Source organism: Halichoeres trimaculatus, unplaced genomic scaffold (assembly GCF_033239565.1).
Source record: "Halichoeres trimaculatus isolate MK-OKI-2021-1 unplaced genomic scaffold, fHalTri1.1 fHalTri1_scaffold_15, whole genome shotgun sequence".
Taxonomy (NCBI): Eukaryota; Metazoa; Chordata; class Actinopteri; order Labriformes; family Labridae; genus Halichoeres; species Halichoeres trimaculatus.
In genome coordinates this window covers 26,594,452-26,738,630 of record NW_027437193.1, presented here as the reverse complement: position 1 = coordinate 26,738,630, position 144,179 = coordinate 26,594,452, and the positions used below count along the sequence as shown (strand labels likewise).

At 41.2% G+C, this 144,179-nt stretch overlaps 4 protein-coding genes across 12 annotated transcripts; all 4 read left to right on the top strand.

The window, feature by feature from the left end:
- The first annotated feature begins 18,946 nt into the window (after window positions 1-18,946).
- Window positions 18,947-21,771, top strand: LOC141804490 (C2 calcium-dependent domain-containing protein 4C-like). The gene is made up of 3 exons (XM_074688943.1): window positions 18,947-19,292; window positions 19,831-20,608; window positions 20,703-21,771. Exons 2-3 carry the CDS (start codon window positions 19,877-19,879, stop codon window positions 21,252-21,254), a joined length of 1,284 nt encoding a protein of 427 aa, XP_074545044.1. The 5' UTR covers window positions 18,947-19,292; window positions 19,831-19,876; the 3' UTR covers window positions 21,255-21,771.
- Window positions 21,772-26,222: 4,451 nt separating this feature from the next.
- On the top strand, window positions 26,223-29,842 carry fem1a (fem-1 homolog a). Its single transcript, XM_074689362.1, has one exon. The coding sequence runs from the start codon at window positions 26,422-26,424 to the stop codon at window positions 28,273-28,275; it is 1,854 nt and encodes a 617-aa protein (XP_074545463.1). The 5' UTR covers window positions 26,223-26,421; the 3' UTR covers window positions 28,276-29,842.
- A 2,536-nt stretch (window positions 29,843-32,378) lies between these two features.
- On the top strand, window positions 32,379-138,920 carry ptprsb (protein tyrosine phosphatase receptor type Sb). Of its 9 annotated transcripts, none has more exons than XM_074688555.1 (31): window positions 32,379-32,694; window positions 51,642-51,852; window positions 57,323-57,468; window positions 59,682-59,823; window positions 77,002-77,190; window positions 92,100-92,210; window positions 96,652-96,666; window positions 97,953-98,222; window positions 100,267-100,646; window positions 103,278-103,479; window positions 106,424-106,560; window positions 106,783-106,927; window positions 113,756-113,850; window positions 116,028-116,281; window positions 116,715-116,802; window positions 117,046-117,264; window positions 118,189-118,346; window positions 121,633-121,644; window positions 121,878-121,990; window positions 126,668-126,765; window positions 127,029-127,152; window positions 127,607-127,785; window positions 127,926-128,045; window positions 128,748-128,902; window positions 129,530-129,815; window positions 131,539-131,717; window positions 132,085-132,211; window positions 133,451-133,576; window positions 134,390-134,544; window positions 135,817-135,952; window positions 136,172-138,920. In XM_074688555.1, exons 2-31 carry the CDS (start codon window positions 51,711-51,713, stop codon window positions 136,238-136,240), a joined length of 4,572 nt encoding a protein of 1,523 aa, XP_074544656.1. In that variant the 5' UTR covers window positions 32,379-32,694; window positions 51,642-51,710; the 3' UTR covers window positions 136,241-138,920. The 9 variants fall into 9 exon arrangements, with proteins under 9 accessions (XP_074544656.1, XP_074544655.1, XP_074544654.1 ...); XM_074688554.1 differs by having other exon boundaries at window positions 57,323-57,471; window positions 127,610-127,785; XM_074688553.1 differs by having other exon boundaries at window positions 57,323-57,471.
- On the top strand, window positions 107,632-113,745 carry LOC141804186 (receptor-type tyrosine-protein phosphatase S-like). The gene is made up of 6 exons (XM_074688510.1): window positions 107,632-107,653; window positions 108,966-109,310; window positions 109,426-109,619; window positions 109,763-109,789; window positions 112,009-112,126; window positions 112,322-113,745. Exons 1-6 carry the CDS (start codon window positions 107,632-107,634, stop codon window positions 113,092-113,094), a joined length of 1,479 nt encoding a protein of 492 aa, XP_074544611.1. The 3' UTR covers window positions 113,095-113,745.
- Window positions 138,921-144,179: the final 5,259 nt, after the last annotated feature.

The window sequence follows — 144,179 nt, the reverse complement described above, 5'->3', positions numbered from 1 at the left end:
TAAATCAGAAGATCATGATGACAAGGTGAGGTGACTAGATTTCTAACTGGGACAGCAAAAGATATTGCGAAGTATCCTGTCATTTTCCTTAGCTGCTGTCACTTGGTCATAGTAAAATTACAAATACCCTACAGCTTAAGCTTTCGTTTATATCGAGCAAGGGCACTGGGCTCGAGCTAAGTTATGTAGTCCGATGACATGGAAGCCCACATGACCTTACCAAATGAACAAACAAACGTACAAACTGGCATAAAAGTCTTAAAAAGTAGTCGGACCGCAGATTTGTACTGTTGTTCTGAGTGTGCTGCTATGGGCGTTGCTGTGGATTGTTTGCACCTCAGGAAAAAATGGCATCGCATTGCACATTTAGCGTGACGTTTGCTTTTGTGAACCTATAGTGACTTCCTTAAAGCATTTGAAGAGTTCATTTTCAAAAGCAGATAACTCTGTTTTAAAAAAGAAAAGTTTTTAAAAGAAACAGCTGTAGCGTATAGTGGTTTCTGCAACAAAACATGAGCTTTGATCCGGTTTCCAACAGGAGGTATCGGCATTGCACCAAAATGGATTTCAGCTTTGTAAACAATGCAATACAAAGAGTACATCACAAGCATCAGCTCATTTTTTTTTCCAAAATGGCGTTTATCTGTTTTTGCAAATGAACTCTTCATCTTTATTTGCTATAAATGATGCCTTAAAGACCCATAATTCAGCTGAGGTGCAAACAATTTGGTCAACAACCAAAATGACAGACAGCTGATAGAGCCTGAGGAGGCTTACACAAGGGGGAGATTTTCTGCAACTTGATGCTCTAACAGTTTACACCTCCCAATTATTGTGGCTTTATTTCAGGCTCTTGCAGTCATTTCATACCAGGAGTGTGTGGATGAGCGCACATTGGTGTACGTTGGAGAGGTTTATATGACAGCATCAGTCTTCTCTCTGCTTCTCTCCCACTGTTAGTGTCTGTGTAATGGAACCAGCGATGTGTGATTGATGGCACTTGTGGTAATGTCTGAAGATTATGATAAATTTAGTTTTGCGAGCTTGTGGGCAATTGTGGAAAAACCTGGATCCATCACTGCAAAATGTATTAACATCTCCATATCCCATAAGAGTAGTCTCCACCAACTTTTAAGAGTTTCTGCATTGAGATGATTAACAATGATCATTTAAAAACAGTAATAGCTACCAGTTATTCATTTGTTGTCTTTTTTGCTCAACTGGGCCTATTACATAATTTGTCTTCTGCATGTGTCATCTGTCACATCACCTGACCCTGAAACAACCTCTGCAGATGGTGGTTCAGTATGGGTCTGCCTCTCCCAGAAAGCCTGTGTAAAATGCTCAAACTAACACTGTTAATTATTTTGCAGAACTAATTCAACACAAAGATGATTATTTTGGTGGTGAGATTGCTTAATTTCCAATCAACTGCTCAGGTCCAACTTCCCACCGTGCATGCTCTAACACAGGTTCAACTGCACACAAGCTGATGGAGCACAGGTCAGGAGCTGAGGAGCTTTGCACATTTCTGATAATCTGTGAGTTATTGGAGTGACTTTTCTCAAACTTTTGAAACTGACTTCATTTGATAATCAATGATCAAACCTTTTACTTCCTTTTTCTTTCTTCTCCATTTTGTTTTGACTTCACAGCAGGGATGTAGCACTGTTGAGGTACACATCCTCCACTGAGGTGGGGAGTAGCTGAGTGTTATTCATGATTAACTTGCTTTGTTAGCCTAAATGATACTACAGTGAGCTGCAAATGATGTGGATCACACAAAAGAGTCAGAATTCTCATTGCTAGGAACAGCTTCACAGACGGCAAAAGGGGGCGGTTCCAAATCCTCACTTAACATGATGAGATAGATCACAGATGACGTGCAACTGCAAACGGCCTTTTCAGATGTAAAGTGCGTGCAGCAGGACTCACCACAGGTTTAATGTCATGTTAAGTTTTTTTTACCCAGAAACAGCATTAAAGGAATTCACTGTAATCAAAGTAAAAATTAGCCCAATAAACATCCTTACTGCCTTTGCCCACTTCATAAAAAATAATTTACAGTATTATTTTAAATAATATTGAACTTAGAAAGGAAACATTGTGGAGCGCCGATTGTAAAGTTGCACACATAGCAAAGACAACATTTCTCCACATTTAGCTCTGAAACATAACTTTTTTCTGCACATCTAGAGAAATATCTTAAATTTCTTTTTCAAATATTATATATAAATGTTGAATAGTTTATCTAAATGTTTTAACTAAATGTTAAATGTTGAATATAAATATTATAAATTAATGTCCTGATTTGAAATATTTAGCTACGTTTCAAAACATTTAGTTTTATTCTAAATATTTAGCTAAAACTACATATTTATCTAAGATTTATAAATTATTTGCAAAAATTGCTAAATATTTACCAAGATTTTTAAATATTTGGTGAAGATTTCTAAATCTTGAGGTACGTTTTCTAAATATTTAGCCAACATGCAAATCCACACTCCTGTCTGCTGGAAGTACCAAAATAAAAGCTTGAGGAAGTGATCCAGCCCAGCAAGTTTTGAGGAAGTCAAACACAGTTGGCTAAATCAGCCATTAGAAAAAAAACGTATCAAGTGCTGTGATGGCGCTGTTGAAGATCCTGTGGCCGACATCAAAGAAGTAGAGCTTGAGATTCAAAATATCGCTTCCTCAAACTTTTATTCTGGTACTACCGTGGGCGGGAGTGTGAATTTGCATATTAGCTAAATATTTACAAATCTTTGCTTAAGATTAAGAAAGCTTGACTTCATATTTACATTTCTCTAAATCTGCAGAAAAAGTGATGTTTTAGAGCTAAATGTGGGGCAATATTGCTGTTATTAGTAGTGTGTGCACCTTTACAATCGGCGCTCCATAAAACAAATGCACAAGTGTGTAAAGAATTAAGGCGATATTTCAGTTTTTTAAGTGGAAGTTGTATGAGTAACATGGCACTAGTAATCGTACCAACCACAATGGATGACAGTCATCTCAGCCCCTTTAATGAGAAACTGCCAGGAGGAACTTCAACCCACAAACTCATATCAAGTCTGCAACTATTCGCAGACGCAACACAGGTATGCAGCGCCCTGATTGGCTGGTCAGATCTGCAGGCTTCAGAAAAAAATAAAAATACAACCAAGCTGAATGATGAGTGATTATAACAGCATCGGTGACATGAAGCAGACACATGTTAACACTAGGAATGCACGATATCATCGGCACAATATCGGTATTGGCTGATAAAAGCTTAAAAACACGTTTATCGGTATTGGCAGATATGAAAATTTCTGCCGATATGCACAGCCGATAAGGTGCTATTCAGTTAGGATTATTATTATTTTCCATCTGAAAAATAAGCTCCTTAAATAAAATGTAGCACTTCATTTATTTGCACTGCAGAGCTCTGTGTCTGTCACCAGGTTGTTACAGTAGCTCTGAAATAATCAAATGCAACTTGGTTATGTTTAAAAATGCATTGTACATTTAAAGTTCATGTGATCTAAAGAAATTATTTTTCTGTATTTCAATACTGAATGTCTTGAGTTTGAAAAAATAACACATTTCTTATTTATGGTAAAATCAAATGTTTTTTGTCTTGTTTTATGTGTGTTTCTTAAACAAATAAGACCGTCACAATAAGAGTAACATATAAATTCCAGTACAGGATAGACTTAGCTTACTTTACAGTGAAAAAAACAAACAAACTTGTGATTATCGATATCGGTATCAGCCAGAAGGGGTTTCGATATATCAGATATCAGCTAAAATCCAATATCGTGCATCCCTAGTTAACACCTACAGTGTGTTTTCAGAAATAGATGCAACTTGGGGCTCAGGTATGGTGTACTAGTTTAAATTTGACGCCCCATGAGGTTAGCCCCCCGAACAAGTGGCCTGGGCTCAAATCCAACCTGTGGACTCTTTCCTGTATATCACTCCATTCCCTGCTTCCTGGCTTGTCCTCTCTTAATAAAATACCCCAGAAAAAATAACTTAAAAAAAAATCCAGGCAAATAGATGCCACAAAGGAAAACCCAACAAAAGTTTGATGGTAACTAGAGAGCTGGAGAGATGTAAAATTGCCTGGAGGTGCAGGTGCATAAACTCAGGCAGACGTCTGCAAATGGATAAAAAAAAAAAAAAAAAAAAAGAAGAAAAAAACAGGCTTTTAGGGCATACACTTCAGTCTTAGGTTAGAGTCCTTCAAAGTTAAATTTCATGGCAGACTTTGCCCTGTCTGCAGAGAACTGTAGCCCAGCCGTTTCTCCTCACAGTTTCTCATTAAAGGCGCTAAGATGAGATATCTGTTACAGCTAATACACTTACTAGTGATTCATAAAACCCTACTTCCAAAAAAAACTAAATATCCCTTCAACTTTGTTTAACATTAGGAGGTTATTATCCTACAGACAATTATTTTCCATAAAAGAGAAATATATCCAGTTTGCAAAAGTAGCAATAAAGTAGACATAATAATCCCCGCGGCGTTTCATCTTACTTTACGTAAAAGTTTCAGTTCTGTTGCTGGGAGTAAAATTCTCCCACTGCCACTGCCCATGCAGGATAATGAGAACAGAAATCAATCAGTCGATCCGCTCCGATTGCAGTTAGGGCAAATACGGTAGAACAAAAAGAGCTAGAAGTGCTATTTTCTCTGTGATGTGGGATCAATTTTTGTCTATAAGGCCCTCGATAATGATATCCAAAGAACAGCCAGAGCAGAATACAGCCTAATGAGGGCTGCCAAAATGTGTAGGCATAGTCAAACTCTGCCGCCTGTTTTACCCTTGAAAATAACAAAGAATAAAATGACTTCAGTTTGACAGCAAGGTCATGACTGCTTTGATTTTTCATCCTGATTTTCTTTCTCACTGATAACATGAAAGGTCACCATGGTAGAGACATGTTTAACACTAAAGAATCCGCAGAAGCCTTGTCACATGAGCATAATGCACTGTACTGTGTGCTTCCTTAAAGCGACACCAGCTTCAGACATTGAGGCAATGAGTATTTTTAGATGTAGAACATATCAGAGATCTTAGCAACACAGCTCAACCATTCACAATGAGCCTGAAAGTCACATGAAGATGCCTGGATACACTATTAGAGAAGGTAATTATTTGAATCTCACACGTGTTGGAAACATTAGGAGACATGACAAACGGTGAGTGCGCGTTAACTAGCAAACACATTTTCACGTCTTTCTGTCAGTTTACTCTATTCAGCTTCCCTGAAAGTCTGTGGTAGCAGCATGTGTAGAAGAGAGACCATTAGAGGAACCATTAGAGAAACCGCTTAACCACGTGGAAATCTCTGATGGGATGTTCAAGATGGCATTTCTGTACAACTGCACATAGGCTCAACAGTGCTGGAGCTCGATGCTGACATCAGTATGCCAGTGATTTTAATGAGAGAAATGTTTGGCATCTGTTGACTATTGAATGTTTAAATGACAGTTTTTCTTATAAGCATTAAAGTATGAGGGCTTGTTAGAGCTCGAAATGTAACACAAACTGTGATAAAGAATGAAAGTCATGGGGCCTGAAACGTAATAACTCGTTAATAATGTAACAAAAGTGTTGAGTCCTAAGTGTGATTAAAAAACATGGAATAATTGACCCAAAATGTAACAGTTTGTTATTTGGGGGCAAAAAGTTGCTACATTTTGGGTAGAGAAAGACCGATATGGATTTTTTAGGGCTGATACCGATACCGATCATTGGTAGGCAAGGAGGTCGATAACTGGTATTTAAAGCTGATATTGATTTGCAGTCAAAGTGAAAATATTAGTGTCAAATTTTGAACTTTACAAACTTCAACACTTTTTTTTCCTTATAGAAGAATATGTGCTTTTTATTAAAAAATTAAGGCAGCGTATTTTATGAAGTTTAATAAAAACAAAAAATAAATAGTTCAAGTTTTGTACAGTAAATATAGTTTTCCAAAATTTCATTGTAACTGCAATAAAAACTGGACAAAACTGAGTTTTAGCTGCCTGTATTGGCATGTATTGCAGTCCCATTGATTTACTGTTAAGTTTTCACATGACTGATTTTAAATGTTTTTACCATCTAGGGCACCCTATGGAAGCGCTTCCAAGGATAAACTCTGTGCAGCCAAGCACCAACAAGCAGCTCCTGAATGCCTGCTGTTTAAAACATTTCTTAGCATTTTTTAAGATGCAGGAAAAAAACATATTCCTGTAGGTTTTGATTAAACCTACAGGTTTGAATAAGGTCATGATGAAGTTAAAATAAGGTCATAGACAGTAAGAAAGTCACAATGCTAATTGCGTCAGCCCATCAGGGGGATTTTCCGTTGACATTAGCACTAAGCTAGCGGACTTGTGCTAACCGAAGCTAGCTGGTTAAGAATCACTTTCCTTTGCTAAGTTAAGCCGCGTTTCCACCAAGCAGTCCGGGTTGGTTCAGTACGGTTTGGTACAGTTAAGCCTGATCCCACAGCAAACTGCTCTCTTGCGGTGGGTGGTGTGTAAGCTGGACGCTGCAAGCCCCAGCTGTTAAACAATAGTGTGACGCCGTAGCAGCACGACACAGTTTACCTGGCTAATAAATCCATCAAAGAAGAAAAACGCGACACAGTAAACAAAGAGCAAAGATGGAAGACATGCAGCATTTTGTCCTCTCTGTGATTGACATGTAGCTCTTTGATAAAAAGTGCAATCAAGCTTTGTTTCAGAGAAGTCTGTGTGCCGCCAGGAGAAATACAGCCGCTGTGGCACAGTGATGATTCTTTTGACCAATCAACAGTCTGCAGTGTGTTGCTCCACCTTCTGAGAGCGGATCAGTTCAGTCTGGCACCCATACGGAAGGGTCCCAAAAAAGTAGGCCGGCTCGTCTCAGTTTCAGGGATCTGTCCCGGGATGAGTCAGTGGAAACCCCGCTAAAAGCGCACCGTACCGAGACAAACCGACCCGGACTGCTTGGTGGAAACGTGGCTTAAGAGCCGCCCAGTGATCTGCCCTGCTGAGCACATATGTCCAGGGAGGGGAGAATAGAGGTTATTAGTTTTCTACTCTCACACACACACACAAACACACTTCTATGACTATTTACATATCAGTATTATCAGCAACCTTAATTCATGTGATCAACGAACACGTCTGGAGGAGCTGCCGCTTATGTTTACATAACATTATTGGGCTCACAGTAACGTTGCAGTTGTAGATGACTGGAAGTTTGTTACAATTTCGGGAGAGTCTGCTGACTTAACATCTATCTGCTATCCAGAGTTTCTCCTCTTGGCAAAACCTTTTTTTTTTTAGGTACGATGTGTGTGTGAGAAAGAGACAGCGCTGCATGCGCACAGCTTTCACTGCTGATTGGCTTTTACCTGAGCCATGGCTCTGCTTGTAACCAATCAGATGGTACAGTGGTTGGGACGGTTTTTGGACTGAGAAGTGACTGCAGACAGCGGCGCGGCTGCATTTGAGCTGAAACAGCACAGTTTTGGATTGGTTTCTCATCAGCTGTCGGATTAAAAAAAAGGCTAATGCCTATAATCGTTCTATCCCTAATTTTGGGTCAATTATTATATTGAGGGTTTTATTACTTTTTTTATTATTATTTACATTGTTATGTTTTGGGCAGGCTCCAACAAGGCTGACAGGAATGCCACAGCCTCTTTGATTTTCTGTTCTTTAACCTAAGGTTGAGTCATTTTGGTGGCATGTCTAAATGAAAAGTAGAAGCGCTAAAATGATAACACAACAAAAAAAGAGGACAAAGATTTTAAGAAAAGAAAATGTCAACTTCTTTGTGCTGATCAAGCTCAATTCAAGGTCTAGGATTTATTCAGTGTGTGCCTCTGATGTCAGTATCATATCTCACTACAGTCTGTACAAAATGACACCAAGGTCCATGGAAACCACGGAGAAACATTCAGCAACACATCACAAACCGTAACAATGTGCTGGTATAAATGGGGGAAAGTTCTCTGTGTAGTGAACATTTTATTCCAGATATTCAACATAATTGGTGATTATTCCTTTAGTCTGATGTCAGATGAAGGGATGTGAGGCTGCATGTGTCAATAGTTACTGTTTCTTCAGTGGACAGCCAACAGCTAAGACCTAATTGGTCAAGAAAGGGAAAGGTTGGCGCTTCTGCTTCTGGCCAGGTTTGAGAGGTTGTGGGAAGAATCAGCGAGATGTGGAAGGTCTCATTATAAACAGAAGCACAGCAGCTTTTGCCCAATTAAAAATGACAAAGCTACATTAGTGTGAGTGTGTATTTATGTACAGTCATTTTCACATTTTTCTTGTTTGTGTGAAAATGTGAAAGAAATGCTTAGATGTGTTATTAACAAGTTTTATTTTGCTTTGATCAGCATGGCATTATGTGATGCTGTAATTATTTAATTATGACTTGCTTTAAATGTTAGCGATAAAGTTTAGTCAGCAGGTTGCTTGTAAAATAGTTTTATTCTACCATTGATTTCTGAGTCGTTATATTTCTTCCAGTGAAAAAGTCAGACTGTGAGATGTGGAGAGATGTGAGAGCTGAGTGAGGACCTATTGGCAATGTGTCACACCGGGGCCTCATGGCAGGTCATTCCACCTCTGTATGAGTGTGATTTGCAGCTCTGCTGTATGTTTAAAATGGACTGTATAACAGATAGATGGACAGTCGGTGACATCACCCACTTGTTTCGGATACAGAGTTTCAAAGTCGTGTGACGTATTAGAAATGCTGAACTCAGCAGAGCTACAACCGCATCTACACTTCCCAGTTTAGCTTTCTTCTGCTCTCTGTCCCTTTTCTTTTTCCAGTCCAGCTCCAGTGTCAGCCATTAACTCCAAGAAATTATTTTCTTCTGGAAAATGACAGATCTTGCTTCTTACTCAATCAGTTCACTTCTCACTGCTGAACTTTGGCAGCGTTGTGTAAATAGTGTAACAGGGATGGTCTATGTGCCATAATTCAATATATGTTCCCTCAGGAAAGTCTGACCCCACCTCACATACTGAGAGATAAAATTCAGTTTTGTGCTGATTTTCTCATTAAAGGGGCTGTGAGGAGTTCAAATGTGATCTTGAAAAAGTCTCCCTTCTAGATATATGCCTGATCGTAATCCACACTCTAAAATGAGATTATCAGCGCCAAAATTACACATTACGGGTTATTTTAGATTGCTACTGCTTAGCTTCCAGTTAGAGCTAAAGGATAATTAGCATTTAGCTCAGGCAGTATCACTCTATAACACAGGGGCTGAAATGTTTGTGCTAATGTTGATTCCAACCCACAGTCAGCAGTTATTCTGCAGTGATCTGTTCAAACTTGAGAGTCTATCAATAAAATGAAGAGTGAGGTTACGTTAGCTCTGATTGGTAGATGACTGACAGGACATAACCAGGATTCACTAACGTTACACATTACAGACATGTCTTAGAGCACCGGACTGCCAGCTGTGCTAAATATTAACGGCTACTAAACTACTTACAAACTGACAGTGTTTACTTGTTGTTACGTTAACCTACAGATACGTCAGAGTACTTGGCTAACATACAGCTGCCTGCTACAACATTTGCTTGATGTCATGTTTCAAACCATATCACTACGTAACTGTACTGATAAGTCCCTTACCTCAGCGTGTCTATCCAGTAGAAAATTGTCTGTAACAAAGAAATTTGTTACGATCAGATCTCCATTTGATACCAAAACAAACGCTGCCTCCCCTAAAGTATTTTAAAACAGTGTGCAGAGACTCCAGGCCACAAGGTGGTGAGCGAGTGCAATTAAAACAGATCCTCCCCAGAGCATCTTTAAATAATATATAAATAAGATATATTAAAGTGAATATATATTGAGGTATATTAGAGTGTTTAACACTCTACTCTTACCTTTGAAATGATAAATATTGAAATACTAAATGTGATGACAACTGCAAATAAACACTTTATTTTTAAATTCTACGATTCAACTTAAAAAATTATCATTTCAGCTTTAATTGTCCTTTTATCATGTAGTCTAGCCTCAGCACAAATGACCCAGTGCATGCCACAAGATGGCTTGGGAAGGAAGTTTTAAAATTGAACTGAAAGCCACACTGATGTTACATAAAGAAATGTAAACCTGACTAAACGCTTTCTGTAAATTTATGAACAGCTTCACAGGATGTGTCGTGAAAAACTTTTTTTTGTCTTTTCCCTTTTCTCTGTCAAGACCGTTGTATTTTTCCAGCGGATCTCACTTTTTGAGCCTCCCTGACAGAACACCCTGTCTGAATGATGGAAGGTACATTTCTGCAGAGTTTTCTGAAAAGCAGAGAGTGACGAGAAAAAGTGAAAGTTTGAAAATAAATTCTTTCTTCAAATTTAGCCCCATTAATTGGTAGAATGAAGCTTAGAATATTAAACTATCCCCATTTCCCTCGATTCACTAATGATGTTTATTTATCATCCAAGCTCCAGGGCCCCCAGCAATAGACTTTGAGCATTACTGGATTCAGTTGTACACAGGGGCCAAAGAGACAATGGCACCTTTTCAGTAGAGCCAGCAAATAGTTGACTAGTACAATGTCTGAATGGACAGTTAGACAGATGGATGAATCATCCCCTGATGTACTCATCTAATGGTTCATCACTAATCTGTAATTGACTGCAATCTATTTTTGGAGGAAAGACAAATGGGTCCAATTTGCATAAGCATTAAGGATCTTTCTTTAGGTTTTTAAAGGAGGCGGAAGCCCCTGCAGAGCCGAGTATTTGTCTTCAAATGTGTAACAAACCTATGTAGCCTCTTTTAGAGCAAAACATTTGTTCAGGTTTCTCCAGAAATAACACCACAGCCACCATTTAGCTGCAGTATTTGCAAATCAATTTTAAAAAATGATGTAAGGGGCTTCAAAAACGAACTAAGCTTAAAAAAACTTTTGCCATCTGTTTTGCATTGTGAGACCCACATTTTCATTTTTGGTTGTACTGATAATAACAGATCACAGCCACTTCTGTAGAAAAAGTTCAAGCAATTGAAGAATATTAATAAAAGATACAATACAATACAATACAAGTAATTAAGAATATTAATACTCTCACAGCCACTTCTGAGGTAATAAGCTTCCCCAGCAATTACCAAAACTATTAAAGCACTTGAATTGACTTGCTGAGAAGTGCTATATAAATACAGCTGCCTTCCTGAAACACACTATTTGACAGGCTACACATAGAGATGAATATCACCATGTTTGAAAAGCAAAAGAAAATAAAGGAGCTTAAATTATTCTACAATAAATCAATTTACAAAAAAAAAAACTATTCTTATTTGAAGGGTAAAATACATCATTTTTAAGTTTGTCTGTAGTGCGTCCAGAGAGTATTCATTGCACTTCACTTTTTCCACACTTTATGTCACAGCCTAATTCCAAAAATAAATAAGTCATTTTTCCTCAAAACTCTACACAGAACTACCCAAAATGACAACATGAAAAATGCTTCTTCTTTTTTTTAATTTTGCAAATTCTTAAAGAATAAATCTTACTGTATAACAGGCGACCAGCTTGAGGATTAGTCCTGATGGCTCTGAACTTCATCTGTTTACTGATGATGGAGGCCAATGTGCTCATTGGGACCTTCAAAGCAGGAGACATTTTTCTGTTCCCCTCCCTAGATTTGTGCCTCGAGACAACCCTGTCTGGGAGGTCGACAGAAAACTCCTTTGACTTCATGCTTGGTTTGTGCTCTGACACGCTCTGTCACCTGTGGGACCTTATGTAGACAGGTGTGTGCCTTTCCAAATCACGTCCAATCAACTGCATTTACCACAGGTGGGCTCCATTTAAGCTGTAGGAATATCTCACAGACGATAAGGAAACAGGCTGCACTTCAGCTCAAGTTTGAGTCACTTGGCAAACTTTTCTATGTTGTCAATCAGGGGTTGTTATGTGCAAAATTTTGGGGTAAAAATGTTTTTTTTTCCATTTTGGAATGAGGCTGTAACACAATAGTTCCACTAAAGTGCATCTGGAATACTTTGCAGTTGGCAGCAGAGTGGGGTAATTTGCCCAGAAAGTCTTTCTTGCCCTCCATAAATGTGTGGCATCACACAAATCATGCTAAAGGCTAACAAAACTTATATGACATGTCAGTAAATTTGCTGAATTTTGTATATTTAAAAAATTATTAAACATCATTTTAAAAGTCCATTGCAAAAAATGTCCCCCTGTTGCAGGAAATGTGCTCCATTTAAAAGAAAATCTAGTTGAAGCAACCGCTAATGATTTATTTTCATGCTGTTTATCTGCATACATTGTTGTTTCACTAAGCTGTGTTACATTTTGGCTGTTTTCCAAACCGCCTACTGCTCTAGCAGTTCCTACTATTTTGGCTGAAATTCAGTATGTAGTGGGTAGTATATGAAATCTGCAGTATACAAAAATTCCTGGATTTCCTACTGATCCAGGAAAATTTTACAGTATGCAATAGACCAGTCTACCTGGCATACAGGCTTTTTTTTTTCCAAACCACCTACTACATACTACATGTGAATGTAGTATATAGTAGGCACTACATACTACCTACTGCTTTTGCTTGTAGTATGTAGTATGACTGTTCTGTTGGGTCTGTTTAGTAGAATACTACCCTGGTTTCGGGTTTCAAAAGCAGAGCTACAGATTATGTTTTTTGACTTTTATTTTAAATGTTCAAAACAATCTATGGGCAGATCTCGGTCTTCAGGTCATTTGTCAATCATATCATAGCAGAATCATAATTCTTGATTTCTAATCTTACACTCAAAGTTATATCATTTACTGAAAATCAGTCTGAAAGGGATTTTTATTTTAACATGGAAAAAACATTTCTTTATATAATCCACGTATGGCTTAAAAAGTGAATTAGTGGTTTATATGAGCTAATGAATTTGTGGAAGTAAACACCTCTTTTACAACTGGAAGTGACAAGATTTACTAGTGTTTTGGCACATTTCACTTCTATCTCACGGACCATCTAACGTTAGTGTTGTTGTATCGTAGTTATAATGCCGACTCATCCCAGTAGATGGCGGTAATTCACCAAAACCTGCACCCGCATAGACAAACACGTTAGCACCGTGCATTGTGGGAAACAGTATGCCAGGTAGACTGGTCCACTGCATACTGAGAAACCAGTTGGACATCCGGGGATTTTTAGTATACTGCAGATTTTGCAAGTTTTCACATACTACCTACCACATATTGAATTTCAGCCAAAATAAAGGGCACAACTAGTGTGGTAGACGGTTTGGAAAACAGCCACAGTTTCCCACATTGCACGGCACTAACACTGTTTGTCTATGCGGGTGGCATAGACAAACAGTCTATTTTGGTGAATTACCGCCATCTATGAGTCGGCACTATAATTACAACACAACACTAACGTTAGATTGTCCGTGAGAAAGAAGTGAAGTGATGCGAAGAAACATCAGTAAATCTGGTCACTTCCTGTCGTAAAAGAGGTGTTTACTTCTACAAATTCATTAAAGCCTACATAAATCACTGATTCACTTTTTAAATCATTCATCAGTTAAATAGAAGTGGTTTTTCCATCAGCTGTAAAAATAAAAATCCTTTCCAGATTTAATTTCAGTAAATGATTTTAGTGTAAGATTAGAAATCAAGTATGATGATTCTGCTGTGATATGATTAACAAAATAACTAAAAGGCAGAGATCTGCCCTGGTTTTGTTTTGTACAATTATAATAAAGGCAAAAAAAACCCATCATCTGTAGCTCTGCTTATGAAACTGACAACTGGGGGTAGTTTACTACAAAACAGACCCAACAGAACAGTCATACTTCATACTACAAGCAAAAGCAGTAGGTAGTATGTAGTGCCCGCGGTCTGGAAAACAGCCTTTGTCTCTTGCTCGGGTATCTGCAACCTTAAACTGAAAATAGGAGAAAAACATCTAAAAAAAAAAAAGGGAAAGGAAATAATGTATTGATATATGTTCCGTGCGTATTTTGTTCACAGCAAAATCCTGCATGAAGTAAAACCACTGCTAAGAAACAGAACCAACAGTAGTAAACATTCAGTTAAAAGTTTGCACCCAGCCAAGCAGATCAGGCGCTAACCACAAGAGACATAAGCAATGAAATATCCGAGTTTAGAGCCAAACAAAAAGTAGCCAAGGGGTTGTGAAAACCAACAGCCTTTTGAACATCTTGTCAAATGAAACCACACTTATAAAGCAGGCCTGCTTTTTCTCTCCTGCTCTTTTTACAATATGTGCAAGAATGTTGGATGAAATAATTAGAACAACACAATAAAAACAAGTAGTAGGAGTACAGGGGAAGGGGTCATAACATGATGTGATAGTGCAGCAGTACAAGTTTTATTAAAGAACCTCACTGGACGTGTTTTAAAACCTTGCAGAACACTGACTGCTCCAAAGACTCCTACGACATGGCTGCTCATACCATGACAGATCCACCTCCATCTTTGACACCTGGCAAGAGACGATGTGGGTTGACCGTGATTTTGGCTATCTCCGGACACACTCTGGGCCAGAATAAAAACAAAGACAATTCATTATTTTAAATTAATTTTACATTGCTCAGGTTTGGTGTCCTCACATAACACTGACCAATATTTTGAGCTGACACCACCTGATAAAAGAATGTTCCCTCAGAAAATGTTCGAAGTGCACGAGCCAGCTTTGTTCTTTTTTTCCTTTTTCTTTTTTTCAGCCTAATTTGTGATGCATAATTTTGTAAACTCACCTCCACATGCCTCAAGGAGCAAAATAAAAAAAAAGGAATAATATCAATAATAAATATGTGAAGCTTGAAAACTGGAGACCTCTCAACAAGCAGTAAACAAACCTTGCAAACACTGTTACCGCTGCCAAGGAGGTTATGTTTTTTGAAATGTTTCTCTGTCTGTGAATGACATAACTTAAAAAGTAACCAACAGAACGGAACAGAATTTTCAAGAAACGTTCAAAATGGGATAAGGAAGAAGTGATTAAATTTTGGAGGTGACCCAGATCACTGCTGGATCCAGGACTTTTCTGAAAGATTCTTTATCATTGTGAGATAGGGCTGTTTTCACCATATGTGTATATAACTCTATGATAAATTGTCAGATTGCTTTGCAAAACAATACAAGACAAGGTCACCATAATTTCCAACAGATGTACGATCCAGATCCTGGAAATATTCTGGATACTAAGATTCAGAATATGAAATATGTGCTGGGTCATCATAACTTTCAACACTGTCAGGAAACAAATTATCTAACAAACCTGCAACTAACACCAAATTGTAGCAGACAGTCTGCTGAAAGGGAGTATAACATTAAAGTAGGACTTAAGTGTTGGTGACAATCATAATATGCTTGGTAGAGGTCTGTGCTCTCTGACTCTTTTTCTACTTTTAAAATGCTATCCTGATGTATTAAGTACCTGATTTGAATTGGTCAAAGCGCTAAAGCACAGCAAACAAAAAAAATCATCTTAATTTGGTCCCTAGGGTTGGGGGTAAATGTTCCTGGACATAGATAGGAGCACAGCCTTTGAAGCATCTGGGCTCAGACCAAAGTGTTGTGAGATCCTCTTCCTGCAATCCAGGCAACAGCAGCAGAGCTGATAAGACCTATTCAGATGATCAAAATGTCAACATAAATACAGTGGATAGAGCAGGAAACAGCATGAGAGTTAGAAGTGATGGAAAGGTGCCACAGGTTGGATTCCAGTGTTTTGGTTGCAGGGTAGTCAACAAGATTATGTATTGTAACGGGGACAAGACCCCTCTGCTTTGCATCAGGGTCCTGCTCACCTTGTTTACATTCATTCACACCTACTCACCATACAACCTCCTTGTTTTATTAGTGAGGGCTTTGTTCTCAGGTTTATTTGCTTTTTATATGCTCTGTGATTTAAATATTGCGGCTTGTTTCCATCCATTCATTCAGTTTCTGAACCACTTATCCTATTCAGAGTCACAGGTGGCTGGAGCCTATCCCAGCTGGGCGAGAGGCAGGGTACACCCTGGACTGGTCGCCAGCCAATCACAGGGCTGACTCAGACAGACAACCATTCACTCACACACTCACACCTATAGGCAATTTAGAGTGTTCAATAACCTGATGAGCATGATTTTGGACTGTGGGAGGAAGCTGGAGTACCCGGAGAGAACCCACGCATGCAGGGGGAGAACATGCAAACTCCACACAGAAAGGCAAAGCCGGGGAATCGAACCAGTGACCTTCTTGCTGTGAGGCTGCAGCGCTGTTGCGCGATAGTGCAGCCCCTGGCATGTTTCCATCTTAAATTAGTTTTATTTCATTCTTTCTAGTTGGAAGTTTTAAAGACATTTTGTATTCTTGCACTTTTTCATTTCACTGAACTTCAATAAAATGTGCTCCATATGTAAAACAACTATTGCCATCAATCTACTAATTCAGTAGTGTGTATCAATTGTCAACCACAGGGGCTGTTAAAACATTTATTTGATTTCTGGCATTTTTTATTTATTTATGTATTTATTGCAGTTATAAACCATCTATCTGTCCATCCACCTGTCCATCCATCTTTCATTGCTTATCTGAGTCCAGGTTACAGGGGCAGCAATGTAATCAGCGAGACCAGTGGTCCCTGTCCCTAGTCACTTCCTCCAGCTCCTCTGGGCAGAAAGCGAGTTGTTCCAAGGCCAGCCAAGAGATATGATCTCTCCACCATGTCTTAGGTCTACCCCGGGATCTTCTCCCAGATCAACATGCCCAAAACACGTCACCAGGGAGGCATCCAGGAGGCAGCCTCACAAGGTGCTCTACTCCATGTCTCTTGGGTGTCTGAGCTCAGAACCCTGTCTCGAAGGCCGAGCCCTAACACCCTGTGAAGAGAGCTCATGTCAACCACTTGTATACATGATCTTGTTCTTTTGGTCACAACCCACAGCTCGTGGCCATAGGTGAGGGTTGGAACATAGATTGATCGGTAAATTGAGAGCCCTGCCTTCAACTCCCTCTTCACCCCTATGGACTAGTGTTGTCTCTGCTTCACTGCTGATGCCTCCTCTATCAGTCAGTCTCTCATTGTAAGTATCTCAGACCCCGAGATACTTGAACTCCTCCACATGTGGCAAAGACGACCTGGAGAGGGTAGTCCACCCTTTTCAGGCTAAGAACCATGGCCTCAGACTAAGAGGTGCTGATCTACTGCTTTACACTAAGCTGCAAACTGCCCCAGTGCGAGCTGGACTACATCATCTACAAAAAGCAGGGATTGGATCCTAAGACCCCCAAATCTGACTCCCTCAACTGCATGGCTGTGCCTACAAATACTGCCCCTATAAGTAATCGTACCTGTCAGGCTGAAGGAGTCCTAAAAGCCAAGCATGCCATGTAGGACTCCTTTAGCCTGATGGCACCCCTCACCTCTGGTGACCACCAGCAGGTTCAGGGATTACTGCTGCAACAAGTACCAGCCTGCCAACAATTGCCTAAGCAATGGCACCACTGAACATGATAAATTAAGGGGCCGTTTACAGGACAACGGTTTTGGTGTGAAACGGAAAAGTTTTGCTGCGTTTCAGCCTCTCGTTTACACGGATATGGCGTTTCAGACGACCTAAAATGCAAACTTGAAAATGGCCTACAGAGTGGGATTTTTCTGAACCCCTGCCGACACTGATGCCGTGTTAACAGTAAGCTAGCGTTTTCAGTGGAAACGCTGATGTCACACCCTGCTTTGCGCAAGCGCACACAACAGGACAACAGTACCGTTGTTACGATCGTTGCGAACTACCGTGTTGTGCTTGTGCTGCTCAATCTGCTGAATCTGCTGACTGTCTTCATACAAAATGTGCATCTTTTACTCCACTTTTGCACTTAGTATTCCCCAATACACCAGATGATCGGCTCAACTCTACTTCATCGGAGATCTACCAAAAGCTGCTTCTGGACAAGACAGTTATAGCGCCACCTACAGGCCTGGCATGCTTACTTCAGCGTTTTCAGTCCCTCGACGTTTCCGTGTAAAAGCAGGTTTTTTTCACTGCATTTCAGCATTTTCAGATAAAAAGTTGTCGTGTGAACGGGGCCTGAGCGTCTAGAATACACGGCTGCAGATCAGTAAGACAGTAGAGTCCGGCAATATAAACCAGACTGCTCATGAAATATAAACTCTAACTTGAGACATTGAAGATCCTGTATGTGAAACTTTTGATTTGCTCTGATTCTGCATCGATTCGGCATTTTGGTAAAATCATGTTCATATTACACCAAAAATGCCAAGAAGAAACAGTGAATATCGAGAATTATACTGAAAAAAATGACTTGTGCAACTTTCATACGAACCAACTGCTAAATAATGATTTATCTGTTGAGCCTTAGCTTCTGAGGAGTTTTTAGTTCTTAAAGTTTTTCCTTCTTAAAGGAGTTTAAACAGCTTATATGGTGGTGCTCATCCTCTCCCTGTGGATCAACAGTCAGACTGTTCCGGAGACTGAGTCCAAAACTACAGAGGGGAGCTTAACCGCAGTTCCTCATCAGAGTTTTGGGTTCAGCGAGCAGCAGGGGGGTCTGTAAATCTGAGAGGCTCTGGACACAACCCAGCAAAAAAATCCAAACTCCGTGCCATGTCCATGGAGGATTTATGAGCATAAACAAGGTTTAAGAAGCTGCCCTAACTAAAGTTTGTAAACATGAGCCCAAGGTCTCTGGTGTTTGTTAAATTGTGCGTTTGTGCCAGTGAATATAGAGGAAAGAGATTTCTCTGGTGTTATTATCAGAAAGGAGTTAGACTGCATGTGAACACAGCATATTGTTCCCCACGTCACACGCCACCAGGAAGCCAATTAAGGTTTGCACCACTCATTACAGGAAGAAAGACTCCATCTGATAATAATACATGAGGGAGCAGAGCACACGTGAGCGCTAAATGACATACTTGTGGCGTCCTCCTTTAAAATCAATGAGGTGTGGGATGTGAAAGCCACATAATTCGAAACACTTTGAGAGTGAAGAAACAACAGCAGCTAAATGAGATATTTTCATCCCTCCCTTTTTTTCCTGCGCAGGGTGTAATTTTTCTGGTAATGTCACGGGAAGGGTTCCACCACCTCCTCATTGGCTCACAAGTCGGAGACCCCCAACATATAAAGAGTGAGAGTCTGATCTAGCAGCCTCTAACCGCTGGCGAGCGTTTGGATCGCGCTGAAGCGGGAAAGCAGGCTGTACGTTTTTACGCACGGAGCGCGCGGAGAGGTTGAAGACGAGCGCGCGAGGATTATCGGTTCATCGAGGGAAAATAGTTTCACAGCCAACAGGTTGGTCCAGATTTGATGCTAAATGGTCAAATAACATGAAGCTGTTTATGAAGAAGCTGTTTAGACTCGACTTTGCGCGCTCACTTTGCGTATTTCGTCGAGTTATTACAACTCAACGACTTAAAGTTTGTTTAATCGGAAGAAACTGTATATGAGAACAAAGTCCTTTAAAGTTATACATGGATGATAACTAAAAATGTCAATAGCGCTCACATAAATCCTTTACATGTATTTTTTATCATATCATTATGCATTTGAATGAATTAAAATTCAGTTTTGGGGTGTTTTGCAGATTTTTGTTCTTTAAAATGTAAAATAAACGTGTGATATACGGCTATGATTGTAAGGTTTTCTCTTTCTTAAAGGTCTTTAAAAACAGTGAGTTGTATGTTGTACAAATTTTTCCTCCTAACTGTTTAACCAGATTCAGATTGTGGTTCATTTCTTCTGAGGATAAGGTTTTCAAAGCTGAAATGAAAGATGTACCACTTTTGATTCTGTCTGTTTGAAATGATTGGATGTGTTTTTTTTTCTCCAGGCACCACTTTTGTGCTAACAGCGAGCTGCGTGGAGTCTGAGTGGGCATGTGGCTTCTGGAGAAGCTCCGCAGCTCTGTGGAGAGCAGTGGGACACAGTCCCAGCCCCCGCAGACAGTGGAGGCCATTCCTGTTTCTGTTTACGCCAACGTCCTCACTCCGGACAAGATCCCTGATTTCTTCATCCCACCCAAGCTCATCTGTTGCCCACCAGAGGACTCTCTATCCCCAGAGCCACAACCCTGCTCCACCCTGCGACCCTCCTCTTCTGACCATGCAATCTGCAGCCAGAGCCCCAGAGCCCGCAGCAGTAAGAACCCCAGCAGCCCTGGCCTCTTCTCCCGCAGCCTCCAGAAGGCAGCAAACCGTCACATCATCCAAATAGAGAGCGCTGATGAGCCGAGTGCTGGGTCTGCAAACACGTTCAGAGCTGAAGTGAACACCAACGCTGACCCGCAGTCTCAGACCGCCATGTCTCTGCCCTACGTCCCCAAGGCTCAGACCTCATATGGCTTCTCCACCCTGGTGGAGTCTCCTCACACTCGACGCAAAGAGAGCCTGTTCCACAGCGACCCCAGTAGCCCTCTCACCTCACCAAACTCACAGAGGCGCTCACAAGGGGGGACCCTCCTGGCCCCCGCAGACCCAAATCCCTACCGATACTTCAGTGGTGGAGAGAGTGACACCTGCTCCTCAGCAGAGTCGTCCCCCTTTAACTCCCCTCTGTTGTCCCGCTCTGCCTCTCTGCTTCGCTCCATCACACAGGAGACACAAGCAAAGGTGAGGAGAGGTCTCTAAAAGCTGTGTTTACATGAACTGAAGTAGCTACAAAAGTGCTTTTTGCAGTTAACCAGCTGTTTGTCCTTTTTCTCAGGTTTTTCGTGCCAAGCGCTCCCTCGCACGCCACAGTTCCCTCTCCACTGATGACTGTAGCTCAGCAGACAACAGCCCTAACATGCAGCGGCGTCGAATGCGCTGCCCACCCTCTCCAGCATTTCGTGGATCTAAAAGCAGTGGCCTAAGGGGGGCTGCGTCAGACCTCCTGCAGCGAGAGCACACTGTCAACCTCCACAAGGGGGGGACAGTGAGGCTGAGCACTCATTATGATGCAGAGGCAGGACGGCTCAGGGTGCGCGTCCTCGCCGCTGAGGCCCTTTATGACAAGCAGACGGACCCTAAAAGCATTAACTGCTGCGTGGCGCTCTACCTAAACCCTGGGAAGCAGCAGAAACAGAGGAGCACCATCATCAAGAACAGCAGGAACCCAGTATTCAACGAGGACTTCTTCTTTGACTCGCTGCCTCGGGCACAAGTAAAAAATCTGGCCATGAAGATAAAGGTGGTGAACAAAGGAACCAGTCTGAGGAGAGACGTGCTGCTAGGAGAAAGGGAGGTGCTGCTCAGCGAGCTGCTCGCAGACCTCTAGGGAGAGGCTGTCAAGTTGGAAACAAGCAGCATGACGTCCCCTTTCTTCTCTGGCTACCTTTTTATCCCAACCCACAGATCTGCTAAATGCTAGGCAGGTGCTGACAAAAAGGGGGTTATATCTCACACACTGTGTTCTTAACGGACAGGAAGTCTTTGAGGAACTTTACTAAGCTGCGTCAGTAGCTTTTTACAGCCAGGTGAAACAAAACAAGAGCACCGATCCCAACGTGAACGACGAATCTGTTGTCTTTGTTTGTGTGTTTCTCTCTTTAAATATTGAGTCACAAAAGGTGTTGCATTTGCTGATGAGCATTGTGCTGTGGTTCAGTGACATATCAGCCGTCATAATTATGACCTTGTTCAAGTTTCTGTAATGAAGCAGTAATGTCAGATTTGCACGTTCTTGTTGACGGTAATGATACCGCTGTAGACTTAGAAGAGTTTATATTTGAAAATAAGGTTTTAATGCTGGTGGATGTAATGTTCAAATGTCTGTATGATAAAATATATTTGACTAACTTATGAATAAAAATGTTAAAATCACAAAAATGAAATGCCATGCTGCAGCTCTGTCTCATTGCTTTTATCCTCTAATTATTCTGAAGGATCAAGAACAAGCTTGAGGAAATGATTATAAACACTCTCTGCTCCCCCAAGCTTTCCGTTTTAGCAGCCAAGGCGGAGGCTTCAGCTCCTCTGGGACCAACGCAAGCTGGGTGTCATTTTGTAAGGCTTTTAATCCAGGATCACCACACGCGGTATTGTCTCTGTGAGCATTCGAACTCCCTGTTTAATTTTAAAAACCTGTTTGTTGCTCCGGCTGGCCTCCAGTGACTTTCAAATAATCATTCAGGATGAGGAGGTTTAATCAGGGCTCAGCCACTCTGTGCACACAAGCCTCTGCCCACACTCCCATGGTGTCAGCACAGAGCTTAAATTATGACTGATATGTTCAATAATTTGGTTAAACAGTTATCTACAAGTGCTAGGAGAGCACTAAAGTAGCAAGGCCTGCTCTGGGAGTCCAAACACAGGGATGATCCCAGGACTAAGACGAACCATCATCAGACTTTTTGCTCCATCTACTGGTGCGATATATGAATGACATCTCCTGATGCCTAAAACCAATTCAATTTTATTTTAACATGAAAACTACAGAAAATCTAATTGACTTATGACCTGCCATCTTTCCCCTCCTAATCCTGGATTTCCACTTAGTTTACCAAAAGCTCAATCACTCTCTGTCTTTTTTATGGCCAAACTGTTTCACTAGAGCTCACTCAAGTTGCCTAGAAAACCCTCAAATAAGTCATAACGGTCATAACAAGCACCCAAATGAGAGCCATTCATGTGAGAATTGAAAGAAAATCAACTTTCTAAAAGCAAAGAGATAACAGTGGTGGCTAAATATGAAGTCCATATTTCTCCCTCTGTAGACTCAGGCAGATTACTGAGAAGGGATCGTCTAATAATCTCTGGATTGGACTGTTGAGCAAAATGCCACCAGTCAGTTATCTAAATTTGTTGTTTATTTGTGTTTCTGTCTTCATGAAAGTCCATAAAAGCTCTTTACTTTCTCTTTTACTTTAAAACAAAGTAAGAAAAACTTTTTGGGAAAAAATCCCACGGATCCTCCTATCATGTGTTATGAGTAGTTTGGTAACGCTTTATTTTGATAGTCCGTCTGTTGACACTCAACGAGCTATCTGTAGATATTCAATGGAATTTTTCCAACAAACAAATAACATACATTCAACTAACTACTGGTGGACTATAAGGCTCATTTCAAGCTTTGACAACAGTTTAAAACATTTGGTGACACTTTACTCTAGAGGTCCGCAAAATTCATCACACTTAGGTAATAATTAGACAAAGTTTTTTCCTATTTCTTTGAAATTTCATGAGAATTTGGTGAAAATTAGCACATAACTTCAGTCCAGATTCTGTTTTGCAGTGTGCCTGTACTCACAGTGTCTATCACAATCAGGTAAGGCCAATTTCCAACCCCACTCATGGTGAATATCACATCTGAAGCCTTCAGTTGTATCATGTAAAACATTACAGGCCTAATCATAAATTTTTATCATTTTACATGTGATCTCAATTATGCATATCAACAAACTGGGTACTAAAGAACTTGGTGAAATTAAATAACAAATAGCTAACTATCAACTGCTTATTGGGAAATTAAATTATTCAATTAGCATTTCAAAGGTAATTATCAGAGGAAACAATGAACCTAACTTCTGTTTTCAAGAACTAAGCAGCTATTTATCACCTGCTTCTCTGGAAATAACAGAAACGTTGGGATACTTCTAAAAACATTTTGTGGTGGGTTGGGATTTAATTTCAAATGAAGTATTTGATAATTGTCACCTTCTTTAAATTTCTTTTTTTTTTTTTCTTTTTCTTTGTCTTTTCCCCTTGTCTGCATTTTCTTTGCAGCTGAGCACTGTGTCTGGTGGCAGCGTTGGAAAGATCAATACATTTTTTTTTCTAGCAGTGAGAGATATGTGAATATGATTCACTGCTATAGTGACCATCACCAGCCCTACCCTGTAAGATACTCCCTCAAATCAAACTTTATTTAACCCCTGACGAGAGCTGGAGGGGAGGGCCGTGCCACACCACAGTGTGAAAGAAGGTGGCAACAGTGACAGACGGGACAAGACAAGACAAGACAAGACAAGACAACTGGGAAAAGGACAAACAGGAATTGTAGTAAGTTTAAGATAGTAGTCCAAGTGCTGTGCTGATCTAAGTCCATACAGGAAGTAAAGGCTGTAAATTTCAAAGAAACTGGAAAAAAACAGTGACCCACCAATTGTGACTTGTGACAATAAAATTGGACATTATTTTAAAGAAGTTATGTGCTAATTTCAAAGAAATAAGAAAAAAATCGTTGTCTAGTTATTACCTAAGTGTGATGATATTTGTGGACCTCTAAAGTAAAGTGTTACCAAACATTTTTAAGTTGACACTCTACTAGTCTGAATTATTTATTTAAATTACGTAACATACTCAGTAGTCACACAAAATTATGGTAACATTTCGGTATACTTATACTAATTTTCCCCACAAAACAACGGTACTATTCCTTTTTGAAAAAGATTGCATGTGGGAAACCAGAGGCAGCTTGACTTCATCTTATCTGTGGTAAGAATTTCAACGGACAGATTGATGAGTCTTGTTAAATATAAACTGATAAACACTTACCTGCTGATAGCTTGTCGAGTGTCAACAGGCGGACTCTCAAATTTAAGTGTTACCCACTGTTCAAATGCTAACAAGGTTATAATTCTGACATGGTAGTTTGTTGTATCTTGAATTTTACGTAGACTGGAGTTCAACATAAATTTTAAATCTTGCATAAACCCACTGTGAAAAATTTACATGTATTACATTTTTTTTTCTCAGAGCTGATTTTTGTGTCTAAACCGCTGTCATGTCAGATGTGTTCATGATGCTGTCGACAGGCAGAGGTGTCATGCCATTACGTCAGTTTTCAAAATTCCCAGAGGGCTACTTATTCAATGAATTTATAAAATATTCTAATCTTTTTTTTCCGCTCAACTCTCATCAACAGCCGTACAGGCCACTCTGCATTCATGCATACTTGAGTAGGATGATATTTTTCATATAATGGAGGGATGAGGAAGAGAAAGCCTGGATCCTCATTCAAATGAATGGAAGATCCTGGTGTACAGTAGACTGCATGTCAATATAAACATCAATATTCTGGCAGCTGTCTTTGTGTAGGAGGATGGGGAAATGTGATCTCCTCCTCATTCTCTAAGATTAAGATGCTCACATCAGTTGTGTGTATTTCTGGCTTCATTCCACATAACTTACTAGTTTCATGGTTTGGGGGACATTTTTATTAGTTCATCTCAAATTCAGATGTGACCAGATTGCTGAATAGTAGCACAGGGACTGTTTGAAAAAATAATATATTACAGTTTTTAACAAGGTTTTGTTTCCCTCAATTTTTAAACAATAAATCCATCAGACAACTAGATAAACAGAGCTGTTTAATGGTGGTGTGTAGTTCAGCACCACTCTTATTCAGTATCCTATTAATGTGAGATGACTCCAGATGCCCGATGATGCTGGCAGCAGTCAGCTCGCAATGTAGGAAGCTGTGAGATTCAAGTTACTGTCATCTGACTGAGTTGATTATTTTAGCTTTCCCCAGCTTACCCAAGATCTAAGACTGGAACTTATGATCAAAATTAAGGAGGGTTAAGTGTTGCATTTCCTACTTAGTGATGATTTGTGAATGAAAATCATGCTGGAAATATATTTGTTTGTTTCATCTTGTTTATTTATATGCCAGAGGTAACCAGAAGGCTAGTTTCCATCTACTAAAATAGATTTTAAAGTCAACTAAATGATAACGAAAATTAAAGATAAATAAAACAAGTGTTTTTGCTGTTGTTAGTTGTTGTTGTTTAAAATATTATTTATTTATTTATTAATTTTTATCAAAGTTTCAATATATTTTTTTCTATTAATGCATTCTTTACATCCCTAATTTACTCATTATCAGCCCCGTTGGCCAGGTCACCCTTGCAAAAGAGATCCAGATCTCAATGGGTTTTTATCTGGGTAAATAGGGATTATAAAAAATAAAATTATTCAACGACTTCGCCGAAAAGTGATGTTTATTCTGTCACCACGACCATATCTACTCTTCTGTGAGTGGCATGTGTTCACCTGTGGATGCCTGAATTAGACTCAAGGTGTAATTGGTTTGTGAATCGGGCATTAAGTGGCACCCTCTGCTTCCCTGAAGTGCTGCTCCTCATTTGTCAGAACAACCATAACAAACGAACCCATCAGCTGGTAACGTTAAGTCATTTAACTGACATGCAACATGGGAAATGTAGTTCTATTACGGGAAATCAGCCTCGAGCTTCTACGAACAGAAAATTTCATCAAAACTACACGCCCCACAATGCCCTGCTGCTATCGTAAACATAGACCTGTCAAACAACAGAAACGCCATCTTGACAGCTCCCTCAAAATGGCAGAAAGATGTGAGCTCGAAACCGAGCCCGAAGTACTATACCCGCTCACTGATTTTTGAAAACGGACCCGACAGTTTTTACATAAACAAGTGGACATGGGGCTAGTGTCCAGAGTGGCAGCAAAGAGACTGTAAAATGGATATAACGACGGCGGTCTTCAACGCGGCCAGGGATGGTAAGCTGAAACTTATCCAGAAGTTGCTGAGCAACAAAACTCCCGAGGAGCTGGAGGCGTTAGCCGAGGAGAAAACCCAAGGAGGAACCCCGCTCCTGATAGCCTCTCGATACGGACACTTAGAGGTTGTAGATTACCTTCTTGAACATTGTAAAGCCAACGTGGAACTCGGGGGGGCGGTCAACTTTGACGGCGAGACTATCGAGGGAGCTCCGCCGCTGTGGGCAGCGTCGGCAGCCGGTCACCTCCCTGTGGTGAAGACGCTTCTGAAACACGGTGCCTCAGTAAACAATGCAACACTAACTAACTCAACTCCGCTCAGAGCTGCCTGCTTTGACGGACACCTGGAGATAGTCCGCTACCTGGTGGAGCACAGAGCTGACATGGAGGTAGCTAATCGCCACGGCCACACCTGCCTCATGATCTCCTGCTACAAGGGCCACAAGGAGATCGCAAAGTTCCTGCTAGATCGCGGGGCTGATGTCAACCGCAAGAGTGTGAAAGGGAACACCGCCCTGCATGACTGTGCTGAGTCAGGCAGCCTGGACATTATGAAGATGTTACTAAAGTGCAATGCTCGCATGGAGAGAGATGGATACGGGATGACCCCCCTCCTGGCTGCAAGTGTCACAGGTCACACCAACATTGTGGAGTACCTGGCACACCAGCCTCGCACCTCCAGAGAGGAGCGCATTGATGCACTTGAACTCCTTGGGGCAACTTTTGTGGACAAAAAGCGAGATCTTTTGGGGGCGATGAGGTACTGGAGGAGGGCTATGGAGCTGAGGCAGCCAGGGGACAAAGCTGGGTCCCTGTCCAAGCCTCCACCCGGTCCTCCTATCCCTGCTTATGGCTGTGCACAGGAGGTGAACACTGCAGAGGAGCTGGAAGCTCTCATCACAGACCCTGATGAAATGAGGATGCAGGCCTTGTTAGTGCGAGAGCGCATCCTGGGGCCTTCCCACCCAGACACCTCTTACTACATCCGATACAGGGGAGCTGTGTACGCAGACTCAGGCAACTTTGAACGCTGCATTAGCTTGTGGAAGTACGCTTTAGACATGCAGCAGAGCAACCTGGACCCTCTCAGCCCCATGACAGCTTCAAGTTTCCTCTCCTTTGCAGAGCTCTTCTCTTTTGTCCTCCAAGACAGGGCCAAAGGCACCCTGTCCACTCGCATCACCTTCCACGACCTGATGACTGTGCTGGGGAAAAGTGTGCGGGAGGTGGAGAGGGCCGTGGCCCAGAGGGACAACCCTCCTGAAGCTCCTCAGTTCACCAAAGCGCTCTCCATCATCCTGCATCTCATCTTCCTGCTGGAGAAGCTGGAGTGCAGCCCGGAGCAGGAGCACCAGAAGAAGCACACGGTCTACCGCCTCCTGAAGCTGAACCCTCGTGGCCGGAGCGGCTTCACCCCTCTGCACATGGCCGTCGACAAGGAGACCACTTCAGTGGGGCGATACCCTGTAGGACGCTTCCCCTCCCAGGCGGTGGCGGCATTGCTCTTGGAGTGTGGTGCGGACGTTGATTCGCGTGACTGTGAGAACAACACACCTCTGCACGTCGCTGCCAACAATGGCTGTCCGGAGATTATGGCGCTGCTCATGAAGGCTGGGTCTCACTTTGATGCCACAAATGCGCAGAGGAAGACGGCGTATGAGCTGCTGGATGAGCAGAGCAGTGGACATCCCGCTCTTTACCCACTGAACTATGTCACCCTTCAGTGCCTGGCGGCACGTGCGATTGAAAAGCACAGACTGCCCTACAGGGGACTCATCTCTGAGGAGATGGAGGCTTTTATTGAGCTGCACTGACATCCACTGCGCTCCCCTGATAAGTCATCTCTGCACTGCTCTTTTTTCTCCCCTTATATCTTCCTCTAAACTGCCACAAACTCCCACCTTAAATCTCCTTTTCATGCCCTCTTTGTTACCGGCCTTTCTAACCTTTTCTCAGACCAAACCACAGCAATACACATCCAGTGTCTCAGCTCAAATCTCAGCCTGAGATTTCCTCAGTTATCGCTCGACTCCTGGTTTACTCTGCTGTTCCAATCTAGGAGAAACTTTGACCTGACGTAGACTTATTTCCCCTCTTTTTGTCCCAGTAAAAAGGATGCTTGTGACATGATGGTGCTTTTGTGTTTGTGTGTCGTTGTGGTGGTGACTGGGCTGAATCAAAGATGGGTTTTAGTTTTCTCTGGTATAAAGCATCTGATCAAACTATCCAGATAACATGCATGAAAAAGAAGAGTGGAAGTGGATTTGTTTGAGTGCAAGTTGAGGAAGAAAAGATGTGTGAAGAAACTGGCTAAAGGTTATTTCTGCTCGTTCACGTTCACCATCTGCTCTGCTTCTTTGATTGGAGATATGAGTTTATTGTGCCAAATATCAGACATGAGCTGCTACAGACCGTCAACTGGAGGCAAAATGAACCGTAATTAACTAATCTCTCCTAATTATGAGCGGAAGTGTTAGCCTCAAGGTGAGATTTAAGCAAAATCTTACACTTCTTGAAGATCAGCAGCATGAGCAGTTTGATACTTCAGATTGGCCCTTGATTCATCAGCACCACACAGCTATTGTTCAGAAGGCTGTTATGAGATTAGATGTGAGTGATATCTATTTGAGTCATTAAAAAAACGAGCAAACTGTTTGGCTAACACTTCCCTCAGTCTCCACACACACATTTATACCTATGCAGTTTGTTGTATTACCACCTGAGGCAACAAAAAATAAGCAAAAATTAGCTTCATTAGCAGATTTTACACAGGGTCATGCTTTCATTATTACATGCTTACCTTAACAGGATAATGACTCGCACTTAAGGCTGCTTCAGTGACAGAGAAGCCTATCTTTTAACCAGAAATATTCCTTTAAAATGCTTATTTATCTACAGATTGAATTCTGTCAAATCTGAGCCCACAGTGTGCCTAATTCCCCCTTACTATTGGTGAAGCCAACATCAACAAAAGATCAAAATTTGCTGTCACAGAAGCAGCATCAAGGGTGGTAATTGCAGAGATCGTGCACTTGTTTGTAAGTGTAAAGTGTCATTTCTGTTTTTTGAGAGAAATCTCCCTTTAACCCCGATGCAGTCCACAGAAACGGAACAGATGGCTGAGCTGAAGCCAGCGCTGCATCTTCGTCTTATTTTTCAACACTCTGTCTTTTGTTTATCCTGTGTCATCATGAATGTTTTATTTGTCCGACTGTGCTTAGCACAGCCGAGTTGAATGCACACTGAGAGGCTCTAAATCCTAAACAGACAAACATCCAGGCCACGAACTGTCGCTGCCTTTTTCTCTTTTCTCAACTGATTCGTTTAACAGATGATAACTCAAGAACAAAAAAGGGTGTTGGGATACTTGAATAAAATTCAGTGTCACGACATTGTATCTGTGGTTTTGTTGTGTTTTTCTGCTCATTAATAATTTTAGTTTTGATCTGGAAAAGCTCTGAAGAAGTGAAAATCTCTTGAAATGTCTTAACTTCTTAAGCTTTCACTAAATAACTGACACATTTTAACAGTTACATCTTGCAGAGCATAGAACAGCAAAAGTCCTGAATATTTACAGAAAGAAAGACAGTCTTCTTTGGTGTGCATGCAGAGTGGTGAATTAGCAGAATATTAAAAAGCAATCAGAGTCCAGTTAATTCAGCTCTTTACATCAAACACTGCCGTTTCATTCCTCTGCTGCCTAAACTCGAGGACACTGGAATAAAGTATAACAGAAACTTGATCTTTCTGAGTCGTGCACTCTTAAAGTATAAATAGAGTGCAATTAACGTCACCGCTCCGGGGCAGCGGTGGAGACAGGGCACTTACCCTGCTAATTTTAGGGATCTTTTGCCCTAGCTTCAACTCTGAAAATGGGAATACTGTAATGCTATACAGTCAGGCAGGCAGGTCACACGCAGGGTGACTGGCAGAGACAGCACACAGACAACAGAGAGCGCATTATTCCGACAGGAAACCAAATGAGCCTGTTTATTTGACACATGAGGACTGTTTGGAATGCTTCCCCAAATATTCAGCTCTTGCTACAGTTTATGGTTGTGCTGTAACATGTAAGGGGTGTCATGTTGGTGTCGCTAGAGAAATGCCAGCTGGTTAAGAGGCGTTCAAGTCCCTGTGACAACAAAATTAACCTTCACCTGACCCCTGACCTTTCTGCCTAGAGGGCCGGATGATTGTGCTAATCACCATGTTGAGACATTAATGAAGTTATTGACATGGGCAGTGTGACCTATGATGTCAAAGCCAAAGGCAAGGAAACCCTTCCCAAGCTGCCTTTGGACTAATAGCAACATCCTCGTTGCGAAGTTGAAATTTTCATTTGCAGTCTATTGCTCAGTTATCAAAAGAGACATACTATTACAGCCATGAATCCTGGAATCATAATTTTTTTGTGCTAATGCTTCTGTTCTGAGGTAAACGCAGCATGACATAAAAGCAACTCGCCACTAGGTGGCAGTAGCAACAAAGAAAACTCACCACAGGGAAAGTCTTTGTCCCTTCAACATAATGTGAGAGACTAAAACTGTAGCATCCAGTTATCATCAGAAGTGGTGGCAGTTGGTTCATTTCCCCCCATCTCTGTCTCCCACCCTGTCTGCAACTCTTTGCGTCAGAAAATGAGAATGAGTTGTTGAGAGGGGCTTTTACCCGGCTATTACACAGGGCTGAATATTCATCAGCAGTGTACGGGGATGAATAAGAAAAAGGAATCAGGGCAGGCAGAGTTGCTGATTCTGAGTGTGAGGTCAGCAAAGAGGTTAGAATAAAGGCTTCTTCACACGCTCCCGAGGCGCCGTGCTAACACACAGCAACGCTAACACCTCACTGTTTGCCCTTGTGGCGGTTGGTTTTGTCATGTTGGGTGACCTAAATAAGAACAAATCTTATAAAACAAAGGCCTGAGTGTGCTTATGTACATCTTCTGGAGTTACAGGAACCAGGCTTCGTTTCATTTCAACTGTTTTATTGTTTTGTTTTGTTACAGTTTTAATAATTTCAACACAAAAACAGCAAGACATAAATCAATAAACAAATAAAATAGATTCTCTTGTAATAAAATATGGCGGAAATGCATCAGCTCATGTGAGGTTCAAACTGTCTAGCTGTCAGTGGTTTGAGAGTTTGCTGGCAGCCATTTTTCTACACAGTTCTCTTTCTCACAGTCATGCTCTTATCAATTAATTTTTTTTTAATGTATAATGTGACAAAAAGAAACTGTTTATTTCAATTGAACATGTGTCTCATGGATATATTGCTACAGAAGGAACTTTAGATTTGGGGGAAATGTCACTAAGAAGTGATCTGTGTATCCTTGGACAGCAGAGTTATCTTACTAAAGTAAAAAGAATGATCAGACATTTGTAACATATTTATGGTGTTGAAATATTAACTGATGTGTGATTGTATTCTCTAGTTCCTTCACTGTTTCTGAAATAGTGTCATATCCAGCCTTTAGTTAGGTAAACCTAGGGTATTTTAGGACTGTCCTGTAATCCAGAAAGGGAGTTCTACTCTCCTGGAGCTGTTCTTGAGCTCTGAATATCTTCCAAACAGCTATAATTAGACACTATATTATGGGTGTCTTCAGTGATTCAAGGTGCTTATCTTCATTTGGGCCCCAGGGGGGCATGGTGGGGAAAAAAGTCAGCCACCAATACACAAGACCAAAAGCCTACCTCAGCATGCAGCCAGTCAGCGATCCAGAGGGGAGCTGCATGCTGGAGTGGGCGGGGGAGGAGGAGGTGTGGGGTGCTGGTAATGGGGGTAAATAGGGGTGATGGGGGATACGGTTGCTATTGGAGATCTTGCCTGCATCACGTCATGCGGGGGGAGGGGGAGAGCGCTCCGGTGTGTGGTTGAGAGAGAGGGAGAGGGAGGGGAGAAGAGGAGAGGAGAGGGAGGAAAGGAGGAGGGCATTAAGGAAGGAGAAGAAGGCAGGGAGTATCAATGACATCAACCAGCAGTATCTGAGGCCGCCCCGACCTGCTAGCAATGCTCTACCGACGAACGGGCTGAGGAGCCGCCGTGACCCGAGCAGCACGGAGGTGAGGGGGAGAAACGCCGGTGATGTGTGCATGCACCCCCTGCGAAGGCAGACCTTTCTCTGGATTACATTTATCACCGTTGTTTCCCGAGGAGAGGACGCGTCCAGCTGCAAAATCATCCACATGAATCTAGCAGACAGTAAGGAAGACGGAGCACTTCCTAGCAAGGTAACTAGCATCCTTCATCCTCACTCACTTCATGTTTAGCAGCGGCGCGTGCACCCCACCCCTGACGCCTTATTTTCATTTGTCAATTGCCTTTTATGGAAATTAATGACATTTCAGTTACTGCCGGGGCGAAATTTCAACGTTTGGTGACTCTCTGTGTCCGAGGGGTATCTTCTCCCTCCGTGTGAGCACCACTTGAGACTTTGTTTCAAACGTTTGGCTGAAAATCAGTCCGCGAGGGCTTGTGCAGACCTAGCAGGTTGGCAACAGCGCTGTGAGTGCGCGTGCCCCTCCGTGCACCCCCCTCCTTATTGTTGGCTGGGCAGCATGAGGGACCGGGGCAGACTGGCAGAGCAGAGGAGCCTTTGTTCCTCATCCACTACCGATGAAAGTGGCTCTTCTCTGATGGGCATTCAAGACACTATCTAGGTATAACGGGTGCTATGCCAAAATTTTTCTGAAGTCTCTGGAAACAAAAAATAAAAGATTAATAAGCAGCTATATCCATACACCTGTCAAGAATAAATAAATAAGAAAACAAAATCACAGGAAGTGTTTTTATGGTGAAATTCAAGTGGTGCAGCGAAGTAAAAATCTCATTATGCTAATGTCAAACACTTAAGAAGAGCTATCACAGTCGTATTATAAATCCATATGTGCTCTTAAATTGATATAATGAATTTCTTAGAAAAGGCACCAGTTGGCAAGGCGGCTGGACTCATTTAGTAACTCTGTTTTCTAGACAATGGAGTGGCTGCTGCATCTGCTCCGCTCAAGCTTTACTTAAAACAATCCCATCTGCACATATAGGCAGTGTTTTGTAGTCCACAGACCTCTCATATCTCTATAATTATACACAGCTAGATTTGCTCTTAACGCAGCCACTCACGCGTGCAAAGGCTCAGTGTAATTTAACGATACATCAATTCATCCTGACACATTTTCCGAGGGCTATTGCCTGCCCGGGATTTACATCACTCCAAATGCCTGTTCAAGTTTTCTGAATTTCCGCTGCGTGGCCTTCATAAAACTGGAAAAATCAAACTGTCGTGGTGAATCTGAGGGAGGTCTTCCTCCTCACACAGATGGGGAATTTTCCCTCGGGCACCCTGCGTTTGCTGGTTATTGTTCCACACCATTTCCACATCCCTAATTATTTTTAATCAGTCATTTTTACACATGAGTTCCTCTCTTTAGTCGATTTTCTGGCCTCAAGTTTCAGCTCCACCTCCAGCCTGGCAGACTTAAACAAGCCACATGCTTTTACATGAAAGAATCTTGATATTTGTAATCTTTTGACAGGGAAAAGTCATTACGTGGGAGCAGAACAACTCAACTGTAAAAATTCTCTGTGTCTGTCTCAGATCAAATATGCCTCTCCATGAGCTGGGAGATGCTCGGCCCCACAGGTATTCATCTTGGCCCTGTTAGGAGCAGACGCTTATGAAAGCAGTGATGGCATGTGCTCCTTTAAATAGCATCTCACAGGGTTCAGCCATCGGCCTCAATGGTTTCCTGCTTCTTTTTAACAGATACCACTGAAGGATCCATCTAGCCTTGAATATGCCAGATGACGTGTGCTCCCACTGGAGCAGCTTTGGTTTCACGTCAAAGGCCTCATTGAAGTCTTATTCCCAGAACCTGCAGCAGCTTTACCCCATAACTGCTCTGCTCCCTTCTGTTACATGTTGTGCCCATTCGTGGGTTTTGTCAGAATCTCGGTGCGCACTTTTCATTTGCTTTGTCGCAGCAGAAAGGCGGAAGGAAGGAGAGCTTCCAATAAGGTGTGTAACTTTGATGCTGGGAGCGTAGCCACCTGTATTACAAGCAGACGGAAACTTTGTTGTTCTCTCGACATTGATATTAATTGACCTTTTCAAAGCCTTCCAAACATTGAGCTTTTGTCTGCTCTGCTCCTTTTCTTGTTTATTCAGGCAGTGCTGAGAGCAAAGCGTACAGCATTCAGAATGAAGCCATTAGGGCTGGGCAATGTGCAGAGACATTAGTATAACAGCATTAGGAATAATCAAGAGGATCCAGGGTGTGCAATGAAATGATAAATGTCTGCAGCACTTACTGTACACATTTAACCTTTTTTTAATGGGGGGATGTCCTCAGACACATTATTCCCATTTGAGAAATAAATCTGCGCTATTGTTCACTGGCCTTCTATGGAAGAAGAGCTGATGATAACATTGTGGTGATTTTTTTTTTAACACACTGGGAGGCAAATTAATTTAATGGTTAAAATATTAAAATTAGGTGTTTCAGCTCTTATTAACTCATATATGAGGAGCTTTAATGGACACAATTAGAGGCAGTCAGTGCAGTCAACATTACTGTGATCATTCCTGCATATGAAACAATAAACACGAGTGTGTTAAAAATGCCAATGACACACTGATATTTGGTAGCTAAATAAGCTTGATCAGTAGATTAGTTCAACACATATCTCTCTTAAAGTTTTTTTTTTTTAATTTCATGAATCCATCAATCTGTGTATTTTCTCATTCAAAAAACAAACAAACTAAATTTCAGTTCTGGTTTCATTTGCCATAATTCTGATTGCTTGACAGATTATTTTGGGAGATGATTACATTTTTTTCTTAATATTGACTAAGTGTGCATTAATTGAGGAGTAATACTGTATTTACTGCAGCGCTGCAGGTGAACTATGTAATTATCCTGACGTTTCAGTAAAACACTCGACCTGGGAGCAGTAATGTGTAAAGACACCCTGTCTGATGCTGAGGGTCTCGACAGCAATCCACAATATTCCATAAATACCCTTTTCTCACTGAGGTGATAATTTGCATTTGCATATACGTGTGTGTGTCAATCATGTGTCTAAGTGTCCATGTGTGCAGATGAGTGGAAGTTAAGAGATTGTGACTTGACTGATGCCCTTCACCAGATGAATCAGAGATTCTGATGTGTCAGCAGGGATGAATAATGCACACTCCTCCACTACCTCTCTGCTCTTCTTCTCCCTCCCTTCTCCACCTCTTGTCTTCAGTTGTTCTCTTCTCTTTTCATCACAACTGCCACATCTGAAGATATCTTCACCTCCCTCCTCACCCCTCCCTGCCTCTCACTCTCCTCCCTTATGCAAAAAGAGGGCAGCATTTCTGCTGCTGCTGCTGCCGCCGCCTCGCTGTCCTCTGGTCAACCCTCCTCCTTACTTTTACAGACGACTAATTCTTCTCCGCCCGCGTGAGATCTCTCGCTGTTGTCTTTTCCAGCCGAAGTTTTTCTTTGCAGAACTTTCTGTGACAAGGAACGTGTTTCCCTTTTTATTCAGCTGGCATTTGCACTGAAAAAGGCTAAACGTGTTGATGTACACAGCTCATCATCTAATCATAGAAGGTGGGAGTGCAGCCATTGACTCGGTTTGACAGTTACATCCCTGACTGACAGCAGTCATTAAGAGGGTAGGGCTGACTGACAAGATGGCTGACAAAGCAGGAGACAAACTGCCTCATCAGAACTTGGAGGAAGAGTGGGCACCGCACGCTTTGAAGTGAACAGTTAGCCGTAGATAAATGTTCAAACGGCAGAATATTCGAACCACTTTGCTTCAAGCGCTTGACAAGTCCTCGGGAGTATTTTCAACTGTGGATTGAAAAGGAAACTGGAGGGGGTGAATTCATTTGGGTTGGATTTCAGCCAGAAATGATCTTGATCTTCTAAAAGACAAAAACATAAAATACATAGGTTAGTGATGAAGCCCTGTGATAGGATTTTGTTTTAATATTCTCCTCTATGAATGTGATACCAAAAAGCAGGCATATGGAGCTTGATTTCTTTTTTAAAAAGAGAAACCTTACATAGATTACAAAAAGTATTAAAGGAAAAAACACATCCAGATGTTTCTTTCATGCTTTTAGAAACAAATGTAGAAAACTTGTCAGCACTGAATTAAATAACAATTCAAATTTGTAGTCATCGGTGACCCAGAGCGTTTCAGGATTATGCACGTTGTTTAGTATACGTGTGGTGTTCTAACAGCACAAAGGACCAGCTGTTCTCCTCACTGTTTGTAAGTCTAAAGAGGAAGATTTTCTTTCCTGAATCATGCCTCTAAAGACATCTGACTACTTGTTAAGTTTGCAGAAACATTAGATTAAGTGCTGTAATTGTGATTTGATTTAAAAAAAAAAAAGCTTATGCAACTGCAGAATTTTATCTCAGAAAAAAAAAATGCTTTAAGCACAGCCTTTGATCAGACCAAGGCCATTATCTCACTGTAGGACAAAAGACACATATGAAAAGTGAGCTTTACTCTCACAGCCTTGTGTGGGAATATGACATATTTTTATAAAGTGCATCTAAAGAGACGGCTGTTAGTGATTTGAGTCGACTGCTGCTATTTAGGGGGCAGTGTCTCTATTCTTTTGGGTTCCCACTGACTTTCATCCTGGTCCCTGTAAAGATGTACCCCAATACTGAAGTGATCTTCATACTCTGACTTTTCTGCTTGTCTTTTGCTGTGTGATGGAACTTGATTTTTCATTTTAATTTGAAGTGCCTCAGTAATGTCTCAACTCTGATTGAACCTTAATGCCTTCACCATTTCCAGTTGTAGATGGCTTCAGATTTCAAGGAAAAAGAGAAAAGTGGGGTCTCAGCTGTACTTTATCTGGTATTTTGAGCCTGCTTGACAATAACAAAAAAAACTAGAAAAGCACTCAGAGAGCGCAGACCTCCACCAAGCAAACTGTGGTTGTCTCCAACCCTTTAGTCCTACTTTAATGTTATACTCCCTTTCAGCAGACTGTCTGCTGCAATTTGGTGTTAGTTGCAGGTTTGTACGATAATTTGTTACCTGACCATGTTGAAAATTATCATGACCCAGTACTAGAGGTGTCACAATTTTCTTGCCGATCATCGATCTTTGAAAAGCCTGACCTGCTGATAAGAATTTGGGCCAATACCGATTTCTATTTTTTATACTTGACAGCATCTACCTTCAATGTAAGAATCTTATTTTATTCATGATCAGTTTCATATGTAAGGATAGGCCGATCACTGATCCCCCAAAATTAAGGAAATCTGCACCAATAAATCGGCCAACCGACGCGTGTCTACCCAGTACATATTTCATATTCTGGATCTTAGTATCCAGAATATTACCAGATCTGGATTATACTTTTACATCTGTCAGAAATTATGGAGACCTTGTCTTGTGTTGTTTTGCAAAGCAATCCGACCATTTATGGTGGAGTTATATACACATATGGTGAAAACGGCCCTATCTCACAATGATAAAGAATCCTTTAAAAAGTCCAAGATCCAGACGGTGATCCAGATCACCTCCAAAATTAAATCACTTTTTCCTTATCCCATTTTTAACATTTCCTGAAATTTTCATCAAGATCCGTTTGTAACTTTTTGAGTTATGTTGTTCATAAACAAACAATCAGACAAACTCTTCCTAGAACATAACCCAGCTACGAGCATATCTATAGTTTTTCAGCCTTGTTTAAATGTCTTAGTTTGAAAACTTGCTGCTGTGCTGCAGTTTTTATTGAAACACTGCTGACAAGCAGACCATGGCTTCTATCAGACATCTAAAACAAGCGCTCTCTGTTTTATACAGCCCCCCAAATCAAAGAAAATCAAATGTTTTGGCGTGCCCTCGTATGCCAGTAAATGAAAGAACATCTTTATTGCATCAGCACAATGGCTGTGCTCTATGAAAGCTGACTCTGTCCGACAAAGTCCAGGAAACTTGTGGCTCTCTTCCATCACAATAACTCACAGACAGAAAACTTAAAAGCCATAAGATTAAACTCTCTCCGGGGTCAGCAGGAACTCTCTGCGGTCTGTTTTAGCGTGTGTGTGTGTGCAGGTGGAGGTAGTGAGGACTGGTCGACATGGCACTTGAAAACAGCCACACATTTGTGTGTGGCATTTCATGATTACTCTGTCTCCACGGCGCTGAAGGATGTCAGGTTGGATGAAGTATTTGTTTGACGGGGGTGAGAGTAATGGCCAGTCATTGGTGGAAAGCATCCGCGCGCAAGTCTGTTACCCTTGACAAGCATTTTATCTCTTCACTTACAGAGACGCACTCTCTGTCTGATTCCAGCAATGAGACGGAGGACAAACGCAGCTTTTCTACCCCATTACTCTGGTTTTCAATTCTATTCACAACTTTATCACCCCTCAAGGAGAAATTCATTTGGCGTCACAAATCTCATCTCCATCAGGAAGTCATGCAATGGCTGGTTAGTGACAGAACAGCTAAGGCCTGTGCTGCACGTAAATAGGATTTGTTCAGAAGCAGGCAAAGAAATTGGGTCTATTCAAGAGTGAATTTTTTAAGCTAATGTTCATGGTGGCTGTGAATAATCAGCTTCTGTGGGGATGTTTTGGTGCCATACATCCACCCTCTACTAAACAGCTTAAACCAAACAGTGAAAAGTATGAAACGCATGCTAATGCTCCATGGAGGATCTTGGTGTTGTTGCAGAATTATGTTGCAGTTGTGAGATAATGAGCTCTCGGTGGACGATGTATCATGTGACCAAGACAGGCAGGTGATACCATGGCAGCACATGTACACAGGAGAGAGGTGGATCATAGGAAAACACAACAGACAGTCTCAGGTAAATTAACGGGCACGTCCCTGAGGGATCCACGATTTTTTTGAATAAGCAAAGGAAGACTTAAAAGACGTGAGCATGTAGCACTTGTTCTTGTGCGGCAGAGTTGAACTGCTTGTCTGTTCGTTGTATGATGGCGAAGACTGATATCCATTCGATAAATCATTTGAAGTCTGCACAAAGATCTTACATTAAAGACATCCCTGCTGGAAAATTTGTCTGAATGATCAATCAATACAAGGTTATTAAAACAGAGCTCCGTGTTTCTCAAGGCAGCTGTTATCAGTCTCAGGACAAGCTTATCAACAATCTGCCTCACACAGCCCGACTTTGTCTCCTGACTGATGTGTAGGTTTTGCTAAAAAGCTGCAACAGGGAGGGAAAAATATCTGGCATGTCTCATTAATGAAGCACAGTTGAAATATGATGATGGCCGGGATGATGACAGTGACGTCCAGGGAGATGAAGGTGTTCTGTGTTGTCAGGGAGCCTCAGTCCTGCTGCAGGAGAAGCTCACTAATTGGCTGTGGTTTGTCTTGCCTGGCTGTTATTTTACTGCGAGTGTGTTACTGTGTGAGAGAAGGAGAGTTGCTCTTTGGACTTTTACCTTTTAATAAATCATTTTAGTGAAGAGTGATGGTCCAGCTTTGGGGTACGGAAGTCATGAACGTGTTAGACGGATGTAAAGACAGACGGACCCATCGATCGATTGATGGGTTCCCCACCTGTCTTATTCCTTTAACTCCACATTAAGTGCCAAAAGCAGCATCTTCATTATTTAGGTGTTAATTACTAAGCTAAATTATGCATGAAACTACTAATGACAAGCTAAATCATTAACTAACCTCTAAAATAACAAAACTTATCCAATGATAATTTATTAAAAATACTTTTTATTAGGAGAGCTTTGGATTTATGCAAAGAGGCCAACAGTAGTTTACATTTTTATTAAGGATTGGACCTGTAATTGGATAATTCATACTTCTCCTCTTCCATGTCAGAGCTGTTTAACAATTAGGAATGTACATGCAAGTGCATAACTATGTGGACATCAGTATGGATATACAGTTGTCTCTTGTGAGGATGAGAGTCTGTGCCAGCCTCAGATATGCTAATTGGACAGTGAGTTGACAAGGACTCAACCATCAGCCTGCGTAATGAGCCGCTGCACAGAAGACGTGCCGCCTCTGAAGAGCCAGCAGCAGAGAGAGGGGAGGTCGCCGAGAGTGAAATTACAAAACGTGTTTGGGTGTTTGCAGGCTCGGCTGCGTTGTTTCAGTCCAGTGAGCGTTGTGTAGGGGGCCCGCAGGTGGACACGTCACGGGTCTTGTTCTCCTGCTGTTGTCGGGGGGTGCTTTCACCTGTATCTGCAAAGTGCTCATTTCTTTAGCATGAAAGAGAAAAGGCTGCCGTGTTTCAGCTGGATGACATTGCGTTTTTGGCATTTCCCTGAGGGCTTTGAAAGAGGTTTATGAGCCTAAGGGGTTGAAAAATTGACTCAGCTCACGGAGAAGCAAGTAATCCCTCAACTTATTTGAAAGCATGAAATTTGTGGAAATTGAAGCTGTGAGGTTTGCAGCCATCAGTGTGACGCATGGCTTCCTTTTAAAAGCAGATTTAGGACATGTTAAAGCATAAGGTTTGCAGGCTCAATCAACCTGCTGCTTTTATAACTTGACTTTCTCACCCGTGGTGGAAAATGTGAGAACACAACATTTAGCTGAATCAGGTCAGTCATGGGACTGTGTCTGCAGAGCCGTACACTGAAGATATGGAAGCATTTATATTTTACTCTGCTTCTCTTCTCTCTCTTTCTTTTTTTAAATATTTAAGACCAAAAAGAAAATGTATATTTTTTCCCCAAGTGATAAGCGGTTGGTTGGTGAAAAAAGCCCCTATAGGAAATAGCTGAGACTACTTTGGTGTCAGCTCAAAGGACCGTTAAATGTTTGAATGCTTTGTAGTTAAATGTATTTTAAATTCATATTGTAGCACATTTAGTCTAACCATATATGGAAGATATATCATATGGTGACTTCTGCATTGCACTTTCTCAGTAGATGTTAGTTTTACTGAAGCTGAGTCTTCCTGCCAGCAGGGCCAACTGTAATTTCTTCTTAACCTACTGCCTCCCTCTCATCTGATCCCCTGCATTAATCTGCCCTATATGTACTTTTATACCATTTGGTAATACATTTCCCGCTCAGCAGGAGCTGCTCCATCTGTTGCTGGGCTCATCCAAGGCCGATGCCTCCATTACTGGATGCCTCTCTCTGGCTGTGTTGGTTTTGTCTGACCTTGGAGCCCTGTAAAGATGCGTGGGTGAACATTTGCTGCACTATTGTCAGTGCTGCAGCGGCTTTGATATGTCCTAGACATGCAGAGATTGAGGTTAAAGGGAAACTGAGTTTGGTTATTTGTGCATTTAAATGGACACCGAGAGAGGAAGGGAGATTTCAGTCACGCACTCACTCTTCTGTTTTTGTTCCTCAATCACGAATCAGTTTGTGGTCCAGGGTGTGACGTGAATCAGAGATGAGGAAAACATGAAGCACATCTGGAACTTTTGGAAAGTGGAAGGATGATCTGTCTGCTGAAATGTTCAGAAATGTGCTGTGTGTTTCTCTTGATGCTGTTCAGATCAAGGTTGATAATCCTCCTCACTCCTTGCTGAGATCAGTCGGTTCAGCCCGACGTTGAAGACTTGGCACTTGATTTGATGTAACTAGGAAACAAAAGTGTTGATATTCCACACTCAAAGATCAGCAGAAGTTTGTCAATTTTTTAAATACTCTGTGCACAAGTCGTCCACAGCCTTAGCTGCAGGTGATCGGTTAATTAAATTGTGGCCTGAAGCAAAACTCGTGCTCCCTGCCAGAGAGAGCCACAGAGAGGATGTGGGTGGATGCAGTGTTTCGGTTCTATTTTCTCATGATCCAAAGAGAAATATTTTTATGATTCATGTCTATTATTTCATGATAATAAGAAAATCATGCTGCTTTTCTGAAGATCACATAATGTAGTATGAAAGGAAACTTTCCTGTGGAGCCACAGACGTATGTAAGAGACGTGAAAGCTCAGAGAAAAAGCACTCTATAGGTGAATCATTTCATCAAGGAGGAAGACAAGGAACAAATTAACATTTTAAAAACTTGCAGATGTTATAAATATATCTTTACATAAATCACATTTTGATTACAGACCACATGTTCGCACCTGCCTCACACAGCTTGATAGAAATCGATAAACTAATGTGAAACTAGAACTCCATTATTATTTTCATTTCCCTTTAAAAAAGAGATTTTATTTAAATGATTAAAGATATAAAGTACAAAGCAAATGGAAAACAGCATGAGTGTTGAACAGATAAGAGGGAGGAGCTGTCTGAGGAGGCAAGGAGACTAGAAGAGTCGTAGGAAGGATGAGCACCAGTTGGAAGCCATTTTCAATATTCCTTCAGATGAACCCTGAGGAACATTTGTGTCAGTCTATGTTAGATTTGAGCATCTCTGTTTAAAAACTATTTTTTAAAAGCTCCTTATGATCTTTTTTTTATTCAGAATGATTATACTCTGTTCATTTCTGTGATGATTTGGATATTTAAGTTTACAAACAGCATGACTGAGGGTTGTCCTCTGCAGACCTCTGTCAACAAGTAAAAAAAAAGTAAAGAGGACGATTTGTCTCCAGCTGTGTCAGTGTCTGACCACAGAGTCATAATGTTAACCACGGTTCCTGTGCATCAGCTCACAGATGAAGAAAAATAAAACAATCCAGGAAATTTAACAAAGCTCTGCAAGCAAATCAAGAGTTAGATAAGGCGTTACACAAACACCAAAGAGTACTAATGTAAAGTATTACTCAAGAAGTTCAAGAAGGTATTTCTCAGATTTAAGGTATTATTAGTGATTCCATATATGATGAAGTTAAACAGTTTATCTAATTCACTAATAAACAAATAAATGAAATTGTTTTTTAACAACAGAAGGATTAAGGACACTTTAAAGAAAAATAAGGTCTTGAAAATAAAGTCTGATTGTCACAAGACTAAAGTTGTAGTTTGAGATTAAAATTGTATTATGCAGAATTGTATTATATAAAAAAAATAAAATAAAATAAAAGTGTATTATTTTGAGTAGGGGTGTTTGATACCACTTTTCAAAGACTGATAACAGAACAAGTACTCGCTCTTGACTACTCACCAATACAAAGTACTGATACCACTAGTACTTTTGAGACATAAAATATACCAGTGACAGATGGTTTTGAATAAAGACATCACGGTCCCTCTGCCATTAAGTCAAAAATAAAACACAAACACTCTCTTAGTTTATTTGTTTTTAACAAATTAACAAAAAGTGCTGAAAACAACAACTGTCAGAGTTTCAATGTGTTTTTTTTTTAATAAACTGAAGTTCAAAATAAAACAGTTTAACAGATAACTCTCCCTGGTTCATTCATGTTGTCTGAACAGGACCTGATGCACATTTGCCGTGGTGTCAGACCGCAGCAATGTACCGCCAACTACTGGCGTGGAGTAATTACTTGACATACAAAAATGTTTTGCCTTGAGTTTTGGCTGCCATCACAGGTACCTATACCTTGAAAAAAGGCCAGTACTGACCCAATACTAAACCTGATACCAGTATTCACCTATCCCTTATTACAGGGGTCTGCAACCTGTGGCTCTGGAGCCTCATGCGGCTCTTTGACTCCTTTACAGTGGCTCCTTGTAGATTTGAAATATTAATAAAATGCAGTTTTTTTTCTAACAATTGGTATAAATTAAAATTACACAGAAACTAAATAAAATTATGATTTAACACTTTGTACCAAAAATGCATCACCCCTTGAAATAAAGCTTTTAATTTTTTGTGATTCTTTGCAATTTTTGGATATATTTTTTTTTTAATTTCCATTTTTGATATTTTTGCAGATAAAGAAAAAAATTCCCCATTTTTTTGGAGATTCAACAAATTGTTGATTTTTTTTTCATGTTAATACCCCCCTTTTTGCAATTTTAGAAAGTTCTGTCATTTTTTATTAATTAAGCAAAATTTGAAAGTGCATTATTCAGGGTTTTTTTTCTTGCAAATTTCTTTCAGCAGTTTTTTTTTTTTGAAATAGCAAAATTTTGAACATTTTTAATTTCATTTTTTGTCAGTTAATTGAATTTCATAAATTTTGCATATTTATGAAATCTATCACATTACAAATTTCTTTTTTTTAAGTTAAATTTGCAAATTTTTTTTGAAAATAAAAAACTTAAAATTTACATGTACAATTCTATCAAAAGTAAAGCTTATATAATTATTAAATAGATTATAAACTTTTGTTGTCTTAATGTGAAGATGAAGTAGATTTTGTGGCACCCGAATGACTTTTACTCACGTGAGCTAAGGCAAAACGGCTCTTGCCAAAGTAAAGGTTGCAGACCCCTGCCTTATTATGAGGATAAAGTTTTAATATTAGGAGAACATTTTTTTATTTAATTGCGAAGAAATAAAGTCATAAAGTACATTAGAAAGATGCCATAATTCCTAGCTATGGTTAGCCTCTGTGCTTTTTTGAAGGGACAGACATGAAGAGCAGCCTCCAGCAAATCAGGAACAAGCATCTTGGAAACAGGGGTGCACCAACTGACAGCATATACCTTCAATGTTCCAATCTTATTTTATTGAAAATCATTGAACAATACCTGGGAAACAATAAAATCTTTATGTTTTAACGTAAACAACCAATAAAGTGTCCTGAGCTTTAGGTCTCAGAGCAAAAAGCAACAATGGCTGTCAGACCTTCCTGGAGGCAAATAAGATCAGTTTCATATGTAAGGATGGGCCAGTCACCGATCACCCAAAATTAAGGAAATCAGCACCGTGCATATCTACTTGAGAATTGTTCTTTAATATAATTTTTATTTAAAAAAAATCACTGGGGTGTTGTATCAGGTTTCTGAGTCTGTTATGGAGACAGGCTGCCTATGCTCACTTCTGTAAACGCTGTTCATCCTCATCTGTTAAATTTACCGTTACAAGACAATCCACATCTTTCTTTTCACAGCAGAAGACTTGTTGGAGTCTACATACTCCTCTGAATAATCTTCCAGAATTTTGTATACCACAAGATCGACTCTCTTAGCTTATTTCCTTTTTGTTTACATGGTCTGTCACCAAGAATAATTCACTTTAAAATAACAATAAACAAACAAACAAAAAAAAACAGGGTTGAAAATGTTTCATGTTAAAGAGGAGAAAGAAGCAGAATAAGCACCAGAGATATAGATGATTTTATCACCAGCCGTGAAAAAGATAAGTCTTCTCCTCTGGTCTGACCAGTCAAAAGTGAGTTGTTCTCATGAAGTTCCTAATGAATAATGACAAACTCAGGCTTCCCTTCAGTCTCTGCAGGTCCGTGTGGGATTTCAGATCTATGAGTCATATTTCCCCCAAGCAGGGTGATTTGAAACTCAGGCAGCTACTTCACTTGTACCCTCAGGCCTCAGGGAACACTGTTGCTGTTTGTCAATACTTCTCGTGAACTCTCTTTGGACGTGTGTGCAGAACTGCGACACACATATTCCTAATTTCAGCATCCTGCAGCATTAAATAACACTGATAGAGTTTTTAGGTGAGGGACCCAAGTCTCCGGCTTCATTGATATTCAGGGCAGAGAATCGCTGCGTTTGAGTGACAGGTGTGTTTTCTTGTTAGAGAGGATCCTCAGATAGTTTATTTCCACTGCTAAAAATGTAACCAGGGCGGTGCAGCTCATGCCTGCAGTAAGCCGTGCTTCATCCTGTGCTTCTGATCCTCAACGTCTGTGAGTGTGTGTGTGTGTCCGCATACTTGTGTGTCTCTGGGCTGTGTGTTTAAGAGAGAAAAGGGAAGTGTGAGAGAGTGCCAATCTCCCCCATGATGCTTTGCCATCTGCCATGTTTATGTGTGTGTTTCTGTGTTTTTTTTTGCAATTGTGTGTGTGTTTGCATTTGTGTGTGTAACTTTTGAGCGCCATGCGACCGTAGAGGCCGAGGTCAGAGGAGACTTGAGGTAATATCAGTCCCAGCCTGTCCTTATAGATGGTTCCTACTCTAAACTTCTTCCTCTGCAAGCTAGCGCACAAAGCCATGCATAATTCAACACGGGGCTATTTTTACTCTGAAAATATAAGAGTGAGCTATAAGTTCAGAATCAGTGGTAAGAGTTTAAAAGAGGACGCCTGACAAAGGAAGCACTCTCACTAAAGCTGTGCAATGTTTTGCAAAGCCGTAGTTTTTTGTGCGCTCATTGTGTTCCCCGAAAGACTATTAAAAAAAGTCTCCTCAGACTCTTTTTTTTTTTTTTCAAACTAGTGTCACACCAAGCACCCACAAGTTTGCTTCAGTCCAAATTAAAGCCCGAACAAACAAAGCGCTCAGTTTCATCTCAGGTGTGGTGACTATCACACAGCCTGTACGGTGCCGCAGGAAACAGATCTGATCCTTCTATGAGTGCTCCTAGCTTGTTGTCATGGAGACAGGCCTTGGGAGACCATCTCAACCCACTTGTGGTGAAAGGCATCATGGGTAAAGGGGGTGGGGGTGCAGTGGGTGCGAGGTGAGAAAAACAAAACGTGTGATCTTGCGAAGGTCCCCAGCGGTGCCGGGCCAGGCTGGATGCCACCTAAACGACGTTATTTCATCAGCCTGATGGAGCACAATAACCGGTGTACATTTCACCACCTGAGCTGTGGTGTCATTATCTGCCTCCCCGCAATAAATACCGCATGTATCCCCATCAATCTATCTGTCTGGCTGACCATCTGTGTTGTCACGCCGAAAATGTAATAAGACCAACCCCTGCTGTCTTCCTCTCTGGATGCGGCGCCAGATGAGCAGGCAGAGCAGGTTGTCGTAACTGTGAGGGGGCTGTAGAGACTGGAGATGGGACTGACTCATGAGAATATTCATGCTCATAATGCTTTAATTCTGCATCTATGGCAAGCACAAGTGGACAGACGTTCTCTATCTAAAGCAACAGCGTGTTTGGAAAGCGTTAAAAAAAACATTAACACATGCCCAGACATGCCCAAACCAGCCCTGGTTGGTGGACTGCTGCGTCTGTGTATCTGTTTTGGCTCACTCCCTCAACATTTGCAGCTGTAGGAAGCTCTAAACCCTCTTTTGTTTGAACTATGTCAATGGACCAACAACAGCTGGAGCAGCCGGTGCGGGGCAGCTGGGGAAAGAGGAAGAGGATTTGGATACAAGCAGGGGTTAGAGTGTGCATAGAAAGAGTAAGGAGATGAATGCTAGGAGGCAAGAAAGAGATGACATCAAAGAAGGAAGAGAGGGGAGGAGAGGAAGGGGAATGAAAGGAGACAGGAGAGGGGAGTAGGAGGATGTGAGATGGATTCATGAGGAGAAAATGACTTTTCACTGAGACTGAGAGAGTGAGAAATGACCGAGTAGAAACCTCCGGTTCTGAAGAATGAAGCCAATGCAGAAAACTGCAGTTCCTTGAGTGGCCACTTGAGGCTGGCTTCAACTGCTGAGGATTTCCCCTGAGGTCTAGTGACATATTACGGATGGGTACCTTTCATGTTTGAAACGATACAGTACCAATATCCTGTACCTGGCAATCGGTATCGGTACTCGGCGGTACCAATTTTCAGTACTTTTGTGTGTTTATGTGGCAAACAAATATATCAACTTTTTTAATAATAAAATTTAAATTCTTTTTAATTTGACATATGTATTCTTCAACATATAACCTTGTAATACTGTGTTCGTGTCCAGTATGAAAAATCACCTACTCTTCCACTTCTTCACAGTCACAAGGATACATTTAGGTACCTAAACATGGTACCTTTTGAATTTATAAATCGGTACCCAGTACTTTTGACAGAATTCGGTCGGTACCTGTAAAAGTACCGAATTCGGTACCCATCCCTAGACATATTTTCATAGACTGTATGGCTAATGGGCATCGACGTCACCCGTCTGTAAATGAAACTTACTTTTGAAGCAAATCGGCTACTGCTGCCATATTGGAAGTAACAAGGGCTTGTCAGCCACGTGACCTGAGCTGTGCCTCTGATTGGGCGAGCTTGTGATCTTAATATCCCCTTAACTGCCAAGTTAGAAAAAAATTAACTGCCTTACAGCTAGTGGCGATAGCGAAATTAGCGACTCAGACAGGAGATGTTTTTTGAACCAGGCTGTATTAAGGTTAATTTCTGTTGTGAAAACGTCTTTTTTTTTCTTGGTGTGTATGTGACTTCCCGTGCTTCTGGAGCCAGCCTCAAGTGGACACCGGAGAAACAGCAGATTTTAGCACTTGAGCATTGTCTCATTTTCTTACACCGGAGATTTCAGCTTGCATATTACCCAGCTTTACATCAGAAATAAATGTATTTACATTTTTTTTAAAATATTTCTTGACATGCATTTGTTTAAATCATGGAAGTAAAACATTAAGCAGCATAATTACAGGCGCTGCTGATTTGACAGACAGGTGGATGTAAATATTTGCCTACAGGCTGGAGGCCTAACTCAGTGGTTGGCATTTCTAATATAGGAACTGATATCATTGGGCTTCAGAGGCCTCTTATGAAACCAGGGCCTGATGTCTGAGACTCTACATTCACTGTGCTAATACTGTACATAGTCTTGGGAAATGACTTGTACACTGAGTGATGAGCAAAAAGAGTGTATATCGTGTTGAAACTCTATGCTGCAAAACTTAAAGATTTCCATTACATAGTTGCAAAGTTCTTGCTCATGATGGACTTTTGTACTGGACTTCAACTAGATCCATGTCTGATACAATGATGAGCCTCTCATTAGTCATGTGTTCAATTTTTGCCAAACCTGTCTACACTCACTCGTCTCATCATGACAGTATGTTGTTGTAGTAAACTGGAATAAAATGTGTTTTATTTGGAAGATATTTTAATGTTTGATTTTAATGTTTCAGTGCCTGACTCCCTGTCACGTCTGAGCTGCTCTGTCCTTTCATCTCAGGGGCTTTTAGGGAGCAGGGACAAACCAGTCACAGATTTGGTGAAATTTGGCAGTAATATTTCCTCTTAGCTTTAAAATGAAGAGTAGACCTGTTTTCTTTTTGTCCTGAGAGAACTTCAGCTACAAATTGCTGCTTTACTAATCGAAGATTGATTGAAGTAATGACGCATCGTCAAAAGAAGATTAACAGTTGGGGTGGCTTGACTGTATCCCCCAAGTTTACATTGTCAGTTTCCTTTCTTGCATTAGCCTCTGTCGATTATAAAGACTTGCCCACAAAGAAAATACTGAAGCACATAAATTCTACTGTCTTTATTTCCCCCCGACCCACCCCAGAAATAAAAGGTTGTTTGTTATTTGAAAACCAAGGATGTCAAAATGTCTTACAATGTTATTGCTGCATCCATTTTCTGTTATTTTTTGCTTACGTTCAGTCAAGGAGATCAAATAAAATCTCAAGAATTAAAGAGAATAGGAGATTGGAGATGAGAGGGAATGAGAAAGAAGGGATGATAGCAGAGAGATGGAGAAGGTGGAGGTTTCAGCTAATAGACTGCTGAGATCAGGCTAAGATTAGGGATTAGGTTGAGGGTGACTGACTATCGTCCATCGCGAACAGAGTGGCCCTTGTGAGCAGGTGAAAAAAAACATGGAGGGCTGAATAAACAGAGATTGATAAATAGGGTTAGACTGGGGTCACAGCGCAATACAAAGGCCCTTTCAAATCCAACACACAGGGCGAAGGAAGCAGACGCTGCAAAATTGGAGGAGTACCTAATGTTTCAGTGGCCATGTGGCTCCACGCAGAGCAGTATTCCTAGTTAGATTAACCACGGCAAATTGAGTTTCTGTAAGAGGAGAATTTACTTAACATGCTGCCAATGGTGCTTGAATGAGCTCTGATCTGATTTCTCTTATCACGTTGTTCAATTGAAATGGGCGACGCTGAAAGCTTTTCTATTCAACGTCTATTACCCGGCGTCAGATAAGGACGAGGGCAAAGCGGCGCAAAAAAAAAAAAAAAGGGTGGTGGTGGTGGGGGGCTGTATCAGATAGTCGGCCATGTTTTTTCAGATGAGCTATTTTTAGTATCGGAACTGGCAGACGGTAATGTGTTGGAGCAGGTCATTAGCTCAATAAGTGGTTGGAGGAGTCTTTGAATATGTAACTCACCAGAAATGCCGTTTTCATTTAGTGAAAAGGAAGAGGGGTCAGTCTTGATTTACGCTTCCTCATTTTCTGAACGCGCATTGGGCTGTCAGGGTGAAAGCCTGTTTATGGGTGTTTGCACATATTTATGTTTCGATCACATCGTGGCCTGTCACCTGAGAATACTGATTGTGTCTCCTCCAGAGCGTATATGTTACCCTGTGCTTGTATCTGACATGTAAGTGTGTGATATATGACAGGTTAACAAAGGCTCCTTTCTCATTTGGCCTCCCCACCTGCGCTCTGACACATCAGGCAGAGGGGTGGGGGCCGGGAGAGCTCGATAGGACTGTGGAGTTATTGACTCCCAGGCGGGAGCTTCAGCACAGCTTGTCTAAATCTCCGTAAGCAGACAGAGCTGAATTATGTTCCGACTTCCAGATGTGTGCCACTGCGTGTGTTAGCACGAGGAAAAAGAGCAAAATACAGAGAGATCCCCCCAGGGCTGGGGATTAACAAGAAGGGGGACATCTATTAAAGCAGCAGTTTCTGCTTTACATTTGCTGTTATTGAATTTTTCTGCATTCCTACTGACCCCTCAATCCTCTTTGTTTAAGTGTTTTCCATTACCGTGGCACACTCTGAATGTATTATTGCATTAACACTTTTATGTGCCACCAGAAGAGTAAAATACTGAATGCTAAGAAGGAATTAGGCCACAGCTAAAGTGAAATGAAATTATTGGGACATCTGAAGAAAAAAAGACACCCTTAAAAATGTATCATCGCAGCTCATTTCACGGCTCACTAGAAAAGAAGTCTTATTAATACAGAAGCAGTATGCCCAAATTTATTTCTGTCTGTTTCTTGTCTTGTGTTGTGAAGCAAAGGCCCCATTGTTCTGGTATTAGTTCAGTCAGAGCTGGCCTGCTTGAGCTGTTAATCCCAAGTCAGAAGTGCTCTGGCTAAATCAAAAGGCCTAATCCTGCATTAGCATGAATTTGTCTTTAATTTTCTTCATGAGGATGTTCTCCCTGCATCTGTATGAATTATTGTATGTTTCTCCTCTCTCCTGATGGTGCACTGACATTTCCGCTGCCTTTCTGAAAGCAGAGCGATGAATCAGAGATGGAGGGAATCTGCCTTTCATTCGTCTCAGCTGACCTTTCTACTTTTATTTTTTGTCTGCAGAGTGCTTACCCCTGTTGAGTGACACCCTACTCGAATACCCGCCATCTCCATCCAATCCACGGTGGTGCCATGCCTCTGCCCAGGACAGGTGGAGTCCTGCACAGGAGGCCTAACCAGTGGCTCTGCCTCAGCCCCCCTCCTCTCTGTCTGCTGCTGCTGCCCTTAGTTATCCTGCTAACCAGCCCCCTGAGCAGTGTACATGGAGGACTAGGTATGATCTATTATCTGTATTTCTATGTGTCTAATTGATTACATATTCATTCATAGATTCATCTGTGCAACATTAATACTGTACTTATGTAGTCGTGTACCCTCTTAACTTCCTTCACTAACAACCTTCATCCCACTTTTCTATCGACAAAGGAACCTAGCTATTTAGCTACCTGCTAGCAAAAATATTTTGCTAGTTCAAAAATACATTTTGACCAAGTTTTGTTAAGTCCTTTCACACTATGACTCAGTAAGTGATATGTTACTGCAAAGTTTCTTAATATGAAGCCTTAGCCTTAGGAAACAAAACTAGAAAATCAAAAAACATAAACTAGAAAAGCAGTCAGAGAGCGCAGACCTCCACCAAGCATATTGTGATTGTCACCAACACTTTAGTCCTACTTTAATGTTATACTCCCTTTCAGCAGACTGTCTGCTACAAGTTGGTGTTAGTTGATGGTTTGTACAATAATTTGTTTCCTGACAGTGTTCAAAATTATGATGACCCAGTACATATTTCATTTTCCAGATCTTAGTATCCAGAATGTTTGCAGGATCTGGATCGTACTTTTACATCTGTCAGAAATTATGGTGACCTTGTCTTGTATTGTTTTGCAAAGCAATCCGACCATTCATCGTGGAGTTATATACACACATAGTGAAAAAAGCCATGTCTTACAATGATAAAGAATCCTTAAAAAAAAAGTCCTGGATCCAGACGATGATCCAGATCACCTCCAAAATTAAATAACTTCTTCCTTATCCCATTTTTAACGTTTCCTGAAAATTTCATCAAGATCTGTTCGATAGTTTTTGAGTGAAGTTGTTCACAGACAGACAAACTCTCCCAAAAACATAACCTCCTTGGCAGAGGTAAAAAGCCTAGCCATTTAGCCACTAGCCAGCTGTATGCATTGAGAGGTCTATACCCTTAAGGAGAGCAGTATAAGTACTGAAGTGCTTTCACTATGGGCTGCATGCAATTTAACACATAATTTATCATTATATCTCTCTGTTATTTGATTATCACATCTATTGGTGGCTAGCTTGATTATTTTCTCTTTTTTATGCCTCTTCCTCATGTGAATAACAGCTGGTTTATTATCAGCAGTAAATGCTGCGTACAAGGTGTGAAAATGTGTGTGTGTGTGTGTGTGTGTGTGTGTGTGTGTGTGTGTGTGTGTGTGTGTGTGTGTGTGTGTGTGTGTGTGTGTGTGTGTGCGTGTGTGTGTGTGTGTGTGTGTGTGTGTGTGTGTGTGTGTGTGTGTGTGTATGTGTGTGTTAGTGTGTGTGTGTGTGTGTGTGTGCGCGCACATCCTGTACTGTGTGTCAGCTCATCAGTACATCAGCTCTGGACTGTGGCCTCCTTGATGTGTTTTGATAAGCCGGGAGGTCCCATCAGCATGTTTCTCATCATCTCCTTGATTACAACATTTCCACAGATTTCCTGCCTCAGTGGTCCACACACTTTAACACACACACACACATGCTCACACACACACATGCTCACACACATTCAGCTTTCACTGCTGAGAAAACAAACCAAAGCAGATATTTTGAAAGGCAAACAGGCCAGAGATCAAGTTAAAGCACTAATGAATTCTTAAGGATTTACTTTTCCCTTCTTAATTTATGTACCTGATCTAAGGCCAAAAGTCTCTGAGAAGACTAGCGTCATTTCAAAATTATTTTTACATTCAGTGAAGAGGCAGAGTTACACAACACCCAACGTTCAATGGAAGTGTTGTGGGATTGAAGAATGCTGCCTTTGGACCTCCTACAGTTTAACTTTGCAGAACTGAAAGAGGTGTTAAAAGCTCCATCTTCAGCTGCTCTCACTTCCTCGACGAACTCAGGCAAAGAATTCAAGACAAACTGAACGGTGTAATTCATGGTCAAAACCACCTTTGATTGAAACACTTGACACACACATTTTTAAGATAAATCTTTGTTAAATTTCTTGCCTATCAGGAGTTGTGCATTTTGAGTTTCTTAAACATTCACTGTTTTTCAATACTTCTCATGAAAGTTGGTAGAATATTTATGATTTTAGCACACATGGAAGAGCGCGTTCTGAATTTCAAGTGTTAGGACTACACTGTCTGGCTGTTGAAGTGAAATAAAGTTTACTGCAAAGTCACGCAGACACAGAATCTTTTATTACCCCAAGGTAACCCACCAGAACTTGTGAATAAGATTGTCTGCACACTGGGGCCCCTTGACAAGAAAAAACAGCTATTCTTAACAAGTGCTGAACAGTGTACTTGCTTATGACTAGATTCACAATTATGGACCCTTAAACAAATCTTAAATACCATAAATTCAGAAAGAGCAAATACATTTTAAATCAAAATGTGACAACAAAACAGACATGCAGCCACTAAAAAAGGCTTTGTTTTAAAGCATCCTGTGTCTTTGTGTTTTCTGCAGTTTGACTCAAATTTCTGCCACATTCTTGAGAAATCAGTGAAGTCACTAAAGTCATGAAACTTTTCCATTAGTGTTTTAATTTTTTTTTAAAACATGTTGAAAATTTCCCAGACAAATTATCCCACTTAACATCAAAGCACAAACATGTCAAAACCATAGACTGTAAAAAAAAATGGACGTCATCGTGCTCGGCTCGAAGTGAGGTCGCTACAAAAACTGCTCCCCCTGGTGGCTAGCTGCAGTACAGGTCAAAAAAATCCAGCTTTCCAGTCATTCCAGATGGGCTGTGGTCAAACTTTAAAAAATAAATACACCTCATAAAAATGTTTCCCACGTCCGATTGTTGTGGTGATTTGAAAAAATTATTTGGCTGCCTTGTATTCAAGTCCTCTTTTTATTCTGAAGAGTTTCGTTTTCATTAGTTATACGAGGTTAAAAACAAGGCTTTACATCACGTTTGACGATGATTGACAGCTGCCGTTCTTGTGAATGTTTTTTAGGGGGTTGTAAAATATGTCAGGGGCAGAGCCGAGACGAGATGAGACTCCCGAAAGAAAAAAAAATATATATTTTTGTCACCTGGCTCCACTCAGATTCTCCAAGAATCCCTCATCGTCTCTACTGCGCAGGCTCTACTGTGCCTGTGAGGGGTTATTTTGGCTTCAAAACCATACAATGGTAAATGGCGGAGCCACGCTGTCCACTCTATATTCAGTCTATGGTAAAAACCAAAATCAGCCTTGATTTGATTATTTATCAAATCTTGACGTTCTTGTTTGAGAAAGGTGCACATTTCAACCTAAAAATACCATTCTCCATCTGTGTAGCTCCACGGCGTATTTCTCAGGGCTTCATTATATTTGTACCACAGAATTATTTCTGTTGCACAACATTTGGCTGCGAGATGCAAACAGATTTGACAGCGAAGACGTACAAACAGGAAGGGATGCATTATTAAATGTGGCTTACAGGCTCTTCAGACCACAGCTGGTTGCGCTTGATGCTTTGGTCATAAGAAGTTTTTCTTAGGTGTGTCTTATCAGCAGAAACACTAGTTCACCTATAAGAAACCCAAAAGTGACAAATTAAATATGCATTTTAGTTCTTTCTCTGACAAAAGTGTGACCTGAGGAAGGAGTTTTAACAGTTTTTCTGCCCAATTACACGCTCACACCTTTCTCCTGTACCTGTGGGCTCCAGCCATACCAGAGCACAGCTGTAGTGAGTCAGGCAGATGATAACAGGTTACGGAGGTGTTTCATTAAAAAACATGCTGGTGGTAGATCATTGATAGATCTACAGTGAGTGAAACCAGTGTTTAAAGGGAAAGAGCTGCTCATTAGTCGCTCATTCTTTCAGGCAGGTTTTAAGAACTGTCCATTCAAAACAAGTCTCTGTTCAGAGCAAATCCATCCAGAGCCGATGCCTTGCAGGGCTTTTCCCTGGCTCTCAGAAGAGGCTTAAGTAGTAACATTGCCAGGGGGGTCTTTTTTTTGCACAGGGATTGATGTTGGAGCGCTTTTGAGAGAACACAGTTTTTGGACTCAACATGAAGCCAATGAAACCGTGTAGAAGCGCAAAGAATTCATTCATAATCTCACAGCCAGCTGAGACGACGTCTCGCAGCCGTGACATTTTTTGGACTTTCGATAGTTTGAATTTTTAAAATTGTTGGCACAGTGAACGGGCAATTTGCTCGATACTCTGCGTGCCTTTTTTGAGGTTGTAACAGGCAGGAAATCTTCTGCTCTGGAGTCCCAAAATGGTGGCATAAATTTGCTCTGATTGACTACACTGAGCCAGCTTTTTGCTTCTTCCTGTTGAGGATTATGGCAAGCATAAAATGAAACCACTCTAATGCTGACATTCAGAGTGGGTCTTTTGGAGTGCAGCAGGCTCAGGAGCAGTCTTTTGACATGGCGTTTTTGCAGTTACTGTTGAGGCAGTGTAGCAAAACTGGAAAGTAGTCTGCATGACTGTGAGCAGGAGCAGGGAAACGTGTTTCAGAATGTACCGGTGGTTTTTCGTTCTATAGGTGCTTCTTTTTTTTTTCTTTTTGCGTTCCTGTTCTGTCTTCAGAGCAGAAGTGAATCAACACAGCAGGACCTCACCCACCCAGACACATGGGGGGGAGTGGGAGGAGGGATCCAGGTTGCCATGGTAAGGGTCATCCTGACTTCACCCTGATGGATAGCAGCAACTCTGTAGCTGAGGAGGAGTTAAGCTGGGCACCATGGCAACAGGCCACAGACTGATAGCGAAGGGTGGGTGCGTGAAGTTGTGTGATTGATCTGACTCAGCCACTGTGAAAAATATAGGTTCAGTTCTGTTGGCTCAATATCGGACTTGGAAATTGCTGTTTTCTTCCAGGGGGCAACTGCTGCACTTACATCTCACATCAGACGCAACATAACAGCTGATACTGTGCAAATGCTCCCCCTGCAGCCAACAGATTAACACAGCTGATGATGGTGTATCCAGAGCATTTGATAAGATCGTCACAATCTGCAGTGAGTGCAAACCCCCTATAAGAGTGTGGAGAACAAAATGACACCTTTGGTATTAATACATTTAAACCAGCTATATGCTGTGAATTTCCAGGCAACACTTCTCCTACCTGTGAAACACTCATGTGCCGTGACAGCCAGCGCTGCTGCACGTGGGCTTGTACGAGGGTAGCCTGGCCGATAGGAAGCAGAGACGGGGACAGAGACACGGAGAGAGACAGGGATGTTCCTCTGAAGCCCAACCCCATCTTTTATTTATGACCCACAGGAAGTCCTTCAGCGTGTCCTCTAGATGATACCCAGGAAGTAAGCACAACACGCAGCCATCAGAGCACAAGTCAGCCTGACCAGTCACTGACAGTGAAATGGGGCGTGGTCAGCAGGGGGGTTGTTGTTGTTGCTGTTGCTGCTGCTGCTGGCGGCTGTGGAGTCAGTGTGATATCCTCTGGGTTTAAGGGTATCAATTTTCATGCTTGTCAGTTTATTTATTCCCTGTTTTTCTCTTATTTTTTTCTCCCTGTCTCTGTCTCACAGCCCCCCCAAAGTTCACCAAGATTCCCACAGACCAGATCGGAGTGTCAGGGGGTGTGGCATCGTTTGTGTGCCAGGCCTCTGGAAGCCCCAAGCCGGTCGTCTACTGGAACAAGAAGGGCAAGAAGGTCAATTCCCAGCGTATCGAGGTGGTTGTCACTGTTCACAATGGTTAATTTAAATGTAAAAAACTGTTGCTGAAATTATCTTTAGAGTTTAGACTTTTTGTGTATGCTGTGTACATTTCTAGGTGTGTAGTTGGATGATTTTTTTGTCTCTTTAAAAAGACAATGGGCCTCATTTACTGATCTTATCTTTTTATAACTACAATTCACCACTGTGCAGAATAGACCAGACTGTGCAGAACTGAAACCAGAGTAACTACAATTCAGGTGGTTGTTCTTTGAATGCAGGTGTGAAATTAAAAGGGCCGTGAGGAGTCTCTTCTAGATATATGCTTGATCATAATCCACTTTTTAAAATAAGATTATCAGACCAAATATTGCTGGTTACACATAATTATAAATCACTACTTCTTAGCTTCCAGTTCGGGTCGACCAGGACTGGATTGATTTACAGCACACCTAGGTCTCGATGACAACACGACGCTGGTTGATGTAGTTTAGTACAGAGAAGAGATTAAACACAGAAATCTGTGTTTTATCTCTGCTGAAAATGATTTCTGTGATTAATTTTGTAGTGATGGTGGACACTGGAGCCTAACTGTCAGACAGAAAAAGGACAGAAGAGCAGAAGAAAGATAAACAGGAGAGAGATAGAGCACGGGCTAAAGGCTAATTAACCTTTAGTTTGAGCTGAATCACTCTATAACATAGGGGCTAAACTGTTTGTGATAATGTAATGGCAGGACATAGCTAACCAGGATTCACTAACCTTAAACATTACGGACATGTCTTTAGCTGTGCTAAACATACACAGCTACTGAAATACTTACAAACTGGCAGTGATTACGTGTTATCACTTTAGCCTAGAAATACGTCGGGCTGCCGATAGCACTACGTATAGCTGGCTGCTACGTTTCAAACTGTAGCGCTACGTAACTTTGCTGATGAGTCCCTTATCTCAGCGCGTTGTATCCAGTAAAGAGTTGTCTTGAACAAAGAAAATTTGTTTCGATCTAATCTCTATTAAATTCCAAAACAAACTCACGCCTCACTAAAAGTAATTCACGACAGTGTGCAGAGACTCCGGGCCACAAGGTGGCGGGGGAGTGCAATTAAAACAGATCCTCCTCATAGCATCTTGGAGAAAAATATTTTACCAATAGTTATACCGAGGTAAAATCTCTCCCAATTATATGTTCCTATGTTCCTGAGTTGTTCTTTTATACCAACAAATCTTAGTTAGGAAAAGGTTGATGACTATTAGAGAAGATATTTTTATTTTACGACAGTTGGTAGATGAGGCCCATTGCTGTAAGCCTTCATTCTGGTAGTAACATGTTAATGATATGTTTTTTCCTGACAATTAAATGGTAAGGACACAGAACATAAAAAAAAATCTATTAGATTTTTAGCTTCGCTTAGCATAAAAACTTGTGGTAGGACAAAGAACAGCTACCTTTCCTTTGTTCAAAACAAGATACTTTTTTTTGGGCGAAATAGTGCTAACACTGATGCCTAAACAAAACAGGAAGTTGGGTTAGGGAACCACAATGATTTCATGTAGTTTTCATTACTGTTAAGTACATGAGATTTGATTTCATGGTGAACTTGTAGATTGATTTTACTGTGGATCTTATCACCACTTTAGGTTTAGCTGATTAGCTTTAACGTAAAGGTTGGAGCTTTTATAGAAGGGTGCCATCAGTTTCACTGTTAATTTTCATCTTAAAAGTTTTATGATTTTCTGAGCAGTTTTAAAAGCTAGCGTCCAACAAAGGAACAGATTGCATGATATTTCATATGACACAAAATGAACATATTGCTGCCCTGAGCTCTGTGCTCTAAGAGAGCTATTCCCCAGCGAGGCTACTCCACAGAGCTGTTAAATCCTGCAGCTCAATCACATTAAGAGATCTGAATGTGTATTGATGCAGTAAGTTGACCTAATGGTTAGAGATGAACCAACGTTCAACCCCAAATATTAGTTTGTTTCTACCCTGCTGAAGTGTCTTTGTGCAAGAAACCTTTTCATCTCCAGGAGCAGTAGCTGAGCCGCCTCAAGGAAGAGGGGGCAAGTAAAAAAAGGAGTCACTGAATTATTAAAGTGTTATAACAGTCACATTATTACTGCGAAAGAGACTGTGCTAAGTTTATGATCTCCAATGTTCTGGTCTTGAAGCACCTGTTAACTCTGCCGTGTCTAAAGTGTGTTGTTGTGTGGTTGTGTGGCCATCCAGACCGTAGAGTTTGATGATGGTGCAGGTGCAGTGTTGAGGATCCAGCCGCTCAGAGCCCCCCGAGATGAGAACACCTACGAGTGTGTGGCACGAAACAGTGAAGGAGAAGTGTCCGTCACTGCAAAGCTGGCCATCATACGAGGTGAGACACACAAATGCCTGCCTCACACACACACTCACTTACACACTCTGCCTTCATCCCTTTTCCGCTCTAGTGGTGCTTTCTTTCCACGTGCACACACCTGATTTCAGCTGTCGTCCCCGCTTCCCTGGTTTGTCAGTTGTAGATGTGACAATAGAGACGGGCCACACCCTGCCTCCACAGCAGGCTGCAGCCGACTGTTCTTTTTATAGTCCCGCCTGAGTGCAACAGAGCGTGATCTGGCCACAGAGAGGGCCAGCTAGCGTTGAGCAAAAGGGTACTTTAGCATTTCAGCTAAGTGTCATCACTGCGCTTCCCTGCGAGAGTGAGGGTGTTAATCTAATGTACACTGACTCCTCCGAGGGAAACTCATCTAATGTGCTGCTCCAACATGCTACAGACTAAGGGTTGCAGCATGCGGCTGTAAGCCTGGGATCTGAGCTCTGGCCATCCGCCCAGCAGCACAGCAGGACAGGACGGAGAAAGAGAGGCATGGCAGCTTGGGCTGTTACTACAAGAGGAAAAAATCAGGGGATTAGGCCTCCGTTTGGCAGACAACCTTTTTGTGCCAGGGGAAATTGAGGAAGAGAAAGGAAGAGTGAAGAAGAGGTCGAGGAGAGGTGAGAAGGAGTTTGATGGGGGGTTAGGAGGTGTGGGTGAGTTAAGTAACACAGCAGGATTGCGTGAAAGAATTGGGATGAAATGGGGTGTTGCAGGAGCAGAGGAGGGGCTGGAGGAGAGCAGGAGATGGATGAGGATTGTGGACTTGGCAGGGTTGTGTGGTAAGCAGAAGGCTGGTAGCCCAGGGAATAGACTCCTGTCCATCTGTTACCCAGCCCATCATCTCTGCACACACAGCCCCAATCTAAAGCACATTACCACATAAAACACACCTCGAGGGCGAGCCTCGCAGTGTGTGGGGCCGTATGTGCCTGTTCCTGTTTGTGCAAACTTTTCTCTTACTGAGTTCTGTTCCATGACGTTTGTGTCCCTCGTGTGAGAATTGAATCAGCTGTCTTTGATTCTTCCTAATCCTCAGGATAAGGACACAGAAGGGTTTCAGATGTACAAATTAAGCCGGGTGATATGACACGTACTAATAGGATAATAGAAATAAGTCAACCAATAGTTTTGCAGTATGGTGTTTAAACTTTTCTTTTTGCAAAGTGGAAAATAGTTCATGGTTTTTAAGGTGATGCAATAAAAACTTTTTACATTATGTTTTCTAAATTTATTTGAAATTTCCTACTCCTTTCTTGTCCTCAAAATATTTTACTCATTTAAATGAATAGTTATTCATCATTCTTTGGTTAGCTTTTAAATTTCTTAACCATCTAGAAAAGACATGATCATATTGGTGTACATTATATATTCCATAGATTATTCTATTTTATGTCTTTTTTTCATATCTTAAACATTTTGCCACAAAGACAAAAGTGTACTTGATTATATAATGAATTATGAGCTTATGCAAAAAAAAAAAAGTATTCAGTGTAGCATTAAAGGTTTTTAACCCTTTAACCTTAAGGTTTCACAGTTGGGGACTTTGGGGTCGCTCTGCAAGAAAAGGAACAAGATACATCTTATCATCATGTATAAATTTAGTCTTATGGCACACTAGATCTAAAAGGAAAAACTCGGCTACAGGCGCCGTCAAGTCATGTTTAAACCAAACTTTATGTTAGTTTGAGTAATACAGGAGTTATTACTCTAAACCAGTGACTTAAACAAGCAATACTGACACCTCTGAACAAATTTCACAAATGTTCCCTTTATATGACACCCAAATGATTCAGATATACAGATATACTCTTTTCAATATGGGTATGTCGTTTTTCTAGCAGAGACCCAAAAAAAGAGGCTAGGGCTTAAAGGGTTAAGTCACATTTTGTTTGAAAGTTGATGCATTATTTAATATTTTGCTGACTGTTGAATAAATGTAGGCACTTGAATGTGAACCATACATTTGAGGAAGAAAACGTTTTTTTTTTATTTTCTGTCATGTAAGGTAGTGAAAATGTTCAATATTAGAATAAAACATGCCTCAACCTCTTAAGCTCAGCATCCTCATATGTGGGCATTACATTTCTGCCTCAAACCCATGATACTTCTTTTTTTTTTAACTTTGACATATTAGCCACATTTAGGGTCACTGCCCACATGATTTTTTTGGTGAAATGAATACATTACACCCATTTTCGTGAAAAAAACAAACATATTTTAGTACATTAACACTACTAGCAAACAACTAATAGAAAATTCATAACACAAATAATCAAACTTCCCCGACACAAAGACCGAGTTTTGTTATACTTATTAGGTCTTATTTATCACAAATAGCAAGGTGAATTAAAAACTAGACACCAGACAAAAGCTCACAAAGCATCTCACTCGTTTCAGTGTTAGAAATTTAAAAGTGCCAAAGCCTGTGAAAAAAAAGATTAACAACTGTGTTGTTAAAAAGACACCAAGAGAAAAATAAGGAGATAAAGACAGGGATGGAGCACATTGATGATAAACAGACACATAGAGACAGTGAAGAGAGAGTGAGCTGCTAATGAATATGAAGAACACGTTGTTTTCTAATAGTTTTATAGCTGTTACACCCTGAAGAAACTATGAATAAATCCACACCTTCACACAAACCTGCAAAAAAGTACCAGATTTTTGTTTGTTTCCTGCTGAAATTCTGCTACATACACATAGCGCTCTTAGATTATCAATGACAATTCAGACAGCTTTTTACTCTTTTATGTTTTGAGGAATTGATATTTTCATTAATTACTTTTAACTGTTTGCTAAATGTTAGACTTTGTTCAGTGTCTGTTTCAAATTATATGTTATTATTTAAACCTCTGTAATGATAACTGGAATGTCAACCTGAAAAAAACACGTTTTAAGATTGATGTTAGGTGCGTTGAAAAAATAATGTACCTTTAACTTTAATGGCTGAACTTTGGGAAAAAAAATAATGAATCATCACCGTCGCAAAATTACAAAGAAGAAGGAGAAGAAGAAGAAAGAGTGCTGCTCTAAACTGCTTTGTCTGGTTTCCATACAGCGTGAACTCCACTTCCCGTCTTCTCGCCCTCCAGCGGCTCACGCAACAAAGTCTGAAGCACCGTGATTATATGTCTATTCCTAAGAGGATCTCCTGAAGACATACTTTACTTCTTTAATTATTCTGGGTTTTTTTGCCTCCGAATTTTATCAGCAAAGTTAAACGTTCTGAATATAGCCGTGAATCCTTTTTATGGGTGATTTCCTTGCCGGTTGCATTACTTGGAGTGGCTCCAAATGCAACTCATCTCACACTTAAGCAGAAAAAAACCATAAGCGTTTACCTTAAGATACCTCCGCCCACGTAACCAAAGTGCTCCACTAAAAATGAGACTCAACGCTGGTGAATGTTTGACTTTCTGTTCCTGAACGCTCAGGCAGTCGCCTATAGACTGAATGTGGTGTGTGAGGGCTCATGTTCTGTGAGTTGCTGTAAAGTCGGTGAAAACTGTGTTTGGGTCGTCGTCTTTACAAAACACGGTTCACTGGAGGAAAAAGGTCCACAAAGCACTGAAGGAGAAAGGATGCTTTCCATTACAGGCGAAACCCTCCCCCTGAAAACTCTGCTCATCCTCTGGTGTGTTTCATTGCATCATTTTGTATAATGGTTGACCGACACTAACAGCAGCGTGGTGCACTGTGAGGGCCCTGTGGTTGGCCACAGGAAATGGACTGCTGCTGCTGGTGTAGGCTGCCTAATGGATGGAGATGTGGTAGGTTATGGTCAGAGAGATCAGACTTTTTGTGCCCTGTAAAGAATTACCCTCCTCATCTCATTACCTCCTCCTGCTCTTGCTCCTTTTCCCTCCCTGAGTATGTCTGTCTTTGGCTCACAGCGATGTCCGTTTCTAATTCCTCTTCTCTTGTTTTATTCATTCTTTCATTTTCTCTTCCATCTATTCTGCCTGACCCTCACCGTCCATCCTGCGTCTCTCTGTCTCTGCTTCCTCTCTTCCTCTTGTGTTTTTACTGGCTCTGGACTGGTGCTCCACCCCCACCACCCTCACCCCTCAGAACCAACCCCATCCCCTTTCCACCCGAGCTGCTCTTTTCTACGGACACTGCAGTTGTGTTCTGCCCGAAGGAGATGTGAATATCTGCAGTTCTGCATGTTTGAAAGCCTGTGGTGGGATAAAGACTGCAGCTGTATATGTCTTTATATGTGTGTGTGTGTGTGTGTGTGTGTGTGTGTGTGTGTGTGTCAGCATGCATGCTCTGCCTTAATGATTATCTTTGTCTTTGAGTACATGCACATGGATTTCTTTGTTTACATGCGTGCGTGCGTGTGCATATCTGTGCTGCTGGTTTGTGCAGAGTAATCCTGATTATACCCACCTCCCAGTGTCCCATTTTAGGAGAAAAGGGAGGCGAGGGATGGAGGAGGGAAAATGGTGAGGGAAGTGAAGGGGGAGGAGAGATGTTCTGCCACCACGGCAAACACCCTTCAAATGAACAACAGAGTCAGATCAGTGATTCCCCCCGGGCGTCTGCTGCACTAGCAGGCCGGCGGCTCAAGCAGCGTTTCAGTCTGGAAACAACTGAGAGTATCAACTCAGCCTGCAAGAGGATTACACTCCTGGAGTGGAGAACAGGCTCTTTCATCACACATACCCCCTCATCTTCACTGTTTTTTACTCCCTCCTTTTCTTTATTCCTCTTTCCTGCAGTCTATTTTTCATGCGTGTTTGTGTTTAATAGAGTTTTGTGTGTGGGATCTTTGCGCTTTCTGGGTCTGGTCTCAGGCTGCTGGAGAGCCAAAGGAAGGGCTCAGGACGATGGGAACACATGTGGGATTTTGGCGCAATTGATCTATGATGCAAAGCCTGATTGTGCGTTTGTATTGTGATGTATTATCATAAAGGGCCATTAGCATTTAAAGTGCTCCCCTTCGCGCCCTCCTGCAGTCTATAGGAGTCAAAGCATTACAGCCTCCGAAGAGTGCTGAGCGCCAGCAGATTAATCCTGAACCTGGCTCCCCGAGATCGCGCTTTTATTCCTGCCTCTTTCATGCACATGGCCGTTCCCCACTGAAATGAACTGAAAGATGAATAGACAACCTGTTTTTTAACCAGGACAAATGATAATTTTCTCTGTGTTTGGGCGTGTGTGTGTGTGTCTGTTTGGGTGACGGAGAGAAAAACACAAAGACGGCCAGGAAAAAGGAAAAACCTGGATTCGTGTTTGTTTGTTTGCATCAAATGCGTTTTATGTTTTACTTTGAGTGTGTGCATGTGTGTGTGTATGTCCTTGTATCTGTGTGGGTGTGTGTTTGTGTGCGCACGGACGCATGAATTGCATATTTGCCCAGATTCGGTTGGCTCCACCGCCTGGTTTTGGGCATGGGGCCTGATTGCCCTTCTGCAAACATAACCAGGCCAAATTTACGCTCTCACCCTCTCCATGCACACAAACACACACACACACAGACACACACACACACACACATACACACACACAAAGCCCCAGGGAACAATGCTGGTCGTTCCTTGCCAATGTTCCCCCTAACGCTGTTGACACACAGTGTTTATACACACGCGCCTCATTTTTCCATAGGCTGTCTTATCAATTTATACAGGAGATGAAAATAAGCGGCACTTTTTGCGCAGCAGTGTTTGTGTTTGATAAATGATTCATTTGGTGAAAAGTGTGATCAAGGCCATGCCCGCAGTATCTATTTCAAGCAGCGGCTGACTCATCCAGGATCCTGGCTGAATACCTGTAGCTCCTGTTCTCCTCTCCAGTGAACTGTACTTCAGTGTCAAGCACCAATGTCTGCTGCTTTAACTGCAAACAACATGCTGCAGTGTCTTTGTATGCACTTTCTACTGTTCATCCACACTTCAAAAACTATTACAAATTTTAGTCATCACTTTAAGGTGGTAAAGGTCTTTGAAGCTTTTTTTTCCCCCGAGTCTCTTTGTGAAAAAGTTTGAACATCCCAGATTTTATTTACAGACTTTACGTGACAAAACGAAACTTTGAACACTCAAGAGATGAGCATGATGCAACCCTTAATCATGATGACAACCAGTCAACTAAACATGCTAATCAAGCCTGGTTAATCCTTCTGTGTTGATAGATAGTGGCCTATGTGGTCATCAGAACCATACACTTGTTCAATGGAGTGTCCACCTTGCGCTGCAGTTGTTGGCTCTTGGATAGTTTGACATAGACATGCACCAATCTGTGATCGGCCCATCCTTACATATGAAACTGATCTTATAAACCTCCAGGAAGGTCTGACAGCCATTGTTGCTTTTTGCTCTAAGACCTAAAACTCAGGACACTTTATTGGTTGTTTAAGTTAAAACATCAAGATTTTATTGTTTCACAGGTATTGTTCAATGATTTTCAAGAAAATAAGATTGTACCTTTGAAGGCATGCGCTGTCAGTTATAAAAATTAAAAAACAGAAATTGGTATAGGGTCAGGCTTTTTAAAGATCAGTGATCGGCCTGAAAATTATGATCGGTGCACCCCTAGTTTGACATTATAGCTGGTCCCACTGTGTTTTTAGCTTTCTTGTCTCCAGGGAACTGAGGCTGTTACCCTGGGGCGTTGTAGTTAGGGATTCACTGATACCAATCGGTGCCCCTTAAAACTGGATCGGTATCAGTGGGAAGCAATCTATGATGCCTTTTTTGTACCATCCCTCTTTGCTACTTGATTTAAAATGTTGTCTCTGATGCACTTGCTTTGTTTTTTTCTGCATCACCAGTCAACAGGGTACAAAAGTTTACATCTGAAAGTACCTGTAAACATTCTGAAGAATTGTTTCGATGGTAAACACTTAAATATTCAATAGTTTTGATAAATATTAACATCAGTAATTTCATCTACAGGAGGTCCTCAACTTACGTGGTTCTCGACTTAAGTGGTTTCAACTTTAAATAAATGTATGTAAGAAAATAGAGAAGGTTTTGAAGTGATGCTGCTCTGTTCATAAGCTCCTACGACATGTACTAGTTTTTGGGGCGTATGAATACACAGCTACGCAGTGCTATGCGATGTTCAGCATCGTCCACTTTGTCTCGATTTGCGTTGTAGTGCAGTTTGTCTGTTTGTGCGCTGTAATTTTCTCGGTATCCTCACCTTTTTGCATTATGGACACAAAATTGAATATGAATATGAAGTATGATACATTTATTTGGATAGTTATTAAGAGATTTATTTAGGGTAGAAATCGGACTTGCGCTTAATTTCGTGTTACAACACATCATGAGAACGGAACTCGTTCATAACTCGAGCATCGCCTGTTCTCATTTTTTGCCTTTTACCCAAAATATTACCAGTCTTATTCCTCAGAAAGGCATTCAAGTTATTATGTAACACTGGTATCGGATCGAGATCCGTATTGGTATCCGTTGATACCACAGCCCAGGTAGCCTATCGGTATCCATTTAATTCCTAAACAAACACGCTTAGCTGAAAGAAATTTACGACAGTGTCTGTAAAACTCTGAGGCATTCCAGTTAAAACAGATCCTCCTAATAGCATCTTTAAGACAAAGGTGATAAATGTTGCATCTGATGAAACAGTTAAAATTACTCTGGAAAACAGGGTTTGCATCGTTTCACTCTTTACATTTGGAGGTGGTGCACATCAAGCAATGTGACTAGGCTGTATGGGTTTGAACCATAAAGTGAGGACATCGCTTCTGTGATGTCACCCATTTGTTTTTAAAATAAAGTTTGAAGTAATGACACAGTGGGTTAAAGCTAAGACAACAGAGTTAATGCAGCTGTAGAAACAGCACTAGGTGCCTCGTGATTCCTGTTTTATAATCGAGAGAACCTGCTGCACCAAACTTTCCCAATTTCATCTTTCTATCCCTTAAACAAGCAATTAGAAAATGGCGCCTTGGGTACACTGAGAATTTGATGGGTATATTTCATATCTTATGTCAATTTATAAAGTAAACCCAATAAATTTTTCAAGCAAATCTTTACCACAGCCTGCCTCATTTCTGAGTAACAGAGAACTGCTAAACCTGCAGATGATTCCCTCACAAAAAAACAAACTTTAAAGCAGATATTTTATTTTTGTTTAAATCTGTGTTATTTTTTGTTTAGCCTATTCAGCAGTATCTAAAAATATATATCTGTGCAACCACTGCTGCCTCCTTCTCATCCCTCTCTTTGATGGTTCAGTACAAGGTCCACCTACACTTTATATTTGCAGCATTGATAAAGACCTGACTGGAATACAGATATAGTCCCCCCCATCCACACACACACACACACACACACATACACACACATGCACCATACACACATATACGTGCGCACGCCCCCAGCCCGCTGCAGTGGCGTGCTCTAATTAACAGCCAGGGAGTCCATGTAGTGGTAGCCGGCGGGTGATAAAAAGACCATCTGAACCCTCTCAGGAGAGGGGTGGGGTTGGGGGAGGGCAGGGGGAGCAGATGTAGGCCCAGCATATTCCTCTCCTCCAGGGAGCTCACCTCCTGACCTCCTTATCGACCCTTTCCCCTTCTTTCTTTCTCTCCCTCCGTGTTTCATCAATGGCCATACCACTGGCCTCCATTCAGGTGTATCATTAGCATTGATCAGTTGGGACAGTCTGGAAATGGAGGAGTGGGTCGAACTGGAGGGGGACGGGTTGTTGTTGTCCCTCTGCTTGGTTCATTGGCTGAGAGAAGAAATTGGAGCCTGATATCCACCTGGGCTCTAACTGGAGCTGTTCCAGGACTGATCCAGCATCGTGGATGGCTCCAACAGAGGAGCAAGCATCAGAGAGTAGTTATTTCACCAATTAATTACCCATAAGCCTTAAATGAAATTGTACTCTGGAGATTATTTCTCCTGCTTTGATGTGAAACAGTAGACCACACCACAACCTGCTCTGTATTGGCATTAGAAATGTAATAAGTTGCAAAGAGCTAATGTGGAAGTGGTGAAAATCGCAGTTCCCCAACTGTCCACTTGAGGCTGGCTCCAGAAGTACTAGAAATGACACACACAGAAACACAAACATTCAAAAAGCAGATCTGTTCAGCAAAATTTAAAGTTTTTGCTGCTAGCACAAATAAAACATCCGTCTTACCCCCGCCTCCACACCTCAAGTTAGGTTGAGTCAGCGTTTCCAACATGACACCCCCCAACAGAAGGCCTCAAAACTACACTTCAGAAACGTCAAGGAAACTAAGACCATGTATTACAGGAGACTATGGTTTTCCTCTTCTTTCCTGTCTCTCTTCTGTCCTATCAAATAAACCTCTGAAGATCCAGCGTCCACATATGTGGACATTACATTTCTGCCTCTCAGACCCATGTTCCTTCATTTTTTAACTTTGACCTATTAGCCACATTTATGGAGACTGTCTACATCATCTTTTGGTGAAATCAAAACATTACACCCATTTTAGTGAACACTACTATCAAACAACTAATAGAGAACTCATAACACAAATAATCAAAGTTCCTGTACAAATACCAAATTTAGTTATTTTACTTACTAGGTCTTCCCTATCCCAAACAACAAGTTGAATTAAAAAATGCATACCAGACAAAAGCTTGGGTCTGAAGAGGTCAATAACCCAAAACATTAGGGATGCACCATACTGTATATTTTGCCAATATCTGATGTGCTAATATTTAACAACGCATCCAGCTGATTACTGACACCAATATTTTTCTACATACCTAATGCAAAGATCTTCAAATTTCTCCTGTATTGAAATTACTGTACAGTAATTTGGTGCATACTCTTATCACATTCTTTTTGTATTATTCATTTCTTGCACAAAATAAGAAAAATAATTGACTCTTAAAACTGCATATTTGTTCTTGACGATATCTTTCAAACAAAATAATACAAAAAAGTGAAATCATAACAAAACCCACAACTAGAGCAAATGTGGCCAATTTTACAGTTCACAGAGTTCACAGGAACATGTGAGAAGTGCGACTGTACAGCAATTAAACCCAAATTAAATCAAATGGTTTGCTCATAGACGGCATATGTGCCTGAATGAGTCAGCGACATGTATCATACAAATTGCTGCTTAAACTCAAACTTAACTCAAAACAGGAGTCAAATCAAGGGGCAACAACCGGTTAGTAAAAATCAAGCCTATGCAGAAGTGCTAAAATTTGCTGTTCATCTAGAAAACACTTGAGGCTGGCTGCAGATAGACAGGAAGTCACGTACACACACAGCCTTAAAAACAGACTTTTACGCCAAAACATGGCTTGGGTCTAAAACACTGGTGGTTTAGGAGTTATTAGGATAGTCTGATTTTCATGTCATGTGACTGCCGGGTGCCCTGTAGCTGTTAAAAAGGAAACTCACAGCTGGCGTCATAAGGTCATAACCTGTGTGGCTGGGTCTGGGGATTGGCTTCATTTCACAGTATCAGGAACAGACAGGTGACGTCGTGGAGGCAATGTCCATGTTTTATACGGTCAATGGGCCAAATATGTGACCACTCAATCTGCACTGGGTAGAGATGGGTACCTTTTACATTTGAAACGATACAGTACCAATTTTCAGTACCTGGCAATCAGTATTGGTGCTTAACAGTTCAAACAAATTGATACTTTTTGTGTTCATATGGTAAAAAATATCAATTATCCTTCAGTATATAACCTTGCAATGCTGTGTTTATGCCCAGCATGGAAAGTAGCCTACTCTTCCACTCCCTCACAGTCACAAGGATGCGTTTGGGTACCCAGAGATGGTACCTTTTCATTTTTTGTTAATCAGTACCCAGTACTTTTATCATTTTATTTATAGTTTTTTTGTTTAACGATACAAGAAAAACAAGAGACTGAAAGGGGGAAAAAAAAGGAACAAACAGGAATGCACACTACCATAGACAGTACAACAATAATAGAAAGGTCAAAATCCATGGCAGTCCAGAATTGATATTTATAAGGGATGACAGTACAGTCCTTAAGTCTAAGATTAAATTGAACATCTAAGTGCACAGTTTGAGTATTGATTCCAAAAGGGAAGACCTTGCGAGGACCCATAACTGATAACATCACTTATACACATTATCAAAACCTCACAGTACAACAAAAAATATACATACTTTGTCTGTTAATGGACTGTTCCTTCCCCTTTTTCATATATTCAATAAAGGGTCCAGTACCTGTTACTTTTGACAGAAATCAGAACTTAAAAAGGTGGACTTCTTCTACACCGTACAGCTCTATGAGCTACAAACAATGTGTAACAGAAAAAGCACAAAACATATAAGCAGCAGCTTTAGTTCATGGTGCAAAGGTCTGGCATTTAATCAAGTGTGCTGCCGCACATTATTTTATCTGTTTGTTTATCCGTGGATATCAGCATATTGACCAGTATCCAATGTTTCATTTTTAAGCCAATATCCGCTGATACAGATGACGTACCAATATTATTGTGCATTCCTACAAAACATAACTTAGAATTCAAAAATGACAGAACTAATAGAGAAAGTAATGTTAGTCAAAGCTAAACAACAAGAAGTTTTTTTAATGTTTCTCAGAGATCGATCACCTAACTGCAGCCATTGGCCCAGCGATAGAGAAATGCATTTCTCTGTCATTTATTCATTAATGAACTTTATAACAGGAAACCAGTCACTGGTAGAAGTCTCCTTCCCATCAAAACAAATCAACGTAGTGATTAAAAGCAGTGAAAATACTGAATAAAGCTGTTTCACCATACAAATCTGTGTGTCTAAAAACCCCAAAGCAAACACAAGTGAGAGAAATGTGTTAAACAAATTATTCACTCTCTGTGCCTGGAGACGAATAGAATCAGAATCACCTTTATTGGCCAAGTATTTTCAAGAATACAAGGAACTTGACTCCGGTTTAAACTGGTGTGTGTTTAAACTCCGGTGTGTGTGAATAGTGATCACATCAGAACCAAGCACAGTTACTACAGCTCCCCCAGATCTTAAATCTGTGCCCTGCGTAAGTTCAGGCAATGCAGGTGGATTTTATGACACTTCTAGCACCATCCATCCTACAGTCAGACTCATCACCAGCTCCTTCTTGATGCTTTGATTCACTCTCTTGCCTTCTGCCACATTTGTCCTGTCCTCACTCTTCTCTGCTGTGCCATCATCAGCAGCTTGACATTCCTATCTGACGGTGTGTCTCTCCAAAGCTGATGACTGTGGAAAAAGAGAGACGGAGAAAGAGGGCGATAGATCCTATCTCCACTCAGCCACTCATCCCCACAGCGGAGTGTGTGGAAACAGATGGCACGGGTCTGTCATGTGGTTAGGTAGCAGGGGGCCCGGAGGAGGAGAGGAGCAGAGGAGGGAAAACACACGGACATGTTGACGTGGCTGTGGTCTGCATCTCGGACCGTGTTTGGCTCCAGATTTGTCAGAGCTGTTGTGCTTATGCTTGAGCCATGGCAAACTTTTGGGTGTTTTGTTGTGTTTGACAATCAAGAGGCTGCAGCGAGTTTGATTTATTAGCTGAGCAAATTAGCGTCTTGGTAATTGCTTTGCTGCTGTAGTGAAGGTGGAATATATAATTATAGTCTCAGGTATGGGGGAGGTGTGTGTGTTTGTGTGTGTGTGTGTGTGTGATAGAAAGAGAGTGGTTAAAGGGTAAGGCGAGGAGGAAGCAGGAAAGCTGACGGATGCTTGATTACGTGTCTAGCCATCTGGACTGTTGTCACCAAGATGCTTAATCCCATTCAGCAGAGAAAGTGAGTGTTAATGTGCTTTTGTGTGTATGTGTGTGTGCGTGCGTGTGTGTGTGTGTGAACAGAAAGCAACTGCTTCTCTGTGTGCACACACCTTCACTCTCCAACTCTCCAGGATATGTGTGGATGTGTTTCCATGCATTATTCCACACTTTGCATAAATCTGTGAAGATGCTAATCGGAACATGGCTATAGAAACAAATGCACTCACACACACACACACACACACACACACACCTCTGTTCTGCCCCCCTCAGCCACCCACCACCTCCACCACCACTGTAATCAGACACATCCAGACGCATGCAGACACATCCCAGATCGGCCTCTCTAATCGTTGGTACATTTTAACAATTACTGCTAACAAGTCCTTATTACCCCCAGTGCCCTGCCCCTCCTCTTGATCCCAGCTTCTAATTGCTGCTGCTGTTTCTGAGCAGCTCTCTGCATAGTTATTAGACAAGAATCATTACCAGCACATAACACAAGGCCACACTACGCCAAACCTCACAGTTCACCGCCACTGCCACCAAACACCTGTGTTTCTGGGTGAGGAGAGAACCGTAAGTGTGTGTGTGTGTATGTGGCCGTGTGTTCCTGTGTGTCGCCACTTAAGTCCTTCCTGCTGACTGGGCGGTGTGTTTATCCTCCTGTAGAAATAGCCTGTCACACACACATTAAAACCTAGCTGTGTTGCTGCCAGCCTACCAGATCACCTAATGACTCGGTAGCTGTAGGAAGGAAAACGCCGCTTTGATGGAGGAAGAATATTGTGGCTCGGCTGTCCTCGCCAGCAGCTCTACTTTCAAAGGCCTGCAGATGTTTAAGGAGGGGGAGGGAGGTTGACAGTGGCTCTCACATTACTGTGTCAGTGAGCAAGGATTGGATGCGAGGCAGGGTTGACTCTGTCTCTGTTCAGGCAGATAAACTGGACGTTTGTGTTCAGAACGGCTGAAAATCAGCTGTCAGAAAAATGAGGAGTTCACAGATTTGTTGAATAATGTCCCAGTCATTTTGCTCCAAAATTAAGGATGAGCAATCCTCACATACAGCACACCTCTCTGACCCCAGCCACAGCACTCCATCTTCCTTTATCACTGTATTATTATCTCTTTAAGCCGTGCCAGCAGTATATTCTGGGGATGATGGAGCTGGACTGTCAGTGTTCAGCTGGAGGATGAATCCTCCTGAATCTGACTCATTCTGTCAAGCAGTGATGAGGTTCAAATTGAGTATCGTGAAGTTCTCTTTTTAACATTTCATCTGGAGCCATTTTCAGGTTGGGAATAAATGTACCCTAAATACACTTTGGATTGAGGAACCTAGATTAGCTTTAATTAGCAGAAGTGGTCCAAGATTCTGTCCCATGTACAAAGGCAATGATGGCAATCCTGTAGTGAGATCAGGATGACCTGGGCCTGTATGCATTACCATTACCATTAGTCCTAACGTTCTGTTATGGAATAGCCCGTGTGGCTGCAGCGTTACCCGCATGCACAGCTGCAAATAATCATCCAGTTAACTAATTGCACCATGAAAGAGACACAGGTGCAGATTATGTCATAATTAAGGAGAATTTCCCGGAAAACCCCATCAAACAAACTCAAACTGCACATGTCTACCACTCATAAACAGCAGTAAACCTGGCCAAACAGTGTGACTGAGAGAAGATTAGGAAAAGGTTTTTTAGCCAAAGAAATAGAGATTTTATTACAAGAATACACAAACAGCTGTTATGGATAGAATAGAATAGAATAAAATAAAATAGAATAGAATTCTTCCAATGCGGCGTTGATGTCTGGTGTTAACTCCGTTAGCCATGTCTGTGAATAGCATGATGCTACTCTGCTCTCTGGTATTCCCTCTGTTGCAGGGTTAGCACAGCTAGCTCGTTCATCTTATTGGAGATAGATCTTACGTTCCCAATAACGATGGATGGAAGGACAGGTCTATGTCATCACTTCTTAGCTCACACCTGAGAACCAGCACGTCGTCCTCACCCCCTTCTCCTCACCTTGTGGGAAGACATCAGGCCTTACACCAGTTAGCATTGATGTGCTACTGGCTGCTAACAGCTGATTGCACATGTAAACAATGCAGCCATGGTTATATGAAGGATCTTCAGACAAACACAGGAGAAAAAATAGTAAAAATATCACTGCAGCCACAAAAAGTTTGGTGTCTATGAGCAACAAATGAACCATACAAAGTAATGATCCACTCCAAATACAAAGATTACGAAAAAGAGGCGAAAAGAATTACAAGAAACGGACAAAGAAGAGAGAGCTACTGCAAAAGGCAGCCATATCCAACAGGGCGGCGCCTAGCAACTGGAGTCAGTCAGGTAAACAAAGAGAAAGAGAAAGTTTGCCGATCTTGAACAGAGTAAATGTGTGTGGTCTTTCTGAGCACACAGTAGAAAACCTCAAAAATAAAATCAGTAATATGAAAGCTGTTTTGCGCCGCAGCAATGCCCCCAGTACCTCGATGAACAACTTTTGAAGCAGTTTATGAACGCCAACATATCACCACACACATTTTGGAAGGACCCAGACGTATTGAATCAAAAAGCGAATCAAACTTATAAAACGCACCGGTTTGTCCTCCTTGTCTCATCTGTTCACTGAAAGAATGTGTCCCCTAAATCTAAATTTGCTGTATGGCTACACATCACCACTTTTCCAAAGGATTGTCCACTATCTTTCTATGTTTCGTCTCAAACTGTAACGTATTGCGCCATGTCTGCCTTTAAACAGCCGAACAGGCGCTGTAATCCTGCTGTTTGCGCCTGTAATGGTGGGGTCTACCTCCATTAAAGCAAACGCTCTTTTGGGCCGTTATTTTGGCTCATGCATACCACTAATCAACTTTTTTTTCACCGTTAGTACAAACGGTCTGTTTTCCTCACTAATGGCTTGTCATGCATACGGGCCCTGGTGGTTTGAGCACTGAAGTGCAGAGGCTTTAGTCTTCATAGCAGCAGTAGCTGGATTTAATGCTGGCTGTGTGCATTTGCTGGATGTCTTCCACCACTCCCACTCCCCACATTTCCCCTCTCTCTGCATCTCTCCCATCAATGAATACTCAAAAACAATACTGAAAAATAACTAAAGGAGATAAAAAAATGGGGATATTCTGTCCCAGTCCCTTCCCACATCCACAGCTATTCAATATTTAATCTTTCTGGGTCTTTCAAACTCAGCCAACCCCCTCTCCATTTCCTCAATGAGTGTTAAAATATGGTGGTGGCTGGTGGTGGCTGGTGGTGCAGCAGGACTGACTCTGTACCCCCTTTTGCTAACCAAAACACACAGATTAAACACTGTATGAAGCGACAAAAGATGCCTCAAATCACTGTAGTCAACAGCAGAACAGGCTGTTTTGTTGATTTAAAAGTGACAATTAGTTATGGAAAGCCAACAAACTCAAAATGTAAAATCAAGCTGACAAAGTTTACAACTAAACATCTTTTTAACGTCAAACCAATGGTTGAAATTTCTCTGACAAATGAGCTTTTTGACAATAATCAGCCTGAAAACAGCAAAGTGTAACGACATAAACGATGTTTGAGAAAAGTGCACTTTTTAAAAATTTGCTTCAGTCTTATAGTTGTTAATGGTAGAGCAGGTTTTAAGACTTGCACTGTAGCCACTCACCAGGGGGAGCTCTTAAAGCTTTGGTTTCATTTGACTCAGCTTTTGTTCTGTCCATACACTTTGTGTTTATGGCTAATGTTAGCAAACTGGAATGGGTTATTACAATAAAGGATGATTTTGCTTTTTTGTAAGCGTATAAGTATGCTGATGTTAGCATTTAGCTTAAAATTTGGGATGCACGATATATCGGTATTGACCAATGTTGGTCGTTTTTTTTTTTTTTTTGATATATCAGTATCGGCCGATATTTACTCATTGGCTGTGGGCCATTTTCAGAGCATCTTGAACGATTTTTTTTTGAGACTCAAATGATATTGTTTTCTATGACTATGTGAACACCAAAGCTACCCAAGAAGAGTGGACTCTCTTCCTGTTTTTGATCCAAAAAACAGACAAAACGTCTTTTTTGATTGCGTTGATCTGGGTTTCATCCTTTGATCCTTTCCATGATCTCTGTCGTCTTTTCTCACGATCCCACCGCTCTTTCTCTGTGAACCTTTGTCAAAATTGTTTTTTTTATATATATTTTTTTTCTGACCAATATTGATATCGGTAAATATTGTTTATCGGCCATAACAGCAATATTAAGATCAGATATCGGTATCGGCAAAAATTAAAATACTTTTTGGTATTTCTAAGCTAACAGTATTTTTTTTCCTTGTACAAAAAAACAAAACAAAACAACAATAAAAAAGAACATAAAGTCAGTTTTTGTACTTCCTGGTGAGACAGATTTTAGATTGTTTTATAACCCTGAATGTTTCCTTCTTTGTCTGCTTCCCCTCAGAGGACCTGTTGCCGTTTGGCTTCCCCAGCATAGACATGGGTCCCCAGCTGAAGGTGGTGGAGCGGACAAGGACGGCCACCATGCTCTGTGCGGCCAGCGGCATCCCGGACCCAGAGATCTCCTGGTTCAAAGACTTCCTGCCTGTGGAGCCCAGCTCGAGCCAGGGTCGCATCAAACAGCTCCGATCAGGTGGGAAAGACGAGCCGTACCTGTCAGATGATGTCATGTAAAAATAAGTAAACAAACAGAGCATCTAGAGCTTAGCATTGCTATCAGGTTAAAATCCCTGTTGCTCTAAATTTGGCGATTATCGTGTTTTAATTAGGATTGAGGGATTACATGCTCCTCTCTGAGTTTATCTGCATCCTTTGGGGGTGTAAAACCTTTTTACAGCCAATTTTTATAAAAGGATAATTGTGCCGTCTTTAAGCCATTAAAAATGCTGTTTTTTATTAACATTGGGGAGAGAAGATTAGAATAAGATGACACTTAAAAGGCACAAATCTCTTCCCTTTGTGGATCATAAATGTCTAATAACAGCAGCATGAAGAGGCAAAGTCTCAAATACACAAGTGGGTTGAAAAAAGTTGACAAACAACTCCAAAGTAAAAGAAGTTTGGAATAAATGCTTAATGACATAATCAATCCACCTCAAAATAGCTGCAGTTCTCTTTTCCCAGATTTTAAAATCAATGCATAGTGATGGGAGTTTCTCCACATTAGGATTTTAACTGATGTTCCTCTTATCTTCTGACCCGCCCAGCCCGAGGAGTGTGAAATGAACTCTGAATGTAAAATCACTTTTGCCAGGGACAGTAATAGGAAAGAGAAAGAGGGAAATTGTTTTTTTTTTTGCAAAGTGAAAAACTGTGTTTGTGCGGACAGAGGGGGTGATGAAAAACAGAGGAAAAACATCTTGCGTTTAAGACAGTCTGCTCAGCTTTGTTTATGCTCTCCTGTATGGATGACACAGTGTCTCTTGGAGTAGGCAGATGCGTATTTTCTCAGCCATTCCCTCTCAGCTCTCCTCAGGGAGGATGAAAGTGATGGTGAGGCGAAACCATTTTGCTGTCGCTTCATCCATATTGTCTGTGCTCCAGCGTCCTGCCAGCTCCCATATCTCCCTGCTGTCAGCCAATAGCCTTCACCGATCACCAGAGCCCCCTGTTAGCCTAGTGCAAGCGTCTACTCACAGTTCACGCTGTTTAAAAAATATTAGAAGTCTTCAACTTTCTAATTTTTACTGTTTTGATGTATGCTCAACTTAATGTCCTATACAGCACCGGCAGTTTTTAAAAACTACAGATTCAGCCGCCCACATGATGGTGTGAGAAATTCTAAAAAGAGTGGGTCATTTTTGCTTATTCTGCTTTCTCAGGGTAAAAGCCCTGTAACTATATGACTCAGATATTAGACACATGAAACGGTCACAACAAAGCAAAAAGTGAAAACATAGCACCACATATAACCCAGAGCTTCATGTCCTCAGAGAAAATACACTAACTGTAAGAGAAAGGTGGAGCAGCTACTGTTTTTTTTATTCTTTGCAAGGTAATGCTATTAGCCTGTGTGTTACCATTCTTTCTTTGTTTCTTTCTTTATGTCAAACATTTGTAGATTGTAATTAAACAAATGACAATAAAAATACATGAGTATGTAAACATACGACAATGTTTGAGAAGGGACAGGGGGAAGCTAAAACTTACATGAACCTGCCCCTACTTACCGAAGCATATCAATGTATTTAAACAGAATAACTCTTATACAGAGTAAATACAACTTCCAAACAAAAGAAGGAAAACTGTGAAGCACATTAACATGCTATAACAGAGAATAACCCTAATAAACACATAAATTTAAATCAACAAAGAATAACTTACACAGAGTAACTACCAATTACAAACAAATCAACCCTTGCAAGTTACCAAGAACTGGTTTATACCTCTTGATGTGGATAACACATACTATTAGGAAAGTACACACCCTCCAACAAATGAAGGAAAAGATGCAAATAAACAAAGTTACAACTTTACTATTTGACCCACAATTCCGGTGTTTGAATTTAGGACTTCAGTAACTATAATGCAAACATGGTCAACAAGACTGGCTTGGGTTCTTGGACTTTCATTAAATCCAATCCAATGCTCAACAGTAGCTCAGATACAGTAACATCCAGAAAGATCTACAGTAAGTCAGCACTGCACAGGTACATACAGTCAGAGTGTTTCCAAATTGGGGATGGGAAGCGAAAACCGGTTCCTGTTGAGAATCGATAAGAAATGTTTCAGTCCATTGATGTCGTTAGCCTTTGTGCTTAACGATTCCCTTATCAATTCTCTACATTGTGCTGGAGCCTCCAGGCCTTTCGTCGACTAGTCTGCTTTAGCTATCTTAGCTTATCAGATAGATAACGTTTCCCAAGAAAACTCTGATTCAGGATTTTCAGCTTGAAGTTTTACTGAAGAACTGACTTCATAAAGAAATGTACATTACTCTCTCTCAGGAGATTCATATTCAGTACATTCAAAATGGTATAAATCACCTTATTTACCAAAATAACAAAAAAGCGCAAACTTGATGCTAACGTATATAGGAAACTGCATTGATATGCTAGCAGTTAGCATACATCAGTATAACTTCAGCTTAAGAATAGAATTTCAACTTTCAGCACAGAAACATATCACATCAACTCTTTGTAAAACATACTGAGAATTTCAAATGTCAAAAGCTAACAGGCTAATGAAAGGCTCATGGCTGACTTCATAACTACGGAAAGATTCCAAACAACTTAAACTATTGCTATAACCACTTTGAGACACTAGATGGCCTACTTGAATTGAAATATTACAACACAGTACATCAACGTTACATTGTGCAATTTTTACCTGTTTCTGTGTAATTATGCCCAGAAACATCCAGACTCAGGGACTTATTACATTTTATTCACTTACGTTATAAACTTAATTAAATGTTGACACAGAAAACCTGTAAAGCTGCTTTTTGTATCAAGAAAATTCACAACAGGAATTGATAAGGGAATCAATAAAAAATCAGATCGATAAGCAGAATCAATAAGGGCATCGGTATTGACAAAATCTTATCAATTCCCATCCCTATTCCAAATGTAATCTGTAACTTGAAGAAAACTGAATGATTAGTGTGGTCACTTAGGAGATAACACTGTATCAGTGCTGCTTTCTGTGTCAATATCCAGAGACACATTCAATGGGGTGGCCAAGGGTGGCATGACCTCTCTTTGAAATCTGATGGGCTACCTTTGCCGTGCTAAAACTCTTTTTTTTTTATTGCCAGTTAAAGGCTGGATATTTACACCTCTGGAGCCTCTCGCCCTCAGTATGAACCTAACAGAAGCGGTCCCACAGCTCCACCACTATTGGCGGCACCAGAGGTGTTTACATTAGCGAGTGAGGATGTCTGTGAGCTGGCAGAGCAGGAGGGTCTGAACATGGCCGTGTGTGCATGTTTGAACACCTATGTTATACAGTTTCAGGATTGATATGAGAGTGCAAAAGAGGTATGATGGCGCTGATGAGAACCCATGATACATATAGGATTTATGATCTGATATTTTCTTTTGCAGAGGCAGGACTTATGTTCACATTTTGGCTGTGTTGCGTCAGGCTGTCAGTATTTCATTCATCTATTTTTCATCCAGATCAAGACGTTGAATATTCCTCTAGGACACTCTTATCTTATCTTATCCATTGGTTCAATGAACATGTGAATGGGAAATGAAGATGGAGGTTTTTTATTGTCTTTATGGTATTTTACCCAGAAAATAAATGCTGACTAAAGCTTCATCCCTGAAACCTGAGACTTGTTACTGGAAAAGACCTGATGTGGTTGGAAGTTTGTTCCATTCACTCTGTGTTAGAAGCAGCTGCTTCACTTCACAAAACTTACTGAAACACAAATCCCGCATTTAAATAAAATGCTGGTATCCTACTTAAATAAACTTTTTAGAGTGCTGGTTTGTTTAAAAACTCCAGTATTTAGGACAAAAAGTGACCAGCAGAGGTGGGTGGTATGACTCCAGGCCAGTTAGTCACAGGCAGTGCCTCACAAATATCAACACTATCGTAGGCTGAGCAAAACTACTTTTCTGGTAGATTGCCAAATTGAAAACTTAATGTGGCTAACAGATGATACCGGAAAAAAAGCTTTAGAGCTGAAATGAAACTGAATGCTGTGGACTTGATAAGTGCAATGGATGTTGTCAAGCAGTACAGTGAACAGAGACTCACCTAAAAAAGACTATGTCTTCTTAACCACAACTTTTACTCTGGGTGTTGAAGGAGAATCTACTTGATGAATCCTTTAAGAGTAAACTGAGGAAAATATCAAATGTTTTGAATATTTAATTAAACAGGAATGTAACAAATCTTTAATTTGATCAGTTTGAGTAGATAAGATCAGCAGAGGCGGGTGTGTGCACAACGGGGTGAGCAGGTGTTTGTGTGGGACAATGTGGGACACGCTTTTACAATGATAAAACATATTCTACATTTTTGAATAATGTCTATCCAACCATAAAACAAAAACATTTCTATTGAGACCGAGCTTATAAATATGAATAAAAAACATTTGATTTGGTTGCATATATTTACACATTTTGCATTCTTTTATTCCACATTTTTTTTCTTAGATGGAATTTTTCCAACTCACAAGGCCAGTTCATGCATTTTTCACCGGAAAATGATAGTCGTAAAAATGTTTTTGAAAAAATCTACTGGTAAAAATTCAAGGAAGAAACCAGAAGTTTCTCAGAGCTTGTGAAGTATTGTGTTTGTATAGAGAGATTATTTGTTTATCAACAATGCAAGATGTGCGCAGCTCAAGTGCAGAAGCACTGAGGAGTCTGAGGAGTATAATGGTCTGTCAACTGACGTGGAGGAGTTAACCACCAAAAAACAGATTTTAAACTAAATATCATCACTTTTACGGATGGGAAACGGCTCTCAAGTTTGTGAAATAGCAGTGAGTGGACAGATATTAGATGGACAGACGATTTTAGCGGAGAAATCAATGCTCAATGCTCATGACTGTATTATCTGTGGACACTTACCAGACTGTGACAGACCAGGACATAAACATGTGTCAATAAATCAGAAACCCTCCCAGACCAAAAGAAGCACAGACTGCTGAGTCTGAGACCTGGTTCATAATAAAAGAACCAGAAAACTACGACCAGTTAATTATTTACCCGCAGATGTCGCTGATGTTTCAGTGTAAAGTGTGACCCTGTTAACTGGTGACTCTCGGCCGTTAATCACTGATATTGTCGGCTGAGAGTCTCCAGTTAGCATGGTCACTATTAACTCCATAACACCGGTTGCTCTGCTACGGTCGAAACTTTAAAGTCATTGCCTCTGTTGTATAGTTTAGTTTCTAAAAACTGACCACAGAACAACCATCCATATTTATGCTGATAACAGGCAGAATTTAGTGTTTAAAAAACGCTAACTTGTCTGAATGAATGGAGCAAAATGCTGCTTCTGAGTTCAAGATGTGTGCGCACCTTTATGATGACGTAGACTGATAATCCCTCTATACATTTGGAGTATTAGCTATTTGTTTACGTTTAGTGCACGCTCTCAACTCTCAAAGGTCGGTTAATTCATAATAATGAAACAAAAAGGCACAACTGACAACATTTTAACTTTCTGCTGGGGACGTGTCCTGTAGGTTTGAGGCTTCACATCATACTCACCCCCATGCGTGATGCAAAAATATTTGATCAAGTTCCCAAAACACTCACTGGTTTAACCCAAAAATAAACATGTTCCCATCACTTTTTTTCTAAGGGATTTCATGTTTACCATAAAAATCTGCGTTTTGGTTGCTGAGGCTTTTGTCTTTGTTTTTTCGTGTCAGTGGGCGGTGGTAAAGAGGACAGGTTGATGAATTCCTGACCCCTCGTGAATGTTGATATTGACTGACAGACAATGGTGATGGCCCTCTTTAACCTATTGAAAGTCATGTTTTCAGAAAAGAAAAACTGGAGAGCAAGAGCCAATCAAATGCGGGACATCGTCTCAGTTTGCAGGACGTGGGAAAAGTGATTAAAATGCTGTGTAGTCCCACACAAACTGGGACACCTGGTCACCCTACTGCACCCTAATGTAATCCAGTTATTTTCCTGCATAAGTTGGTGGCCACCCTACATGGCCACCCTAATCAGAAAACCCTGGACACACCCCTGCTTGTATATATTTTGTGGCTAGAGACTCATTCACACAACAACACAATACACACCACAACCACAAGTGAAGGAGTCCACAGCTTGTCAGTCCTGAGATGCCTCGCTTTGGTGGTTACAGTGTGCTGTTGTGATTGGATAACAGCTCCTTAAGGGAGTGGTTAATAACAGAGTCTGTAGCTTTTCAGGTAGCTACTGCCCACTCTGTCCCAGTTTTAGCTCCTTCATCTAGTCTTTTCATGAATCCACTAACCCACTAGTGTGTGGAAATTTATACCAGCACTGTGTGGTGCTGAGTGTGTGTGAGTGTGTGATTGCCTCTGTGTAAAATACGCTGCAGCTGGTGTGGGTTGAAGTTTGTGTAGGAAAAGTCGTGCTGCAAATGGAGGCAGGTGAGACAGTGTGTTGGTAAAAAAGAGAAAAAAATGAGAGACCATTAAAGCGCTGGTACCAGGGACATAAGGTACATGCCAGAGGGAGCAGTAGTGACTGTTTTATAGACTCCTAATTGCGATAAATACTAGGCAAACATTTTTTATTCTCTGCTCATAATTTATGAGATAGCGTTGGTGGCCTTGGAGCTACAAAACAAAGAAACTTTCTCAAACACTTCCGTGCTGCCTTTATTTTCCCTTCTACCACTTTGTAAAGTATATTTTCATTCCTATGCAGAACTGTGAATACTTATTCCTGCAGCCAAAAAACGGTAAATAATTCAACAATCCATCATGATAAGTTTCACTCGGTGTACTCTGAGGCTCATTTTGCCCTCTATAGGATGTCACACAGAGACATGACACTGATTCACCGGTACAGAACGTTAGGCCACATTTCACATCAATGAAACAGTAGCAAGACAAATGGCTCAGTGCGATTCACCGTGGGGCTTTAATAGGATTTCAAATCACCGAAAGCATCACGAAGCTGAACAACAAAACACACTGTATAATGAACCAAACACTGCAGTGAGATGACTTGGAGGAAATCAATTACACCGAAGCAAAGGCGCAAAAAAGCAGCGAGATATGTTGTGGATGAAACACTCCTTTAGAATCTGTTTAACGAAGGCACCTTCCAAGCAGCGCCTCGGATTTTGTGGACGGCTGCCAGTTCTCGTTGGGGCGCAGCCAGGGATCTGTTTTGGGCCGCAAACATTGTTTTCTCTCAGTCTTTCCTTTTCTCTCTCTGCTGGAAATATTTTTATGGCCCAGATGGGTCAAAATGAAAAATGATATTGAGACGGCTGCACTGGAATCCCACTAAAGGTGACTGTTAGCCACTTTACAGCCCATAAGAATCCATCATCACTGGTGTCCTCCGGCTGCAGGTAACTGTCCAAAAGGTGACAGTTGTGAACGCCAGCTTCCTGTGGGTACCAACATATGGCACTCTATAGAGTTGAACTTCCAAACATCTTTATACCTCAACTGAGGGATCCATCTATTTTTCCATGCCATCTGCTGCAGCAGTTTAGATGTGCATGAGGAGAGCTGTGACAAGTGATCCGTCTATCTCCACATTTGGGACGAGATCTGGAGAGTTTACCTAAGCACTTAGCAGCCCTCACAGACACACACACTCTAACAGATGGCGAGCAATATGGACCCTGAGGTTGACTGCTGGGTAAAGGATGGACCTGTCCCGACTGGGATCTGATCAAAGGTGATCATGTCACCAAAAGCAAAACAGAGAAATGATTGAGATGTAAGATCTCGGTTTCTTTCACTCAGCTGTGCAGTAAACCACTTAAAAAACATGAAAACAATCGTACAGGTCTAGTCTTTATGAATTCTGACTGACTGAAAATTTTGCTTGTGCACCACTGAATCCCTCTATCTTGATTTTATTTACGGTCCCGTCTGCTTATCTGCCTGTTAGTCAGCGAGATCTCTTCTTAAAAGCAGATTTCAGTGAAATTTGGATGGGAAATTAGGACACCGGCCAAAAAAAAACAAGTCATTTGTTTTTGGTGGGAATCCAGGATTATTTTTTTTCCAAGGAAATCCTTTTACAGATGATATTACAGATCATAGCTGACAGAAAAAGCCCAATACTGTTTATTCTGTTATTTCTCATAAGCTTAAAAAAACGACCCATCTACAACATAGCTCTCAAGTCCATCTTTATTTTTTGCATGTAAAATCGAAGATAATCAATTCAAAGATTCAAAGAATAATAATAATTTTACTGTGCATTTGCATGCCAACATATTTTTACAATTAAAGGTCCCATGTTATGCAAAAATCACATTATTAAGCCTTTTAGTGAAATTTGTGGGTCTTTGTCTTTCCTCCCAGCCCAAAAAATGTGAAATTGAATGACAAAACCTGTACTTAGTAGTGCTTGTGAATATAAAATCCTGACCTAAAACGAGCTGTTTGGATTTTGGGGATTTGCCGACATCAGCTATTCCTTTTTTGACCAATCAGGAGCAAGTCTGACCTGATTGGTCTACCGCAGCAGATACCCCCGAACCCCCTCCCCACTGCTGGAGAGAAATCTCTCCAACAGTGGGGAGGGGAATGCCAAAGTTGAAGAGCCATCACTGCTCTTTTTTTGGCTGTAAACAGCCACATAGTTCCATGCACAAGCTTCTCATCCCAGAAGAAGACAAGACCAAGTGGCCAGGGTTCATTTATCAAGGAAATGTTCCAGCTACACTCAGTAAAACTGTGCATGTGTGTGCTAGTAACTTCACGGCCGACTGCTTTTCCAACTTTGGACAGTACAACAGAGGGCTAGCAAATAGACTCTTCCTGAATCCAGGCACATTACCAACCATCCACCAACAAATCTCAAACCCTGGAAATGTGGGTATTTTAAATGCTGTGTGCTGTGGAGCAGATGTAAGAGCTTTTCCTCAGTGTCCCCCCTGTCCCTGTGTTAGCTTCGGGATGCTAACTTTAGCTGCGGTTAGCCTGTTGTTTTAGCCTGCTTCGCTGTTTTCTAAACATTGTGCACTCGAAGTATGTGGCGCCGTTCTCAGTGACGCTGAAGAGCGGGGCAGTATCAGCGGTGGCTCATTTACATATGAAGGCCACGCCCACTAAATCCGAGCATTCTGAACAGAGGGGCTATGAGAGCCTGGAAACAATGCTGCTGTGCTTGATTTATTGGCTTTTTGGACCAAAATATGTTACTACCATTTCATGAAGACGTCAATGATCCATATTAAACTGCAGAAAAAGAGCGTAATATGGGACCTTTAATAAATTGTTGGTTATGACTTTAAGCTGTGAAAAATGTCAACACCACAATCCAGAACAAGAAGCTACAAGAGTGAACTGATTGACAAACTGTAGCAGAATCTCAGTTTTCTGGTGGAGAAGTTGTGGTTAACTTTTTTTTACCTTGCTTCATGAGTGTTAAGATGTTGTGTCAGTGTTTATGTTCACATTTATCAGTGTTATGTAAATGTACTGCAGTATAAATAGCTCCCTTCTGTCTCCATTGTCGGTAACGTCCGGTCCCAGTTAAAGTTAATGTCCCTCCTGTGGGAGATACGGGGTCCAGCTGATCTGTTTGACCTACATGTTCTGGCGCACCTATCAGGTTGGCAGTATCTGTTGTCATCCGAGCAGCAGAGTCTCTGCCCAGCAGACATAATACACCCTCTGCGATTTCACAGCAGCTCGATTTACTGAAGTCACATCTCATTCTAGGTCTGTCAGCAGCTTCCACACTCGCTAACAAACTGCCCCCCTCCTCCTTTCCTCTCCCTCTGTTATCTTTCACTCTCCCTTTTTACAGCTCTGTGCTGCTTCTCCAAACCGACTGTCGTAACGTTTGTGTGTGAAAGACACACGTCTGCTGTTTATGCATATGTGATGACCTTTGTGCGCACATATATACTGAAAACTGTTTAGTTACTGCCTGTTTTGCATAAAAGACAATTTCAATCGCCGATTCTGAATTTGTGCTGATGGTTAGCCATACGAGCTGCTTCCAGCTGTCAGATGAGTTCTTGTTTGCCGAGCTCCACCTGTCCAGCTTCATCTCTCCTCCACTCCGTCTTTCTCTCCTATCTCCTTCCTCCTTCATGAGAGGAAGGCTGGGCTTGTAGAGCAGATAATTTATTCCTGTTTATCTCCGAACTTGGCCCTGTACCATGGGGAAATGAGAGATGGAGAAACAGAGAGAAAGAGGAGGGCACGAGCTGTGTTTCTCTCATGTGCTGCAGAAGACAGAGGCGAACGGTTGACAGCTCCAGCTCGCAGGGCCTCAGCTCAATAAACACACTCAAGCACAGGAAACGCACGCCTGTGTCCTCACCGGGCGTAACAAGTCAAACTTTTGCCTCCTCTGAGCCTCCAAAAAACAAGTTGTTTAAACTTCAGCATGTAGCGATCACCAACTGATGAGGCTCACACACACTGAAAACACACACGCGTGAGGTCTCTGTGGAGCCTTTTAGTGCTTAACTGGCCGGCTTTTTAAGATTTAATCAGTGAAAGCTTTTCTCTCCATTAGGATAACACACCATGTGTACCGTCTGTGTCTGCAGCAGTGGAAAATAGCTGTCTGTACGTCATCTCAAGTATTGGACTCAATTTTGAATGCAGGGTTGTTTTTATTTCAATAAATTATCTTGTTTATGAATGGATATGAGGGTTTAATCTGTAAACTGTCAGAAAGGACAGGTGGGATGGTTTCATTTACCTTTTAATATTCACTTTACAATAACATGAACTCAATAAGAAGACGGAAAAGAAAGAATCTTTTATATAAAGTGCAGTAAATGTTTGAGGCCAGTCATTATATACACTCACCGGCCACTTTATTAGGTACACCTTGCTAGTTCTGGGTTGGACCCCCTTTTGCCTTCAGATCTGCCTTAATCCTCCGTGGCAGTTGCTGCAGATTTGTCGGCTGAACATCCATGATGAGAATCTCCCGTTCCACCACATCCCAAAGGTGCTCTATTGGATTGAGATCTGGGGACTGTGGAGGACATATAAGTACAGTGAACTCATTGTCATTTTGAAGAAACCAGTCTGAGATGATTCCAGCTTTATGACATGGAGCGTTATCCTGCTGGAAGTAGCCATCAGAAGATGGGTACACTGTGCTCATAAAGGGATGGACATGGTCAGCAACAATACTCAGGTAGGCTGTGGACTTTAAACCATGCTCAGTTGGTACTAAGGGGCCCAAAGTGAGCCAAGAAAGTACCCCCCACACCATTACACCAGCAGCAGCAGCCTGAACCGTTGATACAAGGCAGGATGGATCCATGCTTTCATGTTGTTGACGCCAAATTCTGACCCTACCATCTGAATGTGGAGCAGAAATCCAGACTCATCAGACCAGGCAACGTTTTTCCAATCTTCTATTGTCCAGTTTTGGTGTTGCTGTGTGAATTGTAGCCTCAGTTTCCTGTTCTTAGCTGACAGGAGGGTCACCCAGTGTGGTCTTCTGCTGCTGTAGTTCATCTCCCTCAAGGTTGGACGTGTTGTGTGTTCAGAGATGCTCTTCTGCAGACCTCGGTTGTAACCAGTGGTTATTTGAGTTACTGTTGCCTTTCTTTCAGCTCCAACCAGTCTGTCCATTCTCCTCTGACCTCTGGCATCAACAAGGCATTTTGTCCCACAGAACTGCTGCTCACTGGATATTTTCTCTTTTTTGGACCATTCTCTGTAAACCCTAGAGATGGTTGTTGGTTAAAATCCCAGTAGATCAGCAGTTTCTGAAATACTCAGACCAGCCCGTCTGGCACCAACAACCATGCCACGTTCAAAGTCCCTTAAATCACCTTTCTTCCTCATTCTGATGCTCGTTTGAACTGCAGCAGATCATCTTGACCATGTCTACATGCCTAAATGCAATGAGCTGCTGTCTTTTGATTGGCTGATTAGAAATTTGCGTTACGGAGCAGTTGGACAGGTGTAACTAATAAAGCGGCTGGTGAGTGTATAACAGTGCACGTCAGATCTTTTCAGTATGGTACAAACAGATTATATAACTATGCAATGAAAAATACACATTGTAGAGTTATAACTTATTGAGGCTCCCTTTAAGTTAGTGGATGACATCTGTAAAAGTCAGATCAAGGGAAAAACTAATTAAGTCTCTTTCTGAGGTTGTTTGCTTTCTGTTTTTCTTTGTTCACATAGAGCACAAGATTGTTTTAAAGATTTAATTTATATGGCAGGGTCACAACAGTCATGTTTTCACCATGCACAGCCATGCACATAGAGTTTATTGCTTTAGCTTTAGCTTTGGTTAAATTTTGGTTTACATGTAACTGAATATCCATCATGCAGTCTTCATCAGCCACGCGGAGCTGATTAAGCCCTCACCACCAGCTCTGATGAATCTCTGTTTCCATTGTTGTTAAATCTGGTGTGTGTGCTGACAGTGGTGGAGGTGCACAGGTAATGAGCCAGCGTTAATTGGTTCGCCATTGCTGGGCAACCATGGGCAGAAAGTAGGCCTTAATGTAGCACCAATGAAAGGATTATGATGCTGAAAGAAGAAGAAAAAAGTCAGCTCAGAAGGATGAATCATGATTAAAGGTAGAGGGTAATGTAAGGTGAGGGGAAGCAGCGAAAAGCTACACTGTTAAATGTAACATGTTGTTTCAACGTAAAAAAGTGATGTAAAGGGCTGCCTCAAAATTTTATGTTAGATCAAAACATACACTTTGTCATTATAAGAGCAGTTATCTTGAGTAAATCAGATGTCTTGTATCAACCCTTGTCTTAGTTTTGTTGATTTGGATTTAACTTAACTTTTTCAGGTACTTGTTTGAAATAATTAATCTATTTTTTTTATAATAAATAAATAAATAAACAAATATATATGAAAAATAATTAAAAATAGAAATATTTTTTTAAATATTTTTTTCACCTCAACTTAAGTTTTCAGTTCTGCTGACATTTCATTTTTGTTTATATAAATTATATTTTTTAGTTACCTCATCTTTTTAAGGTGCTCTCCTTACTTATGGTGACAAAAAAATTGAAATTCCCAAAGGCATTCTGGGTAGGCTGCAGCTTCACAAAACAGTTTGAGGCTCTCATATCCATTGTGCTCCCATCTCACCCATGGTGAAAAATAAGTTTTAGATCACAATTCACAAAAGCATTGTGGGTAATAACTTTTTAATCCCATGCTCACCTGAATTCCCTCATTGTCAAGTCTGATTTATTTGGACATAGATTTTAAAGTTAAAATATATTTTGTAGTGGAGATGATGCCAACTTATTATCAAGAGTTATCACAACAATTTCAGTAATCTTTTGTCATATTGACATAGAACAATAAGCTAGAAGAACAAATATACAAAATCACGTTTTACAGTGTAGTTGTTGCTCTTGTTCATTTGGATTGGCATCATCAGTCTTTGTGTGATTATTCTCTCTGCCAGAAGGGGGAGACAAAAGTTTCAGACAGCAGGTTTACCTTTGAGGTAATTACTGTGATCCTCAACCTTTCAGTTTACATCTTAGCGCATTGGATCCTAAAGGAATGAGTTTTTAAATGCTTGAAAACACTACACTCAAAAAGAGATTGATGCGGTTTTAATGTGCGTTTGTTGGAGACATGTATCTGAATTTCATCTAATGGTGCTTTTGATTTGTCTCTAGTTTTCAAAAGGAACAATAAAAGTGTGGCTTTATTGGTGCCTGTGCTGCTATTTCTGCAGCGAGGAATCTAAACACACGTGTTCATGACAAATCAGTGTGATAAGAGACACACCAAACCATCTGTTTCTCTGTGTATCTCTGTACATCTCTTATAAGCCAGATCCCTTTATCAGCCGTTCAGAAGGCCTGGTACAAAGCGCTGTGCTCGATAAGTGTGTGTGTGTGTGTGTGTGTGTGTGTGTGTGTGTGTGTGTGTGTGTGTGTGTGTGTGTGTGTGTGTGTGTGTGTGTGTGTGTGTGTGTGTGTGTATGTGTATGTGTATGTGTGTGTGTGTGTGTGTGTGTGTGTGTGTGTGTATGTGTCAGATCCACACGCTTCATGTGATTGTTGTGTGCGGTTTTAGTTGTGTCTTTTTCCCCCCTCTCCTCCTGCAGCAGAGTGTAATCCATGGTTTTGTGCTTCCTCCTCAGGCTTCATGTCAAAGTCAGTTTCAGATGAGATGAATGTGACAGAGCCGACTGAAAGAGCAAAAAAAAATCACGGCTGGTAATTCAAAAGGCTGCTGGCAAAAAAAAAAAAAAAAGTTTTAAGAAGCCGTGAGAATAGCACGGTGTGAAGCCAAGGAAACAAAAGAATACCTGACAAGTACTGTGTGTAATTATAGCACATTTAGGGAGACACTGTTTACCACGCTGGGATCAGCCGAAGAGGATAAAAATTGAAGAAGTAAAAGGAACAAGTTGAGGAGTTAAAGAGCATCGTCGGGTTGTAGCCGCAGGGGGAAGCCATGTAGCTGCTGCCAGTTATCTGCCAAGATAGAAGAGGCTTTCTTCACGGCTGCAGTGCTGAAGGAGAGGAATCACTAGCTTGCAAAAACTATATAACAGAAGATCCTTTAAATGTCATGGAGTTTACAAAAAGTCATTGCGGGACTGAGCATCCAAACTTTTGGTACAGATTTGGATTTCTGTGTGTAACCATTTCTGTTTGTTTTTAAAAAGAGGACAGGGCCTGATACCATCTTTTTTGCTGGTTAGTAAAGCACAGCCTGTTCTGATGATGTCTCACAGACATGACAGCCAAACTGACTTTATTAGATGTTGAAGCTATAGAAGGGAGGATATGCCTGGGGTCAAAATTTAACAGAAACAGACCAGTAGACAAACGTTGCAGGATGAAAAGCAGAGCATGCAAAGAAAGTAAGACAGCAGCAGGGACTATTTTCTGCATACTCAACTCAGTGTCTCTATTCCTTTCTCCTCCTCTGTCTGTCACTTTGTGTCTCGCAGGAGCGCTGCAGATTGAGAACAGCGAGGAGACCGACCAAGGGAAGTACGAGTGTGTGGCCACCAACTCCCAAGGCGTGCGCTACTCCTCCCCTGCCAACCTCTATGTGCGAGGTAGGACCTGATCACATTACACGTGCACATCACGCACACACATTCAAAGACCAGAAACACACAGAAGCCCCCACATTTAAGGTGCTGCTATAAAATAAACATTTCTCTTTTCCATAGCTGTGCTCTTACTGTAAACAACTATTACTAACCCATTCATTGTCTACGGTACTTGTTGACTCTGTTGTTTCTCACAACCACCTTAACAAGTCCACCTTAAACCTTGGTGCGAGCCCCCGCGATACAATCAGATTAAAGATGAAGCTGGGGACACACCTCGGTTTAACTGCATGGAAACATCACTGATCTGTCTACTAAAATGGTTTCTGTACAAGAGGCAGATTAAACAAAAAAGGAAATTTGATTGAAATTGGAAATCATAAGAAAAATACTTTAATGGCACCCATTGGACCCCTATTTAACTTATCTTAGTTTGGGCTGTGGGTGCTGATTGGCTAAATACCAGAACAATGTGAGAAAATACAAGTTCTACTTTCTATGTGAAGTGAGTTATCAGAGGAGTGTGTGAGCGTGTGTGTGTGTGTGTGTGTGTGTGAGCGTGTGTGTGAGCGTGTGGGTGTGTGATGCAGAGGTGTGAGTGGCTTTGCGCTGGCTGTTTTTATTCTCTCTGTGTTTCCCCGTTCTTTCTCTCCCCCCTCACGTCATTGTGTTCTGCATCAACCCCCTCTCATCCCTCAGAGCTTCGAGAAGGTTGGTGTGCTCTTTCTTTTCTTTTGTTACTCCTTTGTTTCAGAAAGCTTTACTTATTGAAACAGAGAGAAACAAAAAAAAAAAATCCAAGACATTTGAAGGACGTCGGAGTAGATTTTAAAGTGAAATGTCTCCAAAATTTAAGAGAGATGATTTCTCTAAAGCTGCTACCGTGATGATGATGATGATGGTGATGATGATGAAGTGGTCTGCCTACGCAGCAGAGTGCATTGTCTGCATTGTGAGGCCTTGTGTGCAGAACCCTTGGTATTGCCTTCACTCCCCGATCAATGTTTTCTGCATGGTATGATCTTGTTGTCATGGAGACCCAAGAATTGGAAGATTAAAAAAGAGGCGATGTTTGCATGAAAGGAGCGCGAGAGAAAGAGAAAGAAGCACCGCTTGCATGTGTGTGGACTGACGGACTGACACAGGAGCATGGCACAGTGTGTGTTCACGCCTATTGATATGCTCAGATTGTAACAGTATTACTGGACTTGCTGTCTTGTCATGTCGTTTGCTTCTGTGTCTTTTTTTTTCTGCCTTTGTGTAATCGTGTGTGTCACAGCTTTCATGACATCACATCTTGTCTCGCTCTGCGCTCGTTGCTGGAAATCTTGCACTTACTGTCATGCTTGCACTTGCCCTGATATGTTGAGGTGTGATTATTTGTACAGGTTTTTGAAGCATCTTCTATTTTTGTCAAATTCATGATGGCCACTCGAGACAATGGGAAGTAAAAGAAGAAAAAGAAAGAAAAAAAAAGATTTTCTACACTACTTTACCTTTATGCTTATGTCCCCTATTAAACCAAAGGGAAATGTTTTCACCACTATGCTAACATCCTACTAAAAGAAAGAAAGGTACCAAATGTTAGTTGATTTATGCTTTCAAGACACTCAAGATATTCATCATTATAAAAAAACTCTATAAAAAGTCCCACCATTTTGCACAGAAATACCTATACTTGTGTATTTTTCAATCATTCTGTAAATAATTCTAGCAAGTGCAGGCTCTCCACGTAGACATCCCAGCAGTACTTCAAAAATATTTTCAACAACATTGTTTTCTCCCGCTAAAGCAAATTTAATTGAAAGAAATCACTGAATACACTTCCACAGGTTTCATTTTTCTGGGATTTTACAATGAAAGACTTACTGGACCTAGAATGACCAGTAGCTAGCTCGTTGTGGCTAATATTAGCCCACTTCAGCTCATGTTAGCTAGATAATGCTGAGTCGTAATGGAACTCGTTCATTCATAAAGCCTATGTGCACATGACTCAGTGTTTGAGTAGTAACTGAATAGAACAACAAAATTACGTGGTATAAGCTGCGCTAATGTTAGCTAGTTTAGCTCCTCTAATTACAGACCCTGTCAGCAACATAATAACGAAATAGTCTAATCTACTTACCTGTACTGTTAGGCTAAAGTTTAGCTGTTGTAATACCCGACTAGGTATTAGACCCTTCCCCAAGGGCTTTTACCTCAGGATACCTCACTTGATATAGAAAAGTTAGCTTATGGTGGCTAATGTTCACTAGCTTTAGTTTTTTAGTTTTTTTAAGAAATTGTTGCAGCTACCGAGTAATGATAAATTTTATAAGTCTTTTCTATTTGTAGTGACATGTTTCAACCTAAAATCATTAATTCGGCTGAAAGTCGGCTGATGCTAATGTTAGCAAAATTACACAGTACAGTTTCAAGCAAATGTTATATTGAGCCAACATGTCAAAAACAACTGTTGTAAAAAGTTGCACAGAGTAGTTTGTATTCTGGCTTTTATATAAGTGTAAGGAGTTCAGCTTGTGATTGGGTGATTCTATATTTTGATCTAAAGGATTTGAGATTTATTTTAACTCTGCAGCACCTCTGCTAAAAGTTAGCAATATGCCAATATGTTATTTACTGTTACCCAGTCAGTCCTGTGTCCTGGCAGCCGCTATCTTTGCAAACACTTAGACACGCCTCTGCTGACTGACATTTGAAATTAATCATATCCATTCACATTTTAGATAACGGGTGGAGGATATTAATGATTCCCTCTCACTACAGTGGTTAATGAAAGCCGTGTCCTTGAGACAGACCGGATGGTGCTGCATAAATGTCAGCTCAGTGACGCCGCTGCCGAACGAGTAGAGAGCAGTGCGGAGATCCAGCGGTAATCCTTGCGGCTGTGCCAAGGTCTCCTCAGTCTGTAGCCTCCAGACTCCCTGCAGAGGACACGACTAATGATAGCTCTGCTAATAAAGATTGAGGCTCCTGGCTCTCTCAAACAGTATAGAAAATGGAGGGGAATCATGCAGCCTTGCTAGATTAACTTTAAGCTGGAGGCTCTGTGAGCATGTGAAGGATTATCCCTTGTTATGAGCTCACTTCATTGTAAAGTCCTCGGCTGTGTCTCTGCGGTGGATTCTTCAGTCTTTTGTCTCTTGGCCTGATGGATTTTTTTTTAGAAATACTCTTACTGCTGAGGTCATGTTTCACTAAACGATCATCCTGAGTCTTCACCTTCATCCTGCTCTTGCTCATATTACCACACTAATCTATATGCTTGACTAATTGTCCTTTTATGTTTATTTTTCCATAACTGTAGGTATAAAATAACTGATTGATTGAATTAAATCTGCTTTGCTTGTTGCTTGTCTTGTGCATGAAGCTAAGGCTGTCTGTCTGTCTGTCTGTCTTTCTGTCTGTCTGTCTGTCTGTCTGTCTCCAGCATGCCCATGTAAGGAGAAGCCTGCCTAATCATGTCTGTTCTCTAACAGATCTACCTGTTTTTGTCTCTTTGTCTCTTTTGTGTCTTCAACTTCTGTATCCAATTCTGGGTATCTTCCATATTTTAATTTGATTTATTTATTCTTTAATTTGAAAGAGTATTGAAAATGTGTTACTGATAAAACGACAGTGATGTCATGGCAACTTTTTTGACTCTAATTTGTTGAAATCATGCCAAAAAAATATTAACTTCTATCCAATTGTCTCTAGATTCTTTGAGTAGGGGGGATGAGGCCCGTGAAGATTCCAAGTAATGATGTTACACATTTTGGAGTGGAGGTTGTGCAGCAAATTTCCCCGTATTTATTATTTATCTTTTTCTTGTTCTTTTACGAGTAATAATAAATATTACAAGTAGTGCTTGATTTCATGTTGAGGACTAGAAGACCCTTATTTATTTGCTCCCTTAGGTTTTTAATTTATTCTTCTTTTTCATTTCTTTTGATTTTTATTCTTTTTGAACTGAAGATTTGTTGCTCCCCGGTATTGTACTGCCAAGCTTCCTAGTATTGAGTTCAGTTTTGTTTTTCGACTATGTTTTTTGCTCTCTGTCTGCCCTCCTTTTCATTCTCTCCTCCCATACAGAGATGTGTGTCTGTTTCTCTCTCTGTTTCCTGTCTTGTGACCCTGGGGTATCTTCTTCTCCTCTTCTTTTTCTTTCTCTGTTCCTTCAACATCCGTTCTCTACTTCGCTCTTCTCTTTATCTCCTACCTTTAAAGCACCTCCTCTCTGAATGGGCCTGACTCTGGTATATAGCCGTGTTTTTAAAATAGATCCATGTGTTTTCTTCTTCCTCACTCCTCTTTACTTCCCCCCTTTTCCCTCCTTCCCCCTAAAACCCTCTTCTAATCCTCTCTTTATCTCCACTTCCCTGTCTTCTCCCCTCCTTTCCCTCTCCCCGTCCTTTTTTTCTCTTCTTCTTCTTCTGCATTCTGTCTGCACCCTGATGTGTAGGAGCGACAGACACATGTACATAAGTTTATTAACTTATAAACATGCACATACTACCTCACATATCTCTCTTTTTGCTCGCACTTGTTCTTTCCCGTTCTGCCTCTCTCATGCTGTCTTGGTGTTCTTTACTTAATGTGTCCAATGATCACTCTGTAATTTGCCACGACACCTTTTAAGAACCCACTCCTGTCCACATTTCCAATTCATTTGACAACACACTGTATCAGTTATGAATCCTATGTATTGTACAGTATCTTGTTGTACAATGTGGCTGTCCTTTGCTACATTGCCTGTCATTGTCTGGAAGAGAAGCAGAGCTGTCTTTCTATCTTTCTCTCCTTCTATCTGTCCTTCTTCCTGTCTCTCTGGTCCTTCCTCTATCCCTCTATCAGTGTCTCTTCTCTTGTCTTGCTTCTCTCCGTCTTCAGTTCTTCGTTCTCTTCTTTGTGTTCCTCCACCATGTTTTCCCTCTTGAGTCGCCCAGGCATGCAAGTGACCTATGAGTTCAGTCTCTCAGTGCATCTCTCCCTAATTCAAAGTCAACCCGGCTCTGACAGATGCAGCATTGGATATACTTTGCAACTTTTCTTGTTCTTCTTATGGAGGACACAAATAGCAAGCAGGGTCTATTTACCGGCCTCTATGATGCATACACTCCCTCTAAAAAGAGCCCGTATGATGCAGAAGCACCCTGAGGCGCTGAAATCTCCATGAAGAAAAGTTTTTCATGTTAAGTCTTCGGAGAAGTTGAACATCTTGTCTTTGAGGTGAAAAGTGATCATTTTGCATTTTAAAAAAATTCAGAAAAAATTCGGAAGAGAAACTGACTATAGGTGTCATGTCCTGGCTGAAACAGTACTCAAGAGTTTGTCACTTTATTATTTTTTAGGCAGCTCACTCTGATTGGTTGAGCTCAACACAAGATTTGTGTCTTTCTGTTGGAATCATCAGTACCATAAAGTAATTGGGACAAAACTTGAAATATCCCTTTGTAATTTTCTGTAAAAACCCTGAAGTTCATTCTCCCCCTTCCTGTTACTCTCCTCTCTTCTTCTCTATCTCCTTTTCTTTCTTTTTCTTTCCTGCTCTTTCTCTCAATCTTCACCTTGCTTCTCTGCCTCGGTCTCCCTCTTTTTCCCTCTTTTTCTCTCTGATTCTCCTCACTCCCTTCTTCCTTCCCCCCTCCTCCTTCTTTCTCCGCCTTTCTGCTCCTCACTCCCTTCCCCACTTTTCACCTTACCTTCCCCCACCCGTACCCCCAAACCCCCCTCCTCTCTGCCCTGACTCTCCTCCTTTCCCAGTGCGCCGTGTGCCCCCTCGTTTCTCAATCCTCCCCTCCAACCACGAGATCATGCCAGGAGGGAGCGTGAATATCACCTGCGTGGCTGTGGGTTCGCCCATGCCTTACGTCAAGTGGATGCTGGGCACTGAGGACCTCACCCCAGAGGATGAGATGCCGATCGGGCGCAATGTTCTGGAGTTAAAGGGTGTCGGGGAGTCTGCAAACTACACCTGTATGGCCATGAGCAGCCTGGGTATCATCGAGGCCGTCGCTCAGGTCTTAGTAAAGAGTAAGAGACCCTTTAACGACACGCTGAGTCATCCCAAGTCTGTCATTGAAACATAGAGGTGTGGGAGGAAATATAACACAAGGGAACACAATGTTTGTTGAGTTAGGTCTGACAGCTGTTTTTAACTAATGTTTGGGTGCAGAATCCAAAACTAATCTCAGTTTTTGTCTACCATGTCAAGTTTTTGAACTATAGGATCCCTGTTTTCTTAAAAAACATGAAAAAATCTTCAAGTATTGACTTAGAATGAAATATGAAAGAAACAGGCATGATATTTAACACCGCTATGTTTTAGTGGCTACTGGAGGAGTTACAGGAGCAGACATGATCTGGAACAAAGGAAATATAAACCCATGTAAATAAAACACTAAGATGGAATAGTTTCAAGCTTTGAAAACTAAAAAGCAGCATAAAACAAAACAGAACTTTCAACTATGTTCCCATGGTTACAAAGTTAAGAGAAAAGCAGCACAAATCCCCTTAATTCCTGCTATGCTAGCTTTCTGTTAGCAGACATTGATAGTACTGACCTATTGGGAGCTGCACACACCTCTCACTGCACTGTCTCAACTGTGACTGAACAAACAAGTGGCCACGTAGCTGTAAAGATGAGTCCAGCTGTAATCAGCTGGCAAGTCTTGCTTCAGCTGATCAGAGGAATTTTGCTGATCTTGAGGAGAAGCTGTGGAGAAAAAACATGACATGCCAGAAAAAAATGGACTGCAATTTAAGTTTTAATCATCATAAAAATCTATATCAACATATTTTTTAATACATCATTTATCAAAAGCGGATAAAATAATAATAAAAATAAATAAAACATTAATTATAATAATAATAATAATAATAATAATAATAATAATAATAATAATAATAATAATAATAATAATTGTTATTATTATTATTATTATTATAAAAGATAATAATAATAATAATAATAATAATAATAATAATAATAATAATAATAATAATAAAAACACTTTTGAAAACAGGAGTTTACAAAATTCTGTAACAGCAGTCAGGACATAAGAAACAGGGAACACAAGCTTCAGCACACAGAAAATAATACAGAAAGACTTAGTTTGGACCAGACAGTCTTAGAAACACTGTAGTTGACAAATGAACCCAGACAAGAACCATGCAATATCAAATGAGAACCATGAGGACCAAAATAAAATCTTAAGACATCAAGCAGCAAGAAAAAGAAAAGGCAATAAAAAGGACTGAGAGCAGAAAACATCAAAGTGTTCGTCACACAGGAATTCTACAACAGTTAGTTCTCATCAAGTAATCTGATTGGACGAGAGGCGATTTATAAGGGCTGATGAACAGTCCAACAAACTGAATTGGAAACAGTAATATTCCTTCACCCCAGGTGTCTAATCATAGTTATATTAAAGTCAGCATTCCTTGTCTGAGTTGATCCAGCTCACTCAGGAAATAGAAGCAGTCATCAACAGGCTCACGTATTACTGGTTGGATGATGCACTAAAACATCCTGCAATCAGCTGATACCTGGCAAAAATGTTAAGGTGCTCCGAACAATTAGATCAACCAAAAAACAATATCCAGGTTGTTAATGTTGTATCCTGCATAAAGATCCGTCCTATACAAGCAAAATCCCACTGTAGGTCCTGCTGTTATACTGCATATCTGGATGAGTGACGCATCCGTCCCTGTTATATGTCACTGTCTTTTTTGTTTCTTGGAAGGGATTAAACTGAAATGTCACTTTCCCTTTGGGGACCAATAAAGTATTTCTGATTCTGATTTAACTGATAAACAAAAACAGGGTGAACATTTTTGTGAAGAAAAATTATTTTAATCTGCAAAACATAGGGTAACATCAGAGTCGATAAAAGAGGTAGTAGTTGTCCACAGGGGCTGCTAAATCAACACAAGCTGAGAGTTCTACCATGGTGCTTTGAATAAAACAGTTGCGGTAATGTCAGGGTAATATTCACAGAAAAGACAACAACTCATAACACTGTATGCTGTAGTTAATATTTGTCCTCTTTTTTTCTGACCTGTCTTGAATCACCAGCTTTGCCGAAGCCTCCCGGCACACCCATAGTCACAGAGACGACCGCCACCAGTGTGACCATCACCTGGGACTCTGGCAACCCAGACCCTGTCTCCTATTACATTATCCAATACCGAGCCAAAGGACCAGACAGCAAGTACGAGACAGTCGACAGCATCACCACCACCCGCTACAGCATCGGGGGACTGTACCCAAACACTGAGTACGAGATCAGAGTCTCTGCCTTTAACAGCATCGGCCAGGGGCCTCCGTCCACGCGAGTTGAGGCGCGCACTGGAGAGCAAGCACCTGCAAGTCCACCCCGAAACGTCCAGGCCCACATTATTTCTCAGAACACAGTAATGGTCCGCTGGGAGGAGCCGGAGGAGCCAAACGGACAGGTGGGATAAAGACTGGTATCAGGAGTAGAAACACACATTTTCTTCTGCAGCAGAATCACTGACAAAAACGAGCCAGTTGGTTGTGTGTTGGTTCAGTGATTTGCCTCTTTCACCACAATAAAACAAATAATTGCTTAAGTTATAAAACACTTTGAAAACAAAAGTGACAAGCTGATTCATGGGGACAATAAAGCAACAACAGTAAAATTTAATGTGAGCGGGATTGCTGTTGTAAAAATGTCAGGTGATGTTTGAACAACAGTAAAAAGCAAATACAAAAGAAAGATAACTAACTCCACAAAAAGACATCCTATAACACAACAAGCATGCTTTAGCATCGCTGGCAGGTGGTTTCACCATCCCAAAGCCTCAAAGGCTCTGCTTCCTCTTGTTCCAGCCTCAACCAGGGATCACTTTCAGACCTCTGTAGGATAATCTCAGAATGCATTCTGGCTCTTAACGTGCCCAAACTTGCTTTCAAAGTAATCATTAAAATGTAAAAAATAGATCTTAAATGTGCAGATATCCACAGTGAAGATGCAGAAATAAACACAAGTATGATAACTTATTTTTAAGACTCAAATTACCTTTTTATTGCAGTAAAGTATAAAATGTGCTTTTTACAAATAATCTCAGGGTAACCAACTAATGGAAAGACAAAATCAAAGTCACATAAATAATCCTAAAAAGGAAAAACTTAAACTGTTAATCCATGCTACTTTATGCCAAGCTGTTTTAGTTGAAGCTGTTGTAGCTGCAGCCTCATCTCCTTAACTTTCATCTAACTTGTCACATTTTACACCTTTGCTCAAAAAGTTCCCAGATTTTATTCAGTTACTGTTTTTTAAATGAAAATTTGTAAGCTGTACACACTTTTTTAACGTTCTTTACTTGTTTGGACCCAAGCACAGAGGTGCGAGGAACCTATCAAATGTATGTATTTATATATATATAAATATATATATATTAAGTTGTTATTTAATAACTTGTTAAAATTACATGTATAACAAGAAAATAAAAGATACCTACATCTTACATTCAGCCTCTCTTACTCAAGACTACTACCACATTTGGTAACACTTTACTTCAGAGGTCCACAATTTTTATCACACTTAGGTAATAATTAGACAACGTTTTTTCTTATTTCTTTGAAATTTCCCTAGAGAATTCATGGGAACTGGGTAAAAATGAGCACATAACTTCAGTCCAGATTCTGTTTTGCAGTGCCCCTGTACTCTCAGTGTCTATCACAATCAGATAAGACCAATTTCCAACCCCACTCTTGGTGAATATCACATCTGAAGCCTTCAGTTGTATCATGTAAAACATTATAGGCCTAATCATAAAGGTTTATCATTTTACATGTGATCTCAGTTATGCATATCAACAAACTGGGTACTAAAGAACTTGGTTATATCAAATAACAAATAGCTAACTATCAACTGCTTATTGGGAAATTGAATAATTCATTAACATTTCAAAGGTAATTATCAGAGGAAACAATGAACCTAACTTCTGTTTTCAAGAACTTAGCAGCTATTTATCACCTGCTTCTCTGGAAATAGCAGAAACGTTGGGAAACTTCTAAAAACATTTTGGGGTGGGTTGTGATTTAATTTCAAATAAACTATTTGCTAATCTTACCTTGCAATTTGAAGTAAATTTCAAAGAAACTGGAAAATAAACAGTAACCTACCCATAGTGACTCGTGACAATAAATGTGGACATTATTTTAAATAAGTTATATGCTGATTTCGAAGAAATAAGAAAAAACGTTGTCTACGTATTACCAAAGTGTGATGAAATTTGCGGACCTCTTAAGTTAAATGTTACTAAACATTTTTAAAGATACATAGGAGGTTAAAAATGTTAAAGCCAAAATACTTAATTGAGCATTTGGAGCGTTATTCCAGTATCATGGTTCACATCCTGTGCTGGGATTATGTTTTCCAAGAGATCTCCTTCCTATGACTCCCTTGCTCCTTCCCCCAGCCTCTAAAGAAAGAAAAGGTAATTGGACTGTCCACTCTGAGTTAAGAGCACCCCCTCCTGAGACCTATTCTTCTTTTCTAGCCAACCTAACTGTACAGTATGTTCATAAAAGTGCAAGATTGAATTGAGTGCATATGGGGATTATGGATATTAAAGAGTAATAACAGGAGAGGTGAAAGAGGTGGAAGGGGTTAGGGCCAAAGCATGGCACAGGGATTACACATACTTGGAAATGCCCATAAACAAATCCCACAGGAGATGGCTGTAGTAATTATATCTTAAGCACTACATTGTGAGGGCATGTATTGGAACTGGTTTGGTTTAGCTTGAGGGTCACATTTGTTTATCAGGGTCAGCTGCACAACAGGTCCACAGGCATAGGGACGTCACCTTCTGACAATGACCATGCCCCAACAACAAAACAACAAATCCAGGGGACTATCGGATTAGAGTGAAAAATAATTCATAGATGATGATCTTTGCTTTGATAAACTCTGGTTGAGTTGTGGATTAACACTGCTGAAGAGTTGCGGGAATTAGGCGAAAGACCATTTCATATTGCGAGGGTTACTGATGGCCTTAAAAATCCAGCATAAATCCAGTAATCTGCCATTCTTCCTCTTCCTCTTTGTATTGTAGGTGAAAGGCTACCGTGTGTACTACACCATGGACCCATCACGGCCCATGAATGAGTGGCAGATCCACAACGTCCAGGACAGCGTAATCACCACCATCCAGAACCTGGTGACCTCAGAGACGTACACCATCCAGGTCCTAGCCTTCACCTCTGTGGGGGACGGACCCTTCTCAGACCCAGTTCATGTTAAAGTCATGCCTGGAGGTCAGTGTGTGTGCGTGCGTGTGTGTGTGTGTGTGTGTGTGTGTGTGTGTGTGTGTGTGTGTGTGTGTGTGTGTGTGTGTGTGTGTGTGTGTGTGTGTGTGTGTGTGTGTGTGTGTGTGTGTGTGTGTGTGTGTGTGTAAATACCCTGCATGCTGGTGCGTAGATAACTGTTAATTCTTGCCTCACGCAGGAGAGGAGTGTGTTTTCTCTCCTGCACACACTAGTCATTCTTTGTGTGTGTGTGCGAGTATCCAAAGTGTTAAGTAGCTTATCTGAATGACTTATGTAAAGTTTGGGAGGAAATCCACTGTGAAATACTAAATATAAGCTTGACCTGTCAGAAAAGATGACTGCTTGAAAATGAATAAATTCCACCTGCCTGGAAGGCGCCGTGGAGACTTACGAAAAGGAAACCAGGATTAACGACCCAAAATGTCCGTTGTAGCTCGTTGCAGCTCGTGTCGCTGTGACAACTGCCATGGCAGGTTTTCATGTGATGGGAGGTACAAAGAGATGATTACTCTGATGGTATTACTAGTTAGAATTTGTATGGAGAGCGGACTAAGCCACAGCCGCACCATTAAATGTTCCTGAAAAGTCTGCCATTTTCTACAACACAGAAGGTACAAAATGATAAAGAAACTGGGATTTCTGTACATTAAAACAAAGCTTCTTTTTATTTCACTCAAAAGAAAGATCCAGATAGAATTGATTGGATTGTAACTTCAATAACTTATCTGTGCTATAAGAGCAATAACAGCGAATTACAAATGTTCAATCATTAACAACTAACTATGTCATAAAGATTGTCTGAGGCTGCTTTGTTCAAATGTTACTAATACTGACGTTTCTATGTCAACATAATTCCTATGTTAATATAAAAACACTATTTATAGCTCGAAGTGTGTTAGAGCAGATTGAAACCAAAGTGATTGATACAATAAAGTACAATGATGAGTTTAAAGATGGGAAGAGATTTCATTAAATATTTTTTGAAGTTGGATATTAAAGGGACCGTGAGGAGTTTGAGAGTGATCTTGAAAAAGTCTCCTTTCTAGATGCATGCCCGATCATAATCCACACTTTAAAATTAGATTATTAGCGCCATTATGGATTATTTAGAATTTCTACTTCATAGCTTCTTATTAGCTTCCAGATTGGGTCAGGCAACACTGGATTGATTTACGGCACGCACAACTCTCTGTGACAGCTGACGAAGTTTAATAGTGTCTCTGCTTAGCTGAGAACGATCGATTTCTGTGATTAATTTTGTAGCGATGGTGGACACTGGAGCCTAACTGTCTGACAGAAAAAAGACAGAAGAGCAGAAGAAAGCTGAACAGGAGAGAGATAGAGCACAAGCTAATGGCTAAAAAGGCTAAACTGTTTGTGATAATGTTCACTCCAACCCACAGTCAGCAGTTATTCTGCCGTAGTCTGTTCAAACTTGAGAGTCTATCAATAAAATGAAGAGTGAGGTTACGTTAGCTCTGATTGGTAGATGACTGGCAGGACATAGCTAACCAGGATTTACTAACGTTACATGTTACAAACACGTCTCAGAGGACCGGGCTGCCAGCTGCGCTAAATATAGACTGCTACTAAACTACTGTATGAGTAACAGTTTTCTTGTTGCCACATTAGCCTACAGCTACGTCATACCACCAGGCTGCTATTAGCGCTACTTGTAGCTGATATACAGTCCAAACTTACAAAGTTTGCTTGTTGTCATGTTTTGAATAATATGGCTACGAAACTACTGATAAGTACCTTACCTCGTCACGTTGTATCCGTAAAAAAGTTGTCTTTAACAAAGAAAGTGTGTTACAAAACAAACATACGCTTGGTTAAAAGTTACATCTTTATGACAGTGTGAGTGACACTCTGGGCCAGAAGGTGGCGAGCCAGTCCAGTTAAAACAGATCCTCCTCACAGCATCTTTAATATATTGAAAACTTTCAGTCTGTGTTGTTTTAGGTATCCTCTGTTTTAAAAGCAGTAGCTCTGGTCTTTTTGCTAATCTTCTCCTGTATCACTCAGCAGAGACATTCACTATGGAAAATTTTAAATTTGTTGGCCTTAAGGTTTTAACATATGCTCCAGAAACAGAAGCTTCAGCCCTCATCTCCCTGCCAGGACTATTTGCTGCATGCCTACCCCCACTCTCTGCTCCCCACACTTCCTGTCTCTCTTGAGCTGTCAGAGAAAGACAAAAGAAGGTCCAAAAATGGCTCCGAGATCATTGGCATAGTATCGGTACTGGCTGATATGAAGATTTTTTTCTTATTATGTACAGCTAATAATGTGACACATTAGTCATATGCACACTTACATGTGCCAATAACGGGCTTTAACGTGTCCGCTTTATGCTTGTATTTCTTTATTTCTTTCAGACACAGATGGCAATATTACTACTTGCTAATGCCAATAAAGGGACAAAGATACATTCCCCCACCAGTGCTACTACTGGCCAAAATGAGTTTGATAATATTGGCATATTGGGTTGTGGCAAAAGCTAATATTTTGCAGCATAGGCTTAAATAACGACTCATGCCTCTTTCCACCTAAAAAGAATACCAGAGCAGACATTTTTTAAGCTCTTTTATATTCCTGTTGCTCCACTGCAGAGTAGCTGCCAGACAAAGTGGTTTACAGGAAGCTGCAGAACAGTCCTGTGCAGTCATTGTGTTGCATGTTGGGCATTTGACATGGAGAAGGATGAACTTCTAACACCTCTAACAGAGGATAGCAAAAAGAGAAGTCTCGCTTTTAAAACAGAAGATGGCAAAATCAGCAAAAACCCTGAAAGATCCTCACAGGAGCTTAAAGAAAATGTCTTTTCATAACATAAAATACACTGCACATGTGTGTATGATTTAACCCTCATATCTGTTCAAGATAAGTCAAAGGTCTAACTCACTGTTTTGTCTTATGTCCTCTTCAGTTCCAGGCCAGCCCGGGAAGTTTAAGGTGGGAAGGGTGACAGACACCAGCATCGAGCTGACCTGGGAGCCTGCTTACACCAAGGAGGGAATCGTCAACTATGAGCTGCTCTATAAACCTGTCAAGTTTGGCAGTTTGGTAAGACCTCTTGACGTCTCTTTTTAAATCAGTCTGTTGAGTGGATTTCCTAATAAGACGGTGAGAAGAGAGGATGGATAAAAGAGGAAGTTTAAAAGATTAAACACCACTTTGTCTGCTGATGACAGTCCTCATCTTCATCTCTCTGAAGCTCTCCTTTAATTTTTTGCCTTTTACTCCCCTTTCCTCCTGTGCTCTGCTCTTTGCTCTTCTCTCTCACAGGAGAAGCTGACCTTTGGGCCGAGGAATTCTTACACAGTAGAGGGTTTGAAAGCCAACACTGAATACTCCTTCTCTCTGGCTGCCATCTCGAACAAAGGCATCGGAGCGTTCACCAACGAGCTGGTGCAGAGGACGTCTCAAGCCAGTACGTCTCAAACTCACCAGGTTTCCTGCAGACACACACAGCAAGATTAAGTCTGAGTTTGTGTACATATCTGATGCACGTTTTCTCCTCTTCACACGGACACACTTTAGCTTCTGATCCAGGGGGAAAAACCTGGAAACCATCATTGCATCTCTCCATCGATCTCCTTTATCAATCCATCTGCCCCACCTCCCCTCTCATCCATCTATCTGCGTTTGAGCGTGCCTTTCTTTCTCCGCTCAGCATCTCGCTTTCTTCCACAGCAAAAACATCATGACGGATGGAGACAGGCCGCAGATTAATGTTTCACTCTTCCTTTTCTTCGCCCTCTTTCACTTTTTCCACTCTATCAGTGTCTCATGTATTTGAAAGGGTGAACATGTCTGCCACTTGTTGGCCACTAACCAGCAGTGAGATGCATTAAAGGATGGTCATTGGCCTGCTGTGCTGACAGGTACGTACCAGACAGTCTGTGATTAAACCAAGCTGCCCACTGATTCTTTCACTTGTTTCATTTTCTTGTATTTTTCTCTGTAAAATCCGATAAGAGTCAAACAAGTTCCACTTATTTTGCTCTGACATATCAAGGCATCTGCTCTTGAGAGGAAGCAAAGCGAAATGTGGAGATAACAGAGAAAATGGTGCAAGGGAAAGAATTAATACAGTAGTCTTGGTTGAGAGAGGAGTCCCAAGTCGAGCGGTTCATGGTGCTATATCACTTCAGCGGTAAGTTTTGTCAAGTATTTACACGAACTATCTCATCAGACACAATGATTCACAGTCAGATCGTTTTGAGGGCTGAGTACAAAAAGTTCTGAACGCCTTTAGCTGATCTTATTTTACTCTAAACCTGAAGAAGAAAAAGGGCCCAAAGAGGTACACCAGAGGAGACGGGTTAAAGGTGTGAGGGGGGTGTTCAGGAAAGGGAAGGTGCAAGATAAGCAGACTATTTCATGCAGCAGAATTCATTTCCCAGGGAGGTTATGTGCGCTTTGTTATCGCCAAGCTTTGGTGCACATCTAGATTGTCCCCCGAGGCCGACAGAACACCGGCTGTACGGCTGAGTGGATAGATACTTGAACCTGTCAGCTATGACTATTACACTCCCACACATGCACATTTACACACACACACACACACACATGCTATACACTCCTGAGCTCCGCCACAAGCCCAGACGTCTCGGCCAGGCTCGCAATCATGTGCGAGCGTTGGTTCTTTAAGGAGCATTATATAGGGTGAGTGAAACCTCCTGTTTGGGAGTATGTGGTGATTTTTTGTGGTTCTCTGTTCCTGTGTGTTACAGTAAACTCAATTCTTGCCCAAAATTCATCATTCTAGCCTGACGTTCAATATCCGTCTGAGTGCCTTTTTTCTCCCAGGCTTCCTCTTCTTTCCCTTCTTTTTTTTTTGCTTGCCTCTAAGTCCTTTCTGCTCTTTGAGAGATCTTTTTTAGTTTGTTTGTTTCTTCCCTCTGTGTGAAGACCTTCTCCTAGTCAGCTGTGGAAATTCAGAAACCACTCTATTATCCCAAGGATTCAAGGATTATGCCACCACAGGGGCTGGTGTTGTGAAATGTGTATATTTGTCTGCGCTCATGTGCACTGAGCCGTGCATCCCTGCTTCAGAGAGAAATACTTTGTCTGGTTTTTCATTCATAAATCTGCATCCTTTTATGCCTCAGTCAAGGGATGAGATATGATCGTTGGGTATCGGATGCACATTCTCCTTAGGTATAATTAAGTTGTCCACTCAGGGTCGATCCTCTTGTCTCTGGTTTATTTCATTAGGTGCTAAGTCTAACATGATGCTTTTACATTATGTGGTTGCTCCCCCTTTTTGCTCCCTGAATTTCATTTGTTCTTATTTTATCTCTTTCAGTTTAAGTTATCTTAGTTTCTTATTTTTCCTCTCTTATCCTTATCTTCTATCCTTTTGCTTACATACGTCCCCTCTCTTGCTTTTTTCAACCCCTGTGTTCTTGGGTCAATCCTAAACTCTTTGCCATTTCCTTGCCCTCCCACTTTTGTCCAATCAGAGCCCTCAGCCCCACCTGAGGGCGTGTCCTGCGAGAGTGCCAGCTCCACCTCGCTGAGAGTAAGTTGGAGGCCGCCTCCAAAAGAGGGCCTGAATGGCGAGTTGGCAGGTTATGAGCTGAGATACCAGAGAGTTTCTAGGGCGGGAGGTGGAGGAGGAGGAGGAGGAGGAGGAGGAGGAGGGCAGGGCCAGGAGGTGAAGGGGCTTCCTATCCCGGCCCAGCAGGTGGAGACAGTCATAGAGGGGCTGGACAAATGGAGCTGGTACAACCTCACTTTAGCAGCTACAACCACAGAGGGGACTGGACCTGACAGCCCGGCTGCTCTCTGCAGAACTGACGAAGACGGTGAGAGTGAGAGATGTAGATCCAGCTGAACAGTATTGATTGTTAGTTGGTTATTTACTGGCCAGACTGTTGCTCACTTCATTAATCATGCCCTCGTGTCGTTGTGTGCGCTCAGTTCCTGGAGCAGCCCCTCGCCAAGTGGATGTCCAGCCGCTCAACTCCTCTGCACTCCGAGTCACCTGGAGATCAGTGTTGCCACGGTTACGGCAGGGCCAGATCCGCGGCTACCAGGTGCACTTCGTCCAATCAGAAAGTGTTGAATCAAGAAACCTTCCCCGCATCAAAGACCTCTTGTTGGATGAGTCGCAGGTGAAGTGATGGCTGAATATTTAAAGTGATTAAAAGACGTTCATTTATTTATCATTAAACACCCCCCCCTTCTCTCTCTGTCCTTTGACTCACTCTCATCTGTCTGGGCTGCCTGCCGGGTGTGTCTCTGTCTGTGGGATAAGATGGAGGAGGATGACTCAACCCAATATGTGAGTGCAGACTACCCATCCTGTCCTCATTATAAATGAGGCATCTATTAATACATACAGCACAATGCATTTATCACAAAGAGACGCTTATGAAACACTCATTAAGTATGGAAACCAGGGATTTCTGTGGCCACAGATAGAGTAGGGGCTGTGTGCTCACAGATTTTTTTTTTTTTGTGGGGGGAGTTGTTCTGCCAGCGCCCACGACCTCAGTTTCAGAGTGCTTTTCACCAATGTTTAGTGTTGCTAGGTTACAAAAGTTGGCACTTCCGCTTCCCTTGGTTGGTCCATTTGGTGTGTTTTAAAACGCTCTTCATGCGTCATACTCGGTACTCGTGAAAGTGTAAAAAATACTGATCAAAATCATGTCATAGCATTAGTAGAAGCTCTAGACTCAGGAAAAGAAGCGAGTTAAATTTGCCATTCTCTGTTTTAAAAGCGAGACTTATCTTTTTGCTAACCTTATCCTCTGTTAGAGGTTTTAGAAGTAGACATGCACCGATCGATTGGTCGGCCGATCACCTGTGCTGATTTCCTCAATTTTGGGGGATTGGTGATCAGTTCATCCTTACATATGAAACTGATCTTCTATACCTCCAGGAAGGTCTGACAGCCAGCCATTGTTGCTTTTTGCTCTGAGACCAAAAACTCAGGACACTTTATTGGTTGTTTGAGTTAAAACACAAAGATTTTGTAGTTTCACAGGTATTGTTCAATGATTTTTGATAAAATAAGATTTGAACATTGACGGTATATGCTGTTAGTTATAAAAAAAAAAAATCGGTACCAGCCCAAATTGGTATCGGCAGGTCAGGCTTTTTAAAGATCGTCGGTTGGTGATCGGCCAGAAAATTGTGATCGGTGCACTCCTATTTAGCAGTTCATTAGAGATGCCTTGTGGGGGATCTGTTTTGGTTAGGCTGGCTCGCCACCTTCTGGCCTGGAGTCTCACGCACACTGTCGTAAAGGTGTGACTTTAACCAGGCATGTGTTTGTTTTGGTGTAAAAACTACTGATCAAAGCATCATCATCATGGCATTAGTAGACGCTCTTGAATCGGGAAAAGAAGTAAGTTGATTTCTCCTCAATACAGACCTCCGCCATTGCTGTTGACATAGGCTGTGTTTCAATTCAGGGGTTGCAGCCTACGGTGGCTGCAGCCTTTGGAGGACCCGGCCTTAGTAGCCTGCACAGACCAAATAGCCCAAACTGAAATTAGACAGTCTGGTCTATGGCACATTTCCCGTTTGTCACCCTCGACGTCACACAGCACCGCCCTCACCTGTCAGGCTTTCATTACTTTTCAAACACACATAAACCAAAACTTAACATTTAAAACCAGATGTTTTTTACTATTAATTTTTTTACTTTGCTTCATTATTATCATTATTATCATCATCATCATCATCATCATCATCATCATATCTTTATTGATATAAAACCACCATTTACATTAGATTTAAGCAACAACTTACATTTTCAACATTTGAACAAGTGCTCGGGAGGACGATGAATAAAAAATGTATAAAATACAAGCTGCTGAAATTATTTCATGTATTTTTAATTCCCTGTAAAAAAATAATAAATTAAAAAAACACCAAGTTAGTTTTTTTACCCAGATAATTTACATTTATGAACATAAATATTTTTTTAATAATGAGAAGTTTTATAAAGAAAAACTTTTTCCTCAGTGTATTACTTAAAAAGAGCCCAAACAACACATATTCAAACAGTGAAAAAAAATCTGTCGAATCCGTCCTTCGTGGCACCCCGAAAAGGAGCCTGGATTCGTCAAAGCCTTTGAAATGGGACAGCCTTGGATGTATCGCTGTGAGGTAATCGGTCTTCAAATTCAGCCTTCGTGGGCTGCAGCCCCTGATTTGGGACACAGCCAAAGTTGAAGTCCCACCTCTTCTTGATTATGATTGGCTGAGGATCATAAAGCGACATTAATGAGCACATCAACGTTCCAAAGGCTAAACTTTTTTCTACCGAGAGCGCAGCGACAATATTAAGCTGAAGCTCAGGGCATTTTCTTGCAGAGGATGCTGAGCACTAGAAATGCCAGATCAAATTTTGTTTGATTAGAAGATGAAGCAGCTTACTTTGAGAGAGCATTTGCTCCTTATGAGTAGATGCAAGGAAAAGTCATGAAGAAACCTGTACTGTCATTGATTAGTGGACTGAGGAGTAACAGCATGGTGCATTCACTTTCACAGGAGCTGATTTTGGGAGGTCTGAGAGCAGACACTTTGTACTCTGTCTCAGTGGCAGCGTACACCACCAAGGGGGATGGAGCACACAGCAAAGCCAAGCTGGTGCAGACCCAAGGGATCAGTAAGCATGTGCCAAGAATACAGTGCAGTGCACTGATTTAGTAACATACTGGAGAATTGATCTTACAGTTAACCGTACCAGAAGCCAGCAGTAAATAAACAGTTGAATCGATTCTAATTCTTGTAAGATTTACATGATATATGGTCTTTATATATATTTCTATTGATTTTCTGCTGCCTACACTGTCATTCGCAGCGCCCGGCCCCCCCTCCTTTTGGGTGCGTCCAGGATCGGGTCCGGCAGTGGAGGTGCACTGGGCTCCTCCGCTGACATGCTCTGAGTCAGGCTCTGATAGCCGGGGGCCCCCACTGGAAATCCTGGGCTACCGCCTACAGTTTGGCCTAAAGAACACTTCTTTAGACTCTACAGTGGATTTCACAAGTCGAGAGAGAAACTTCACTGCCAGTAACCTCTCCCAGGGCTCCTCTTACATCTTCGTCCTCTCTGCGAGGAGTCGAGCAGGCTACGGAGATGAAGTGCAGCAGGAAATAACAGTCCCCTTGTTCCCACCCTTGGGACACCCCAAATTATCCAGTTATGTTAATGTCACCTGCTGCTCCATCCAATTCTCTTGGCTTCCCCCACACCCTGACGAGTGTAATGGTGTCCTTACAGAGTACACCATTGCGTACAAAGAAGCCCCAGGCCCCAATCCGTCTAGTGACCCTGGCCTTTATTTCTTACCCACTCCCACTGCTCCCCCGTGGCTGATCATGATACCAGCGAGTGAATCCAGCTACACCATCCTGGGCCTCAATCACAGCACAGCCTACGAGGTGCAGCTCAGAGCCCACAACGTGGCAGGGCCAGGCCCCTTCAGCCCACCTCTGGTGAGCCAAACCCTGGCCTTTGAAACAGGTAGGGCCGGCCTCAGGCCTCAGGAAAACCCTTCACCTTCTAAGCACTGGTTCAGCTTCACATCTCTGCTCCCCTTAATGTGGATTTCACTCCAAAAAACACTCTACTAAATGAAGTGTGGGCCAGTTCTTACAGGTTTGGCCTTTCACCTGTGCACCTAAGAGAGGCTGAGAAAATGCCAAGTCCAGGGGAACACGACTACTCCCCTCAATGTCCTCCACTCACTCACTTATACCTCCATCACCTACCCTTCACCACCAGTGGAAGCAGGCTGAATGTTAATGGATGTTTGCCTCAAGAGCACTGCTTATCACACACCCTCAGGTAAAAGTCAATTCAAGGCTGGGATGTACAGTATCCAATGTACCAGGTAAGTCCTCAGTCTTAGTTCAAGGGAAATCTGGCGCCTGGTGCTGTGTTTGTAGGTAAGCTCTTTTCTTCATGTAATAGACCTCCACTTCCACCTCTTCCAAAGCCTTCGCTGACAAGTCTGAGTCTAAAGAACACAACCTAACACTCTGAGAATGTGGCATGTCACATTCCTGCAGCGGGTCTGTCTGTCTTATTTAGACTTCTTACTCTTGCCATCCACTCTCCTCATCACCTGCCCATCCTCCTAACCATCATGTGTTCTTTCCCTCGTAACACATCTGACTGACTGGTCTTCCATTTTTACAGGGGTGCGTTAGGAAATTAAAGGAGCTGCTGCTTTAAAGTAAAACCTTTATTATGAACAACTCAATTTGTTTTGTTTTGTTTGCTCACTTCCAGATGTGCCAAGGAATTTTTCAGTCAATCTGGCCACGAAGACGAGTGTTCTTCTGACCTGGGAGTTCCCAGAGAGCAGCAACCCTTATCGCTTCACCGTATGTCCTCAAGCTGTTTCTCATCATTTGCATACAGAGTATACAACTTGTTTTGTATAATTTTCCAGGTGCTTTAAATTATATCATCTAACCTTAATATCTAGCTTCAGACTCTATGACGCCTAAGTGAAATCCCATATTGACGGCCCACACTTTATGTCATGAAACCCAGGGAGAACAAAAAGGAGGAGGACCCAAATGCAGATGTAACTAAAATGTTTTTTTTAACCAAACTCAAAAGCTATAAGGAAAGAAACAAACCAAAAAACACAAGGAAACTCTCTGGAAGCATAAACACGAGAAGCACACAAACACGAGCAAACATTTTGGACACTTCTCACTCACTGGCCAGCCTCTGACAGTGACGTAATTACTCTTGTGACATTCATGGACGGCTGGGGATTTACAGTTATAACTTTTTAAATACTGCAAAACAGTATTTATTTCAGTGATAACTTAACATTATATTTAGCTTATTTTCTACAACAGCCAAGTTTAATAGAAACATTTATTACACGTTATTTTTAAAATAAATAAACCATAAATTTGCGCGGAACTTATGCTGTGTTTGAGAATTACAAGGTGCAGTGAATGCATCACCTGCAATGAACGATTTAGCGGCCAACGTTTTTTTCTCAGCTCAAAGTTGTGAGACAGGTTCGTCTGAAAGTTAAACAGAGAGCTAAGTGTTATTCTCTGACAGTTTTTAATGTTGTTTCATGTTATCACTCATCATGTAATCAGCCGTTACTTCTGTTTGAATCTCAATGCATGATGGTAAATATTGTTCACATAGTGAGCATCGCTAATACACTACTTTTCAAAATGCATTGTGGGATACATTGAGTGGACTATATAGTGAATGACCATGCTCACTCAGATTTCAGACAGCTCTACAAAATGGTTTATTCACTATATAGTGAACAGGGAGTGAATTTGGACACAGCCAGAGACTAAATACATCAAAGACACAGAAACACTAAGAATAATTACAAAAAGACATACACATGACAGGAACCAAATAAAAACCACGAGGAATACAAACTACAAACAAAAACAGGAAACACAGAACACTCAACAAGAAAAGCTAAAATTAACACAAGAAAAGACAAGACAAGAATCACAAAGTAAACCAAGAACCTCAAAACCCAAACCCAGAAAAACACAAACACAACGGAAAACCCAAACCACGAGACTGAATTCTTTAAGAGAAATTCATGTGCCACAGAAATATCCGCTTAATTTAAAATTTTATTAAATTGTTACGAGAAAGGGTAGATGACAAAGTCTATACTAACTATTAAATAGCAAAGCTTGCCAACAAACATCTCCTAGCTTTACCAGCTAACATGCGTCTTGTTCATTATATAAAATAACATAAAAAACATGAAAAGAACAAAAACATCAGTTCCTTATCTTTGACTTGTTTATTCTTGAGCTTTAGGAGTTGTTTTCATTTTTATGTCTTTATTTCTGCTCATTTTAAGCTTGTCAGTGTCAATGTCAGCTTTATATTATAGCATGTTTAAAACAGCCAATGGCCTACCAAATTGCTTTACAGTAAAAAGGGGCATAAACAATAAAAGCTATAAAAACAATAAAAGCATATGACATAGAAAAGCATAAAACAACAATATAGATAAACATAAATAAAATACCCAATAAAAGTCACTATACTACACGAAAGGCCAAAGTGAACAAGGGTTTCTTGAGGAGAGTTTTAAAAGTGGAGAGGCTGTTGGCAGTCCACAGACTGGGAGCCGCAACTGGGAAAACTCGATCCCGTCTAGATTTTAAAGAACATTGAGGAACGTGTAAAACCACCTGGTTAGCCGACCTACGGGCTCTGGCGGAGCTTAATAAGGTCAGACAGGGATTCAGGGGCCAGCCCACTCAGAGACTTAATTTTAAGCTTTAAGCTTAGCAAGTAGTTGGTAAAAGCTTGAAATTAGCTGTGATTTTAGTTATGTCGAGTCAAAGTTTTGACAATCAGCTTGCTGAAAAAGTTTAAGTTTGTGTAGTCATCTGCCATCGTAATAAGATTGAAAACTTTATGTAAGAGATAATCACTTGGGTCTATGATAGAGTAAATGAAAGGGTTCATATGTGCTTTGTCAAAGCACAGTAGTGTATCGTCAGCATACTGCATACAAAGAATAGTTTCCTTCCCGCCCCAGGTGGAGTATAACCGACAGAAGGTAGAGGTGGATGCTCGTCTGAAAAAGGCAGTCATCACGAACCTTCAGGCCGACACCAGCTATGACTTCAAGATCACTGCTCCAGAGGGCAACATGGGAGGCCTTCGCCACCGCATCTCCGCCAAGACCTCCCCACCCATCACCATTCGCCGCCCTGAGATCGACCACACCCGCGATACCGAGACCACGGTCACCATCATTCTGCCATCACTGGAGAGTCGCAGTCCTGTCAAGTGAGAGAAAAAATAAAATTCAGTTTCAGATCTAAGTCTGTATGATAAGAAGGGTAACATCACAGACCCCAAAAAGTAAAGCAGCACTTCCCTTATGGGCTGGTGGCGTTGTAGTTCATGAAGTCAGCAACGTCTGTGTTGACAGGAAGGACAAGGATCAACCTCAAAAACCTTCACTACTGAGAAGTTTACTTTTGATTTGTTATAACATCAGTAATAGTTTGATCCCCCATTAAGAGTCATCTGTGGTGACAAATTTAACTCTAATCTCAGTGTGTTTACCAGATAAGCAGAGCAGAAAAGACAAGAGACATGTATTTATATACAGTCAGAGACATCAGTGGATAAGTAAACATGATATTACTAAGAGACAAGTTTTCTGTCTCAAAAGTTCGACTTGTTTCAAGTTGTTTTTCTTCCTCTGCTTTGACAGGAATGTCTATGTTGTTGTGGTTCCGCTAAGGAGAGCCCGCGGCGTCATCAGACACCTCAAGAGCCCAGATGAGATGGACCTAGAGGAGGTGAGAACCACAACAATGACAGCACCCACAGATGTCTGTGCCTGGAAGGAGGAAAGACTTAAAACACACACACACACACACACACACACACACACAAACACTGAATACTGGTGCTTAAAACTCCTGGCAATGCTTACCCTTCATCATTTTAATATCAGTGTTTAAACCTTAGTCAGAGATATTGGATGTCTCATTTCTAATTCATCTGTCTGTCTCTGGATTTCTCCTCTTTTCTCCTCTCAGCTGTTAAAAGACATCAGTCAAAGGCAGAGGGATACTCGGCAGCAAAAGCAGGTGGACCTGCGCCGAGCCTACATCACAGCTCGTTTCACACCTGCCACTCTTCCTGCCTTCTTCACCCTGGGAGACCAGCTGGACTACGGCGGCTTTGAGAACCGAGCCCTAGACCCAGGGCAGGAGTACGTCTTCTTCATCCTGGCCGAACTCAACTCCACAACCGGGGTACAAAAAGTCACCATGTCACATCACTTTTATCCCTGCGTTTATAACCACTTCCTCAGTCCCTTGCTGTCTGCGTTTCCCTCCTGCAGGCTGTCACTATACATTGTGATCAATAAGGCCTCAGTGCTAAAACAATAAAAGGGCCGTCAGTCAGAGCGTTGTAAACAAAAGGCAATAACCCTTACATACTTCCATCAACTGCTAATAAAGAGTGAGTGTTCTACTATGGCTGTAGAGGAGATATTGCTCTGTGCTGCTTGTGTACGTATGATGATTTGAATTGGAAGAGATATACAACTGATATTGGGTTAGATTTTATTTTTTATTAGGTTTTTTATTAGAGCACTTTTAGCCCTAGAGATGCTCTCCAGAAGTCCAAAAGAAGTAATAAAAAGGTGCTTCAATCGGTTTAATATGATAATGAAAACACATGATGTGAGTAAGTTAAGGTACGATTTTTTTTTATATGAGTTGTAAAACAGGATTCCTCTTTAATCTAAGCGATCATTACAACATCCGTGAATAAGACCTTTAGCCTGTTGCATTTCAATAAGACTCAGGGAAAGAGCTGGTAGTTTGTGTCTGAGGTAAATCAGGTTCACAGTGTTGGAAAAATTCAGTTTGTACCACTTTAGCTTGTTGTACTCATGTTATTTTGTCCCCTTATAAACAGAAACAGAAAAATATTTCGACAATAAAAATAATCTCTCTGATCAGATAAAATACTAAAGTACAGGATCAACAAAAATAAGCTTTAGCTTCTTGGCTCCTTGTGAGAAAATGTTTTGTGCAACCGTTTATTTCATTAATTCATTCATAATTTCTTCAGGTGCTGGGATTTAGGAAGCTACATTTGTAAAGGAAAAAAGCTCTTCCACTTCCTGTCCCCTTTTCCTGACATTGTGCTTGTGTGTTTGTTTACAGAAAATGTATGTGGCCAGTCCTTACACAGACCCAGTGATCGCCCCAGACTCAGACCCTCAGCCCCTAGACGCAGGAGATGGTCTGATCTGGGTGGTGGGACCAGTCCTGGCTGTGGTCTTCATCATCTGCATCGTCATCGCTATCCTCCTGTACAAAAAGTGAGTGGGTCAGGTGATCACTGCAACACAAATACTGACCAAAACTAACAATAAGAGATGACGGTGGGTCTGCTATGGCTAGCAGCAGTGAGCAGTGTGTATCTTAGCATAAGTATATAAAACAATATTTCCCTCATTATGTTTTTCCTCATGCTTGAGTTTATACCTACACACCTCTTTTACTGTTGTTGTAGGGTAACTTGAGTTATGGATGGAAACTCATTTGTTCTAGTTTGGTTTTTCTTGTTTTTTTTAAGTTTTAAGTTTAAGTTTTTATTGTCATTTGTAGCCAATACTTGTAAACTTCACCTATTCAATTGTCTTAAATGTCACTGTCAATATTTTTTCCTTTTTTTAACTTAAAGGACACAAGAGCAATAGATTGAACAAAGGAATCAAATAGTTCCAAGTTATGATTAACACATGCTGTAATCTTTTGCATTTTGTAAATATCTATCGTGATGTCCATCCATGTTTTAAAAGAAGGGCTCTCCTGGGATAGCCAGTTCTTTGTTACAGCCTTTCTAGCCTCATCCGTCTGTATATTCATCAAATATTTATCCTTTTTGGCAGATCTTCAGGCATAAGACAAAAAAAAAACAAGGTCTTACTTTATTATGACACAAAATGTCTGAAAATGTCCTTTAAGGCGCTGTGTATCCCTTTCCAAAGTCCAGAATAACAGGACAGTCCCAGAACACATGGTAGTGATTCGCATTTAGATGTCCACATTTCCTCCAGCAGTTTGGGGAGTAGCTGAAATATTGAGATTTCTGGGTGTAATGAAATACCTTATTAGACATTTCCAGCCAAACTCCCTCCAATTTCTCGTTGGTATTTCCAATAGCAGGATGGTGTATATGGGATTGACCTCAAGTGATCCACATTGTTCATGTTAATGGAGGAAACACAAACAGTATGAAACATGGACAAAGTCTCTGTGATGTTATCGTTCAGTATTTGGTTTGGCATTATGAGGCTGATCATGATACTACGTTTGAAATGCCAACCCAACCCAAGTTTAAATCAACTAAGTGAAAGGCAAAGAGGTGAAGCTGAGGACCACAGGAAATTGACTTGTTTAATGTACAGCACCTTATGGTCTTCCCGACCACTCCATCCATTTCTCACTGCTAGTCACATCCACCCATCCACATACAGGTGACAGAGACTGCTACAGTAAGCAGCCATTATTGTTAGCTTATCTCTTCTTTACACTTTCTCACACCGCTGCCCAAAAGCAGGAGCATGTAATGGTTTCTTTCTCAAGGACATCTCTGGGTGTGACTGCAGGAGCTGGGATCTAACCCTGACCTTCCAAGTGAGAGACAGTAGTTTTAACACTGCGCCACAGCCAATCTAATGAAATGAGCCCACCTGTCCTTCAGCACAGCTCTGCTCCTAATTATGCAGATTAACTCATGGTTGCATAATAAAACATTTTTCAGCCCAGCAAAACACTGAGTTACATAGCCTAGCTGTAAAGATGATAAATGTTGTAAACACTGAGAACAGTGTTAGTTCAGGCAGTTCACGAAGTCAAGCCCAGAGTTCATCAGCTGCTCTTAACACCAGCCCCTATCAGCTGACAGCTCAGCTGATTACATCTGTGCATCAGTAAACAGCAAAACGGGCGTTCTACTCTTCCTGCTCCACCTGATTTTATCAGTGTCATACGTTTCTCACTGATGCTCGCTCTGTTCTGTGCCACTGTTGAGCCGCATTTCCACCAAGCAGTCTGGTTTGGTTTGTCTCAGTATGGCGTGTGTTTTGTGGCGTTTCCACTGACTTGTCCTAGGACGGATCCCTTGGGACCCTTCTGTAGGGGTGCCAGACTGAGTCGAGCCACTCTCAGAAGGTGGAGCTTACAACACTGCAGGCAGTTGATTGGTTGGTAGAATTGTCATGTACCGTGCGACAGCAGCTGTATTTCTCCTGGCGGCACACAGACTTCTCTGAAACAAAGCTTGGTTGCACTTTGTAACAGAGAGCTACATGCCAATCACAGAGAACGAAATGCTGCAAGTCTCTCATCATTGCTCTTGCTCTTTGTTGACTGCGTCCTGTTTTTCTTCTTTGTTAAATTTATTAGCGGGGTACACTGTGTCATGTTGCTATGGCGTCACACTACATGCAGCTATTGGCATCCAGCTTATACACCACCTACCACGAGGGGGCACGGTTGGCTGTGGAAACGCAAACAAGACCAGGCTTAATCAAAAAAACCCGTTCCAAACCGTAGTTTAGTGAGAAAGAGTGAAATAACCAATATTTACCAATATCAATATTGGTTTAAAAAGAAATAATAATCTGAGATCAGAGAGAAGGAGTGGCACGATCGTGAGAAAAGACGACAATGGAGAGGATCAAAGATGAGCACGATCAAAAAGTACGTGTTGTCTGTTTTTCGGATCAAAAACAGGAAGAGAGACATGATAGAATAGAGTCCACTCTTCTTAGGTAGTTTTGGTGTTTACATAGTCATTAAAAACAATATTATTTGGGTCTTGAAAGATCATTCAAGATGCTCTGAAAATGGCCGGCAGCCAATGAGTAAATATTGGCCCGCTTTTACACATCGGCCAATACCGATATAGAAACCGATATACCGTGCATCTCTACCAACATGTTTAATGGAAATATTAGATTCCTGTGAGTGTTCCTGACGGAATTGGGATTTCTTGGCTTTTCCTCCCAGCCTCAAGTTGATACTGTCGTCATTTGAACATCTGCATTGATTTCATGTTCAACATACCGAGAGCCATGACACATTCATGACACAAACTGCGCCAGTGGCATTTTTAAAACAATAGTGGAGCTCTGTTGACAGAGTGATACGCTGTGTCAGGCTCTGGTTGCACACGAGGTGCTTGTTTGTGCTGTGGGAATAAAAAAATGTTGTTTTTGTATCCTCCTATATCGAATATTCCCAGTCTCATCTTTTAAAAATACGTGAAGTGTCCATCCATCAGACTTTGCTCACATTTATTCAGAGGCCCTCACTTAAATGCTGGTACAGACTTTGTTTAATGTTCAGCCATTCTTGCATAAATGCTGAACCTTAAGTCAGTTTTTCATCAAATTTGTTCCAATTTGATAGTTTCTTCTCCCCCCCAGACAGCCATGAAACAGCCTGACCCTGCTGTAAGCCTGTGATATCTGCTGCAAGCCATCAAGCTGTGGAATACTAATGCAAAATATTGATTTACCTTTCTAACAATCTGTCTGTTTCCTTCCTTTTCTTCCCCTAATTATTCCTTCCTTGCTCTTGTTTCACGGGAAGCAGCAAACCTGACAGGTGAGATTAAAACAATGTCAAGCTCTTAGTCTCTTTTAACCTGCAGAATTTACATGATCCACCATGCTGTGCAGAGATGTGGTATGAAGCTGTAAAACACTTCATCTATTTATGCACTATTTACTGGGCTCTCCTAGCCTTGCTAATGATGTGTCAGTAGTGTGTCTGACTTACTCCCTCTCTGCTTGTTTGCATGTGCTAATTGCTCTTTTGACTCACTCGTGTTAAAGCAGCAAACGCAAGGACTCTGAGCCGGGCACCAAGAGCCTTTTGAGCAACGCTGAGATGATGGCCCATCACCCGACAGACCCCGTGGAGATGAGACGCATCAACTTCCAGACTCCTGGTGAGACGCCACACACGCGCCCCAACACACACTTTGGATTTGCATATTAAAGAATACTTCCGATTCCTCCTGATTGGATAATAAAATATGCATGCGACTAATTTTAACTCTGCTGAGATTATGCAGACAAGATTGTGAAAGCACTCCTACGCACGACTACAAACATGTACCTGGCAGCTTCCAGTCGTTTCATAGGGATCAAAATGGCCACCGCCCAGGTAGTACAGTCAGTGCTTAGTCACAGCTGAGTCATACCGGTGTGACAAAAATCCGATCATCTCCGCCCGCCCACATTCCACATGCCACATGCCAGGCTGCAGATAGCACATCAGAGCAGGCCGGAGCAACAGCCATCCGTCTCTCAGAGTGTGACGGTGAAACTGCTTGATGTAAAGGTGAGCTGTGGGTTAACTGTGATCGTTTGCAGAGGAATCAAAACAGCTCTGACCAACTAGAAAACCCCACTGTGAAGTAACTACACGGATTTTGCAACTCCACACCCCCTACTGAGTGAGATCTAACAACACATCTGCTTTGGCCGGGCAGCAGGCCGTTGATTCCTCGCCTTCACTCCTTTCATTAAATTAACAGCATCCAAAAACACAGACACAGCCTGGAGGGAATAAATCCCTCTTCTTGATGTATTTTCATGGTTTGCAGTTTATAGAAATCTCGCGTAAAAAAGGTGGTGAGATGTGTCACCACGTAGAAAGGTTTAGTCTTTCGCTGCCAGGGTTTAAAAATCAAATATTATGTTTCATTAAATCCATAGATGATGTTTTGAAGTCTTTTCTAACGTGTTCCAGGAGGAAAAGAAGAGCCCACAGATTAAAGCTCTTCTCTTCTCTTTATATCCTATTCGTTTTTACTCTCTTGTGGCTGCAACCTTGAAGCACCCACCTCACCCACTTCTCCTCCCTCGAGATTTGTGCTTCTAAGGTGTTTGGCAAAGATGAATTATATTTCCAGCAGAGCCGCTCGGTGATATCTGAGGTCATTTCTGGTCGTGACAGGAGTGTTATGTCGTGATCACTTGTGGGTGCTGTGGTGCCAGAGCTGAAGCAGAATTTTACAGTTATTATGAGTCCGTTTTTATAGCTGCGGCTGCACAATGACTCTGAACAGTGCATCACCGTGTAGTACAAATCAAAGCCCGTGTAAAAGCCGATCTGATTTGGCATAAAATAGATTGTTTAATGAATAGGAAGCAGTGTTGCTTAGAAATATCGTTGGACTGATTTGGCTGTTTGAATGGACAATGGATGGCGACAGCTTCTCTCTTCTCACTCCAGCTGTGAAAAGAAGCGACTGTAGGAGGCAAAGATTGCTTCCTCTCTGAGTGTGTGTGCGTGTGTGTGTGTGTGTGTGTGTGTGTGTGCATGCAGCCCTCCTAATTAGTGTTCTGTCTGTGTTTGTTTTCTCTGAGTCGCTGCTCTTCTGATCACAGAGAAAGCAATTTATCAAAGAAAAAACAATTTATAAACAAACAAGCCTCGCCTCACTTTGTTCTCACACATGGATCAAAATCGATTTTCTGCCTCAGCGTGTTCCTTAATGATTTGTGATGTTCTCTTATATTAGAAATTACCTTCACATTTTTGCATATTGGTGACAATGACCGGTACTTACAAGAGCTGAGCGATTTTGGAAAATGATCTAATTGCAATTTTTTTTTACCAATATTGCAATTCGGCATACGACTTTTTAGGATGATGTTTATCTTCTACATTATTCATTTAACACAAGCAACAAACCGTTCAATAGTATGACCAACACGACAAAGGATACTGTCAACATACAAACAATTTTTTCCTCTAGGCTAGAATAGAATAGAAAATAGAATAGAAAATACTTTATTTATCCCCGAGGGGAAATTCAGGAGTCACCGCAGCATTTAAGAAAAACAAAAGTAAGAAAGAGTATAGAAAGTGCAAAAAAAGTCCATAAGAAATTAGATGACGACATCCCGTCCACCACTCGTCCACCGCTCTCCAGCCCAGCCAGCCTCCACCTCCACAGGGTCCGGGACTGAGCCTCCCCAGCAGTCTGTTCAGTCTCTGTCTCCTGGATCCTGTCTGCTCACAGCAGGCGAAGCTCCTCCAATGTGGCGCCGGCGTCCGATGTCAGCTCCGTCAGCCACGTCCGTGAACAGCACATTGCCACTGGGTTAGCACAGCTAGCTCGTCCATCCCCTGGGGCTAGATCCCACGTTCCCAACAACGATGGATGGAAGGACAGGTCCACGTCGTCACCTCCCAGCTCACATCTGAGAACCAGCACGTCGTCCTCACCTCCTCCTCCTCAGCTCGAGGGAAATCATCAAGCCCTACATTAGTTAGCACTGACATGCTACAGGCTGCTAACAGCTAATTTCACATGTAAACAATGCAGCCATGGTTACATGTAGGATCTCCAGACAAACACAGGAGAAAAGTAGTAAAAAATATCGCCGAAGCCACAAAAAGTTTGGTGTCCGTGACCAACAATGAACCATACAAAGTGATGATCCACTCCAAATACAAAGATGACGAAAAAGAGACAAAAAAATTAACAAGAAACGGACAAAGACGAGAGAGCTGCTGCAACAGGCAGCTACTTGGGTAGCGCCTAGCAACGGAAAAAAAATCTACATGTTATCAATCAATCAATCAATCAAACTTTATTTATAAAGCACTTTTCATGCACAATCGTGGCAACACAAAGTGCTTGACAAAAAAAAAAACAATCGACAAAAAAACACGCATTATAGTACAACCCTCCACCTCTAACCCACCAACCCACACCCCTAGTGCACAAGGTGAACACAGTTAAATAAAATCCCTGCAGAGGACCTGAGGAACTCAGTAAACGCTATCTGGAGACATTAATGAGGAAACACTGAAGGTAAAGTAAAATGTTACTCACAGTACTCACAATCAGAAAATTAAAAAAAAACTAGCTAAAAGAAACAAATGAGATAATAAAATATTAAAGCAGTCAAAGAGAAACAATGTAAAACTTAAAGGTCCCATATTCTGCTCCTTTCCTGCAGTTTAATATGGATCATTGATGTCTGCATGAAATGGTAGTAACATTTTTTGGTCCAAAAAGCCAATAAATCAAGCACAGCAGCATTGTTTCCAGGCTCTCATAGCCCCTCTGTTCAGAACGCTCTGATTTAGTGGGCGTGGCCTTCATATGTAAATGAGCCACCGCTGATACCGCCCCGCTCTTCCACGTCACTGAGAGCGGCGCCACAAGCTCCGAGTGCACAATGTTTAGAAAACAGAGAAGCTCGTTTACCGTAACATTACAGGCTAAAACAACAGGCTAACCGCAGCTAAAGTTAGCATCCTGAAGCTAACACAGAGACAGGGGGGACACTGAGGAAAAGTTCTTACATCTGCTCCACAGCACACAGCATTTAAAATACTCACATTTCCAGGGTCTGAGGTTTGTTGGTGGATGGTTGGTAATGCCTCTGAATTCAGGAACAGCCTATTCACTAGCCCTCTGTTGTACTGTCCAAAGTTGGAAAAGCAGTCGGCCGTGAAGTGACTAGCACACACATGCACAGTTTTACTGAGTCTAGCTGGAACATTTCCTTGATAAATGAACTCTAGCCACTTAGTCTTGTCTTCTTCCGAGATGGGAAGCTTTTGCATGTAACCATGTGGCTGTTTACAGCCAAAAACAGAGCAGTGATGGTTGCTGGAGCAGCAGTGGGGAGGGGGTTCGGGGGTATCTGCTCCAGTGGACCAATCAGGTCAGACTTGCTACTGATTGGTCAAAAAAGTTGGAAAATCCCCAAAATTCAAACAGTTTGTTTTAGGTCAGGATTTTACATTCACAAGCACTACTTAGTACAGGTTTTGTCATTAAATATCACATTTTGTGGGCTGGGAGGGAAGACAAAGACCCACAAATTTCACTAAAAGACTTACAGTGATTTTTGCATAATATGGGACCTTTAAACTTTAATATACAAAATTAAAAAGGTGAAGGTTACGGTGCAGTAAATAACAAGGTTAAGACACATTAAAAAAGATAAATATGATGAAATGATATGAATGAATGCATGAATTGATAGGAATGACACATCTTTGTCACAGTGGAATATTGACTGATTGATGTAGCTCCATGCCTTGTAGACTTAATAAAATCATTATTATTAGTTACCTTAAATAAAATCAGAGAAAGAAGCAAAGCACTGCAGAATGACAGGCCTGGTATAAACAACAATATGATAAATAAACATAAATCCTCTCTGTGATATAAATCTCACACAAAAAAAGAGCAGAAATCTAAAGAAGATCAAATATCTGGCTCAACCACTGAAATATGTCAACATGTGGAGTGCACTGTTTTATAAAATGAAAAAGAAACACTGTGTGAATATACATATAAATATTAAATGTATGAAAATCTTACTGATCTGTCATCAGTGGCAAAACACAAACTAAAGAGCAGAAATGTAAATAACAAAAGAGTTATAGCTCAACCACTGAAATATGTAAACGTATGGATTTCACTTTCCAAATAAAACTTTTTTTTTTCAATTGCAGCCTTTGTGATTTGAAAATTGCATTGTATAACATTGCAGTGTCGTTTTAAATTTGATTAATTGTTCAGCCCTAGTGCTTACATTAGCTTGCTTAGCTGAACTTAGTCTCACCTTTGCCCTCTGTTGTCGTGCAGGAATGATGAGCCATCCTCCAATCCCCATCAGCGAGCTGGCTGAACACATTGAGCTTCTGAAAGCCAACGACAACCTGAGGTTGTCCCAGGAGTACGAGGTGAGAGATGTGTTATTACTACGGCATATGAATAAATAGATTACATGGTTATTGTTTAGAAACGCAGGCCTTTGCCTCATAAAGTAAATCTTGTTTAACGTTTAAATCTCCATTTGCAGACTCTACTCTCATGATTTATTCAGGACTGCAATTTATCGCTGTAACTCGTCTGCATTACACAGCACTCTCCATTATGCTCAAATGTGCTGGTAAACATGCAACCATGCTCCGCTAACGTGCCTGTTTATGCCGTTTCTCCTCAGTCCATCGACCCCAGTCAGCAGTTCACCTGGGAGCATTCAAACCTGGAGGTCAACAAGCCCAAAAACCGTTACGCTAACGTTATAGCATACGACCACACCAGAGTCATCCTGGCTCCCATAGAAGGTGAGGACAGAGAGCGGCTAGCTGAAGAAGATGTTAAGAGGTTTTAATGAGAGGGTCTGAGTGTGTTTGTGTTCAGGGAGGGGGGGAGCGTGAAGAAAGAGGGAGCCGGAGAGCTGCATGATGGATGAAATCTGAAATTGCAAACAGTGCTGGAGTCTGCCTGTGTGCAGCAGCATGAGACTGACAAACAGCGCGAGTGCATTCAAGTGCAGCCAGCACTCCTCCAGAACAACAAGGGGGAGAGGGGATTTGATCTGGAGCTCATGAATTTACACCGACAGAGGCTTGTTTGTTTGTTGTCGTCCACTAGTCATCCGGCAGCTGTCTGTTGGAAGCAGCAGCTGCCGGGAAACAAACAGTTCGTTAGACTGTTTGATGTCATACATGCAGGTTAATTTATTATGTCGCTCATGCAGATCGCAGTTTAGCAAGAGCCTCACAAGTGTCTTGTTAGCAGGTATCCTGGGGAGCGACTACATCAACGCCAACTACATTGATGGCTACAGGAAGCAGAATGCCTACATTGCTACGCAGGGCCCACTGGCAGAGACATTTGGAGATTTTTGGAGGATGGTGTGGGAGCAGCGGGCCGCTTCTGTGGTCATGATGACCCGTCTAGAGGAGAAATCAAGGGTAGGAAACCAAATCTGTGCACATATTCCTTAAACATAAGTTTACCTGTAAAGGGTAGTTCTGGGTTGTTTATTTGGTTTAATTTAGCTCAAACTGCACTCACTTACGTTAACAATGATGCCTTTCTTTTGTTCTCGCAGATAAAGTGTGATCAGTACTGGCCGAGTCGCGGCACAGAGACTTATGGGATGATCCAGGTCACCCTGCTGGACACAATGGAGCTGGCCACCTTCTGTGTTCGCACGCTCTCCCTGCATAAGGTAAATTACACCTTTCTTTGTCTTCCTTTAACTCCATGATTGTCTGATCTGCTCTGTCCACTCCCACATCCATCCAATCTGCTTTGATCTCTCAAGTTTACAGTTAGGCACCAGGGGCGACCTCTGTAATTATAATTTCCATTGTCCCTGAATGAGCCATGCATGTGGAGACACAGAGGAGGATAGATGAGCCTGGCCTTCACGCAGCGTTCAAACCAGGCCAGCTTCCCTGTGTCAGGCCCTGAGATTTGATCACCATTGGAGGCAGAGAGCTCTCTCATAGCAAAGGGCTAATCTAGGACCGTCAGGCTAGCGTGTCTCTGTGGCCTACTTATAAACACTGAAACTAGGCCAACTGTAGCTTCCAAGTGAAGCGCTGCTTCTCCAAAATTTTGTTGATGTGTTTTGAAATGTCAAGTTAGAGGAGTCAGCATACAGTAGAGGAAAAGCAGATTAGATATTCAGTTAAGCCAGAAGTGTTTAGAAGATGATAGGGAAATGTTAAGATTATTATTATATTCTGTTTAATTATGTAGAATAAGTCCTGATATGTAGCACACAGTGTGAATGAGATTATTTCCTGTTATATGAATGAAGTTGGAAGCATCTTGGATATTCTGTTGAAGCAGCAGTACATGTACGACACGGGCAAAGTAAAAAACTGCAAAAGTGTCTGAGGTCTGAAACTGTGTCTCACATCAGAGCGGCAGCAGTGAACGGAGGGAAGTGCGTCAGTTCCAGTTTACAGCCTGGCCTGATCACGGTGTGCCCGAGTATCCAACCCCCTTCCTCAACTTCCTGCGCAGGGTCAAAGCCTGCAACCCCCCTGATGCTGGACCTATCATCGCTCATTGCAGGTGCAGTACCCCCAACACACACACACACATACACACACATACACACGTTAATCTAAAGCAAGATAGACTGACATTTTTGTAAACATGCCCATTTTTTTCTTCTTGCTGAGTATAAGATGAAAAATGCCTGTTTTTATATAAATGCTCCTGAAAGGTGACAGATGGCTGGAGATAAAGAAAAGGAAACAGCTAGCCTGGCTCTGCCTGTAGGTGATATAAGAAAAAAAACTCCAACCAGCACCTGTGAAGCCCACAAAAGTACACCTAATATGTTCTTTGATCAGTCTGTTCCAGAGATCAAAGAATACCATAAAAATAGGGTTTTACAGGGGATGCATTTCTGCTGTTTCTCAGCCAGGTACAAAACTTTTAGAGATTTCAGGCGAAGGAAACAAGAAGTCCTGCACAGAAGAGTTGATGGATATATTTTTACAACTGTTTTTCCATGAATTAAACAGATGAGATCAGATTTGTTCCACACAGGGAGCTTCAGAGAAGTTGGTTTCCATTTATCAATGAAGCTTTTCCCAAGAAAGCTGCACACAGATGATGGATTTCAAAGATGTTGTGTTGTTGCAAATTCTCCTCCTTCTGATAATTCATGTCCCACCTTTTCCTCCCTCTCAGTGCCGGTGTCGGTCGCACCGGCTGTTTCATTGTCATCGACGCCATGCTCGAGCGCATCCGACACGAGCGTACCGTGGACATCTACGGTCATGTGACCTTGATGCGCTCACAGAGGAACTACATGGTGCAGACAGAGGACCAATACAGCTTCATCCACGAGTCTCTGCTGGAGGCTGTGGCCTGCGGGAACACTGAGGTGGCTGCCAGGAGTCTGTACTCATACATGCAGAAGCTCTCCAAGGTGGAGAGTGGGGAGCACGTGACCGGCATGGAGCTGGAGTTCAAGGTAGAGGAGAGGGCAGGGGGAGTGATATCTGTGCTTACCCTCGATCAGATTTTGCATTTTTCTTTGTGTTTCTGAGCAGTTGAATGAAGGTTTTTTTTTCCCACAAACTGTTTGACTTGTATGTTATTAAAAAGGGATGGAACAACATACAAAATCCAAGGTTCGGTTCCGAACACAGTTTTGTGGTCACAGTTTTTCGGTTTGTTGTTTTCAACTCCTTTATTTTTACCATATACCCTAATAATAAAGTTAACAGATAATTTTTAGTTAATTCTGTCATGTACAGTCATGAAAACCTGAAAGAATGAGGCTGTTTCCCCCTTTAAAACATCATCATGCTAGTTCCAACATGCCAACTCCTCAGTAAGGAAAGTCCCAGAAGTCACTAAAAGTCACTAAATGACGCTGCTGTCTAACTAGCATAATAATCCATTTGCATGTAATACTCATGGACTCTGTAGGAGAGAAATAACGTGGGAGTGACAGAAAGCTGGTTAAACACAACATCATAAATATGTTTAGAACTACAAATTAACTTTCTTCTGTCCATTCTTCTTTTTTAATGTCTAAATATCAACCCTCCTCTTTTATCTGGGCTGGGGACGGCAGGAGTGACCATAATGAGATACACACTTGCGTGATTTCAGCCATGTCCACACATATTTTTGGGTATTTTATATGTTTTTTATATGTTTACGCCACACGAAACGGCAGCTTTACGTCACTAAAAACAATGTTTTCTGAAAACTCTGGCTAAAGTGAAGATTTTGGAAAACTTTGGTTTCATGGTTTCGTGTGGACGCCAGTAAACCAAGTTTTCGGTTCTCAAACGTCACAGCTGAACAACGGGGGCTCATTTTGATTGGCTGGCATGTGTCTTACGTCAGGAAAACACTGCTAATTTTGGGTTTGGCGTGCTTCGAGCTGCACTCACCTGCGGATTTAGCCGCTGCGTGTGGACGAAAGTATTTTTAAAAACGAACAGGGGGGACTCGTTTTTGAAAATACACGGCTACGTGTTAACATAAAGTGTTAACACACTTTAACGTCAGACTCCAAACTCCAGAAAAGTCGAAATAATTTTCGTCTTTCAAACAAACTCGTCATTGGGGTCTAATATCTAATCTAAAGCGTTGTCAGACAGCAGGACAATTCAACGTCACAGGTACAGCCTCTAACTCTGTCTTCTCCGCTCATCATGTAAACAACACACGCGCCTCCCCACAACTGTTCCGTTGTTTTCTTCCCTTGTGTTGTGCATGCGTATGATAAGAGCCACATACTTGCTTCAAACTCAAACCAAGAAGTGAAACGAAGAAAAAAGAAAAAACATGAACCGAACAGAGCACATGTGCACTGTGCGAGGAAAACCGAACGGTTCAGATTTTTCTTCATAAACCGTTCCATCCCTAAATCAAGCTCAGGAATATGACTGATAAATGAAAAAGATATAAAACTTAAAAGATTAACATCTCTGTGTGCGACACTGAAAACTACTTTGCTTTCTTGTACTTTTTCTGCTTGCAATCCCTCAGATTATTTTGTGGTTTCGAACCATCAGATTATGAAATGTAGTGGCCGTGTACATTCGCTAACCAGGCAAATAATCCTGAATAATCCTCCACTCTTGCATGCAGAAGCAGTCGTGGGTTGTTAGATAATTTACTCTGAAGTTTAAAAAAATCATGACAACATGACATTCACATTTCCTCTCTCCATCCAGCGGCTGGCAAACACCAAAGCTCACACGTCCCGGTTTGTCACAGCCAACCTGCCTTGTAACAAATTCAAGAACCGACTGGTAAACATCATGCCCTACGAGACAACCCGCGTCTGTCTGCAGCCAATCAGAGGCCTGGAGGGCTCGGACTACATCAACGCCAGTTACATAGATGGGTACAGGTATGTTTGGTCCCAGGAAACACTAATCTGACCTGATCCTTTCGTCCGCCTCTGAATTTTGATGAGTGAAAGGATCGGATAGGTTTTCACCACAGCGCTCTCACCTGTCACGTCCTGTCAGATCTATACCTACTGTATACATGTTTCCACTGATGCACGATGGACGAGATGCACGCTGAAGCGTTTCTGATGATTCAGTCGTTTAGTGTGGTTGTCCACACACGTTTTGACTGTTCCTTTCCCTGCCTGGAGCCTGACCCTCTTTAAAGTTTGACGTTTGCAGGAGGAGGGAGGAAACTGGGACAAAGAACGAAGGAGGCGGCTTCGTCAGGAGGGTTTTATGTGTGTTTGTATGTTTTGTGTGCAGGCAGCAGAGAGGCTACATTGCCACCCAGGGTCCACTGGCTGAGACTACAGAGGATTTCTGGAGGATGCTGTGGGAGCACAACTCTACTATAGTGGTCATGCTGACTAAACTGAGGGAGATGGGACGTGTAAGGACACTCTAAGTTATTATAGAAAATTTTATTGAAGACATTCAAAAATGGCCCTGGGATGAGAGTTCATCCAATGTCTATTTGTTGATGTTAATTCAGTTTCTGTGTTATGACCATATTTCATCAAGAAACACTTTCTGATGCAAGATTTGGTGCACATTCACACACATTTTTACGGTGGTTTTGAAGCCACAACTCTTAAACCGAGTGGTTAAAGTGACTGTGAAGGTGAGCACGGTGTCACAGTCAAACATCCCAAAAGTTATTTAAGTGACCTGGAATTGAACCTACATGCTGGTCCAGCACTTCACACCATCAGTCACCACCAGAATCTGTTGAATAAGTCATTACGTATTAATCGATGACAGGGTCTGTCAGCCTTTTTACTTAGTGCTGGAGTGTCTGAGTGTCTGAGCATGCCCAGTTTTTTACTGTGGAGAAGGTTTAACACAGCTTTCTTTATAATGTCTCTTCTTATTATCATGTGTAGTATTTATGATCTTAGCATAAACAGTTTAATGTGCTGAAATTACATCTTTGCATGGAGAGGAATTCAACAGCTGCAAGAGGAAGAAATGCTGTGAAAGTAATCATCTCCATCGTCTGTTCGACACTATGATAAACAAGTCATTAAAGACATGTTTGAAGACATTTAGCTGTGTTTTCGACAAATGAACAAGATAAATTAGGCCAAAGATATCTAGGCTTCATTTCATCCTGTTTTCTCCGCTGGGTCCTTTAATTAGTGGATCGTAGTTTTATTTCTTGGCTGTGTGGCCGATGCATCAGCTGTGTCTGTTGTTAAACACAGAAATCAAAGACTTTGGAGAAAAAAAGCTAAAACTCAGAAATCAAATTTACGAGTTAAACCCATGTTGCAATTAACATGTAGGTTAGGGAAAGGGATTAACATAAAGGACAAATGCAACATTTCAGTTGCTAGGAGACACAACTCTTGTCTCTCTCAGGGCTAAAAAATTAATTTCCTTTTTTTTATAACGCCTGTTATAACCTGATTTTTAAAAACGACCCAAAACGTAATTAAAAAAATGAAAATAAACCAAAAATGAAACAAGATGCTGAGCCCAAAACATTTTGGGTTGGTGTTACATATCAGACTCTAACAAGGCCCAACACAGACAACACAAGACTCCGAACCTTTAAAACTTTTCTTTTTAAATCCAGCCCTTTCAGAAAGGATGCACATCAACGTTATTTTCTGTTCTGCCCTCTCAGGAAAAGTGTCACCAGTACTGGCCTGCCGAGCGCTCAGCCAGGTACCAGTACTTTGTGGTGGATCCCATGGCTGAGTACAACATGCCTCAGTACATCCTGCGGGAGTTTAAGGTTACCGATGCCAGGGTGAGTCCATGGTGCCTCTGTGTTTCTTCTCATGTTGAATGTTGTATCCAAACACCAGAGCAACAGAACACTCCTTGACTTTTCTGCTCTTTTGCTGATCCGTCAATGCTGTCAGAAAGCAGCAGTGCATCACATGTCCCATCGACCTGTAGTGTGTGGTCATTGTGTGTCTGTGTCTGAATGTGCAGCGGCTTAGCTCTATTGACAGGCAGGCCTGGATTACTCAGTCAACCATGCTGTCTTCAGATTACCTCCACAGCCTTCGGTGTGTGTGTGTGTGTGTGTGTGTGTGTGTGTGTGTGTGTGTGTGTGTGTGTGTGTGTGTGTGTGTGTGTGTGTGTGTGTGTGTGTGTGTGTGTGTGTGTGTGTGTGTGTGTGTGTTTGACTGTGTGTGCAAACGTGCACACGTGTGCAAGTCATAGATAACTAGTAGTTCAGCCTGTCCTGCTCTGACGCCACATTGACAGATGCTCCATTGATCTCCATTAAAGGGAGAGTCAGGAAGGCTGAGCAGCAGAGAAAAGATGTAATTGCCTACTGAGTGGCTGACAATAGCAGACGCACTGACGTTACAGCCTGATGTTAACCACAGCCACTGATCCAGGGTCAGATAACAGTAATCATTAGAGAGAAAAACAGGATATTGCCTGGCAGCGTCTCACCCTGCAGTCGATACAGAGTGAAGAAGCTGTTCTGAAACAACCGCCTCACATAAACTATAACTAAACTCTCTGAGGAGGAATATCAGATACTATTTCAGATTAGGGGAATATTACAGTGATATAACTCTTGTCATTTTCTCACTTCATTCAGGACGGCCAGTCACGGACAGTGCGTCAGTTCCAGTTTACTGATTGGCCGGAGCAAGGTGTACCGAAATCTGGGGAGGGCTTTATCGATTTCATCGGCCAGGTGCACAAAACTAAAGAGCAGTTTGGCCAGGACGGACCAATCAGCGTTCACTGCAGGTAAAAAGCCATGTAACTGTAATCACAAGTACTTTAATTTAATTATAACTGCAGCATGTCGGTACACTGTAAACCCGGATAAGCTGAGTTTACTTGAAAAATGCTTGTAAACCCGTCACCTAAAAAATACTAAGCGATAAATTTAGTTACTTAAACTCAACATCTTAAGTAGTTATGATTATTATGGAAAATCATTCTACTGAATGTGTTTAATCAAATATACCTGATGCTTATTTGTTACAAATTTGAATATCAAGTAATGTTAAAAAACTGTTGCATATCACTGTAAAAAATAATCTGTTGACCTTACTCAAAACTGAAAGATGTGATATCAATAAATTTGCCTTGTGAATTAAGTAAATGGAATAATAGAAAAGTTGAAGCAGATCTGAACACCTCAATAATATAACATAAAGTTCAGCTGAGTCTCATATCCACAGTGTTTCCTCCTCACTCGTGGTTACAAACGCTGTCACAACAAAAATCAGCTCTAATGTCACAACTTTGGTAACCGTGAGTGAGGAGGGAAGGCAGTAGATATGACACTCTGATGTACATTGAAATATTGTTCATTAGGTGGCAAAGGTTGTCTGAGTCCCACTGCACTGACTGGTGGTCTGTGCTTCATGGCACAGACTGGTGGTCTGTGCTTCATGGCACGGACTGGTGGTCTGTGCTCCACGGCACGGGGTCTTGTACCTACTGACTTTTGCAGTGTGCCCCTAATGATTAATGTATTTATGAATGAAATTTTTGACTGGACTAATATGCTGTTTTGACCAATTTTAAAATTAAGTGTAAAAAGATATATTTATTTATTTATTTTTGACACAGTCAGTCCACACCACATAGAGCATGGACAGCTGATTGATGCCAGAAGGAGCACAGACAGCCTGTCCATGCTGTGACGCACAGAAAAACAGTCCCTTTAATGAGGAGCACATAGAACTTGTACCACTGCTGCATGTGTAGTACAGCAGCACTATTGACTGCGTCCCCTCCTCACTCACGGTTACAAAACTCAGTTACAAACTAATGATTTTAAGTTGTTCTTCCTTAAACACTAACAAAAGTTAAATCTACTCAGAAATCATCATTTTCAACACTGAAAACTCAGACATTTGAGTAAACTGAACTTACTGACAAATTTTAAGTTTTCATAGCTTAATCCAATGGAGTAATTTGAACTTTGGGGTTTACAGTGTAGAGTTGAAGCGTGTCATGGCCTGGCCTCTGCTAAACATTGTAACATGTCTTCCTTTGTGGCTGTAGTGCTGGCGTGGGGCGGACAGGTGTCTTCATCACTCTGAGTATTGTCCTGGAGAGGATGCGTTACGAGGGGGCGGTGGACATCTTCCAGACTGTCAAAATGCTGCGCACACAGAGACCAGCCATGGTGCAGACTGAGGTAAACACTGAGCAGCATGTCAGACTTATTTATTTTTAAAGGATGGCTGAGACACGCAGGAAAAACACTGATACAGCACATCTGTGGTACTGCTGAGCGCTCACGTCTTCAGGATTCTCTTTGTTCATATCTTTCTTATCATCAATATTTCACATCAAACTTAGATTTATCTTTACAACATGTTTGTCTAACTTTTTGAATCGTCTTTTCCTTTCCCAGGACGAGTATCAGTTCTGCTACCAGGCTGCTCTGGAGTACCTGGGTAGCTTTGACCACTATGCAACGTAAGTGAAGAGACAACCATCCATCCATCTTTTTGCCTCGAGGTCAACAAACAAACCGACGAGTGACATACAGAGAGAAAGACGACCTGAATTAATAACGTGAACATTGAACCTTTTTTCTTTTCTGGAGTTGCGAGGCTCTAAGATGAAATCAACCACCAACAAGGACATAAAAGCAACAACTAAAAACAGCAACAAGAAAAATCTGTGTGTAACAGCAGCCACACTCATCAGAGGGGAGCTGGTGTGTGTGGAGACTGTCCATGTGTAATCCATATACTTACCTCAGTGTTCCAGTGTGAAGGACGTATAATACATGTGTGTTGTGGTCAGCTATCTCCAATATGAACCAGTGAATTACAAACGGCTTCTGAACAGGAATTATGATACTATATGTGTATAAAAAAAAAACTAAAAAAAAAAAAGTTCAAAAAACAAAAACACAAAGAGCCTGGATATTTGCTGCACCCTAAATGGGCTTTTTATCCTCAACTTTGTATCTATTGGTTTGGTGTACTAAGGGGTTACAAAGTGCAAAGGTGAACATTTCTATGTGTTCGTAAGTCTATTTCAAGGTGTCTGCTGCCTCTACAGGTGGCTCTGATTCTATTTAAAGCATTATTAGGTCATGCCTCAGCAGAAGCTGACAGCGCGGACACACCACACCCCGAGGACTGCTGGAGAAGCATGTGGATGCTCATTTACCCGATGCACAGTGCCAAGAGAAACCCTACAGAACACAAACTGTGGCCTACGAGGAAGGACAGAGCCCCTCTTTAATCCAGCAGAGTCAGGCTCTTACAGCGCTGGCGAAGGATAAGACCACACCCCCAAACTTGTCCTCAGCTGGACTCAAAGCAGTGATGACACCTCATCTGATCCTCAACTGGGCTGAGATTTGTAGTCCAGTGCATTCTTCATCCGACAAAGCTTGCTTGCTATTTGCTGTAGTCCCTTGTTCATCCTCCGGCTCCTCTTGATGTCAGCCCCATTGTGTCAGTTCAGCACCAGTGGCTTATTGAAGGAGATGCTAATGAAAGAAATGAGCTTCTTCTTGAATTTCAAACAGCCCATTTCATGTTTTTTCTTTTGTTTCTTTTTTGTGTGTGTGTATGTGTGTTTACTGTATGTCTTTGCCTTATGCTGACATATATCTTGTGTTTTAACATGCTGCTTCTTGTTCACGCATTGTGTGCTAAACTTTTATTGTCATACAGTATCTTAAAAAGAGGATGAAAGCTGTTTCCATGACCATCTTCCTCCTCTGAAGCTTACCTACTTGAATTGCACCACTTTGCAGTTTAATCACTCTGATATTTTACTGTTTAAGGCTACCGGCAATGAGAGATAATGACAGAAATCCCAAAAACATTCAGCGCAAGTGGTTAATTGCTCACTTACAACAGTCCTCTCCCCTCACTCAGCTGATCCCGCTCCATTTAAACTCCATTAAAAATCTCTGTTCCTGAATCACACTGTACAGAACATCCCGACCTAACCAAATGATGATTTCCCTTCTGTTCTCTCCGGTACAAATGCACAAGTCCTTGATATGGATATATATCTTTTTCTTGATTTGACATATAATCATAATTGGTCCCACGTGTTGATTGAAGAGCACAGCGATGTTCCAGTGTATCAGACATTTTGGGAAATTTCACAGATTTTGTACATACAGTCTATCATTGGAGTCCTATACAGTACAGTTACATACGTCTGAGCACAAGATATAACGTGGGATTGGATGTGATGTAGTTCTTATTGTCGCAAAAAAACGCCTTATTGTTATCGTTCACTTTGTCATATTTATTTCATATGATTTTTTAAAGATATTTATTATTCTATTTTGTTACTTTTTATGTATGTTTTTAATTTATTGATTTGGGGTATCTAGCAACTATAACCAATAAGATGTTTACTTGTTTCTTTGGCGAGCCAATGTTAAAGTATGATATTGTCACTTTTGTTTTTATTTCTTAATGGTCAGTTTTTGGTGCTTTTTTATTTGCTTTGTTATTATTAAGTATGCCCTCTGTGTAGGGTGCTATTTGATACTGATAACTGATGTCCGACTAGTTAGCTAGAGATGAACATTAGAGGCAGACCTAGTTTAAGTTTACAGTGATGCCCTTCTACGCCCTTTCTCCCTCGTTGACCTCCCTGGTAAAAGCAGTGGTGTGATCATACGGCACAGGTATGATCCGCCTCGTCGTGATAGGTTAAAGGGCATCAGAGAAGTTAGAGATATAGAGCAGGCTTGTTGGTGAAAGCTGCAGACAAGCTATTGGTATTTAGTTTGCTGGGAAGCAAATGGTAGCAAGTGTATTTTTTGACTGAGAATGGGTGACAAATTGCCCAACTGCACACTCACACACACACACAAACATACACACACTCTAAAGTTATTGTTAAAATCTCAAATTATTCTGATATGAAATTTATGTGTGGTCCAGAAGTCTTGACAGTGTGTGACATATATAAGAATATGTTATTCCTTCGATTTCTAATGATTATTGTGTCAAGAGAAATATAAAAAAGCACACACATGAAGCATATTATGAAATGTGTTGAGGGCCAGCTCTGATGACGCCACCCCCCTCACTTATGTACCTGTTCTTTCCTTTCAAACCATGGATGTAGATATTGTATCTTGACTTTGTATTAAAAGCAGGATGATTGGATATACAGCACATTGAGCTGCTTGATTCCTGTGGCCTTTTTTGTTGTTGTTCCCTCCATCTCCACCAGATGAGGCTAAAGTAACCAAAATGCTCTCCTGTCGATGTGAGTAGATTTGACTAAACTACACTGCAACGACTCACAGAAAATTATTCTAAATCTTGATGCAACTTTGTGCTAAAGTTTTGAAATGAGTCTGTATTTAAAGCTGCAGTGCAGAAATTAATTTTGCGGTGAGAAATGCAGGGCATGAGAAAGATTTTTTTCCACCTACCTGTCAACAGTGATTACAAGCATTCAAATGTAGGGGAGACCTAGTAAAGTTGTGACACTTTTTGCTTCAGCACCTGAATTTTTGAGTCAGAGGTCTCAAACTTTAGTGCAAAGTTCCCACATTTGTTTACTACAAATGACACCAAATCAGACCTCTGCAAGAATATCACAGAGCTCACCAGGTGATGTGGGGAAAGTTGTAACAAAGGACCAACATGTAGTTGGTCCTTTGTTACAACTTTCACCACTACTAGGGTAGATTGTGACACATGCTGGGGTAAGTTGTAACACTTAGATTTAAAAAAAATGAAAACAGAGGTCACGCCCCTCAAAAAGTCTTTATTGAAATAGAACAATCCAGAACAATGTCTCTCTGTGTGACTGACCATAACTCACTTCCTGTTTGACTTAAGAGTTCATCCTGAACAGTATGAATGCATAAACACTACAGTGTAGCTGTGTAAAAAACACACAGGTTTAACAAAAACCTGTGTGTGTGTGTGTGTGTGTGTGTGTGTGTGTGTGTGTGTGTGTGTGTGTGTGTGTGTGTGTGTGTGTGTGTGTGTGTGTGTGTAACCCTGGAGTGGTGGCTTTTTTTTTTTTTTGAGGAACATTTCCTCCTGGGAAAGATCCCATGTGCCTTTGTGACTGATCTGACTGACGTACCGTTCTTTGTGACTTCATCAGATGCTTTTGTAAAAAACATCTGCAGGTACACCTCTGTCAGTCTGTCTCTTCCACTGCCTAAAGTTAAAAATGTTCTTAGTTGTACATAAGGGGATGGTTGTGATACTTTTTAGAGATGTGTTACAACCATCCCCACCCCTGTCAGCTAGTGTTTAGCTAGCTGTATTAGCATGGTGTAATTTAAATTAGCATGGGGAAAATGCATCACATTTTGCCTGAAAAACTAGTCAGACTAGATACAAGTCAAATGGTTTTATCTGGAATAGGATGAGGACTAAACAAAATGTTAGTTTAGTTTTAGTTCAGTCTTTATTTCATTCTTGATATCATAAAACAGAAGTACAATACAAAATAAATAAGTCTCAAAATGAATGTAAAGGAGCAGAAGGAAGAAAAATCTTGTAGTATCTGTCCCTTCACTCAGCAGAAAATAAGGCCAGCATGCCTTTAGCTTTGCAAAACAAAGAAAAAAAAGAAATTGAAACGAAATGCAGTCTTGGTAAAAAAAAAAAAAAAAAACTTTCTTACCTCAAAATCTGTTTTTGTCTCAATAGAATCTGAATGCACCTCTTTTCAGCCATGACAATCACTATGTGTGATCAGGGTGAAAGTGGTTAAATATTGAAATGATCATATGACTCATATCTTATCCCTGATTGGTGGAGTTGGTAGTGACATGACTCTCCCCATGTTACAACCGTACCCGGTCTCCCCTACTATAAAACTATCAGTCTTGAGGTTCACTTGGCTTTGCTTGCCGTCATCAATTTTCATTATAATCTGTGACAGAACCACTTTATAAAAAGAAAGAACAAACAGAACTGAGATTACTGCCCAAACATTTCTTAGTAGTTTTATTGTGTAGCACAGAGAACTTTCATTTTCTGTCTGAACAATTTGTCCTCCCTCAAACAGAAGGATGACAAGAACCAGGAAACAAAATGAATTTCTGGTAGATGTCAAAAACCATTTCCTAATGTTTGTTCTGCCCTGTCTTTGGATCACACACCTTGTACAGCTAGCACTATACTCATGATCAAGAGGAATAAAGGAATGGAGTTCCTTTCATTTTAAAGTGTTTCAGTACAGCCGGGCTCACACCCACGCATCAAGAGATAAAATCAGCTTGGATTTACTTATAATTAAACAGACACTAATCTCATACATATCACCTCAGCACAGCTCCACGCGTCTGATTTTTCAGTACTAATACGAGCCCTTTGCTCCTCTAGGGTTCAGAAACGGCCACATAATCCTCATTGTTTCCTACTAATCTGATCTGTTGATATAAAAACCTGCTGCACCTGAACAAGAAGTATTTGTTCCTTATCACTGGGTGTGATGGACTAATACTTAATCTTACTACTGTCTCACAAATCAAATGACTTTTTAGATTATTATTTTCAGGTAATGTGAGAATGATTTGTTCTATCACAGGACAATTCACTTACAGTTGAGCTTCCTGCAGTTCCTCTTTGGAAGTGTTCAGACAGGCCCAGAAACTTTAAACCTTTACATTTCTCTGAGGATCATTCAGGCGACAATGATCTCTCTCACATGTGTTTGGAATTTTCATCCAGGTAGCCACCGTGCTTATGTTCAGTGGCCCATGGTGACAGTACACAGTCACGAAAATCAATGTGACTCTGCTCCAAACAAACACCTGCTGAGCACAGAAGATAATTATCTGAAAATGCTGGAACAATAAAACCATGACAAATGTGCTGTGCTGAGAGGAACCAGCAGTGTTTTTACAAATGAAAGTAATTTTTGAAGAACACAACATTTTGTTCTTTTTGAACAGTAATAAGCAAACTGATAATTTACATGTGGTGTTTTTGTCACAGCAGCCCCCCTACAGTCATCTATCTTTTTGGGAGGATTTGTGGAAACATTCCTCAAAGAGGCCAAAAATAACCCAACTGTAGTCCAACTTTAAGTTTTAGAATAGAATAGAATAGAATAGAATAGAATAGAATAGAATAGAATCGAACTTTATTGTCATTGTAACAAGTACAATGAAATTAAAGTCACAGCAGCAGTCAAGTAAACAAAAGTAAGAAAGTGTATAGAAAGTGCAAAAAGGTCCATAAGAAAATAGATGATGACAGCTTGTCCATCATTCTCCAGTCAGCCAGCCTTCACCTCCACAGGGTGATGCTACTCTGCCCTCTGGTATTCCCTTTGCTGCTGGGTTAGCATGGCTAGCTCGTCCATCTTGTTGGAGATAGATCTAATGTTCCCAATAACAATGGATGGAAGGACAGGTCCATGTCGTTACATCTCAGCTCACACCTGAGAACCAGCACATCGTCCTCACCTCCTTCTCCTCACCTTGTGGGAAGACATCAGGCCTTACACCAGTTAGCACTGACATGCTACAGGCTGCTAACAGCTAAGTTCACATGTAAACAATGCAGCCATACTTACATGTAGGATCTCCAGACAGAAACAGGAGAAAAAGTAGTAAAAATATTGCTGAAGCCACAAAAAGTTTGGTGCCCATGAGCCTTACAAAGTAATGATCCGCTCCAAACACGAAGATTATGGAAAAGAAACAAAAAAATTACAAGAAACGGACAAAGAAGAGAGAGCTGCTGCAAAAGGCAGCTATAGCCAACCGGATGGTGCCTAGCAACTCAGCGTTTTACTCAGTGTTTTCAACTAGTGTTTTACCTTAAAAATACAAAACATTTCAGAAGTCTTATAGAATTTATGAGTCATTTTTCACTTTTTAACTATCCCTGACCTTACCTTTCCTTGCGTCCTACCTAGAAAAGTTTTCATGCTGACAGTAATCCCCCTTTATACCTGTGAAGACCATCGGCTGGTGAAGACACATTTTCTTGTTATACATGGTCTAAACTTAAAGTAATCTTTAAAGCAAAAATAACTCTGTGGTCAAAAATGCTAATCTCTCTTAAACTGGTAGCAAACACTCAGTGTTTACCAAAAGCTTGATAGAAATCAGAATACCTGAACAAAGGTGAGTACAGCTGAGTGTCTACAGAGTACTGTTGAGGTGAGGTTGAGGTGAAGAGAGTGAAAAAAAAGAGAGAGAAAGACAGCTCAGACAGCTGGACAGAAAGTGGCCAAATCCTCAAGATTAAAATCTTTGGTGTGAAAATAACATGTTTGAACACATACTGGTTTTCTACTGTGCTATCACCCAATATGTACAGTATACAGCTAGCATGTGAAAGTGCATTTCACTCATGATAGACATATGTGTTATACTTCATTTTTAATTGTCTCATTTGACCTGAAACACCAGAATTAAAGTTTAGACTGTCCAAAATACAAAGCTAATGCTTTGTAGGCACAAATTCCCCAAATCTTATAAGTGTTATAACCACACCCAGAGGGCGAAGATACGAATTAGCATATACACACAAGACGCTACAAACACATAACTCCAAGAACCCTGGTGATACACTTTTAAAGTAAAAGTACTTGTGTTCTTAAAAACCCTCTTTGATGGAAAAAAAAAAAAATCATGAATCATGGCGAGTTCAAAAGAATCAATGAAAAGATCCCTGTAGCCTTTTGAGAACAACTTAGCCAACTTCAAAGCACATTAGCTGAACAAATATCCCCAAATACCCAGCAAATCTCCACAGTTTGTAAAGAGAAAAAAAAGACATGTTTTTTTTTCTGCTACACTCAATATATGGCTCATAAAACAGTCCATTTCCATCTGTTTGGTAGTGTAGAACTCCAGGATCAGGATGCTGAGGCCTGATCAGGGGACGGTTGTTTACGATACTGGAGGTCAGAGCTTGTGTCCCTCAGTCAAACATGCTGTGAGCTATTTGCACAAATATTTCTTCCACTTTTTGTTTGTTTATCTCTGTTTGACAAGCAGCATGATGATCATGTGAAAACACTTAGCTTGTATCTATCAGATCATAACAAATGCTGAAATAGAGGAGGCAGACCCTTTTGGTAAAAGTCAACACAGTTTTAGATAACAACACACTACAATAAACTTTTTTTGTATATTTTGAATTTATTTTTCATGTCCTAAAGATATGAGAAAAACAACTTTATGTAAAGAGTTTTTGTTAAGTGTTGTGTTCTTGCTGTAGGCTATAAGTCCTCCTCTGATGTCTATCTGTACAGGCTGAGCTGGCTGTACAGCAGGAAACATTCAGTACAACTCTGCTGAATTTACATACCTTTGTCCCACTGTGTACAAGTGTAACTGTGTGAATGCATCTTTACAGAAACATTATATAGTGTTTTGTTTTGTTTTTTTTCCTGGGGCGTTAGGACGTTTTGAAAAGTGAGTGCTGTCACATTTA

What these genes read in the sequence shown, in the direction of transcription:
- LOC141804186 (XM_074688510.1), top strand. Translation starts at nt 107,632, where the DNA reads ATGGTGCTATATCACTTCAGCG. An exon ending in GGTGCTATATCACTTCAGCG is followed by an intron (nt 107,654 to 108,965) that starts GTAAGTTTTGTC and finishes TTGTCCAATCAG; the next exon opens with AGCCCTCAGCCCCACCTGAG. An exon ending in GGTGCAGACCCAAGGGATCA is followed by an intron (nt 112,127 to 112,321) that starts GTAAGCATGTGC and finishes TGTCATTCGCAG; the next exon opens with CGCCCGGCCCCCCCTCCTTT.
- LOC141804490 (XM_074688943.1), top strand. Translation starts at nt 19,877, where the DNA reads ATGTGGCTTCTGGAGAAGCTCCGCAGCTCTGTGGAGAGCAGTGGGACA. An exon ending in CACAGGAGACACAAGCAAAG is followed by an intron (nt 20,609 to 20,702) that starts GTGAGGAGAGGT and finishes CCTTTTTCTCAG; the next exon opens with GTTTTTCGTGCCAAGCGCTC.
- fem1a (XM_074689362.1), top strand. Translation starts at nt 26,422, where the DNA reads ATGGATATAACGACGGCGGTCTTCAACGCGGCCAGGGATGGTAAGCTG.
- ptprsb (XM_074688553.1), top strand. Translation starts at nt 51,711, where the DNA reads ATGCCTCTGCCCAGGACAGGTGGAGTCCTGCACAGGAGGCCTAACCAG. An exon ending in ATGAGATGGACCTAGAGGAG is followed by an intron (nt 116,803 to 117,045) that starts GTGAGAACCACA and finishes TTCTCCTCTCAG; the next exon opens with CTGTTAAAAGACATCAGTCA. An exon ending in AACTGAGGGAGATGGGACGT is followed by an intron (nt 132,212 to 133,450) that starts GTAAGGACACTC and finishes CTGCCCTCTCAG; the next exon opens with GAAAAGTGTCACCAGTACTG.